Source organism: Diabrotica virgifera, chromosome 1 (genome assembly GCF_917563875.1).
Source record: "Diabrotica virgifera virgifera chromosome 1, PGI_DIABVI_V3a".
Taxonomy (NCBI): Eukaryota; Metazoa; Arthropoda; class Insecta; order Coleoptera; family Chrysomelidae; genus Diabrotica; species Diabrotica virgifera.
In genome coordinates this window covers 190,925,047-191,069,225 of record NC_065443.1, presented here as the reverse complement: position 1 = coordinate 191,069,225, position 144,179 = coordinate 190,925,047, and the positions used below count along the sequence as shown (strand labels likewise).

The following is a 144,179-nucleotide window of genomic DNA, read 5'->3' as shown; positions in this document are numbered from 1 at the left end:
TTCTAAACAACTTCAGCTTTTTTTCTTGTTAAGAGGACTATGTCATCTGCATAAATAATGGTATACAGTGATAAGCGTGCTATTAACTGGCAAAATGACACAAAAGATGGAAACATATAGTATGTTGTGAAATAAAAGGAGATGAAACTAGTAGAGGTGTACAATTATCTACCTACAAATTTACATTACATTACATAATTTCCCACCTTTAGACCTCTGCGACAGTTGTCATACTCCTCCCACACATCTAAAGGTGACAAACTATGTCATGTAAATGTATAGGTTTCTATAGATAATTTTACATCTCTTTTTATTTCACAACATATGTTTTCCATTTTTTGCGCTATTTTGCTGGTTATTAGAGTGCTGTTTACACGCCTGGACCTCGGAGGTAATCTACACTATGTCGACATGGTGTTTTTTTATTAGTTGGATTATACACATTGGTTATATATTATCATTAAAATATAGTCATATTGTCTTTTAACTAATTATTGGGATATATCAGATTTTTATTAACATCCTAAGTGCTCTAAACTTTGTTGCAAACAAACGCTAAACACAGTTGCTCGAAATGACATAGCGTAGTTTACCTCTGAGGTCCAGATGTGTAATTAATTTTATATTTGGTAAGGAAAGGTTTGTCAAATAAATACTTATTTAAGAAGAGGGAAACTCATACTCATTTATTTTAAAATAAAATATAAAAAATACATATTAAGAAATAAAATAAAAAATAATATATCTAACATAATACAGATTCAATAATGTATTCTCAGAATAAATAAACAAATTCCAGTTGAACAAGAGAAAGACAGAAGGTATATTTATATTCCAAAAATATATGGTGAAAGTACAATAGTAGAGTAGCAGTGTAGACAGGTAGGTAAAATAAATGATGATAAATTGATAAAGCACTGGAAACAACGATAAAGCACTAGAATCAGGCTAAATAGCATCTAAAATATGAAGACCAGAGAAGATATAATTTTGAACTATACAGGGCATACCACGATCCATATACATTCATCAAAATAGGACCACGTTCTAAGAGGAAAGATGGAAGCATATGAAATATAATTTTGAACTATACAGGGCATACCACGATCCATATACATTCATCAAAATAGGACCACGTTCTAAGAGGAAGGATAGAAGCATATGAAATATAATTTTGAACTATACAGGGCATACCACGATCCATATGCATTCATCAAAATAGGACCACGTTCTAAGAGGAAGGATGGAAGCATATGAAATACTTTCCAAAATAAACACACAAATGTCAGCTGGACATATAACGAGAGAAAGACTATAGATTAGATATAAGGAACAAACAGAATAAGACATTGATATTTTAAAAATAAAAAATTGCAAGAACAAATCCTGAAATAGATTGGAATGGAGCTGTATTCCTCAAGAGACCAAAACTCAAACAAAAAGGGCTGTTGAACAATGATCATGATATTTTGAGAAATAATAGACAAAAAAATCAAACACAATAAGAGTAGGTATTCAATAATGTATTCTCATGCAAAATATTGTTGAAAAAAATGTCACCAAAAATTTAGAGATTGTTCCACATCATTAACATGTCTATTTACCACCAGATCATTATTTACCTAGATTGTAAGGTACTGCTGTAGCACATATTATTGCAAGACATGTATATAATTTGGTTTGTAGACCTTGTTGAAGACAAGGAAACTCTCTTTTCCAGGTTCCAAATAGCTTTTCTACATTTCTTGTTCTCACATGAGTACTATGGTAAAAATATCTTATTTTCTTGATCATTACCTAAAAAGATATTTATGTCTATTAAATAACCTACTATTTATTTAGCAATTATCAATAAATACCTGGGTGTAATACTGGGGTAAGTAGATAGTGTCTGCATGCATACCCACTACTGTCATCTATTCCTATTAATAATCCTGGAATTTCACTTCTTTCCATTTCACAATTTCACTCTTAATGCTCTTAGATCAAATATTGAATGACTTGATAACCTTGTTGTTGAACAATAATACACATAATTTCTCTTCTAGTACCTACAAATTCATTTACATAAGAGCCTGAATAACATAATATATTGTATGTCTTTACAGTACCTGTACATTTTTGGAAAGCGGGGTCCTCATAAAAACTGGTTATATTCCTATAAGTAGCATAAAACCTTTATTGTTTAAGTTAATGCGCTGATTCGCTGATGAACTTCAATATTGTAATACTCCTTTGTATTTTAGATTATATTTTTATCTTGAATATATCGCTTTTGTATACTTCCCGGGCGATTTTCTTCTCCAATATTATCAATAAACTCTAAAAATGCTTTTACTTCTTCATACATTTTTGTTGTAATTAGAAAAACAAAAAATATATGTTGGAACTGAATTTAAAATATTCAAAATTCAAACAATAACAAACAAAGTTAGGTTAGAATCGCGGTCTTGAGGAAGGTCGATCGATGACTTGAGATTCGCCTGTCATTTTACACTTCCCAAGACAACGTCGTGTCTCGAGATCGGTTTATAAAACACAAAGTTGGTTCAAGGTCGGTCTTGAGCATCGACGCTGTCTTGAGACTCGACTATAAATACGGGCCTAAAATGACAGGCGAATCTCAAGTCATCGATCGACCTTCCTCAAGACCGCGATTCTAACCTAACTTTGTTTGTTCTTGTTTGAATTTTGAATATTTTAAATTCAGTTCCAACATATATTTTTTGTTTTTCTAATTACAACAAAAATGTATGAAGAAGTAAAAGCATTTTTAGAGTTTATTGATAATATTGGAGAAGAAAATCGCCCGGGAAGTATACAAAAGCGATATATTCAAGATAAAAATATAATCTAAAATACAATGGAGTATTACAATATTGAAGTTCATCAGCGAATCAGCGCATTAACTTAAACAATAAAGGTTTTATGCTACTTATAGGAATATAACCAGTTTTTATGAGGACCCCGCTTTCCAAAAATGTACAGGTACTGTAAAGACATACAATATATTATGTTATTCAGGCTCTTATGTAAATGAATTTGTAGGTACTAGAAGAGAAATTATGTGTATTATTGTTCAACAACAAGGTTATCAAGTCATTCAATATTTGATCTAAGAGCATTAAGAGTGAAATTGTGAAATGGAAAGAAGTGAAATTCCAGGATTATTAATAGGAATAGATGACAGTAGTGGGTATGCATGCAGACACTATCTACTTACCCCAGTATTACACCCAGGTATTTATTGATAATTGCTAAATAAATAGTAGGTTATTTAATAGACATAAATATCTTTGTTGAATACCCAGTAAAAATAAGCAACGGCAAATCTAGGGGATTTTTGTTATTGTATGATGTAGTTGGAAACAATGTTATATAAGTGTCAGATGTCAACTGTAAGCAAAAATAAGTGTCAAGGAAAAATAAATGTTGATTTTGATGTTTAAGTTATTTGTAGAATTATTGAGTTTTCTTTTAAAATAAAACTGACTAGAAGTACTTCGGTGTTTAATTAACATCCACGCAATTCTGCAAAACATCAGGTTATGGCCCAGATCACTTGTTTTCGTGAGTATTTCGCCAGTAAAAAAAGTCAGTGTTGAAGAGCCTGTGTCGGTAGTTTGCCGCGGCCAACGAAAATAAAAAAGAAAAGCTGAAAAAAAGGTGAAAAAGAAGCTCGAGTATATATACATAAAAAAAGAAAAACATAAATCCGAAAAATGGAAAATTCATCGGCTGCGTTGAAACTTAGTGGTGGTGACAACTGGGTAGCCTGGAAATTTCAAACAAGGGTAGTGCTAAAAAGCCGTGGTTATTATGACATAGTAATAGGAAAGTCTGTGAGACCGAGCACTACTGGAGATGACCAAAAGAAATGGGATGCTGGTGATTCAAAAGCACAAGAATTTATAGTAACCAGAATAGAGCAAGGCCCTATGACACACATTTTATCCTGTGAGACCTCGAAAGATATGTGGACAAAGTTGAAGTCTGTCTACGACAAAGAGTCAGAGGTGAGCATTCATTTAATGCAACAAAAGTTTTTTCTCTTGGAGTTTTCATCAGGTAAAAATGTTGCCTCATTCATATCACAGCTTGAAGATATAAAAAATAAGCTAAAACAAGCTGGTGAAGAGCTGTCCGATAAAATGATCATGACAAAAATACTTATGGCATTGCCAGAGGAATATAAGCATTTTCGGTCCGCATGGGAATCCGTACCATCTGATAAACAAACTCTAGATGAACTTACATCAAGACTACTTATCGAAGAAGAAAGAAGTAAGTCAGCACAGGGCAGCACAGCATTGGCGATGAAAAGTGATACAAGCAGAGAATTTAAAGGGCAAAAGAAAACCAGGTTAAAGTGCCATTTTTGTGGCAGAGGTGGCCATATTGCGAAAAATTGCTTTTTCAAGAAGAAAGAGAGAGATAATAATAGCCAGAAAGACATAAAAGTATGCAGTCAATGTAAAAGACGAGGACACAACTTACAAGAGTGTTGGTTTAATAAAAATAAAAATGAAAAACAACAGACAAGCAGAGAAGAAAATAAAATTGACAGTAATGCATTCATGGTATATACTGGGAGTAAGAAAAATAAAAATGAATGGTGCTTGGACACAGGAGCTAGCGAACATATGTGCTGGAATCAAGATCTGTTTGAAGAATTGATAGAGATAAGCTATAAAAAACAAGTAAAAGTCGGAAATGGAGAAAAATTACCAGTTAAAGGTATTGGAAAAATAACTCTATGGGCATTTAATGGTAAGAAATTTATAAAGTCAACCCTGTCAGATGTATTATTTGTGCCAGATTTACAATTTAATTTATTCTCAGCTGGATGTGCCTTAGATAAAGGTTATAAGATGTTTTCAAACAATGAAAAATGTGAATTTTATAATGACAAAGGAGAAATAAGAGCATTGGCAACACGGGATAACAAATTATACAAAATGTTATTCTCACAAGAACAAAACACTGAAACCTTTGCAAATATTTTAATTTCGGAACGCACCCCTAACGAAAACTTGTCTGACGGTCAAGTTCAAGAAAACAGCTGTTTAGTAGATGTATTTTTATCAGAGTGTAATTCTGCAAAAACAACAGAAAGTTTGAGAGTTTGGCACTGCAGACTAGCACATCAAAATACTACATATGTGAGAAACTTTTTAAGGCAAAATAACATTGATTTTATAGACGAAAAATTCGTGTGTGAACAGTGTTTAACAGGTAAACAACACAGAATACCATTCAAGTTAAGTGAATCAAGAGCAAGTGAGCCATTACAATTAGTGCATACAGACGTATGTGGCCCTATGGAAGAAGAGTCTTTAGGGGGAAATAGGTATTTCCTGTTGTTAAAGGATGACTATACAAATTATAGGTACGCGTATTTCATGAAAAATAAATCAGAAGTTAAGAAACACCTTAAAAATTTTATATCATTAGCCGAGAGAGAGACAGGCTGCAAGATGAAAAATTTACGATCAGATAACGGTTTAGAGTTTATGAACCAAGAAATAAAGGAGATGCTTGACTATCAAGGCATAAAACATCAGAGATCAGTAGTGTATACGCCTCAGCAGAACGGTAGGGCTGAGAGGGAAAATAGAACCCTAGTTGAATCAGCCCGAACTATGATACAAGGGCAAAAGTTGAATAAAAACTTGTGGGCAGAGGCCATACATACAGCAGTGTATGTTTTAAACCGAACAGGCCCTAGTAGCATAAAAAATGTGACACCTTATGAATTATGGTACAAAAAGAAAGTCAATAATATTTCTACACTCAAGAGTTTTGGTTCTAGAGTATCAGTGCATGTCCCAAAAGAGAAGAGATTAAAATGGGATGCAAAAAATATGCTTGGTTTCTTTATTGGCTACAGTGAGGATGTAAAAGGTTACAAAATATTTGTCCCAGACAAAAATAAAGTTGAAATTCATCGAGATGTCATATTTTTGCCCGAGAAAACCATAGAAATAAAAAATGGGGAGACAGACATGAATAAAAACATACAGATGATATGTGAGGAAATAAAGTCAGAAGAAGATGACAGTGAAGCAGAAGAACCTCAAAATAATAGAGAAGAAAGCAGTGAGAGTGACCTCGAAACTGATAGCAGTATTGAAGATGTGAATGAAATAGAGCAGGAGCATGGATATGACCTGAGAAGACATATAAAAAGACCCTCAAGATATGATGATTATGTTCTGGATGATGACGAAATGAGTTTGTTGACTTTTAGTGATGATGAAGAACCCCAGACGTATGATGATGCAGTGGCCAGTAGTGAGTGTAAAAATTGGAAGAAAGCTATGCAATCAGAAATAAATGCGTTGCTAGAAAATGAAACATGGGAGTTTGTGCAAAGTAGTGATGGTCAAAAAGTCATTGAGTGCAAGTGGGTGTTCAAGAAAAAGAAAAATGAAAATGGTAAAGTAGTGAAATATAAAGCTCGTTTGGTAGCTAGAGGTTTTCAACAAATTGGTATGTGTTTTAATGATATTTATAGTCCAGTAGCAAAATTACCATCAATAAGGATTTTCTTAGCCATGTGTAATACTTTTGATATGAAAATTCATCAAGTAGATGTTTGTAGTGCATTTCTAAATGGGGATATTAAAGAAAATGTTTTTATTTCACTCCCAAAGGGATTTAAAGAAAAAGAGGGCACTATTTGCAAATTAAGAAAATCCTTATATGGTTTGAAAAGTTCACCTAAAAATTGGAATGACAAATTTCATAATTTGATGCAAAATTTGAGTTTTTCAAGATCTGAATATGAATATTGTCTTTATATTAAAGTAAATGAAAAAGGTAGGATATACATTTTGCTGTATGTTGATGATTTGCTGTTGGCAGGTACAAATGATCAAGAAGTTGAGAAAATAAAATACATTTTAAACAAAAACTTCAAAATGAACGACTTAGGTCAAATAAAACATTTTTTGGGTATGTGCATAACTCAAAATTTGTCTGAAGGCAAAATAAAAATTAATCAAACTGTTTACTTAAAAAATGTTTTGAAGAAATTTGACATGTCAAGCTGCAAACCATCAACAACACCAATGGATAATAATTTTCACCACGATTTTCTCAAACGAGAAAAATCTGAGAGCATAGAGATAGAAAAGAAATGTAGAGTTGCTATAGGATGTTTGATGTATGCAATGTTATGCTCAAGACCAGATTTGTGTATAGCTATAGGTATATTAAGCAGGTATCAAACATGTGCAAGTAACGATTTGTGGGTAGCAATAAAAAGAGTATTGAGATATATTCAAAGCACAGTTACTATGAGTTTGATATACTATAAACATAAATATAAACAGGAAAATTTTATAGTAGGGTACTCAGATTCAGATTGGGCAGGTGACCGTACTGATAGAAAATCTACATCAGGATATGTATTCAAAGTTTTTAATTGCACGGTGTCATGGGCATCACGGAAACAGTCTACAGTCAGTTTGTCCTCTACTGAAGCTGAATATGTTGCACTAAGTGTATGTGTGAGTGAAGCATGTTGGCTAAGATACTTAATGTATGATTTAAAAATAAAACCTGATTATGTAGCGGTTCTAATTCATGCAGACAATCAAAGCGCTATAAGGGTTAGTAGAAATCCGGAATTTCATAAAAGACTAAAACATGTTGATATTAGATTTCATTTTGTACGAAATAAAATTAAGGAAAATATTGTTGTATTAAAATATCTTAATACAAGTGACCAACAGGCTGACATATGTACAAAACCATTAGGTTTAACTCTGTTTAAAAAATTTAGAGAGTTGCTAGGTTTAGAATAAAAAAATTAATTTAGATCTAGGAGATTTACCGTTGAGGGGGGGTGTTGAATACCCAGTAAAAATAAGCAACGGCAAATCTAGGGGATTTTTGTTATTGTATGATGTAGTTGGAAACAATGTTATATAAGTGTCAGATGTCAACGAGAAGTAAAACATGTGTCAAAAAGAAAAATAAATGTTGATTTTGATGTTTAAGTTATTTGTAGAATTATTGAGTTTTCTTTTAAAATAAAACTGACTAGAAGTACTTCGGTGTTTAATTAACATCCACGCAATTCTGCAAAACATCAATCTTTTTAGGTAATGATCAAGAAAATAAGATTTTTACCATAGTACTCATGTGAGAACAAGAAATGTAGAAAAGCTATTTGGAACCTGGAAAAGAGTTTCCTTGTCTTCAACAAGGTCTACAAACCAAATTATATACATGTCTTGCAATAATATGTGCTACAGCAGTACCTTACAATCTAGGTAAATAATGATCTGGTGGTAAATAGACATGTTAATGATGTGGAACAATTTCTAAATTTTTGGTGACATTTTTTTCAACAATATTTTGCATGAGAATACATTATTGAATACCTACTCTTATTGTGTTTGATTTTTTTGTCTATTATTTCTCAAAATATCATGATCATTGTTCGACAGCCCTTTTTGTTTGAGTTTTGGTCTCTTGAGGAATACAGCTCCATTCCAATCTATTTCAGGATTTGTTCTTGCAATTTTTTATTTTTAAAATATCAATGTCTTATTCTGTTTGTTCCTTATATCTAATCTATAGTCTTTCTCTCGTTATATGTCCAGCTGACATTTGTGTGTTTATTTTGGAAAGTATTTCATATGCTTCCATCCTTCCTCTTAGAACGTGGTCCTATTTTGATGAATGCATATGGATCGTGGTATGCCCTGTATAGTTCAAAATTATATTTCATATGCTTCTATCCTTCCTCTTAGAACGTGGTCCTATTTTGATGAATGTATATGGATCGTGGTATGCCCTGTATAGTTCAAAATTATATTTCATATGCTTCCATCTTTCCTCTTAGAACGTGGTCCTATTTTGATGAATGTATATGAATCGTGGTATGCCCTGTATAGTTCAAAATTATATCTTCTCTGGTCTTCATATTTTAGATGCTATTGACATAAACACTCACATAAAAATTGACAGTAATTCTGCACATTGATAATTTATTCCAATTTCCTTCGACGGAAATTTTCCTCGGAAAATTCGGGTTTTCCAAACAAAATCTTTAATTTTCAACTAAAATTTGAGGGAAGTAATTATTTATCAATAATTAAATAATTTGGTGACAGTGTCATAAATCTTTTTTGTTATAAGTGTCTTGAAGATATGAAAATTTGTATGTACAAAGAGGACCGGAATTAAAAGGTATCTAATGGTTCAAAGATTAAAATCCTGTTGTTTATAACTCTGTCGCAAATGCCGGTCAAATTTGACCGGTTATACCTGGAATCACTCCTCGCAATTCAATTTGTTTTTCTTCGTAAAGGACACAGAAGCCGTGCCCTTTTCAACAGCGTTAACTTAATTTAATTAAATCTAATATTTTCTGAGGGGTTCTATTTGTTTATAAGCCAAAAAATTGTTTCTTTATAACATTCCTGAGACCGCTCAAATGGTCCAATTTCAATCCTGTAAGGAACGTTGAATAGGTATAGTGCTTTTTTATACGAAAATCATAGTTATTCTGGTGTATCATAATCTTTCTGGTTATTATTTCGACCGAAATTTTTTAATTAACATTTTAATTATTGCTAAACTATTGGTTAGATTGTCGCCGGTCTCCTGATATACAGAGAGGGGCTAAATTATGGAATAAATTCATTTTCTCTAAAATGGACGATTTTAGAGAAAAATCCCGAAACAGGTCGATTTTTATTTTTAAATTAAATTTCTTGGCATATATTTCAAACTAGTGACGTCATCATCCTTGTCTTCAACAAGGTCTACAAACCAAATTATATACATGTCTTGCAATAATATGTGCTACAGCAGTACCTTACAATCTAGGTAAATAATGATCTGGTGGTAAATAGACATGTTAATGATGTGGAACAATTTCTAAATTTTTGGTGACATTTTTTTCAACAATATTTTGCATGAGAATACATTATTGAATACCTACTCTTATTGTGTTTGATTTTTTTGTCTATTATTTCTCAAAATATCATGATCATTGTTCGACAGCCCTTTTTGTTTGAGTTTTGGTCTCTTGAGGAATACAGCTCCATTCCAATCTATTTCAGGATTTGTTCTTGCAATTTTTTATTTTTAAAATATCAATGTCTTATTCTGTTTGTTCCTTATATCTAATCTATAGTCTTTCTCTCGTTATATGTCCAGCTGACATTTGTGTGTTTATTTTGGAAAGTATTTCATATGCTTCCATCCTTCCTCTTAGAACGTGGTCCTATTTTGATGAATGCATATGGATCGTGGTATGCCCTGTATAGTTCAAAATTATATTTCATATGCTTCTATCCTTCCTCTTAGAACGTGGTCCTATTTTGATGAATGTATATGGATCGTGGTATGCCCTGTATAGTTCAAAATTATATTTCATATGCTTCCATCTTTCCTCTTAGAACGTGGTCCTATTTTGATGAATGTATATGAATCGTGGTATGCCCTGTATAGTTCAAAATTATATCTTCTCTGGTCTTCATATTTTAGATGCTATTTAGCCTGATTCTAGTGCTTTATCGTTGTTTCCAGTGCTTTATCAATTTATCATCATTTATTTTACCTACCTGTCTACTGCTACTCTACTATTGTACTTTCACCATATATTTTTGGAATATAAATATACCTTCTGTCTTTCTCTTGTTCAACTGGAATTTGTTTATTTATTCTGAGAATACATTATTGAATCTGTATTATGTTAGATATATTATTTTTTATTTTATTTCTTAATATGTATTTTTTATATTTTATTTTAAAATAAATGAGTATGAGTTTCCCTCTTCTTAAATAAGTATTTATTTGACAAACCTTTCCTTACCAAATATAAAATTAATTACACATCTGGACCTCAGAGGTAAACTACACTATGTCATTTCGAGCAACTGTGTTTAGCGTTTGTTTGCAACAAAGTTTAGAGCACTTAGGATGTTAATAAAAATCTGATATATCCCATAATTAGTTAAAAGACAATATGACTATATTTTAATGATAATATATAACCAATGTGTATAATCCAACTAATAAAAAAACACCATGTCGACATAGTGTAGATTACCTCCGAGGTCCAGGCGTGTAAACAGCACTCTAATAACCAGCAAAATAGCGCAAAAAATGGAAAACATATCTTGTGAAATAAAAAGAGATGTAAAATTATCTATAGAAACCTATAAATTTACATGACATAGTTTGTCACCTTTAGATGTGTGGGAGGAGTATGACAACTGTCGCAGAGGTCTAAAGGTGGGAAATTATGTAATGTAATGTAAATTTGTAGGTTGATAATTGTACACCTCTACTAGTTTCATCTCCTTTTATTTCACAACGTACTATATGTTTCCATCTTTTGTGTCATTTTGCCAGTTAATAGCACGCTCATCACTGTATACCATTATTTATGCAGATGACATAGTCCTCTTAACAAGAAAAAAAGCTGAAGTTGTTTAGAAACTTGAGAGGTGAAGCAAGAAAATTGCATGTCTATAAATGAAACAAAAATAAAATATTAAGTGTATTGAAATGTATGGAGAGATGAAGTAGAATAAATTTTTCACACTAAAAACAGGAACAAAGGCATACAAAATTGAAAATATCAACCAATTCAAGTATTTAGGAGTGGCAATAATTGATAAATGGGAAGAAGAAAAAGAAATAGAAAAGATACTACTAAGAGTAAGCTAGTAAGCAGATCGATGGTATATGATTGAAGTCAAAAACGTATGTAGGACAACTATAATGCAAAAATGTATTATGAAGCAGTTATTTAAGTGGCATTGTATGCTTGGGGCACTTGAAACAATTAATAAGAAAGATGAAATGAAAATAGACATAGTACTGGTAGGGGCTGGCAGTTCTGAGTTAGGACTGGCAAAAAATAATAGATATGGAAAGTCAGGTGGCTAGGTCAACATTACTTGAATGTAAGAGCGACATGTAACAGATTATTTTTGGAGGAAAAAAAAAGAGAAAGACCATGAAAAGAGTTGTTAGAAGCAGTAAGGAGATTTGGATGATATAGAAGTGTAGAATTGGAGGAGGAGCGTTAATGTCCAGTAGAAATGGATAGGCTATATTTACTTTTGTGCTGTTATTTGGGTAAGATTGTTAATATTTTATATCAATATTGTTGTTGCTTGATAAAAATTCTTCTAATAATTTAATTTTATCTGCCTCATTCATATTGACAATTCAGACATATATTTATACATTTTAGAGTAGATGACTTTAAAGCAATATAGCCAATATTTATGAGTTGCGTTCCTGGGACGATTTTATTAAAATATAGTTAATTCGATTACATAAAATCAACTTTAACTCAATAATATCCGTCACAAAATTTATAGCATGTGACCTGTCTTTAAGAATTTAAACATTAAATAAATTTAATTTCAAACTTAAATTGCAGCTTATTCCCATGAAAATAGTAATTGCATTTTATATAAGTTCCACCTGTCATGGTTTCTTCTTTGTTTTAAGTCAGATGAAGAATATAAACATACAAGAAAGCTTACACCATTAATAAAAAGGCAGGTAATACTAGGAAGTACCATAGTTTTATTTGCTTTCTCTCAGAAGAAATAAAGGATATCTCCAACGAAGAATAAAGTAATATCACAGTATTCTGTTATATACTGGGGTAATATCAAAGAATATATTTATACTTTCCTTTAATATGCAATCCTTTACCACAAAGAAAAGAAATCCTTTACCTCATAATGGAAAGAAATGAGAGGTCATTAACCTTTGAACAAATAGCATGTAAGATTTAGAAAAAATAAAAATGTAAACTATCCACTAATAAAATAAACTTTATTTAACTGAAAACATTTTAATAATCCATTTTCAAAAAACAAAATAAATATAAAAACATTTCAAAGATATTTAACTTGACGATTGACAGTTTTTAGTTGGTGTTCTATGTCAAAATTGCTTAAAATCCATAATTTTCCAGCCTCGAGATCAATCTTGGCCGAGATCAGCCGAAGACTCGTTTATAAAACAGAACGTGGTCTTGAGCTCGACGTTGCCGTAAGATCGTCTTGGCTGAGACCGGTCTCGAGATCAGGGGCCTGGGGCCTGATTCTAATTCATTTCGACAGTCGCAATTTCATTTCGACACCGCGCGATTCTTGGGGATATTAACCTTATTATGTTGAGACTGCTCAGAATTTGGGTTGGCGCTTCGGTTTCTTGGATTTTGTTGATAGTCTGGGAAAATTATCGAAAAAATACCATTTTTGGGAAAAATTATTTAACAGCTAATTTATTGCTAAAATCGAATCTTAAGATTGCATATATTAGTAATATGGGGTATGACAAGTCCGCAGAAAGTGTGTTATTTTATTTATAAACAAATTAGCACTCCTAAATCTTCTTTTTTTTTTCAATTAGTGGTCTGTAACTCCTATATTTTTTCCTTTGAGCCAAAAACACTCAAATAAAAATTCACCGTAATTTAGTTCTGCACAAAGTTATTTTTTTTCCGATTTCCTTCAACAAAAATTTTACTCAGAAAATCCGAGTTTTCCCAAAAAATCTGCCATTTTCAATTAAAATTTTAGGGAAGTACCTAATTATTTATCAATAATTAAATAATTGAAGACATGAAAGATTTATTATAGTAGATTATACAGAGGGGCTAAATTATGGAATAAATTCATTTCTTTAAAACGGACGATTTTGGAGCAAAATCCCGAAAGAGGTCGATTTTTATTTTTAAATTACAATTTTTTGGCATATATTTCATACTAGTGACGTCATCCATCTGAGCGTGATGACGTAATCGATAATTTTGTTAATGGGAATAGGGGTCGTGTGGTAGGTCATTTGAAAGGGCGTTTAATTCTCTATTCAGTAATATAAACATTAATATCATTAGGTATTTATACATGGTTGCCAAAAAAAAATTTTGAATTAAATTAATTGGCGCAAAAAGAAGAATGTATGTAATTTATTTAACTCAAAATACATTGTACTGCTGTCAGAAAATAGAAAAAAAGGTTTATTTCACAAATAAACATTTCTTTTCGCTTAAATTAAATCACAAACAGACTCCCTCCTACCTATTGGCAGTTTGAACTTTTAATTTAAGCTAAAAGCAATGTTTATTTGCAAAATAAACATTTTTTTCTATTTTCTGACAGCAATACAATGTATTTTGAGTTAAATAAATTACATGCATTCTTCTTCTTGCGTCAATTAATTTAATTCAAAATTTTTCTTGGCCTCCCTGTATAAATAATGAAACTTATGTTTATAATACTGAATAGAGAATTGAACGCCTTTGTAAATGAGCTACAACACGAACCCATATTCCTATTTAAAAAAATAATTACGTCATCACGCTCGGATGGATGACGTCACTAGTTTGAAATATATGCCAAGAAATTTAATTTAAAAATAAAAATCGACCTGTTTCGGGATTTTTCTCTAAAATCGTCCATTTTAGAGAAAATGAATTTATTCCATAATTTAGCCCCTCTCTGTATATCAGGAGACCGGCGACAATCTAACCAATAGTTTAGCAATAATTAAAATGTTAATTAAAAAATTTCGGTCGAAATAATAACCAGAAAGATTATGATACACCAGAATAACTATGATTTTCATATAAAAAAGCACTATACCTATTCAACGTACCTTACAGGATTGAAATTGGACCATTTGAGCGGTCTCGGGAATGTTATAAAGAAACAATTTTTTGGCTTATAAACAAATAGAACCCCTCAGAAAATATTAGATTAAATTAAATTAAGTTAACGCTGTTGAAAAGAGCACGGCTTCTGTGTCCTTTTCGAAGAAAAACAAATTGAATTGCGAGGAGTGATTCCAGGTATAACCGGTCAAATTTGACCGGCATTTGCGACAGAGTTATAAACAACAGGATTTTAATCTTTGAGCCATTAGATACCTTTTAATTCCGGTCTTCTTTGTACATACAAATTTTCATATCTTCAAGACACTCATAACAAAAAAGATTTATGTCACTGTCACCAAATTATTTAATTATTGATAAATAATTACTTCCCTCAAATTTTAGTTGAAAATTAAAGATTTTGTTTGGAAAACCCGAATTTTCCGAAGAAAATTTCCGTCGAAGGAAATTGGAATAAATTATTAATGTGCAGAATTAAATTACTGTCAATTTTTATGTGAGTGTTTTGGTTTAAAGTTAAAATTTTCGGAGTTTTAGAGCAATAATAAAAAAAAAGATTTCGGAGCGCTAATTTGTTTATAAACAAAATAGCACACTTTCTGTGGACTTTGCACAGCTATATTACTAATATAGGAAATCTTGAAGATTTTATTTCAGCATGTCCAGCAATAAAATAGCTGGTAATTAATTTTCCTTGTTTTTTACTAATTTTCCCAGATTATTACCTCACATCTTTCATTGAGTTGATGATTCATGTTGTGGACATTCTCAATTATTATATTTCTAATTTAATACTATTCTATCTAATTCCTCAAAACAAGCAAATTTCAATTAAACCCAGCTATATTATAATACCTTTTGATTTAGTTTTCCTTGCAAGAAATAAACAAAACACATCTAAACTAAACCTAACCTCGCTTTTGGCCATTCATTCATCTCCGTGTCAAATAATTTCGACAGTCGCCATCGCCATATTGAAAGCGACTTGTTTAGTGTCGAAATTTGATTTAGAATCAGGGCCCTGGGCCCTGATTCTAAATCAAATTTCGACCAAAAACAAGTCGCTTTCAATATGGCGATGGCGACTGTCGAAATTATTTGACACGGAGATGAATGAATGGCCAAAAGCGAGGTTAGGTTTAGTTTAGATGTGTTTTGTTTATTTCTTGCAAGGAAAACTAAATCAAAAGGTATTATAATATAGCTGGGTTTAATTGAAATTTGCTTGTTTTGAGGAATTAGATAGAATAGTATTAAATTAGAAATATAATAATTGAGAATGTCCACAACATGAATCATCAACTCAATGAAAGATGTGAGGTAATAATCTGGGAAAATTAGTAAAAAACAAGGAAAATTAATTACCAGCTATTTTATTGCTGGACATGCTGAAATCAAATCTTAAGATTTCCTATATTAGTAATATAGCTGTGCAAAGTCCACAGAAAGTGTGCTATTTTGTTTATAAACAAATTAGCTCTCCGAAATCTTTTTTTTATTATTGCTCTATAACTCCGAAAATTTTAACTTTAAACCAAAACACTCACATAAAAATTGACAGTAATTTAATTCTGCACATTGATAATTTATTCCAATTTCCTTCGACGGAAATTTTCTTCGGAAAATTCGGGTTTTCCAAACAAAATCTTTAATTTTCAACTAAAATTTGAGGGAAGTAATTATTTATCAATAATTAAATAATTTGGTGACAGTGACATAAATCTTTTTTGTTATGTCTTGAAGATATGAAAATTTGTATGTACAAAGAGGACCGGAATTAAAAGGTATCTAATGGTTCAAAGATTAAAATCCTGTTGTTTATAACTCTGTCGCAAATGCCGGTCAAATTTGACCGGTTATACCTGGAATCACTCCTCGCAATTCAATTTGTTTTTCTTCGAAAAGGACACAGAAGCCGTGCTCTTTTCAACAGCGTTAACTTAATTTAATTTAATCTAATATTTTCTGAGGGGTTCTATTTGTTTATAAGCCAAAAAATTGTTTCTTTATAACATTTCTGAGACCGCTCAAATGGTCCAATTTCAATCCTGTAAGGTACGTTGAATAGGTATAGTGCTTTTTTATATGAAAATCATAGTTATTCTGGTGTATCATAATCTTTCTGGTTATTATTTCGACCGAAATTTTTTAATTAACATTTTAATTATTGCTAAACTATTGGTTAGATTGTCGCCGGTCTCCTGATATACAGAGAGGGGCTAAATTATGGAATAAATTCATTTTCTCTAAAATGGACAATTTTAGAGAAAAATCCCGAAACAGGTCGATTTTTATTTTTAAATTAAATTTCTTGGCATATATTTCAAACTAGTGACGTCATCCATCCGAGCGTGATGACGTAATTATTTTTTTAAATAGGAATATGGGTTCGTGTTGTAGCTCATTTACAAAGGCGTTCAATTCTCTATTCAGTATTATAAACATTAATTTCATTATTTATACAGGGAGGCCAAAAAAAATTTTGAATTAAATTAATTGACGCAAGAAGAAGAATGCATGTAATTTATTTAACTCAAAATACATTCTATTGCTGTCAGAAAATAGAAAAAAATGTTTATTTTGCAAATAAACATTGCTTTTAGTTTAAATTAAAAGTTCAAACTGCCAATAGGTAGGAGGGAGTCTGTTTGTGATTTAATTTAAGCGAAAAGAAATGTTTATTTGTGAAATAAACCTTTTTTTCTATTTTCTGACAGCAGTACAATGTATTTTGAGTTAAATAAATTACATACATTCTTCTTTTTGCGCCAATTAATTTAATTCAAAATTTTTTTTTGGCAACCCTGTATAAATACCTAATGATATTAATGTTTATATTACTGAATAGAGAATTAAACGCCCTTTCAAATGACCTACCACACGACCCCTATTCCCATTAACAAAATTATCGATTACGTCATCACGCTCAGATGGATGACGTCACTAGTATGAAATATATGCCAAAAAATTGTAATTTAAAAATAAAAATCGACCTCTTTCGGGATTTTGCTCCAAAATCGTCCGTTTTAAAGAAATGAATTTATTCCATAATTTAGCCCCTCTGTATAATCTACTATAATAAATCTTTCATGTCTTCAATTATTTAATTATTGATAAATAATTAGGTACTTCCCTAAAATTTTAATTGAAAATGGCAGATTTTTTGGGAAAACTCGGATTTTCTGAGTAAAATTTTTGTTGAAGGAAATCGGAAAAAAATAACTTTGTGCAGAACTAAATTACGGTGAATTTTTATTTGAGTGTTTTTGGCTCAAAGGAAAAAATATAGGAGTTACAGACCACTAATTGAAAAAAAAAGAAGATTTAGGAGTGCTAATTTGTTTATAAATAAAATAACACACTTTCTGCGGACTTGTCATACCCCATATTACTAATATATGCAATCTTAAGATTCGATTTTAGCAATAAAATAGCTGGTAAATAATTTTTCCCAAAAATGGTATTTTTTCGATAATTTTCCCAGACTAAACAAAATCCAAGAAACCGAAGCGCCAACCCAAATTCTGAGCAGTCTCAACATGATAAGGTTAATATCCCCAAGAATCGCTATATTCTGCGGCTGTCATGGCGGTGTCGAAATGAAATTGCGACTGTCGAAATGAATTAGAATCAGGGCCCTGGAATACCGGTATTAAATTATCAACATTACTTAAAAATGAAAGTTACTAATTCCCCGGTAGTTAGTGGGTTATCGAAGAATTACCTGCGCGCCAGAGTTACGAGTTGGCCTGTAATTAGGTTTGGGGATTAAAATAGTTACGAATTCACCGAGACCCGGTTAATCTTGTTAACATTTTTCTGCTCATTGTCACAAAATTCTCGGAAATACAGGGATTACAATTAGAAATAAATTAAAAAATGTTTTAGAAAAAAATGAGGGCTTCGATTGTTTGAGGAAAGTTGTACGTATTTTTGAAGGCAACTTTTCTGAAGATCTTAGGACTTAATATATTGTTTTATTTTTTGCATATCTGCATATTTGTAGTAAAAGTAATGCATATAATATATGCGCATATTTTGGTAATGTTGTGTTGCATATATTCCGCTCTCTACTTATATAGCTTACAAGAAGGTGAAAAAAAATAATTTATATATGAAGTCTGCAAAACACAGTAGAAAGCAGAGTTGTAGCTAATGAAAAGTAGGTTCTTGTTCGTCAAATTCCAAATGGAATATTTCAACGTAAAATAACCAAAAAATTAAGCACTTTTCGGGGAAAACTCATTACAACTTCTTTAAAATGTTTAAGAAAAGCTTTATTTATAGGATCTGTAAGTCTGTAAGTTTCATGGGTTTAAAGTGCTCATTTTTGAAAAAAATTTGTTTTAGAGTAATTTTTTTTCAATCTTGAAAAAATTTCTTTTTCCAAATAACTTTAAAATTAATTAGTGGTACCAAAAATATCAAGCAGTAAAAAATGTAGATTATGCTTTTCTGAATATTTTGGATGTTTTGTTTTCCTGTAAGACAAAAATTGGAAGATATGGCACCATATCAAATCCCTGTTCAAATTTTGCATACACTCATGATTAGTGACTCGTTCAGCCCTTTCGCCCTTTTAAATACAGTCTTTTCAAAAATAAGCACTTTGAACCGATGAAACTCCAGATCACATAAACAATTAAGTAAATTAACTTGTGGTGAAGCGGTAACGATTAATTTCATTTGGGATGCTAATTAGGGGGTGGTATATATGATTTTTTTACCAGAAAAGGGACAATATTATTTTTAACTTAAAAATCCACAAGGAAAAGAAAAAGGTTTTCCTGTAGTTGGCTGTATACCATCAATCACAAAATTGGAAAGAAATCCTTTGTAAAAGGTATAAAATTTTTTTTATTAAAAATCCCTTAATTACATCACAACAAAACGTTTTCGATTTTTATAAAAAATCATCATCAGTGTTCGATCTAAAAATAAGTATAACCGATTTAATGAATATAAAGTTATTATTTAAATTTTGACAAAGGTTAGAGCAAGTTGGTTATACTTACAAACTGGATGCTAGCTGAGCCACAAAAGAAAAATATTTGGGTAAAAACCCTTTACATAAAATATAGATGCCTTAAAAGTGCATACTTCAGTAAAAAGGCCTGTGATGGTCACATGGCAAACAGGATAATGCCCTAAGGTAAGGTATACGGGTTTCCCAACACGTGGGATCCAAATTGAGTTGATCACATTTCAATGACTTAATGGCAACTGAATGCAAAATGAGTGATGTTTCTGAAAGGTGTCAAAAGACAGATGGACAACGTGACGTGGAATTTACCCAGTATTCCGACAGCCAACTAATTGTTAGTAAAATATTTAATGAAAATTTACCTAGTAATAACAAACATCAACAAAGTTGTGGCTATAATTACATTTAAGTAGATAGATAGATAGATAGATAGATACATTTATTTCCTTTTAAAATTTTACAATTTTATGGAAAGGGTGAGAACAAATATTTCGTTCCTTTTTTTTTTTTTTCTTTCCCTTCTTCATCCCAAGAAACACACAATATGTTTATTTTAGGGATAAACAAAAGAAAGAAACAAAAAAAAAAAAAAAAAAAAAAAACAACGAGTTATATAAGAATTAATTAAAGATACAAAGTATAATTTACGTATTTAACTATTCATTTATGATGAAAGACCTAAGTTTTAGAACATTCCAGATATAGCCAGCTATTATTTTAGCTGAATACACTGTAATGTTATTTAAGGTATGAGTTACAGTATCAATATCGGCTATATAATTAATGGATGATTGTTTCATACAAGAATATATTGGACAATCAAAAAGTATATGTTCAATTGTTTCTAACTCCTTATTGTTACAAATAGTACAGATTTCATTAGGATTAATTTTATATGTAGAATCCTTATAAGTGAACGTTAAGCAGAATGAATTACATAATCGAAGCTGTGCAATAGTTCTTGTAATCTGGATGGGCATTTTTAGGCATAAGTATTTTTGACTTAATTCGGAAAGAGCTAGGTGTTTATATAAGGGGAGAAAATTGGATTGCTGACAAAGAGAAATATCTAATTCTGAGAGCTTATTTTTAAATTTGATTAACAAGGCTTTTCTATTCAGTTGTAGGGAATGAAGGGAGAGATTATTCCAAATAGGTTCAGCATCAATAAAAGTAAAAAGTGATTTTACCTGCGCTGCCCAGTTATACCTGCTATCGGTCTCCATCAGTTGTAGTTGACGAAAAAAGCACATTTTGGGGTAACGGGAATCGTCCATCATATAAATTTTCTTCAACCAGTTTAGTGTCCACTTGAATATATTATACAAGAGTTTGACTCTGCCGCATTCCACTCTGACTATGTAACCGGGTGTGGATATACTTATTGGTAACTTATACCAAGTTATATAAAAAAAAAATAAAAAATGAAAAAAATCCCTATTTCATAAACATGTTTAGTCCTAGATGCTATGTTACATAAAAGGACCTCATACTTTTGCCAGGTTATTAGTTCATTTGATATTCTTCTTCACTTCCAATATCAACACTCAGGTACCTTAACCAATTAATTCACATATCATTATATCATATCAGTTTCCTCCTGTGACTCATACAACTTATCTTAATTTCAACACTACTTTAATATCAGACTTCCATTTACTATAGACTCTCTAATTTACTCTGCCATTGGTACAATTAAACCAAACACTCCTTTTAATTCATAGTAAATCAAATTTTCAACAGCACAGTTGGACTTACTTCAATTTGAATAGGAACATGTATAGATGGCTGCATAGATTCTGGCTATTTCTCATTATAAAAATCATTTCATACTTCACGTTCATCTTACATATTCAAAGTACTTACTTAAATGTAATTATAGCCACAACTTTGTTGATGTTTGTTATTACTAGGTAAATTTTCATTAAATATTTTACTAACAATTAGTTGGCTGTCGGAATACAGGGTAAATTCCACGTCACGTTGTCCATCTGTCTTTTGACACCTTTCAGAAACATCACTCATTTTGCATTCAGTTGCCATTAAGTCATTGAAATGTGATCAACTCAATTTGGATCCCACGTGTTGGGAAACCCGTATACCTTACCTTAGGGCATTATCCTGTTTGCCATGTGACCATCACAGGCCTTTTTACTGAAGTATGCACTTTTAAGGCATCTATATTTTATGTAAAGGGTTTCTACCCAAATATTTTTCTTTTGTGGCTCAGCTAGCATCCAGTTTGTAAGTATAACCAACTTGCTCTAACCTTTGTCAAAATTTAAATAATAACTTTATATTCATTAAATCGGTTATACTTATTTTTAGATCGAACACTGATGATGATTTTTTATAAAAATCGAAAACGTTTTGTTGTGATGTAGCCCTTTTAAGGGATTTTTAATAAAAAAATTTTTATACCTTTTACAAAGGATTTCTTTCCAATTTTATTTTTAACTTACTTACTTTTGATGTTAAAAAATATAGATTCCTTTAAACACTTTAAAAAAGTTGTAATGAGTTTTCCCTGGTAAGTGCTTGATTTTTTAGTTATTCTACGTTGAAACTTACGTAGATAGTTTACGTTATTTGATTTGTAATTTGACAAATAAGAACCTTTTCATCAGCTACAACTCTGCTTCTACTGGGTCTGCAAACTTCATATATAGGTACTTTTTTTTTATCATTTTTTTTCACTTTTTTATAAGCTATTTTTTTTATTAAAATACTTACTTTTTGAGTTATTTGCGAAAATCCGTTTAAAAACTTGTTTTTTTTTTTTGTTGAAAACTAAACACAAATTTACTCGCAAATAACTATTGAAAACGAAAGTAACGAAAACTAATGAAAAGTATTGACAAAGAAAAATCTTTATAGAAGAAAAGTTATTTAAAATTAGTCATTTAATTAGTCACTTTTTTGAACGTATGTTTTTTCACCCCCGAGAAGGGGTGAAACATTCTAAAGTTCAGTTTTCTGGTTTATTTCAAGCACCTACCTACCTTCAAAAAATAAATAAAAAACATTATCCAAAATGCCTTAAGGGGCGCCAAAATCCTTTTTTGCACACAGGCGCCAGTACCCCTTACGGGGACCCTGTACCAAACGGTATATTAAGTATCAATATAAGATTTATAAATAATACCTAAAAAACACAAATAAACTCATCAATACATGATCCCATTTTCATTTCAGCCGCCATTATGAGTAAGTAATTATGACATTTTAGATGTTTTACCAGCAGGTTTTACGTTTTTGCTCTTTGCGCAGAAATTGGCGCAGTTCTTGTACAAGAATCTGTGTCTGACTCAAATTATTGTATCGTTTCTGATATCGTTTCTTGTATCTGTGTATGACACTATGCATTTTTTTGACATATCAGAAACGATATTAGAAATGATACAAGAAAATGTATAGTGTCATACAGCCTTAAGAGTTGTACACTTCGCGTCATAATTATAAAACTGGTACACTTTTTTTCCCAATGTAAACCTGTGTTCAGACTGACAATTATTGTTCGTGAATCACTTCGTTGTTGCCATCATAGATAACGGAATTGCACTAAATCTAAATACAAAAAAATAACGTTTAAAATGTATATTTCGAATTGTAATACATATATTTAAATTACACACTTCACTGTAAAAGTTATTCATTTTGTATTAATTTCAAATTAAATTTTTAATTTTTCCAGTGTGTTTTATTTATTCTACACAACTTAATGCAGGTTTGTCCTACAATTTAGGAGAAAATACTCAGACCTCTCGATTTGACATTAAACATAATAATTTAAAGTCATGTCAAGATTTATTTTCTGTCATTATTTTTGAATTGAAATATTTTCATAAATTATAATAAAACACGAATCAATGTATGGATACTTAATTGAGATGACGGAAAATTAAAATTGTTTTAATTTTTAGTATGTATATTAAAAAATGCGGTCTGTCGCACAGCCCCGTTTTTACCTAGTTTGATATAATATTTTCGTTGAACGGGCTACGTTGCCCTAGAAATTGGAATGACACTTGTGACAAGATTAACTTACACAACTTGAAAAACACGATTTTCGGTTATAAGAGTTGTACCAGTTTTTTTTGACGCGAAGTGTACCAGTTTTTTTGACGCGAAGTATACCTTACAGGATTGAAATTGGACCATTTGAGCGGTTTCAGGAATGTTATAAAGAAACATTTTTTGGCTTCTTCTTCTTCTTCTTCTTCTTAACTCAGGCGAGACTCGTTAGTCTCTGGCACTTGGTCATAAGACCTTTGTACCAAACCCTGTTCTTCTCCTTAAACTTTAATAAGTCCTGTGGCCTCAACGAAGGCCAACAGTTTTCTTATTGGTAGTTTTAAGATCTCTTCTGGTTCAAACCTCATTTGACCAGTGAAGTTCTGCCTTGCATCACCTAGCACACTGCAATAGCATAGTATGTGTATGGCAGTTTCTTCTTCCATTTCGCACTTTCTGCACCATGGTTCATTCACCTTACCTAGTTTGTATAGGTGATTTCTTAAACGACAATGTCTAGTCACCATTTCAGTGACGTTTTGATCTCTCGTTTATTGAGGTTCATCAAACTGTTCGAGAGTTTTTTATCAATATTCTTGATTATTTTTTTAGTCTGGATTTGCCCTTGAGTGGTTCTCCATTTATTTTGATGATTCTTTATCAGCCATTTCTGAACCTCGTTTTTCATAGCATCTTTAGTGATGCCACAGAAAGGTTCTGGGCCTTCAAAAGTTTTTCTCGAGCCTTGTTTCGCTAACATATCTGCTCGTTCGTTCCCATGCACCCCTTCATGACCCGGCACCCATATTAAAGACACTTTGTTGTCTTTTGCCAGGTTATTGAGGAGATCTTTGCAGTTTCTCACCAGTTTTGATTTGGTGAGAGGGTTCTTTACAGCCAGAATAGCCGATTGGCTATCTGTGTAAATGTTGATTCTCTTAGCTTTAGGGTCCTCATCAATTATTTCATCAATGCAGGCCACCAAAGCAAAAACTTCAGCCTGGAACACCGTTGTATGTTGACCTAGGCTTTTTTTTGGCTTATAAACAAATAGAACCCCTCAGAAAATATTAGATTAAATTAAATTAAGTTAACGCTGTTGAAAAGGGCACGGCTTCCGTGCCCTTTTCGAAGAAAAAAAAAATTGAATTGCGAGGAGTGATTCCAGGTATAACCGGTCAAATTTGACCGGCATTTGCGACAGAGTTATAAACAACAGGATTTTAATCTTTGAACCATATAGATAGGTAACTTTTAATTCCGGTAATCTTTGTACATACAAATTTTCATATCTTCAAGACACTAATAACAAAAAAGATTTATGTCACTGTCACCAAATTATTTAATTATTGATAAATAATTACTTCTCTCAAATTTTAGTTGAAAATTAAAGATTTTGTTTGGAAACCCGAATTTTCCGAGGAAAATTTCCGTCGAAGGAAATTGGAATAAATTATCAATGTGCAGAATTAAATTACTGTCAATTTTTATGCGAGTGTTTTGGTTTAAAGTTAAAATTGTCGGAGTTATACAGCAATAATTAAAAAAAAAAGATTTCGGAGCGCTAATTTGTTTATAAACAAAATAGCACACTTTCTGTGGACTTTGCACAGCTATATTACCAATATAGGAAATCTTAAGATTTGATTTCAGCATGTCCAGCAATAAAATAGCTGGTAATTAATTTTCCTTGTTTTTTACTAATTTTCCCAGATTATTACCTTACATCTTTCATTGAGTTGATGATTCATGTTGTGGACATTCTCAATTATTATATTTCTAATTTAATACTATTCTATCTAATTCCTCAAAACAAGCAAATTTCAATTAAACCCAGCCATATTAATAGAGGAGAAGGTGGGAATACGGCCCCTAATTTGTTTTTCGATTAGAGATTATAAACAATCAACATTTTTAAATTTTAATTTTCGTCCACATAACTATTAGTTTAATACTAATACAGTATTATTAAAAAAAATAAAAAAAATCAAGATCTAACGTATAAAAAAATTATTCTTGTCAATATCTAGAATACTGTGAAAAACAAAAACGTCACTCTAATATGGCCCCCAGGGGGTCATATTAAATGAATACAAAAATCTATCGGCAGAAATCGCAGATAAAATGTTCAGTTTCTGCACCGGCACATTCATTGTGTGCCCACAAAAGACAGCTCTGACACTTTATCCAAGTTTCCCCTCTGCTATTACTTGAATAAGACTCCTCGCAAAAGATGCACACGGCGTCGTCGTTATCAGGAATTTAACCCTGTGAACTTAGTTCGGAATCTGTATCCTCTTCAATATTGGAAAGATCACTTTCTTCGGTGTCAGAATCTTCGACGGTAATACGTTTCCGAACTTTCTCTTGGGCTTTTTTGCAAATTCGACCTCGTCCTCGTCCCCTTCCGCGTCCACAACTCTGTTTACGGTCTTCAGTTTTCTTAAAAGATTGTTCTAATTCAAATTTATAAGGCGATGATGTAATTACAGTGGCTTTTGTTGATTTTCTTCCTCGATTTGAGGTTTTTATTTTAGGCTTGGGTATTGGTGAAATTTGATATGGTAGTATAAGCGAAGGGTTTACAGCTGATGATGTTCCTGGTTTTGAATAGAAGACAGAAAGCTTTATAGTTAGCAGTCTTTCATGCTCGTTAGATGATTTGGGTTGAAGAGATACTGAATCTGATGTTGACGTGCTTGGAGCACATGACTTTAGTTGAATGGAGGATTCAGGAACAGTGCATGAAGTGGGTTGGCGAGACGATTCTATAGTTAATGTAGCAGTTTCGACAGACGACTCAGTTGGGTTCATCATCAAAGTAGTTGAACTCGATGATATATTTTCCTCTTCCAGTTGAAGCGATTGTGACGCTGCTAGAAAATCAGCATCCTTAAAAATTTGAGGATTGAAGGGATATATTCCAGTCACTTTAAAACCATTTACTGCGATCTCAGCTGTTGCACATTTTAAATAAGCTTTACCCAATAACTCAGCAATATCATGAGGCTTAACCATTCTGTCAGAATGTAACAGAAATTTTCTTATTTCCTCACTGTAATGAGATTTAAGTGGACTTATAAATGTTTTGTCAAGCGGTTGCAGCTTGTGCTTAGTATGAGGAGGCAAGCTGATAATGGTGACATGCTTTTCACGAGCAACTTCTAGAACAGCAATATTGCGAGTGTGGCTGTAATGTCCATCAAGTATAAGAAGGAGAGGAGAATCCTCTGTTGGATTGGTCTTTGATACAAAATGATTAAACCATTCAGAAAATAAATTGGTTTGTATCCAACCAGAAGGGTGTACTCTTCCGATTACTCCTGGCGGAGCCCCTTTCATTAATACATCTGAAAAAATTTTTCTTGGAAAAATTAACATTGGTGCGATGAAAGTTCCTCCTGCGCTCATTGCGCACACCAACGTCACTAAAGACCCGCGTTCTGCTGCAGTTAACGCCTCTATTTGCCTTTTACCTTTTCGTCCTATTACTTGCGGTACTTTTGATTGCACGATTGTGAGTCCAGTTTCATCTACGTTATAGACACGGTCGGGAGAATATTTTTTTCTTGTATATTCAACCTCTAACAGATCAAAAAACTCCTTAACTGCTGGGCGATTGAATCCTTGTACTCGAGCGTAAGATGTTCCCATTGGTTTTCTGAGAGATAATTGCTTTTTATGTCTATTTAAAAAATGGTCGAGCCATGCTCTACCTGCTCTTTCATTTTGAAACGCATTCTGGATGTTATTTCTGACTGCTAATTGATAAGCCATTCGCCTAACATCCAAGCGTGTAAGTCCATAAAAGGTGCGCTCCATTTGCAAAAGATAATCAACTAATTGGTTCTCCAGAGTTAAAGGTAAAATAGTTTTTCTACCTAACGGTTTTCTTACTAACAGGTCTCATGATAACTCAGGATCATGAACTAGCCTTCTTAACGTAGTTCTTGGTACAGCAAATGTTTTGACTGCTTTCTTAAAACCCATATGCTTATTACGAACAGCCTCTAATGCCTTTTTCATATCGTCAGCACTCCACAATTTCCTCTTTTTTTTCTCAGATTTAGGAGAAAGATTAGTACGAGGCATCTGGAAATAATAAAGTGCAAACATGTAATATGACCCCCTCAATGTGTATGTAATATGGACCCGGGTCCATAATGTATACACATTCAGGGGGCCATATTAAATAAATAGTTACATTATAAACAAAATATCAAAACAATTTACATCTATTGCAAAATGTTCATAGTTACCTTAAAAAGTCGATATGCAATGGTTTTCCTACACACTAATCAGAGAAAGATAATGTTTATAACTATGGTTTCTTAGAAAAAACAACATAAACACAAGAACGGCAAAAAGTTTTGTTAAACACGTGAATGAATCGAGCTCTGTAAGTCGACTAAATGCTAACCGCGGTAGTTATCGGCTCCTGACAAGTTTCGATAGATAAAGATAGATGTAGTATCAAGCGCAAATCAACAATGGCGTTGGTGGAAGTGACAAATTCAGTCGGGGGCCGACTTACCAGCAGGGGCCATATTCCCACCTTCTCCTCTACCTTTTGCTTTAATTTTCCTTGCAAGAAATAAACAAAACACATCTAAACTAAACCTAACCTCGCTTTTGGCCATTCATTCATCTCCGTGTCAAATAATTTCGACATCGATATCAACCACTTTTTTGGAGTCGCTATTAATTTCGATGTCGCTATTTCGTGACGTCATTTCGTTAGTTCAACTAAAATCCACAAGGCTCGCACAGTCGCATTTCGACGTCGCCATATTGAAAGCGACTTGTATACGCTGTGAGCTCGTACGTAGAGGGGATATTTACAAATTCGCGAACGCCAGTAGTGACAAGTTTGTAAACGTTTACCGGAAATTTGACATAAATGTCAAAGTGATTAATTTAGAATTAAAATTAAAAACATTAATTATAAACAATATTAGTTGGTCAAAGCTGTGGTACATATTTTTACCTTAAATATACTTACGTTTTAAATACTGAATTTAAGTTTTTTTAATGTTCCGTAATATCTAATTATAAATAATCTATTATAATCTTAGCGCCATCTACACGATTATTGTCAAAGTATCCGAAGTAAGAAATTGATATTTTATCAATAGAACGTCAAAATGATTAGAAAAATCTTAAAAAAATCGATTACAATTTAATTACTTTTTTGCGTTGTAAATATTAAGCGATAACAAGTACATAATAAATTTACAAATTACCAGTAAAAGTTGAATTAGTAACCGCTAGGAGCGACACCAGCGAAGCTCATAGCGTATAGGTGTCGAAATTTGATTTAGAATCAGGACCCTGGATTTCAATGCATATTTTTTTATAATTCTCGTATTAAAGTTACGCGTGAAGTTAGTCGTATTGATGGCATTTAAGGAAACGTCCGCGACCCTACATCCCGATGCATTGAGTGGCATATGCCTCGCCAAGTCTATCCTTAACATGTCTCTGTGTAGCTGGCTCGGTGGATGTGACATTGACAATGACAACTGACAATTAATAAATGTGAGGTTTTGTTTTATTATTAATTTTTGGACGCCGGGTCACGGTAGGAATTATAATTTTTGTTTTACAGTTTTTTTAAATGGTAATAATATCTATATACATATACCAATGTAAAACATTCTTTTAAGCTTTGAACAGAAAATATGAATTTGGAACTTTTAGGTACGTTGTCATGTATTTAATTGTTTCAGAAAATAATATGTACTGCTTGTTTCAGAATCTTTTGGACAGAATTATCCAGAAGTAAGTAATATGAAATACTTGAATATAATAATTTCGTGTCATTTTCTAGACTACTGTTTGAACTCGCAAATATAAATTATTAAATAAAGATCATCTAAAAGAATCCAGAGTCCTAGTTAAATGTTTGTTTACAATTATTGAAACAAAGTGTCAATTATTAGAAGTTAGTTTATAAAAACATATTTAGGTATAAGAGAATATCTTGCTTTATTATTTAAATAGGTAAACCTTATATATTATTTCATAAGCTCTTCTTTAGGAATTTGATGGTACATTGGATTCTCTCTCAATAGCTGTAACTTGCCAGTTTAACAAAAGAGGAACCCTTCTAGCTGTTGGTTGTAATGATGGAAGAATTGTGATCTGGGACTTCTTAACACGAGGAATTGCAAAAGTTATTGCAGCACATGTACATCCAGTTTGCAGTATAAGTTGGTCGAGGAATGGTCATAAAGTTGCTTCTGCTTCCACTGACAATAATGTCTGTATATGGAATATACTTTCTGGAGAATGTGAACAAAAATATAAATTTCCCTGTCCTGTTCTAAAAGTTCAGTTTCAACCAAGAAATGAGGAGAGATTACTTATTTGTCCCATGAAACATCCAGCAGTGATTGTGGACATTAATGGAGTGCATAAGGTACTACCAATTGATGAAGATGTAAGTATAAACATGTAACTTAGTAGTGGGAATAAATAGTAGATTTTTGCACATGCATTTAAACATTTTGCAGACATATCGCATCTCTGTTCAAATAGTGTCAACTCAAAAAAAAAATGATTCTAGTTTAGATTAAGGGTAGACGGATTACGGATATGAAATTTATACAAATGAATTCTGTTTCACTTACTGATAATTGTACAATAGTTTTTTATTGGGGGCGAGAGCGTTACTTTTCCTGTAATTGCAATTTAAAATGTCTTATTTTTAAAAGCCACTGGCATTATATACCATGAAACAACAAGAAATGACATTAATGACAACTGTTTCATAAGCTCAAGAAGGGAAATCCCATCAGTGTTGCCATAGTTATATAAAATATGTTTTATTATGAAAATTAAAATCTTTCAATTTTTAAGTATGTTATTTTGCTTATGTGTCTGGATCCCGCGTATGAAAAAAAAGTTGATTAATAGCAAGCTGAAAATCTGTTAATAGCTTAAGGGTGTCTAGTCGGACAAACTTTGATATATGGGAACACTTGAACAGGGGAAGTTTTAATTGTGGAACAGGTTAAAAATTTGGAACGGTCTGACCACGAAAACGGCACATGTATTTTGTCCGACAGAACAGACTTAAACTCTCCGAACAGAGATTAAACTCTGATGCAAAAATCAGACTGCTATTTATCTCCAAATGGGCGTTTTAATGAGTGGAACATGTAGAATATGTCAAATGACAGGAATTATGACAGGTGATAAATAGCAGTCTGATTTTTGCATGAGAGTTTAATCTCTGTTCGGAGAGTTTGAGTCTGAATGTTCCAAATTTTTAACCTGTTCCCCAATTAAATCTGCCCCTGTTCCAGTGCTCCCATATGGATGGCGTTATGCATAACTCGACCAAGCGCCATTTCTTCAATATCGAGATAACAGCGGATTCTGGTGACACATAGCTAAAACTATCTTGGAAAAAATCCCTGTTATTGTCACATTAACGGTTACTAAGAAAAACAAAATTAAACCAAGCGACATTAATCCACTTACCATTAAGCAACCAAGAAACGAAAAACTTTGAAGCCATTTATCTCAAAACTATGTTTTGGCGCTTGGTCGAGTTATGCATAACGCCGTCCATATATCAAAGTTTTTTCTGACTAGACACCCTTAAGCTATTAACAAATTTTTAGCTTGCTATTAATCAACTTTTTTTTCATACGCGAGATCCAGACCTATTATTCTTACCCATTTTTAACACAAAATGACAAGGTTTTGTTACAAGGGTTAGGCTAGTTCTATTTAGGTTTTGTTAGGTTAGAATAGATTAGGTTTATTAATGTTATAGTGATTTATGATTATTTGTAATAAATAAATTTTGTGGGATTCCCAGACACTTTTAAATGTTTGAGAACAAATTTTATGTATTTCCTGGTTATGTGCTGTCACTAATTTCTAAAGCTAAACCGAAGATACCTGAGACCATGTTGCCATGTAGATGATAAAAGATAATTTTACATGAAAATATGGTTTTTGTCCATTTAAGCCTACCATTGATTTGGAATATTTTTGCAAACCTCTAAATTTGGCAACACTTTTTGAAAAATTGGTAGATCCATGCATTTTTAAACAGTTTCTAAGTTTCTTGTTAGTTTGTTAGGCGGGGTTTGGGCGTTGTCTGCTGCATCATATAAGTACAAATTTATAATAAAGTGCAATGGGTGTGACCGATTTTAAGAAAAGACATGCTTTGTCGTTAAATAAAGGTGAAGTGAGACTAAATGGTGTATAGGTGTTACGAAAGTAAGTGCAATAAAGGTGTTGCTTTAATACCTCTATATTCGCAAAGAAAGGGCCTTTTTGGAAGCGAGTAAACTGCCGGCAGAGGAAATAATTATGTTGGTGGCAATTTTATTAGGCTTAAAAAGCTATTAAAAACTTTATGTCTCGATTAACAGCCGGTTAATTAACCGGGGTTTAATTGGGACCTCTTTAGGGTCTCTTGCGTTGTAATAAATGCAATTATAATTATTATTATCCTTATTTATAATTATAATAATACAGTAGACTCGTGATTATCCGAGGTAATTGGGACCGTGACTACCTCGGATACGGAAAAACTTGGTTAACACTGACATTGGTTATATTGATAGAAAAACATGTGAATAATCATAACTGTGGATATTTTAATGACAAAGTTAATACAGTACTGTCTATAAAAGATAAAAACATTTACCTTATCAATATTACTGTTAAAAGTATTTGATTTTGCATAAGCTTTGCTCCTCTTATTGATTTTGAGGCGGCGATGTTGCGGCATGGGGCATTGTTGAAAATTGTAACTCACCTGTTCTGACTTTTGCCTCGGTTAACCGAGGGGCTCGGATGACCGAGACTCGGATAATCGCGAGTCTACTGTACTTGTAATTGCATTTATTACAACGCAAGAGGTCCCGATTAAACCCCGGTTAGCTAACCGGCTGTTAATCAAGACATAAAGTACCGGGCCTTAAAGCTACGAATTTAGCTTGGACTCTCAATTGCATCCATCTATACCTGTTTTGTTAGTAATTTGCATTAAATTTTTAGATCTTTTAAAGGTTAAAACTGGCAACACTGTCAAATTTGACTTCTTGGGGCCTGTCTGCCATATTGTTTTGAGATATTAAAAAATTTGATTATCTTAACCAATATTACGGATTTTTTCATAATTTTATTGTAAAAACTAGTTATATTTTTTTATTAACTCATTCTATATACTTTTATATCGTTTTCACGTAAATTTTTTTGGTTATTACATTTTTTTATTTTTTCCAAGTATTTCTTGATTTTTGGCCACTTTTACTAGTTTCCCCCGAACAAAACAGTAAAATGTCCGCTTTTTTCCACTTTTCAGGCTAAGTCCATAAAAAAGTTGACATTTTCAAGGTCTACCCTTTCTGTAAATTTTTACAAAATAAATAAAAACGGTTTTATTGCATTAACAGTTTAATAAAACTATTAAATTTTCGCTGTGTCTAGGTACACGCTAACGTGTACGCAAATAAAAAAGTTAGGTACACGCGAATTAAACTTCATCAAGCCAGTGACGTAATTATTTAGCGTGTGTAGTGACTTTATATTTTGGTACACGCTATTTTCATATGTTTAGTGTTTGTTGTTTCTTTGATAGAAAATATTTTATTAAGGGAAGGGGAAGGGAAGCAAAACTATTCAGATGTTTCAAACTTAATTGTAATAAAACAATATGTATATAAAAGTATATATATTCAGGTTAGCAAAATAAATATTAGCTAACATGATATATAAAAAATACTGCTAAAATAATTTTTATACGTAAGTTAATTATACCAGTTTATATTGGTGTTTATTTTTGCTGTGGTGTTTATTTTTATTTATACAGGGAGTTGAACTTGTTACGATTTTCATAGAAAATTGGTTATAACTTTGTAAATACCCTGTATAACATAATAAACCTATATATTTTTGTGATATGGAAGTTCAGAAGATTTCGAACATAAAATAAAATATAGGGTGTTCCATTTAAAAAAACATAAGTTTGGTCTGCCACTATATTATCGAACGCCCTGTAACATTCTAACTAATTTTAGTAATTTTGTAATATGAAGCACAAAGTTTGCTAAAATTTTTGTTACTAACTTTTATTGCTATCTATTACTATAGCAGATCTACTGAGCTTTATCGCACTAATCAATCGCCCCGTAAATTTTATCTTATTACTTCTGCTACCCTTAATCACGAATTTTTGTCTTTTATCGTTTTCATACTCTTTTAGAATGTTGTTAAACTCATTAAAAGAACTAAATAATTGTCCACACTCAATAGTTAATTTAAAAAAAACACTACACAAGTAAAAAATAAGGAAACTCTTTACAAATCAATATTAAAGTGTAAACATAACGTGATTAGACAAATTCTAACCACACTTTGACACTCGTGATACTTACACTTACAGATACCACAGCATACACGCGGCTCAAATTAGCGTGTACCAAAAAACCCAGTCATAGTACACGCTAAATAATGACGTCACTGACTTGATGATGTTTAAGCGTGTACCTAACTTTTTTATTTGCGTACACGTTAGCGTGTACCTAGACACAGCGTTAAATTTTATCTCAAAAAGTGTTACGTTTATAGTTCTAGTATTTTGGGTTAGATGGCCCTAGAGTCATTATATTATTATGATTAACCAAAATCAACGGTGCACCAAACATAAACAGTGTCACATATCGACTTGTGCAAGGCATTTGTCGATATAAGATGTTTATAAAGAGTCGTTTGTTCAGTTAAGACAGTATATGTGATTACTTTATTCAAAATAATCTGCATATGTGCTCAAGAAAAGTGCTCTATCACTTATTTATTATTTATCATTCTTTTTGTAGTATTTTTTGTTAAATGTTGTTAATTGTATTTAAAGTTACATCATTAAAAAAGTATAAGCCTGTTAACCCGATAACAATAATATTATATTCGGTACTGCAAGAGCCACTTTTGATAAATAATATTTCGTTAATTTTTCATTATTTTATCTGTATAATGTCACAACTCAAAAAAAAATAGTTTTTTTTTTAAATATTTTTAGAAGAGTTAAACACTATTTTGTAGAGCTTCAAAAACCTTTGTAACTGACTAAAATAGTTCTTCTTCTACGGCACTACAGCCCAAATTGAGCCTTGGCCTCCTTTATTTTTTGCCTCCACCCTTGCCTGTCTGTGGCTGCTCTTCTCCATACACGGACTCCTAAAAGGGCTTGTGTGTCGCTGTTTATTGTGTCTTCCCAGCGCTTTCGTGGCTTTCCAACCGGTCTCTTTCCTTGCATTCTAGCATTCAGTGCGCGTTTTGGTAGCCTATTCTCTCCCATTCTTATCACATGTCCGGCCCACTGCAATCTTTGTATTCTAATGAAGTCTGACAGAGGCGTTTCCTTATAAAGTTGATAAAGCTCGTTGTTGTATCAACTTCTGAAGATTCCGTTTTCCCTCACAGGTCCTAGTATTCTCCTGAGTACTTTTCTTTCGAATGTGTCGAGTTTGTTTTTGGATATTTCTTTCAGGACCCAGGCTTCACTGCCATAGCATGTTATTGGTCGAATTAAGGTTTTATAGATTCTCATCTTTGTATTTCGGTGGACACTTTTAGACCGAAATATATGGGAGAGGGCAAAATAAGCTCTGGTTGCCTGCATTATTCTCTTCCGCATTTCTCCATCTTCTGATCCGTCGGCATATATTTCTACTCCCAGGTATGTAAACTTTTCAACCGTTTCAATGTCATCTTCATGTATAATGTTTTCTGGGACTATATTTCTTCTCGCCTGAGTCATTATCTTTGTGTTAATTTCCAGACCTAGCATTTTTGTTTGTGTTTTTAACTCTGCATATGTTGCCTGTGCTCCTGTTGGTGTTCTACTGATAATATTAATATCATCAGCATAAGCGGCCAGTTGAACCGTTCGCTTGGTCAGTAGATTTCCTCGTCCAGCTTGGATGAACTGAACTGGACTGGACTAAAATAGTTATTATACTAATTTTAACAGTTTTTTAAATAAACCCGGAAAAATTCTAGCTCAAATTTTAAACGTCATTTTCTTGATACTTTACTTTTTTGACTTATGACACTGTTTGAGCAGAGGTGCGATATATGTGTTATATTTATAATAAATTCAATTCAATATCAAAAATAACTTCAGATAGGTGCATATAACTACTAACCTTTTTTTCATGGTAATATTGTAACACACTAATGTATACACAAAATGAGCGAAGACCATTTTGCTCAGAGTCGGAAGACCACGCATGTTACTGACAGTCAGTAACAGCTGTTGATTGTAAAAATGGTAGCCATTTTTTAAAATACATTAAATGTGAATATTTTATACATTTAAGGGTTTTTACCCTGACCAGTGGTTAGATCCCTGGGTTAATTTTTAATATAAGATGTGTTTGTTCAAAGTTTTCTCTTCATTTGAGGTAGTTACAATTATAAGACGATAGCTCTGATGATGGCATTAAAAATGCTGAAATTTTATACATTTAAGGGTTTTTACCCTGACCAGTGGTTAGATCCCTGGGTTAATTTTTAATATAAGAATGTGTTTGTTTAAAGTTTTCTCTTCATTTGAGGTAGTTACAATTATAAGACGATAGCTCTGATGATGGCATTAAAAATGCTGAAAGTACTTAGCTGATTTTAATAAATTTATTTACACACTATCAGTCTTTGAAAACATACACCAGTTCCCGTTTTGATTTAAATAGAAGTGTGTACAAGTCTTTTTTTTTTTTCTTCCTTATTGGCTTTGGATTACTTGATCCATTCAGCCACGATAAATAATAAATTACTGTTTGCTACAATATTCCAAATATAATACATTGCATTACATAATACATTAGGTACATGTGCGCACATATAATACTTATGCACGCACATACATACATACATATGTAGAAGTGGAAACATTTAATTGACCAGTAGGTATACTCCTCATTCATGGCCCTAACCAACTTAAATTAATTTACAAATAATTAAATCGACAAAAAAAAACTACATGCTAATACTAAATACTAATACTAAATGCTAATAATATATGTTTTTTTTTTACACAGCGATAAGGCTTCAACCCGGATCAACCCCGCGGAGGTTTACACCCTCTTTGTGTTTTTAATTTTTTTTTCTTTTTATTTTTTTTATAATTTATTATACTTTTTTTTATTTATTTATTTATTTTTTTTTTATAACATGATTTAATTTTTTTATACATTTTTTTGTACCTATACATATTTTTTTGTAAATATTTTTTTTTTTTTTTTTTTTTTTTTTTTTTAATTTTTTCAATATAAACTTTTATACAATTCTATTCTTATTACCTCCCTGCAAAATGTGTACAAGTCAAACAGTATGTTTCTATATTTACTTTATTGTTTCACAAAAATAATAAAAAATTGAAAATATTAGCAAATACGGGTAACAAAACAGAAAAACAACTTAGTAGATTCTTCATACATTTCTGAAGTACCCTCGTAGCGGACTTGTGGCATATATAAAATCATATGAGTTGAATCGCCAGCTGTTTATCGTGAGATGTAGGTGAAAATTGCAGTAGAAACTAGGTCAACCGAAAAAACATCGGCTGATGTCAAGACTCTGAAAAAAGGAAAATCATATAAACACAAAAGAAATAGTTACAAAGAGAAGAACACAGGTATAAAAAGAAGACGATTAGGTCTAATAAGAAGACGATATAGCCCCTCAAGGTGGACGTCATTAATTTTTCTTCTTCTTTAAGTGCCGTCTCCCAATCGGAGGTTGGATATCATCATCACTATCTTTACTCTATCTACCTCTGCTCTGGAGAGTTCTACAGAGCTGCATTTAAACCAGTCCCTTAAATTCTTCAACCATGACATTCTCGTTCTTCCTATACTTTTTCCGCCTCTTATCTTTCCCTGTGTTATCAGTCTTAGCATTTCATATCGCTGTCCCCTCATTACATGTCCCAGATATTCTTTCTAAGTAACTTTCTTATTTTTATTGTGTTTATTATTTCGCATTCTTTGTCCATTTCCCGCAATATTTCCGTGTTCGTTTTCTTCTGTGTCCATGCTATTCTAAGCATCCTTCTGTAACACCACATTTCAAATGACTAGCTTATTTATGTGTTCTTGCTTCAATGTCCAGCTTTCAAGTCCATTATCTCAAAGCTCTTACTCTCATTTCTAATATAAGGTCGTTGTTGCAGAGAATTGTTTTCATTTTTACAAACGCATTTCTTGCTATTTTTCTATCCTGGCTCTTATTTCTATTGTTTGATCATTGTTCTCTGAAATCCAGGTTCCTAGGTATTTGTATTTATCAACCCTTTCTATCGGTACATTTCTCAAATGTGTGCTTGTTTGTATGTTTGTTTTCTTAGTTATTATCATGTATTTGGTCTTTTTTATATTCATTTTTAGTCCATATTCTTCACAGAATCTGCTTCTTTTGTTTAGTAGTAATTGGAGTTGTTCAGCATAGCTTGCCATAATCACGGCGTCATCTGCATATCTTATATAAGGTCTTCCGTTAATGTTAATAGCTCTTCCGTTAATTATTATTCAGTATAATATATATTAAAGAGTAATGGAGACAATACATCCCTGTCTAACTCATCTCCTGATTTCAATTTCTGGACTGGGTTCGTTATCTATTAAAATTTGTGCACTTTGATTTCAGTAAAGTTTTCCCTTTTGTCTATGTTTTTTATCTTTAGAATTTGGACTAACTGTTCATGTCTTACTTACGCTTTTAATGTTTAACAGTAAATAGACGAACAACGTGGACAAAGAAAAGAATAAGTAGCAGATCATACTTCACGTATGGACGCCATTTATGTGTAGCGCTCTAATGTGTACACATGGCGACTAGAGCTAAACCAGAAATATTGAATAAATAAAACGAAGAAAACAAATTTGCCAAAAAGGTCGCTAGTTTCTCTTTTCTTGGAGAGACAATGGAACAAACACTCTTAAAGCCAAAATACATATCTAATGCCTGGTTGCACCAACAGATCTTAAGCTTAAGAAGTGCCTTAAGCTCAGCTTATGAAACAGACATGTTGCACCATTGAGCCTTAGATCAATTTTTAGCTTGAACCGCTGTTAATATCAAGTTCCCGTTATTCTCAGGTTAAGGTGCTGTCTGAGTTTAAAACATAATCTATAAGCTGAGCTGGGCTAATCTGGAGCTAAGATCTGTTGGTGCAACCAGGCATATACTTACCGGATTTACACTCAGTCTTTGCCACTGCTCCTGTCGCTGCCAGAAATATTGCCCGAAATACAATATCGGGGCGAGTGAAGTGTTCACATCAGTCCTCACCAATATGCTCACCCGTGTCCTCTCAACCACAACTCATTTACCGAACGACTCACGACGATGGAAGCCGTGGAGGTCAGGGTTGGGCTGTTTTAAAACATGTTTAAAAACACTGGAAAAAAACAGTTGTGTTTTAAAAAACTGTTTTAAAACATAGTTTTTTTTCGCTATTGTTTATTTAAACAACTTTGTTATAAGACATTTGTGTTGTTCTGAAGCTATTTTCTTGTGGCATTTTTATGATTAATTATTTATATGGGAAATAAGCCACAATTAAAATGAAAAAAATTCAAAATCAGTAATATTTTGTATTTTGACAACGGCACCCGATTTGGGCGTCGAAACGTTAATAAAATTATTTTTTTCATTTTAATTGTGGCTTATTTCCCATATAAATAATTAAGACATTTGTGTTTGCTAATTTGCAAAATTGCAAACATAGATTATAGAGTAAGTAGGTGCAATATCAATATTAATGCGAAGTAAAAAGTAAAACTGAAAAAAAAGTAATTACCTGACTAAACTTTATTTATGTTCAGGTAGCAAGCATACTAGTACTGGTAGACAGTGCTGAGTGCTGTAGTAACATTAACTAAACCAATACTCCTAATAAAGTTGAAAGAAACAGAAAATTAAGAAATGAAGTACTTAAATAATAATAACCGGCACTCTCCAAAATTATTGAGAGACTCATTAAAACTCGACTTATGTCCTTTATCGTTGATAACAACATTTTATCTCAAAATCAGTTCGGATTTTTAACTAATAAATGTACCACTGATGCCATGTTTTCTGTACTACATGAGGTTTATCAAGCACTAAACAATAATCTTTATACTGCCACTGTTTTCTGTGACTATGCCAAAGCTTTTGATTGTGTAAATCACGACATCTTGATTAAAAAACTAAATTTCTACGGAATTAGAGGTATTTCTTTGAATTGGTTCCAATCCTACTTGAATAATAGGAAACAACTAGTTAGAGCAAATGATACTGACTCTAGTCTCAAAAACATTGTATGCGGAGTACCGCAAGGTTCAGTATTGGGTCCTCTTCTGTTCCTTATCTTTATAAATGACATAAATGACAATATAAACGTGATGTTTACATATTATGTCGGATATAAAAATGCTGTATAGGTGAATTCGAGGAGAGTTATTATTAGACACTTGATATGTACAAATGTAGTGGTATAGGTAATGAGTTGTATTTGTAAACAATTATGGTTGAATCTTTATACGATGTAAATATAATGTTAGTAGAACAACAGAGTTTTAATTAATATAAACCAGAAAGACGTTATGGAACATATTTATGACAAGAATGTTAAATACTCAGTCAGAACCATTTGAAACAACTCAAGGAGTTAGAGAAGGGGGAAGTCTCAGCCCAGTGCTATTCGTAGATGTAATAGATGAGATAGTGAAAGTATGGAAGAAAACTTAAAAAAAATACTGCATCGGCTGGAACAGAATGCAAATGATAAACGCTGAGATGTGTATATTTGCAGACGACATAGTATTAATTGCGGAAACAGCAGAAAAACTGAAATACATCTTAGAGAATTGGAATCTAGAATCAAGCAAATACAACTTAAACGTTAACAAAGAGAAGACTCAGATAATGAAAATATCAAGGAAACAAGGGACGGAAGATCAAATAGAAGTAATGATAGATCAACAAAATATAATAAAGTCAAATTCATACAAATGTTTAGGAACAGTAATCAACAACAAAGGAGACATCGAGGACGATCTTAACAACAGAATGAAAAACAGGAAAACTATTCCAAGCACTAGATAGAGGATTCCTTAATAATAAAGAGATATCAACAAAGACCAAGATGACAATATACACCTACGGTGACATATGAAGCAGAAAATTGGATATTAAACAAAAGACAGCAGAGCAGAATTCAGGCAGCAGAGATGAAATAGCCCAGAAGAACGATCGGAGTAAAAAGAACTGATAGAATCAGAAATGAAGAAATCAGAGAAATACTCAAAATCAAACCGATACTCGATTCAATCAAGGAGAAAAAATTGGCATGGTTCGGACATCTAACCCGGATGGACAATAATAGAAGTGAAAAGAGTGTGGAAAGCAAAACCAATAGGGAAGAACAGAAGAGGACGACCCATTAAAGAATGGAATAGTGACATCTCGCAGATACTACAGAGTAAGGGTAAGACTTGGCAGGAAGCAACACAGATGGCATCCAATAGGAAGGAATGGAGAGAGTTCGTTAAGAGCTAGGATATCTCAGAAGATTGTAAATTATTGTAATTTAATGAATAAATAATAAATGGCTTAACACCGACGTATAAATGGGTCTATTGGTTAAGTAAGTAAGTTTATTACAATAGAGTATAAAAACAAGTAAGTATGTAGTTGCCCTAGAAATGATGAAACAACACGTCCTTTCGCACTCAAACGCAGGCGGCAAGTGAGCGAGAGTGGCTGAATGTGAACACGCACTCGTGCTCGCGCTGCCTGTCCTTTGACTTCCGACTTTTGAGGGAGCGCCGGGCAATGGCAGTGGAAGCGGAGTAACCTATTTACACACTCACGCTGCCCAATTCCCTGTCGAACAGGACCGAGTGTAAATTCGGCAATAAATAAATAACGTAACAATGGAACAAATATGTTAAGCACTTTCCTAAAATGTTATTTTGATGTGCAAGAAAAGAAGATTATGAGAGAAATTAAACAATACAAAACTGTTACATACTGGTTATATTTAGTACTATTAACCGAAACGGGTTTACTTGGGCATAGGTATTAATAATTCATATTTTAGAAACAGAAATGTCCATTACAATTTGATACCCTTAATTTAGTGTTTTATACAAAAAAATTATAAAACATGCAAAAAAATACGTGATGTACCCCTTAAGAAAACGAACACTGGACTGCACTGAGTACGTGCAGAAGAAAATAAAAATAGGGTTTGTTACATATTCCTTTTTATACAGAGTGTTTCATTGGGAAACGGAAATACTTGAATGGTGAATAGAGGTCACTGAGGCGGTTCTAGATATACTGAATTTATTGCCTCAGCGATTTTTATAACCGAGTTACAGGGTATTTTATCGATTTTGCCCATTTCTTTCTGAACCCATAACTTTAGAACCACCATGTATATTTTTTTGATATTTGGTAGGTACACATGTGTCTCACTTAGAACCCAAACCACCCAACTACTAATCGTAAAAAAATCCAGGTCAGGACTAAAAAAAATAAAAATTCATTGTGACCTTGAAAGAACACTCTGTATATTGAAATTTTCAAAATCCGTTTGCATTCTTGAAAAGAGCACAAAAAACTAAGTTTAACGGTCCGCTTTAATTTTTCGGCCAGACAATTTCATGACTTGAATTTTAAAATTATATTGATATTTTTAAGATCTCCGGGATTTAAAAGCCGGTATTATTAACTTTTAATAATAAATTATTAAAGCTAATGAACAAATACTCATTTTAAAAATAATCAGTACTTATTTACTACTTTAGAACGACCCATTTATTAATCACAAGAAAAATCCAGGTCCGGATTAACAAAAAAAGAACAAAGTAATATTGTGACCTTGAAACAACACCCTGTATACAGAAATTTGAAAATACGTTTTGCACAATTGAAAAGATCACAAAAAACTGAGTTTATAGGTTCGCTTCAATTTTTTGCGCAATAAATTTAATGAATTTAATTTTAATATTAAATATATTGATATTTTTAAGAAATTTGAAATTAAAAAGCAGATTTTTAAAGCACTCTTATTAATAAATTAGTAAAGTTAATGAATAAATACTCATTTTAAAAATAGTTAATAATAATTTACTACATAGGAACGATCCATTTACTAATCACAAGAAAAATCCAGGTCCGGATTAACAAAAAAAATATAAAGTAGTGACCTTGAAACAGCACCCTGTATATTAAAATTTTCAAAATCCGTTTGAACATTTGAAAAAGAGCACAAAAAACGTAAGTTTAATTGCTCGCTTCAATTTTTTGCGCAGACAATTTAATGACAAAATTTTGTTGAAATTATATTGAAATTTTTGTTGAGTTCTTAAAATTTCAAGATCATTTCTAAATTAAACTAATTAAAAGTCATTAAATTATTATATACGGAATAAATGGAAGTGAACTATTAAACTTAGTTTTTTGTGCTCTTTTCAAATGTGCAAACGGATTTTGAAAATTTCAATATACAGGGTGTTGTTTCAAGGTCACAATTACTTTACGTTTTTTGTTAATTCGGACCTGGATTTTTCTCGTGATTAGTAAATGGGTCGTTCTAAAATAGTAAATAAGTATTGATTATTTTTAAAATGTGTATTTGTTCATTAAATTTAATAATTTATTATTAAAAGTTAATAATACATATAGTCCAGAAAGCCACTGCGCATCCGCTAGGAAAAATATTCTAATTCAGATTTTTTGCACAATCTTACTCAAAAAGGACTCCTTTTAACAAATTTGCATGTTGCCAGGACCAAAAGGTGGTCAAAAATTTTTAAACGTTTTTTTTTGTTTTTTTTTCCTAAAATTATTTTTTTTTGCATGGAAAAAAGTTTTTTTAGGTTTTTTGGATCATTCCAAACAGAAAAGGTCTTTAGTAACTTTTCTCTAAAAATGATAGTTTTTGACATATAAGCGATTAAAAATTGAAAAATTGCGAAATCGGCCATTTTTAAAAACTATGTGAAAAACTGAAAATTTGAATGTTGCCAAGGTAGGTAGATATTCTTTAAACATCGATTGATGAAATCCCGAAGAGTTTTTTGCAATACAATATTCAAAACTCCTATTTTTTTTAATTGCTAATCAAGCGTGCTCGACACTATTTTCCACCGACAGTATGGTGCAAATGAAAGGAATAAATTCGTTATTTCGTAAACCGACGACTTTAAGGAAAAATCCCGAAACAGGTCGATTTTTATTTTTAAGTTATGATATTGTGGCATATATGGTATACTAGTGACGTCATCCGTCTGGGCGTGATGACGTAATCGATGGTTTTTTTAAATGAGAATAGGGATCGTGTGGTAGCTCATTTGAAAGGTTCTTCAATTCTCTATTCAGTAATGTAAACATTAACATAATTATTTATACAGGGTGTCCTTCTACTTCTTTTTTGTCAAATAATTTTATTTAATAAAATTTTTTTGGACACCCTGTATAAATAATTATGTAAATGTTTATATTACTGAATAGAGAATTGAAGAACCTTTCAAATGAGCTAGCACACGACCCCTATTCTCATTTAAAAAAATCATCGATTACGTCATCACGTCCAGATGGATGACGTCACTAGTATATCATATATGCCACAATATCATAACTTAAAAATAGAAATCGACCTGTTTCGGGATTTTTCCTTAAAGTCGCCTGTTTACGAAATAACGAATTTATTCCTTTCATTTGCACCATACTGTCGGTGGAAAATAGTGTCGCGCACGCTTGAGTAGCAATTAAAAAACAAAGAAGTTTTGAATATTGTATTGCAAAAAACTCTTAGGGATTTCATCAACCGATGTTTAAAGAATATCTACCTACCTTGGCAACATTTAAATTTTCAGGTTTTCACATAGTTTTTGAGGACTAAAAATGGCCGATTTCGCAATTTTTCAATTTTTATTCGCTTATATGTCAAAAACTATCATTTTTAGAGAAAAGTCACTAAAGACCTTTTCTGTTTGGAATGATCCAAAAAACCTAAGAAAAACTTTTCCATGCAAAAAAAATAATTTTAGGAAAAAAAACAAAAAAAAACGTTTAAAAAATTTTTGACCACCTTTTGGTCCTGGCAACATGCAAATTTGTTAAAAGGAGTCCTTTCTGAGTAAGATTGTGCAAAAAATACGAATTAGAATATTTTCCCTAGCGGATGCGCAGTGGCTTTCTGGACTAAGATCTGTTTTTTAATCTCAGAGTTCTTAAAAATTTCAATATAATTTCAAAATTTAAGTCATTAAATTGTCTGGCCGAAAAGTTGAAGCAAACCATTAAACTTAGTTTTTTGTGCTCTTTTCAAATATGCAAACGGATTTTGAAAATTTCAATATACAGGGTGTTGTTTCAAGGTCACAATGGGTTTATAATTTTTTTTAGTCCGGACTTGGATTTTTCTTCTGATTATGAGTTGGATAGTTTGGGTTCTAAATGAGACATACATGTACCAAATATCAAAAAATATACAGGGTGGTTCTAAAGTTATGGGCCCAGAAAGAAATAGGCAAAATCGGTAAAACACCCTATAACTCGGTTATAAAAGTCGTCTAGCAATAAATGTAGTATATCCAGAACCGCCTCAGTGACTTCTATTCACAATTCAAGTATTTACGTTTCCCAATGAAACACCCTGTATTGATCACTATATGGAAATATTCACTTTCTATTAATTTGTTTCGTCAAAAAGAAAAACAGAACAAAACATGATTATGACTTATATTTTGTCCTTTTATCACAAACTCCATAGACTTCAAACACCACTTTTTACTGCATACTGCAACTAGATCTCTGACGAATAACTTGCCAATATCTGATTACCTCGTATAACTTTATGACTTCTTGCTATCACAAACCATCGCTACTGCCAAAGATACAAAATTGCGTGTGGCAAAGGAAATGTTAGATGAGGTCAAAATCAAATAGGCAATACATTCATTTGAGCCATATAAACACCGGGACCGAACGAGATTTATGCAGCACTTCCTCAGGAAGTCTAGCTAGACAGCAACGACTGGCTTTATGTTCTGGGCTATGGGATGACGTGGTCATCATAACTCACAGCAAAGGGCCTAGCCGGGTAAGATGATGAAAAGTGCCCCCCAACTCGATTCGAATTCCATATAGGTCGCCGTTTAGCATATATAGTGAAACTCACTTTCTGAAATTTTTAGCCCCCTAAGTGGTCATGTGACCCACCTAGAGCCTAATTAGGGTTTTTATGTTTTTATTTTTTATCTCAGCCGCATCGAGAACTAGCGAAAAACTTTAAATAAAAAAGTTGTTAGCTTTAAAAAGTTCTGTCCGAAATTTTTTTTTAATTTTTGGCGGGAAATTTAAACTTTAGAACGATTTTAAATGAGTATAAAGAAATAACTAAGACATTCGTTTTCACAAAATAAATTTATAACGTGTATTTTTGCATAATGTTTCACCCTGAATTTTTCAAATTTTTAAAATCGGTGAAACGCACCTTTAAAAATAAAAAACCGCATTTTTTCGTTTTTTTTTTTCGTTTTTTGATACAATTTTATACATATTTTTCAAAAAAGGTAACGCCGTCACTAGAATAGGTAAAAAACTAAAAAAATAATTGGGGTTTGCTTAATAAAAATTTTTTGTAATGCCATCCATTTTCAAGATACAGGGCGTTGAAGAAAACAAAATTTTACACATTTTTTACGATTTTGCCGAAATTACTGGCAACATTGTAATAAAATTTGGCGAGTTTTAAGAGGTAGTTGTTGTGCATTTTTTGACATACAATTAAGAATTTTATATTTATCATTGGGGCGCATAGGGGTAATGGTCTGAACTTTTTAAAGAAAAAAGATAGTACGCCACTGACATATTTCAAATTAACAATCGTTTTTGAATTCCTCGTTCGATTTGTGACAAAAAATCTATCTTCCTATTTTTTCATACGACGAGCCATTTTTATTCAAAAAATAAAACATCTTACCCCTACAAAGTATTCGAACTTCTAGTAGTTTCTACATCTACATAAACTCGTACATCCATTATAAAAACTAATTCGAATACTTTGGAAGCGTTAAGATATTTTATTTTTTGCAGCAAAACGGCGCGTCGTATGAAAAAATGATAAGATAGTTTTTTTTATCGCAAATTTAACGGGGAATTCAAAAATGATTGTTAATTTGAAATAAGTCAGTGGCGTACTATCTTTTTTCTTTGAACAGTTCAGACCATTACCCCTATGCGTGCCAATGATGAATATCAAATCCTTAATCGTATGTCAAAACATGCACAATAACTACCTCTTAAAATCCGCCAAGTTTTATTACAATGTTGCCAGTAGTTTCGGAAAAATCGTAAAAAATGTGTAAAATTTTGTTTTCTTCAACGCCCTGTATCTTGAAAATGGATGGCGTTACAAAAAATTTTTATTAAGCAAACCCCAATTATTTTTCAGTGTTTTACCTATTTTAGTGACGGTGTTACCTTTTTTGAAAAACATGTATACAATTGTACCAAAAAACGAAAAAATGCGGTTTTTTATTTTTAAAGGTGCGTTTCACCAATTTTAAAAATTTGAAAAAATTCAGGGTGAAACAGTGTGCAAAAATACACGTTATATATTTTTTTCGTAAAAACGAATGTCTTAGCTATTTTTTATACTCGTTTAAAATTTTAAAATCGTTCTAAAATTTAAATTTCCCGCCAAAAATTAAAAAAAAAATTTCGGACAGATCTTTTTAAAGCTTGCAATTTTTTTATTTAAAGTTTTTCGCTAGTTCTCGATGCGGCCGAGATAAAAAAATAAAAACATAAAAACCCTAATTAGGCTCTAGGTGGATCACATGACCACCTAGTGGGCTAAAAATTTCAGAAAGTGAGTTTCACTATATATGCTAAACGGCGACCTACATGGAATTCGAATCGAGTTGAGGGCACTTTTCATCATCTTACCGGGCTAGGCCCTTTATTGGCATAGTCAGAGATATAATGCAACAGGTTCTGACTGTACTTAAAAAATGGACTTAAAATAAGTCCAGAAGTCCAAAATCATGAAATTTAACAGAAGGTCTAATTTAAAGGGATTGGGTCCTCTCAGCCTAAATGGAACACATCTACATCTGGTGAGTGGAGTAAAGTATTTTGAGAAAAATTGTAGACTCGAGGTTTATTTTTATCAGCTATTATCATGAATAACCAAGGGAGTAGTAACTACGTTAATGGTAGCCAGAGAGACACCTGGAAAAATCTGGGGTTTAAATGCACACATGTTATATTGGATTTATAATATGGCGGTAAAACCAACAATTATATATGCATCAGTGGTATGGTGACCACAGGCGCGGCAAAAAATTTCCATTCTCAAACTAAGCCACTCACTACCTCAGCATTCCAGGCAGAGATTTATGCAATCTCGCACTCTGCCAAATAAATTGACATGAAGACGTGAAGGCTTTCGAACCGAAGAGGGTGAATATATGTACAGATATCTAAGCAGGCATAGGGGCTCTTAGAAGGCTTAGGGTGTACCCTAGGCTAATATGGGAATGCTGAGAGGAACTCGACGGAACATAACAGTGTTACACTTGTATGGGTTTTAAGTAACCGCCGAATACACGGCAATGAAGGAGCTGAGTAACTTACCAAAAGAGAATCAGCTACGAAATACTTCTATCCAGAGCTGGCCGTAGAATTAACAAAAATCACCGTCCACGATCCTGGATCCAAATACAACATAACTAAGTGGGAAGAAATACCTGATCAAGCACATGACAAGATTTAATTGGACGGACATGCGTTAATGGGGCTGAAGTACTGGGGAAAACAAGCAGGAATCAGCTCAAAGTCACAACAGGCTTCCTTACTGGACATGCGCCAGTCAATGGATACTTTCTGACTGTTACATGGTTGACTTATGCTGCAGACTCTGTAGCAGAGGATCCGAGGAGTTGAAACAGTCAGCCATATCTTGCATGACTACGAGGCATTAGATCACAGGCGGTAAAACTACCAGATGGCTCAAAAACATATGGTACCCAAGAATTGGTACAAGCTGGTACGTGATTCCTGAATTCTGGAATGGGCATCATGAATAAATGGAAGATGTACAATGGTACCTATAGGGTTAGAATTCTTGATGCCTAATGTACGCTGTTGTGTTATTGATATGATTTACTGTTAGTATTTGTAAGGTATTTAGAGTACAGACTGGAACACTGGAAACAAACTCTCGAATAAAAAGGTTTGAAACTATATAAAACAAAAACAGTAGTATGTATTTAAAATTTTCGGAGCGGAATCGATAAAATTGAAAGAGACGGATGATTTGTTGTGACAGAAAGGTTACAATGAAACTGAATTGAAAATACTATAAAACTACTATATAACCAGTTATGATGAAAACAACGAATGCGTGACGTGGGAATGGGAGTGCTTGGATATACGAGCGAAGCCAACATGGTTTAGATGGACAAAAAGGGATAACATTAAGCATAGGTTAAGATGGTTAGGGTATGTCAAAGTCAAAATAATAATAATAAAAATCCAATTGCTGAGTTGCAAGTTTCTGGAAGGATTATGAGAGGAAAATCTGTTGGAAAGAAATGTTTAAGCGTCTGTTCATAATTTGTCTAAACACATTGCAAGCTTATAGTAATCTATACTTATAAAATGTACCTATGTTATTGTATAGTAGTGCAGTCAGTGAAAATTTGGCTCCGAATTCCATTCTACTGCATCAATTTACTTGATATTTTCAAAAGACTAAGTTTTCACTCTAATGGCATATAACATATCCCACCAGAATGAAAACAATGGGAACCTTCTCTGGTTACACCTCCGAGGCTTCTACAATTTGCAAGCCATACGGATGCTGAGACTAAGGAAGATGAGGGAATTCTACAATTTACAATTCATGTCACATCTGCTCAGCGCGGTAAAGTTCCAACGAGACTGGTTCCCTTCATACTCCACACAGAGTAAATGTAAATCAAAAATGAATAACCATTTTCAATTTCGTTGCAAAACGAAAATACAGCCGAACCATATTCCAGTCTCATCAGAGAGTGCTGCAAGCACCTCTACCGGTTTCGAAACTTATTAGTCTCTCATCAGGAGGCACATATGCTGCTCTCCCTGATCCAACCAAAACAAACCCCAGCGTGCAGTCCCGAATTGCAACGAACGAAATGGCATAGATGCCCTAGCGGCAACTGCTAGCAAAAGACTAAGTTTTCACTCTAATGGCATATAACATATCCCACCAGAATGAAAACAATGGGAACCTTCTCTGGTTACACCTCCGAGGCTTCTACAATTTGCAAGCCATACGGATGCTGAGACTAAGGAATATGAGGGAATTCTACAATTTACAATTCACGTCACATCTGCTCAGCGCGGTAAAGTTCCAACGAGACTGGTTCCCTTCATACTCCACACAGAGTAAATGTAAATCAAAAATGAATAACCATTTTCAATTTCGTTGCAAAACGAAAATACAGCCGAACCATATTCCAGTCCAATCAGAGAGTGCTGCAAGCACCTCTACCGGTTTCGAAACTTATTAGTCTCTCATCAGGAGGCACATATGCTGCTCTCCCTGATCCAACCAAAACAAACCCCAGCGTGCAGTCCCGAATTGCAACGAACGAAATGGCATAGATGCCCTAGCGGCAACTGCTAGCAAAAGACTAAGTTTTCACTCTAATGGCATATAACATATCCCACCAGAATGAAAACAATGGGAACCTTCTCTGGTTACACCTCCGAGGCTTCTACAATTTGCAAGCCATACGGATGCTGAGACTAAGGAAGATGAGGGAATTCTACAATTTACAATTCACGTCACATCTGCTCAGCGCGGTAAAGTTCCAACGAGACTGGTTCCCTTCATACTCCACACAGAGTAAATGTAAATCAAAAATGAATAACCATTTTCAATTTCGTTGCAAAACGAAAATACAGCCGAACCATATTCCAGTCCAATCAGAGAGTGCTGCAAGCACCTCTACCGGTTTCGAAACTTATTAGTCTCTCATCAGGAGGCACATATGCTGCTCTCCCTGATCCAACCAAAACAAACCCCAGCGTGCAGTCCCGAATTGCAACGAACGAAATGGCATAGATGCCCTAGCGGCAACTGCTAGCAAAAGACTAAGTTTTCACTCTAATGGCATATAACATATCCCACCAGAATGAAAACAATGGGAACCTTCTCTGGTTACACCTCCGAGGCTTCTACAATTTGCAAGCCATACGGATGCTGAGACTAAGGAAGATGAGGGAATTCTACAATTTACAATTCACGTCACATCTGCTCAGCGCGGTAAAGTTCCAACGGGACTGGTTCCCTTCATACTCCACACAGAGTAAATGTAAATCAAAAATGAATAACCATTTTCAATTTCGTTGCAAAACGAAAATACAGCCGAACCATATTCCAGTCCAATCAGAGAGTGCTGCAAGCACCTCTACCGGTTTCGAAACTTATTAGTCTCTCATCAGGAGGCACATATGCTGCTCTCCCTGATCCAACCAAAACAAACCCCAGCGTGCAGTCCCGAATTGCAACGAACGAAATGGCATAGATGCCCTAGCGGCAACTGCTAGCAAAAGACTAAGTTTTCACTCTAATGGCATATAACATATCCCACCAGAATGAAAACAATGGGAACCTTCTCTGGTTACACCTCCGAGGCTTCTACAATTTGCAAGCCATACGGATGCTGAGACTAAGGAATATGAGGGAATTCTACAATTTACAATTCACGTCACATCTGCTCAGCGCGGTAAAGTTCCAACGAGACTGGTTCCCTTCATACTCCACACAGAGTAAATGTAAATCAAAAATGAATAACCATTTTCAATTTCGTTGCAAAACGAAAATACAGCCGAACCATATTCCAGTCCAATCAGAGAGTGCTGCAAGCACCTCTACCGGTTTCGAAACTTATTAGTCTCTCATCAGGAGGCACATATGCTGCTCTCCCTGATCCAACCAAAACAAACCCCAGCGTGCAGTCCCGAATTGCAACGAACGAAATGGCATAGATGCCCTAGCGGCAAATGCTAGCAAAAGACTAAGTTTTCACTCTAATGGCATATAACATATCCCACCAGAATGAAAACAATGGGAACCTTCTCTGGCTACACCTCCGAGGCTTCTACAATTTGCAAGCCATACGGATGCTGAGACTAAGGAAGATGAGGGAATTCTACAATTTACAATTCACGTCACATCTGCTCAGCGCGGTAAAGTTCCAACGAGACTGGTTCCCTTCATACTCCACACTGAGTAAATGTAAATCAAAAATGAATAACCATTTTCAATTTCGTTGCAAAACGAAAATACAGCCGAACCATATTCCAGTCCAATCAGAGAGTGCTGCAAGCACCTCTACCGGTTTCGAAACTTATTAGTCTCTCATCAGGAGGCACATATGCTGCTCTCCCTGATCCAACCAAAACAAACCCCAGCGTGCAGTCCCGAATTGCAACGAACGAAATGGCATAGATGCCCTAGCGGCAACTGCTAGCAAAAGACTAAGTTTTCACTCTAATGGCATATAACATATCCCACCAGAATGAAAACAATGGGAACCTTCTCTGGTTACACCTCCGAGGCTTCTACAATTTGCAAGCCATACGGATGCTGAGACTAAGGAAGATGAGGGAATTCTACAATTTACAATTCACGTCACATCTGCTCAGCGCGGTAAAGTTCCAACGGGACTGGTTCCCTTCATACTCCACACAGAGTAAATGTAAATCAAAAATGAATAACCATTTTCAATTTCGTTGCAAAACGAAAATACAGCCGAACCATATTCCAGTCCAATCAGAGAGTGCTGCAAGCACCTCTACCGGTTTCGAAACTTATTAGTCTCTCATCAGGAGGCACATATGCTGCTCTCCCTGATCCAACCAAAACAAACCCCAGCGTGCAGTCCCGAATTGCAACGAACGAAATGGCATAGATGCCCTAGCGGCAACTGCTAGCAAAAGACTAAGTTTTCACTCTAATGGCATATAACATATCCCACCAGAATGAAAACAATGGGAACCTTCTCTGGTTACACCTCCGAGGCTTCTACAATTTGCAAGCCATACGGATGCTGAGACTAAGGAAGATGAGGGAATTCTACAATTTACAATTCACGTCACATCTGCTCAGCGCGGTAAAGTTCCAACGAGACTGGTTCCCTTCATACTCCACACTGAGTAAATGTAAATCAAAAATGAATAACCATTTTCAGTTTCGTTGCAAAACGAAAATACAGCCGAACCATATTCCAGTCCAATCAGAGAGTGCTGCAAGCACCTCTACCGGTTTCGAAACTTATTAGTCTCTCATCAGGAGGCACATATGCTGCTCTCCCTGATCCAACCAAAACAAACCCCAGCGTGCAGTCCCGAATTGCAACGAACGAAATGGCATAGATGCCCTAGCGGCAACTGCTAGCAAAAGACTAAGTTTTCACTCTAATGGCATATAACATATCCCACCAGAATGAAAACAATGGGAACCTTCTCTGGTTACACCTCCGAGGCTTCTACAATTTGCAAGCCATACGGATGCTGAGACTAAGGAAGATGAGGGAATTCTACAATTTACAATTCACGTCACATCTGCTCAGCGCGGTAAAGTTCCAACGAGACTGGTTCCCTTCATACTCCACACAGAGTAAATGTAAATCAAAAATGAATAACCATTTTCAATTTCGTTGCAAAACGAAAATACAGCCGAACCATATTCCAGTCCAATCAGAGAGTGCTGCAAGCACCTCTACCGGTTTCGAAACTTATTAGTCTCTCATCAGGAGGCACATATGCTGCTCTCCCTGTCCAACCAAAACAAACCCCAGCGTGCAGTCCCGAATTGCAACGAACGAAATGGCATAGATGCCCTAGCGGCAACTGCTAGCAAAAGACTAAGTTTTCACTCTAATGGCATATAACATATCCCACCAGAATGAAAACAATGGGAACCTTCTCTGGTTACACCTCCGAGGCTTCTACAATTTGCAAGCCATACGGATGCTGAGACTAAGGAAGATGAGGGAATTCTACAATTTACAATTCACGTCACATCTGCTCAGCGCGGTAAAGTTCCAACGAGACTGGTTCCCTTCATACTCCACACAGAGTAAATGTAAATCAAAAATGAATAACCATTTTCAATTTCGTTGCAAAACGAAAATACAGCCGATCCATATTCCAGTCCAATCAGAGAGTGCTGCAAGCACCTCTACCGGTTTCGAAACTTATTAGTCTCTCATCAGGAGGCACATATGCTGCTCTCCCTGATCCAACCAAAACAAACCCCAGCGTGCAGTCCCGAATTGCAACGAACGAAATGGCATAAATGCCCTAGCGGCAACTGCTAGCAAAAGACTAAGTTTTCACTCTAATGGCATATAACATATACCACCAGAATGAAAACAATGGGAACCTTCTCTGGTTACACCTCCGAGGCTTCTACAATTTGCAAGCCATACGGATGCTGAGACTAAGGAAGATGAGGGAATTCTACAATTTACAATTCACGTCACATCTGCTCAGCGCGGTAAAGTTCCAACGAGACTGGTTCCCTTCATACTCCACACAGAGTAAATGTAAATCAAAAATGAATAACCATTTTCAATTTCGTTGCAAAACGAAAATACAGCCGAACCATATTCCAGTCCAATCAGAGAGTGCTGCAAGCACCTCTACCGGTTTCGAAACTTATTAGTCTCTCATCAGGAGGCACATATGCTGCTCTCCCTGATCCAACCAAAACAAACCCCAGCGTGCAGTCCCGAATTGCAACGAACGAAATGGCATAGATGCCCTAGCGGCAACTGCTAGCAAAAGACTAAGTTTTCACTCTAATGGCATATAACATATCCCACCAGAATGAAAACAATGGGAACCTTCTCTGGTTACACCTCCGAGGCTTCTACAATTTGCAAGCCATACGGATGCTGAGACTAAGGAAGATGAGGGAATTCTACAATTTACAATTCACGTCACATCTGCTCAGCGCGGTAAAGTTCCAACGAGACTGGTTCCCTTCATACTCCACACAGAGTAAATGTAAATCAAAAATGAATAACCATTTTCAATTTCGTTGCAAAACGAAAATACAGCCGAACCATATTCCAGTCCAATCAGAGAGTGCTGCAAGCACCTCTACCGGTTTCGAAATTGAAAATGGTTATTCATTTTTGATTTACATTTACTCTGTGTGGAGTATGAAGGGAACCAGTCTCGTTGGAACTTTACCGCGCTGAGCAGATGTGACGTGAATTGTAAATTGTAGAATTCCCTCATCTTCCTTAGTCTCAGCATCCGTATGGCTTGCAAATTGTAGAAGCCTCGGAGGTGTAACCAGAGAAGGTTCCCATTGTTTTCATTCTGGTGGGATATGTTATATGCCATTAGAGTGAAAACTTAGTCTTTTGCTAGCAGTTGCCGCTAGGGCATCTATGCCATTTCGTTCGTTGCAATTCGGGACTGCACGCTGGGGTTTGTTTTGGTTGGATCAGGGAGAGCAGCATATGTGCCTCCTGATGAGAGACTAATAAGTTTCGAAACCGGTAGAGGTGCTTGCAGCACTCTCTGATTGGACTGGAATATGGTTCGGCTGTATTTTCGTTTTGCAACGAAATTGAAAATGGTTATTCATTTTTGATATTTTCACTTAAGTGGGGAATAGCTCCAGAAACAAAGTCTATGGCGCTATCTCATATCCTATGCTGCTTTTATCTTGGGAGTGGTTCTCACCCCTCCTCGCGGGTGGAAAATTTTTTGGTCAAAATATCCACGGACGTAGCTAGAGAACCTAATTCTAAGCAATTCTTTTCCATTTTCACCATGTTCATTGAAAAATTACACCTTTTCGGACGGTTTTTTGCGAATACCTTAAAAATTATGGATCTAATGAAAAAAACTATATAAAACATTTTTGTAGCTTATGAAAAATCAAAGAGATTCATTTCTTCATAAATCTTCTAGTTATAATACAGAAAGAGATATGGTAGACGAAAAGAGAATTTTTTTGGTGCATGCTCAAATCGGTGTATTCAACTTATAATAACAGAGAAATGATCGATGTTAGGATTATAATGCTATGAATACCTTTTGTAGTGCTTGAAAAGACCTTTAAAAAGAGCACTGTTAAATAATGTAGATTACATTTAAACTAAGCGAAATATGGTGCAAAAAAATTTATGACTAAGGCATTTTAAGGAAAAATAAGAACTGTATTTAACAATACCTCGTTTTCCTTTAACAATACCTTGTATTACTTCTATGTTCAGAAAGTTAGACGGGTTTAAAATGAATGGTTTTTGAAAAATAAAAATAAGATCAAATTATAGGGTGCATTTTTAAATTTCCTTAAAAATCTTCCTTTTTCTCCATGTAACTCGAAAATGATAAGAGATACGAAAAAAAGATACACTATAAAAATGTAGGATTTTTTCAGATAACAATTTTGTTTTTTCTTTCATTAGTATATCTCTCTCGAATTACGTGGAGAAATAGGAAAATTTTTAAGAAAATTTAAAAATGCCCTCTATTATTTGATCTCATGTTTTTCAAAAACCATGTATTTTAAAGCCGTCTAACTTTTTGAACATAGAAATAACACTGTAGTAAAAGGTATTGTAGAAGTAAAATTATGCATTTAAATCTGGTGAAGGGTTAAATATACTTCGTATATTATCGTAAAATAAATTAGTCATAATTTTTTTGCACCATATCACGCGTATTTTGAATGTAATCGACATTTAACAGTTTTCGCGTTTTAAAGGTCTTTTCAAGCACAACAAAAGATATTTATAGCATTATACTCTCAAAATCGACCATTTCTCTCTTATTTTAAGTTGACACACCGATTTGAGCATGCACAAAAAAATCTCTTTTCACCTACAATATGTCTTTTTGTATTATACCTAGAATGTTTATGAAGAAATGAATCTTGATTTTTCATAAGCCAGAAAAATGCTTTATATCGTTTTGTTCGTTAGATGCATAATTTTCAAGGTATTCGCAAAAGACCTTCAGAGAAGGTGACATTTTTCAATGAAAATGGCAAATTTACAACCAAAAGTATTGAGTTTTCAAAAAAAAAATTATAGAATAGTTTTTGTTTAGAATTAGGTTCTCTAGCCACTTTCATGTTCTTTTTGACCAAAAAAATTTCCAACCCCGAGAAGGGGTGGGAACCACCCCCAAGATAAAAGCGCACCTCAAGATAAAATCCTTTCAGTAGGATAGAATTCGGAGGTAACATCATGTTTTTGCTCTCATTGACTGGTGTATAGTACTTTACTCGTATGCAAGTTGGCATTAAAATTCTATTTTTATTCTTATATTCTTTATTTTCAATTTTAGGGCGACTTGAACATAGTTGGCTCATTTGATAGAAGAGGGCAGTATATCTATACCGGTAATGCAAAAGGGAAAGTATTGGTGTTGAATTCTAATACACTAGAAATAAAAGCTAGTTTTAGAATAATGCAAGGATCTTCTAGCACAACTGCTGTGAGGAGTATTGAATTTGCACGAAGAGGGGAGTAAGTATGTTATCCTAAAGTTTAAAAAGTTTTAAGTTGTGTGAAACATTGATTGCATTATTTAAATTATGACATACATACATGTGTTTCAGTTAAAAATTTTAGTTTAGATTGTTCATTTTATTTTTTATTTTTTAATATAGCCTTATCATATGTATATGTACAGTTGAGGCCATTGAATAGTTTAAAGTCAGATAACGAAATAGTCGTAATTTCGAAGTTCGTGGATTAATTTCAGGAAAGAGGAGTAATTTCAGGGCGTGTAAAATTATACTATAATTTTACGTGTATAATTCTATAATTTTATAATTATACTTTTATTTTAGTAAGCAATAAGTAACATTTCATGCAACAGTTCCCTGCCAACTATTTCGTTCTTTGAGTATACACCCTTTAATATCCACTGGCTGGTTTTTTAATTTTTACCTCGTTTAAGCGCACTTTTTACGTCAAAGTCACGTTTCCAGTGGCGGACCCAGAATAGGTTGATTAAAATTTAGATATCAAAATAAAATAAATCTATTTTACAAAATATATCAAAATTGAAATTATAGAAAGAAGTTTTTTAATAAAATTGAGTTTGGTAATTGCTCTTGGTTTTGCGGGTCGTTCAAATAGACCGGGAGATATTAACAGAACTTCAACCACGATTTTCTGAGTCCTGCCCTTTGCAATACTGGAAAGTTAGAAAAGGTACTTACAATTTATGGAAAAATCCACGGGTTTTCTTTGACATTTTCCTGTGAAAATTAGTTTTTCCATAAGGAAAAATATGGGGAGTTGCGATGAATTTCTGAGTCCTGCCATATTCATAGAATGACAGGATACTATCAATTTTATGAAGAAAATTTTTTGGGCAGGAGGGTTTCAAAAGGACTAAGGGAGTATATAGATATACAAACATGTAGTGAAAATAATGAAATTTTCATAATTTTCTGAGTCCTGCCAACTTAATAAATTAAACATAATTATTTGAAAATGATCGAAAAAAATGTTGGCATGACGTCTCCTAATGTTTAAGTGCAATGTTTAACCCTTGGAAAATTCTGTGGAAAATTTTCACGCTGGTTCCGTGATTTTCTGAGTCATATTATAAATTTTATTATAAAATAAATAATTTAAGTAGAATTATTCAAAATGGCAGGATGTTTAGTTACACCCTTTTTACTATACACAGTTAAAAAATGTGTAAGAAAATTCGTGGAAAGTTACACGATCTTCTGGATCATGCCATTTTGCACATATCTCAAGAATGTTAATATAAAGTTATTTACAAAGAGGCAGGATGGTTGTGTAGATATTTCGTATATAAAAATAATACTTTAAGTCTGTAAAATTATTGCAGGTTGTTATACAAACATATTCATATCACCACAATTTTCTGAGTCATGCCATGTAAAATATGCTTAAAAAACACTCATCTAAAACTGTTTAGAACCTGGCAGGATAACCGCAAAGATATTTAATCCGTAAAATAGCTATTTGTATAACAAGGGAGGAAAGTGCTACTTTTCCTCCCGAGAATGAAGTTTACTGCCCGACGCGTAGCGGAGGGCAGTAATCATTCAAGGGAGGAAAAGGCACTTTACTCCCATGTTATACATATGGTTTTTCCACCTTCCTCAAATTAATAACAAGTCATTTTTCAATTTTACTTAATTTATTTATGTAACTAACCAACAAAATTTATTAAAACTAAAACTAACAAGTAGGTACAATGTAACTGTCAACTGTCAAATATAAGTCAAATTATTAATGTAAACATTGTTAAATCAAAATAACAATTTACTGTTTTTTACCATTCTGCAAAATACAGGGTGTTTTATAAATAAACGTTAAAATGTATAGATACTTACGTAATAGAAAATAGATATTGTACAGGGCGTCAATAAGTTATATTTCATGAATGAAATACCATGACGTCACTTTTACTTTTCCTCCCTAGGGAGGAAAAGTACAACTTTGCTCCCTACAATCAGGTCCGGAAAAGGATACTTTTGGTAGAGGTAGGTGGAAAATTAATTTTTATATCGTTAAAACAATCGTACGTATTAAATATTATTTTCCTGAGTAATGTCTCGGATTTTTACACACCTTTCAAATCTAATACCAAACTGTAACATCTTTATTTTAAGGGGGGGGGGGTATGGTTTGAAATCAACATATCAGGCACATTTTTGTGAATTTTTTTCGACGCTATGGTAGAATTATTTTATTTTTAAATTAAATAAACATATTAAGTACAATTCAAAGAATATTTAAGAAAAAATTCAATCCAAAATATTGAAAAATAGGCCATTGGCGACAAATTTTGGCAGGCAGCTCAAAAAAAAAATTGATTTTGCGGTGGACATCAGAACTCATCACTGGATCATACGAAACAAAAAATTCAAAAAGATTTAATTAGCTTATGAGTTTCACGAGGTAACAACGTCGAGTTTTTTTATTTTTAATGGTTTTTGAATTTTTGGTATCACTCAGAAGTCAAAAATACGAAATTTTTGATAAAAATTTTGTGAAAACCAACAGATTTAATATTGTTGAACAAAAAATAAGCACAAAACGAAAAATATCTCGACGTTGTTACCTCACGAAATGTCTAAAGAAAATTTATGCAAAATTTCAGGTAGATCGGTCAAGTAGTTTTTTAGTTACAATGTCCACCGCATTTGAAAAAACAGTTTTGAGAAAAATGCGTTTAAAGTTTTGACAACTGCATCTTCATCTTCTTATTTGTCTGCCAAATCGTAAAGTGATGAACATTGGAATATGTTTTTTGAATTGCGGAGTAATCCACAAAAGAGAAGGCGAACAGTTGTTTAACGTTTCTCACTACGCTCAAGCGTGCTGGCGCGAAGCCGCGGCAAAGCGAGTCGAAGGTAGGGATATTCAACACCCTATATCTCTGGTAATTTTACTCCGATTATTTTGAAATTTTCAGAGAGTATTCTTGAAAGTATGCACTTTTATTTGAAATAATAAAAAAAATTAAATATTTCAAACTATACCCCCCCCCCTTAAGCGATTAGATCATATTTGTATCTAAGTAAACGTAATAAAAGTAATAGGAAGAAAATCAATAATTTTACAATTAATTGTACCTATTATACAGGGTGTCCAGAAACTCTTCTAACAAACGAAGCCCGGAGATTCCTCAGATAATTTTAAGAAAATTTAACTCAATTCACCTAGTTCGAAAATGCTTCCTAAGGAAGCTAGAGCTCTTTAATGATAGCGTATTGTAATTAGTTTTTTTAAAATAGCTCCAGACCACTTCTATTTAGAAAAATGAAAACTGGTACACCTATTTATCTTCCATAGATAAATCGATTCCATCAATTGTCAATTTTAGTACCGGTCATAGGCGTCCGTTTAGGATAGGGAAACGGATATTTTATCGCCTAACTTTTCTGTGTTTAACTTTTAAGCATTTTTGACACTGGATTGTTAAACTATGGAGTATTCTTGTATTAAAAGGTACTCTTGCTTTAAGTTGGTAGGATACGTCGTGTTCTTAGAAAATCGATTTGAAAATTTTTTCGGTTTTTGAATTTGAAAAAGAAATAAAAAAAAACCATTTAGAAAAACGAAAACTGGTACGTTTATTTCTCTTCCCGAGAGAAATCGATTTTATCAATTGTGAATTTCTAGTATTGATCATAGGCGTCCGTCTTGGGTAGATCAACGAAATCTCATAACTTCCTTTAATTTTTAAGCATTTTTGACAGTAGAGTATTAAATTATGAGGTATTCTAGCACTAAAAGTTACTCTTGCTTAAGTCGGTAAATACACCGTTTTTTCTATTTTTTTTTCTTTTTCTTAAATTCAAAACACGAAAAATTTTAAAACTGATTTTTCTAGAAACCGGTGCATCCTACCGACTTCAAGCAAGAGCACCTTTTAGTACTAGAATACTTCACAATTTAATAATATAGTGTCAAACATGCTTAAAAGTTAAAGACAAAAAGGTTATGCGATAAAATAACCGTTGCCCTACCCAAAACGGACTCCTATGACCGGTACTAGAGATTCGCAATTGATGGTATTGATTTATCGCTGGAAGATAAAAAGGCGGACCAGTTTTTGTGTATCGAAATGGAAGCGTTCTGGAGATATAAACAAACTAGTTACAAGGCGCCATCTTCAAAGAGCTCTAGCTCCCTTAGGAAACATTTTTGAATCAGGTGAATTGTGTTAAATTGTCTTAAAATTATCTTAGAAATCTTAAAATTATATACAGGGTATTCCATTAAAAAAAAAACATAAGTTTGTGTCACCCTGTCAATACGGGTAGCCCTGTATATCAGAAAATATTTTTAAATTATGATCCTATCTGCCCCACGTTTTACCTAAATAACTTTTTTCGTATCTCTTACGACAAACGAGTAATTGGACTTTGTCACACTAATGCCCCATCCTGTATACGAAATAACTATAAAACCATCCTGCCTCTTTGTAAATAGACTTATATTAAGATTCTTGAAACATGCAAAATGGCATGACTCATAACATCGTGGAATTTTTCACGAATTTTCTTACAAATCTAGGACTCCTGCCGTCTTACGAGAACCGGTTAACCTTCGTGCCGAGTACCGAAAAAGTATTGATTGCATTTGAGTATTATAACTTTTTAAAGGCAGGACTCAGAAAATCACGGAATCAGGGTGAAAATTTTCCGCAGAATTTTCCAAGGGATAAGTACCTATACTGAAACAGTAGGAGACGTCATGCTAACATTTTTTTTTGATCATGTTGAAATAAATATGTTTAATTTATTTAGTTGGCAGGACCCAGAAAATCATGAAAGTTTCATTATTTTCCTTACATGTTTGTATACAGTATACATATTCCGTTAGCCCGTTTGCAACCCCCCTGCCCAAAAATTTTTCTTCATAAAATCCATAGTATCCTGTCATTCTACGGATATGGCAGGACTCAGAAATTCATCGCAAAACCCTATTTTTATTTTTTGGGAAAATCTAATTTTTACAGAAAAATGTCACAGGAAATTTTGTGGATAGTACCTCTCTACCCTTCCACTATTGCGAAAGGCAGGACTCAGAAAATCGTGGCTGAACTTCTGTATAATATCTCCCAGTCTAAAATGCCTATAGGCGTTTTGGACGCATTTAATAGTTTTTTATTTTATTTTTCAATAAGCGCGAAATTTTTGACAAGCAATTTGTACGTTACTGCTATTTTACAGTATTACAATATAAAAATGATGATGTAAACTATTCAGTGACCGCGACTGTATCTACTTGCGATCGATATTGTAACATACTGCGTATTAATTTTTTTTGCATTTAACATAGAAATAATTTTTGTAAATAAAAATTAGAAAATTTGATATAAACTATTTTTTTTAACAAATATTTATTAAAAAGTGAACAAAATGCAAAATATATTACAGACTAAACTCATTAAATGCATTTAATATTAACTAGAAGAATCATATAACAACGTTTTAAATAGATAGACTGCACATAGAAAATAAATCTTAATTGAGAAATTTAACCTATCATATATGGGAAAAGTCTATTAGGGATATTTTTGTAGCAATAAAAATAATAAAAATAAATTCACGTGGTCGTTTAATGTCAATTGAATTTGTACAGTTGCTCATCCTGTACATTTTTGTGGGTAAAACATAACGACAAAAGTGTATTGAAAATATTGTTTTTTATCATGGACCGACGTCATTTAACTTTGGATGAGATGAACAGGGCTGTAGGCCTTCAATGTGGCATGCGGCAAACTAATGTAATTGAGCGCATGGGAGTCACCCGAAGTGTTACAAGTCGATTGTGGCAGCGTTTTTGTGTCACTGGAAGTCCAGCCGAACGTCATCTAGGATCTGAGCACGCTACAACAACTGCACCTCAAGACAGATTTTTAGTGTTAACCTCTACGAAGGCAACGAAAAACGAAGCAAAAGACAACGAACAGTTACAGCACCTGAATTGGTTAGCGACTTGCAGTGGGCACACCAGGTCACCATAGGCCCTGATACTGTAAGGAATCGTCTCCATGAAGCCAATCTCCACAGTCGAAGGCCATTGAGATGTCCACCTATCTTAAGGGGCAATCGCGCTGCAAGATTAGAGTGGTGTGAATAATATCAAAACTGGGATGCAAATGATTGGGCTATAGTTTTATTCTACTACGAATCTAGATTTGGATTACATCCAGATTCTCGACGCGTAAGAGGATAGAGACGATCTGGAAATGTAGAACGCTGAAAACATGTCCAGGACGTTTACACATACAGAGTGGTTTCAGTAATGGTATGGAGTGAAATAATAATCGGTGGAAGAACGTACCTCGTTTTTTCCAGACCGCATCCTTACAGTTCAGCAGTACCTCGACACCATTCTACAACATATCGCTCATCCGTTTGCTAGTGCAGTTGGTCAAAACTTCTACCTTATGCATGATAATGCTCATCCACATGTCACACGCGCAGTGATAGACTGGCTTACCAACGACAATGCGTTGCATTGTCCTGCACAATCCACCGACTTGATTCCCACCGACCATGTACAGGACATGCTGCAGCGAAGAATTAGTGCTCATATGGGTAACATTTACACGCAGCTTCCTTTCCGAGAGCGTCTGATCGAAGAATGGGCAACGTACCTCAATAGATATAGAGCCGTAATAAATCAGGATGGACGCCATATATTGTATTAATTTTGTTTTTATTACCACCATATTTTGTGATAGCCAAATTTTTTTTAATTGTACTTCTCGATATTTTTGACATTTCTGAAACGCATTCTCGTTATTTCTGACATTTCAACAAATTTTGTTGTATATTAAATACTACTAATTAGGCTATTGATTATGTACTATAGAAAGGAACTACAACGTTAACGGGGTTTTATTATTTGATATGGTCAATGAATCTCTATATATGAAAAAACCGCGGAGTGCTACCATTTAAAGGGGTGCGTTTTTGAGAAATGGGTGAATTAGTCCCTGGGCACAGGTTACATTAGGGTGAGTTCTATGCACTTTTGGTACAAACACGTCTACACAAAAATTGTTCCTGGTTAAATTTCGTATCCAAATATAACTTTTGAAAGTCAAAGATACTTTTTTTTACTAAAATATATTCAAAAGAAAAAGCACAAAGAAACCCAAAAGAAAGAAATTTTGTTTTTTGTCCCATAACTTTTGTCCACGGGGATATATGTATAGGCATTGCTTCACAGAAAAAAAAGTTACATATTTTCTCTTTAAAATGATGTTTGGTAGAGGTCATTAGGATTTACAGTTTTCAAAATATGATTTTTCAAATTTCGCCACTCACATAAATTTTGGGCAATTTTCCTTGTTATTTCGCTAATATTGTTCTGTAACTTTTTTCTACGCAGCTTTAGGCATATGCAATGGTACATGTAAGAGGAATAGAAATCAATTACCTTTAAAATGTTCTACTGTATAATGTTGTACGACTTCTTTTAAAGAGGTTATCATTTTCAAGATTTTATACTTTTAACGAGTTTTTATATTTTTTACGATTATTTTTTAATTTTCCCATTATAATTTTTTTTTCTACATTTAGGTATATATTATATGTATAATAAAAATGAAAGCTTATTCTGTTTTATAAGTATTATAAAAAATTCCAGGATTATTTTTGAATAAGATATGCTTTTTCAAAATGTAATAAGTAGGTACTTGCAACGATTTTTGATTTTTGGATTATTTTTTAAATTTCTCATTATAACTTTTTTATGTGATTGTGTGTTATGAATAAATTTTCTTTTTTATAGGTAATACTTTCGATCCACGTGACTCGGCCGGGCAAACTTCAAAATATGGATTAATTTCAATATTTGCTGTCAAAGCTCCTGCACCACAAGCTTTGCTTGAAAAAATAGCATGTAAATGTACCAAAGGATGTACAAAAATCTGCGGTTGTAGGAAGATAGGAATTAGTTGTTTAATATTCTGCAAAGGGTGCATGTGCATGGGTACTAATTGTGGGAACTCTAAGATAACTGAGGTGTCAGAGGAAGATATTGAAGCTAATGCTAACGAACAGATGGACTTTGTTTTGAAAATTTTTTAAATGTCAACGTTTAAATAATTTTAACTAAAGTGATGTTTTCTAAGACTAATGTTTATGTAATTTTTGTAAAAGAAATAATTTTAAATAATACAGGTAAAAAATATCAAAGAATCACTCGGTTTCCATTATTTAAATATAGATGATACACCATTTTAGAGAACAGAAAGCAAGTTCTCTTTATTGAGCAATATATAGTATATTCATGTACAAGAAAAAAAAAGTTATAATGAGAAATTTAAAAAATAATACTAAAATCAAAAATCGTTGCAAGTACTTATTACATTTTGAAAAATAATATCTTATTCAAAAATAATCCTAGAATGTTTTGTAATACACCATTTTAAAGTAAACAAAATAAGCTTTTATTATTATATAATATAATATATACCTAAATGTAGAAGAAAAAAGTTATAATGAGAAATTTTAAAAATAATCGTAAAAAATCTAAAAAATATTTTTTTTACATTAGGTATCATATAATATATATTATATTATATATACTATATATAATGTATTATTATATAATATATAGTATATTATATAATAATATTATTTTATTTTTATATTATATTATAAAAATCGTTAAAAGTATAAAACCTTGAAAAACCATAATCTCTTTTAAAAAAAAGTCGTATAACGATACACAGTAGACCATTTTAAAGGCAATTGATTTCTATTTCTATTACGTGTACCATTGCATATACCTAAAGTTACGTAGAAAAAAGTTACAGCACAATATTTGCGAAATAACAAGGAAAATTGCCCAAAATTGCTGTGAGTGGCGAACTTTGAAAAATCATATTTCGAAAACTATAAATTCTAATTACCTCTACTAAACAACATTTTAAAGAAGAAATATGTAGGTTTTTTTTCTGTAAAGCAATGTCTATACCTATATCCTCGTGGACAAAAGTTATGGGATAAAAAACAAAATTTCTTTCTTTTGGGTTTCTTTGTGCTTTTTCTTTTGAATATATTTTTGTAAAAAAAAGTATCCTTGACTTTAAAAAGTGATATTTAGATAAGAAATTTAACCAGGAACAATTTTTATGTAGGTAGGTTTGTACCAAAAGTGCATGGAACTCACCCTAATGTAACCTGTGCCCAGGGACTAATTCAGCCATTTCTCAAAAACGCACCGCTTTAAATGGTAGCACTCCGCGGTTTTTTCATATATAGATATCCATTGACCATATGAAATAATAAAACCCCGTTAACGTTGTAGTTCCTTTTAGCTATCTTATTTTGAATATAATCAATAGCCTAAATCACTACAAATCGATTATTATTTATCCAAAATAATTAAAGAAGAAATTACGTCTTTCTAAAAATATCCCTTGATTTTTATATAGGTGCATTTTTTAAATATAAATGTACAGGGTGATTTACGCAAGCCTAGCATATTATGTAGTTCATAAGCTTTGCCTTCCTTTAAAATAAAATTATAGTCATTGAAGTATTCTTATGACTACTAACTGTATTAGAATTATTATTATCAATGATACATTGAGATATGGAGACACAAATTAACAACTTAAATAGATCATGTGTAACTTTTTTATTGATTAAAAAGTGTTGGTTTTTACTTATGGATTTCTAACAAATATTTTCTATATTTCGCACCGCAAAATTAAATATTGGTAACGATATTTTTTAGTTGTTTTCTGGTAAATGCTGCAGATAGGGTTATAAGAGTATATGATAGCAAAGAAGTGTTGACATATGGAAAAGAAATAGAACCCATTCAAAAATTGCAGGACTTGGTAAACAAGTAAGTAATGAAACTTTTATGACAAATTCAATTTTTTTCGTTGTAATATTAGTGTATGTTAGTGTCACTTCGTAATTTCAATCAAGGTTTGAACTTCAATATATACACTTCGTAATTTCAATAATAGTATTTTTTACTTTTGTTTGTGGGCCTTGAAATTCGTCATTTTTCTTTTTTTTTCAGTTTTAATTTGTTTAAAACTCGAAAACGATCAACTTTAGAGAAAAATTACAACATACATTTTTTGTTCTGAATGATCCAAAAAAAACCTAAAATAAAATCTGACCGGCCAAAACAATTGATTTTCATCATTTTTTATTTTCTTTTAAATAAATGTAGCAATATCTCCGAAATTATGGCATTTATGTATAGGGAACATTACAAGAAAAATAATCAGTATTTCTTTATGATTTGAAAGTGCAAAAAAATATATAGAGTATATATTTAAAACAAGAAAGTTCATTAGATTTTCAGAAAAAAGGAAGATCTGACAACAATGTAAATAGCACCATAATATCGGTTGCATCACAAGACCCCTACACACAAAAATCTATAAAAATCGTACAAGTCGTTTCTGAGATAATTGAGGCATTCCATACATACAACTCACTCTGTATATTGTAACAGGTAGCGCTATTAACAGGCGGGCTGAAAAGTTCGTAGGCTAACATAGAAAGAATTTTTTTTGATAAAATTTGATTTTATTATTCAAAATAGTTTCCTTCGAGGCCTCTACAACGATTAAGGCGGTCTTCCAACTTTTCAATACCATTTTTATAATATAATTTGTCTTTAGTCTCAAAATAAGCCTCAGTTTCGGCGATTAACTCTTCATGGGTGCTAAATTTCTTTCCAGCGAGTATTCTATTGAGGTCAGCTAACAGGTAGTAGTCGCCGGGAGCCATATCTGGTGAATACGGTGGCTGCGGAGGCAATTCGTATTCCAATTCATGAAATTTTGTCATCATATTCATTAATTTGTTACACGGTGCGTTATCTTGATGAAACAGCACTTTATTTTTCTTCAAATGGGGGCATTTTTACACGATTTCGTCATCCAACGCCCCAATAGCGCAACTTAATGGTCGCTGTTAATGTTTTTTCCCTTTTCAAGATACTCGATGAATATTATACCATGCGCATCCCAAAATACTGATGCCATAACCTTGCCAGCCGACTGTTGCGTCTTTCCACGCTTTGGAGTCGGTTCATCACGTGCAGTCGACCCGGCAGACTGTCGATTAGACTCCGGTGTGAAATGATGGAGCCGGGTGTCATCCATTGTAATATATCGACGCAAAAATTCGGTTTTATTCCAATTGAATAGCTTCAAATACTTCTCAGAAACACGAATTCGTTGTTGTTTTTGATCGATTGTGAGCTCTCGCGGCACCCACTTTGTACAGAGCTTTCGCATACCCAAATATTCATGCATATTATATCCAACACGTTCCTTTTATGTCTTTATAGTCTCAGCTTTCCTGAACAACTTCACATTATGGTTATCCAAAATTATTTTGTAGACTTTTTTGATGTTTTCATCGGTAACAGCCTCTTTAAGGCGTCCACCGCATGCATCGTCCTCGGTGCTCATTTCGCCTCGTTTAAACTTAGCAAACCATTCCTCAACGGTTGATTTTCCTTGTGCAGAGTCCGAATATTGTTTATCAAGCCAAGATTTGGCTTCAACAGTATTTATTTTCGCCAAAAAGCAATCAAATACTAAGGTACGAAATTCCTTTTTATCCATTTTTTTTAAACTAAAACTGAAGTGAAGTGGCTTCACTTAAAATGCTATATCTCATAAACTAATCGTTCGACAGCTGTCAAATTTACAAACGCATCTTTTGAAGGTTAGGGCTGACTAAAAATCATATGGATTTAATACCAGTACAGCCATCTATGCGTCAGCCTACGAACTTTTCAGCCCGCCGATTAGACATCATACTCAGTAAGACTTTATACATTTATTTAGTTTACATTTTATTTTAAATATGTAAAAATATATACAATTAAAATAAAAAGACGAATCATTGTAAATAAATTCGACGGGCTGCGGTGCGACGTTGATGCCGGTGAAAAGTAATTATTAGCGGCGTTCCGGTGGGTGAGGAAAGGAAGGTATTGACCAAAGACGAAGTTTTGCGTAGGGTAGAGTAGTGTAAGTTTTGGGTATTGTCAATAACCGCTCATCAATAGTGAGCCTAGGCGGCACGTGATACGGAATCTAGGTGATACGCTGGTAAGGAAAGCGGCGATGGGTTGTGATCAGTACTCAAAGACTTGAAGTATAAGGTCTTACCAGATCAATACTCCGGATCGAACTTAGTTCTCTGTCGGTTATGGTATGGTAGATTGTATGCATGTAGCGAGAGGTTAGGAGTTAGACCGACGACGGCAAGCAGTGACGGTACCATCGTTACACTCTCTTCTCTTTTTGGAAAAAGATGTAGCATACATTTTTTTATGACGTGATGATTACACCTCTTCGGAGGCGTTACCTCCCTCACATGTTTTTAAGTCTGTGACATGCGCCGTCACGTAACCATGTTCTAACATACTCTGCTATTTGTTTGAATATCTTAGGCCAGTAGTATTTTTGCGCTATTCGGCGAATATATATATATATATATATATATATATATATATATATCAATCGGTTTTAAAACGTCTTGCGACGTTGTCCGATGCCTAATTTCCATGACACTCTATCATCCCATTGGCCCTCTCTAAGATCTCTTGCGCTCATCGCCTTCGTTACTCCCTCTCTCCAAGATTTCTTGGGTCTTCCTCTCTTTCTGCGGTTTGGTGGTACCCATTGCATAATTATTTTAGGGAGTCTTGAGTTATCCATCCTCTGGACGTGTCCGTACCATATCAGCTGTTTTCTTTCTATGTCTGTTGTTAGAGAGCCGTCAACCCCCATTCGCTGTCTTATCTCATCATTACGTATTCTCTCTCTGCGTGACACTCCTACTGATCTTCTAAAAGCGTCCATTTCTACTGCCTCCAGTTTTCTTCTGTTGTTTTCGGTTATCCGCCAAGTTTCTGCTCCGTACAATAGACTGCTTTTAATAAGAGATTCGTAGATATTGTGTTTTCTTCTTTTTCCTATTTCATGATTCCACAGTACGCTGTTTAGACAACCTATTGTTTTTCTGGATTGTGTTATTCTTCTCTTTATTTCTTCATCATCTTTCCCCGTTGTGTCAAAAACGATTCCTAGATATGTGTAATGGTCGCAGGGCATGATGATTTCATTATTTTCTAATGTGATGTTCGATAATTCGGTACCTATTGGCAGGTATTTTGTTTTTTCTGTATTAATTTCTAGTCCCCACTTTCTATATTCTTCTTGTAATTTCCTTGCCATGTACTCTAAATCATCTTTATCGTTTGCTATAACAACCTGGTCATCAGCAAACTGCAATGTATATAAGCAAATCTCTCCAAGGTCTACGCCCATGCCTCTGCATTTTCGTTTCCACTCTTTCAATGCTTTTGCAACATATATTTTAAATAAGGTCGGTGATACACAACACCCCTGACGTAGACCTTTATTAACCAGGAAGCTTTGCGATAATCTGTTTCCAGTTTTTATTTGTGATGTTGACCCTTCATACAAATTTCTTAAGGCTTTTATTAAGGTGACACTAATATTCGTCTGTCGTAACACGTTCCAGAGTTTGTTTACAGGAACTGTATCGTACGCCTTCTGCAAGTCAATAAACATGAGGTGGGTTTCTTGATTTGTGCTTAATTTTTTTTCTATTAGTTGTTTGAGGCAGAAGATATTATCAGTACAGCTTCTTCCTGTTCGAAAACCGGATTGTTCTTCTTCCTCTTGGTCTTTGTACTCCTTCTCAATGCGGTCTCTAATTATTCGTCCATACAAACGGCTGAATGTACTAGTCACTGATATCCCTCTATAGTTTTCACATTTAAGCTTATCTCCTTTCTTATGGATCGACGAAATATAAGCAATTTTCCACTCGTCGGGTACGGGAGAACCATTTATAAATTGATTTATGCACCAAGTGACGGTTTCAAACAATTTTTGTGATCCACATTTTATTAGTTCGGCTGGGATATCCCCTGGCCCTGGAGACCTACCGTTTTTCAGTTCTTTTATAGCTTTTCTAATTTCTGTCACTTGTATTGTTATATCTTCTCCTTCAATGTTAACCTCTGTTGGTGATCGAGTTAAGTATTCGTCCCTATTTTCTGTCAGTAGTTCCCCATAGTACTTTTCCCATTTTTGTGTGGATATTAATTGAATGTTTGTGCTCTTCCTTTCGTTAGTTCTTATTTTATTGAGGAACTTCCATGTTTCTGTACATTTTCTGCCTCCCAGGTAGGTATTAATTTCCTGGCACTTCTTATCCCACATTTCTCTTTTTGCTTTTACTGTTGTTCTTCTTGTTATTCTTTTGAGTTCCAGGTATTCATCTCTATCTTTTTGTTGTTTACTGCTCAGCCATCTGATATACGCTTGCTTTTTCTCTTCTACGAGTGCTTCTATTTCTTTGTTCCACCATAGTTTTTCACTTTGTCTTTGAGTGTTAAAGCCGAGTGCTTCTTCTGCAGCTTTTTTAACGCTAACGACTACGTTTCTATATACCTCCTCTACTGTTGATGTTTCTGTTATATTCATTAGTTTGCCATCCAGTCTTTGTTGATATAGTATTCTTGTACTCTCTTGGGTCAAACTATCCAAATTATAACTTCTTTTTTCCAAAGTTTCTTCTTGTTGGGGTTGACAATTTGTTTGATTATGTGTTATTTTATATCTAAATGGACAGGTTACTTTTGATTTTACGACATAATGATCTGAACCACATGTTATTCCTCTGTATGCTCTTGTGTCCTGTACTTGCATATTAGTATTTTGTTTTATGATGACATAGTCTATAATTGATTTTAAATTTCTTGTAGTTTGGGTCCAGGTGTACTTGTGTACATCTCTATGTTTAAAAAATCCATTGGTTATTTTTAATTGATGGCGAATTGATTGATATTCGGCGAATGATTTTCGCAATTCCCAAATGAACTTCAGTAGTCGAGTCATGATTTTGCTCAAAAATTTCTTTCCTTTTATACCCAGGCACGCACAATTTCCAGGGAGTATTAAATTCCGGGTCTGCTAAATTTCGGTTACTTCAAATATATTTATACAGTCTTTTGTCTGATATTTGTAAATGGGGAAATAAGTCTGGGTTTCAGAGGACATCACCGACATATTGTACCAGTTGCACATTTCTAGTGCTGATACTAACCATTCAAACTCTGGTTCTTCGCTGCGGGTTTCTTGTGGTTGCCGGGATAAAGCATCTGCATCACTTTATGTAGACCATCATACTTCTGCGTGAACGCAACTCCAAGACCACAGTTTGATGCATCTATTTGCAGGTAAAACGTCTTTGAAACATCTGGGCACAATCTACAAATTAATAGTAGCGCGGCTGCAGAGAATTGTGGAAGAAGGAACACCTGTTATAATGGAGTCTTGAAACCATGACAAGCAAGTTGGCCGAGTAATTATAGTAAGAGAGCCCAAGCGGGGATTTTTGAAGTTACTCGAACGCGTCAGATTATCACATGGGGAGAAACCTTGTACCCTGTAAATGGACCTCTACCCTCTATTGGCTCTTAATACAGGGGAGTTTGTTAAGGGGGGTCCGAAAAAAAAATATATCCTTAGAAATACTCGAAATTGTCAGATTAAGATAAGGTAATTTAAGTACATGCAAAACAGTGTATATTTAAAAAATCTGACGATTTGAGCGAGGTGTAAGGAAATGGGCGAGTCACAAAGTTTCACAAAAAAATCGAATATTTCGCGAACTGAACGTCAGATCGAAAAACTAAAAAATACGTGTTCAATATTTTTCAAAAATCTATCGAATGATACCAAAAGCGACCACCCACGGAGAGGTGTGTGGGACGTGGGATAAATTTAAAATTTTAAATACGAACCCGATATTTCGCGAAATGAACATCAGATCGAAAAACTGCAAAATACACGTATTCAATATTTTTGAAAAATCTATCGAATGGCACCAAACACAACCCCACACGGAGGTGGGGTGGGGGGTTACTTTAAAATGTTAAATGGGAGATTGCAGTAAGCAACTTTCATTCGAGCCATTTTTTCGAATTATGGGTAGATGGCGCTATAATCTGAAAAAACGATGGTTGGAAATGGAAAATTAAATTAAAAAATGGAAAGTCCCCCAATTTATGGAAAACTTAACGTAACTTTTTTTGGTTTTAGGACCTACTCTTCACAACCCAATAGGTCCCCACAATGCTCGAGTAACTGCAAATTTAGCATACTTTCCTCCCCTACTATTATAATTGGAAAGGAATTGGTTACCTTGTATTAATGTGAACGTGACATGTTCGTACCGAAAGGAGGAAACACTGACAAACTACCGTTGTCAAACTTAATATTTATACTGGTAATTCCAAGCCAACTGATCAAACAGCTCGACGATTACCATAGGCGAAGAGAGAGGAAACTGAAAGTTTTCATGAAATCGAGAAAGATGTGGTTGTAGAACCTCCTACCAGCCCGTGAATCTCTCCGGTGGTCCTGGTTAAGAAGAAAGACGGAACTACAAGATTCTGTGTAGGCTGCCATTTTTAGGACAATGTTACCAAGAAAAATAGTTATCCTCTGCCATGGATCGACGATACGTTGGATACATTGACTGGAAGTAAATTGTTTTCTACTTTGGATTTAAAGTCTAGTAGAAGAATTTTCCGACATGTGTCCAACTGAAGTAGACACGCTGTATATTATAAATTATTATATTTTTAATATTAATGTATAACTGTAAACTAAAAACTAAATAAATTAAAACTAAAAATAGTGCAAAAATCTTACTGGGTAGCTCTTATAATAATTTTACAAATTTAATTTTCGTTGTTATCAACAAATTTGTTGCTCATGCCTAATATGAAGGAAGAAATTATTAAAAAATAAAACGATTTGTTAATATATCACGAGTTCTGCCTTAATTTCTTGGACCAGTTTAGTAATTTTGATATGTTTCAGAACCATGTGGAAAAAATGTTGTTTCTCTGGAGACGGTGAATATATTTGTGCTGGTTCGAATAGACAGCACGCCCTTTATGTTTGGGAAAAATCCATTGGTAATTTGGTAAAGATCCTTCACGGTACAAAAGGAGAATTGCTTTTAGATGTAGCTTGGCACCCAGTAAGGCCTATTATCACTAGTATTTCTTCAGGTAAGATAATGTGTGTGTTTGTGTTCTATTGGCACTGGTTTTAGCAACCAACTGGTCAGTCAATGTGTTTTGAATTCTCTCTTTTACAAAATGTGACTTAGTATCTATGTTATAGTCAAAGCCCGAATTTCAGGCACTCCTAGGTTTGACTAGACAATCCTCGGGTCTGACTGACGGTCTTAGTCAAAGCCCGAAAAAAAAAATTAGTTTCGGCCTTTGACTAGTCAAACCTAGGAGAGACTAAGTTGGTCAGGCAAAGGTAGAAATTTAATTTTATGAAATCGGGGTTCGACTAGTCAAACCCCGATCAGCTATTAGAATGTCGTAATTTGTTAGATTAGGTTTAATAAAACGTAATTTTTTTTAATGTTTATTATTTTTATATTGTCGTAATTAAAATAAAAAAATAGTGTGTATTCTCACATGTTGAGGCATTATGGCATTTAGAGTTGCACAATACGTTAGACCTTTTACACTTGCGTAATTTGAAAGAGCATTTCTTATTGCAGTAGCATTTTATAAATTCTTGTACTCCCAATTTAGAATCTTTTGTACTAATTTCTCTTAGAGACAGAGACAGCTTAACGTCTAGAACATCTTCAAAATTATGAAATTTCTCTTTGCATTCTCTTATTTGATTTCTTGAAAAGTGTGTTTATTGTTCCGAATTTCGTACCAACTCTATATAAACCGTCAATTGTTTTATCTTGTATGCTACTCAAAATATTTCGAGCATCCTCTTTGGCTCCATCAAAGCTGGGGATAGATATTGGTACAGTTTTTCCATCGAAATTGGAGGACATTTTTTCACTTTATTTATTTCATAGCATTAGCCTGGGCATGAAGACCTTCTATCGCATATCCTTTATTTATTTTAATCTTTTCTGTCTGTGCACAACGCATGCTCGAACGCGTGCCAAGGAGATGCTCGAAATATTTTGGGTATCATACAAGATAAAACAATAATTGACGGCTTATATAGAGTTGGTATGAAAAACGGAACAATAAACACACTTTTTTCAAGAAATCAAATAAGAGAATGCAAAGAGAATTTTCCTAATTTCGAAGATGTTCCAGACGTTAAGCTGTCTCTAAGAGAAATTAGTACAAAAGATTCTAAATTTGGAGGACAAGGATTTATAAAATACCACTGCAATAAGAAGTGCTATTCAAAACCATGTAAGTGTAAAAGGTCTAACGTATTGTGGAAACTCTAAATGCCATAATGCCTCAATGCGAGAATAAACACTCATTTTTTATTTTAATTACAATATAAAAATAATAAAAACGAATAATACATAAACATAAGCAATAAACATTACAGTTAAAAAATGATGTTCTATTAAACCTAATCTAACAAATTGCGACATTTTAATAGCTGATCGGGGTTTGACTAGTAAAACCCCGATTTCATAAAATTAAATTTCGACATTTGCCTCACCAACTTAGTCTCTCCTAAGTAGGTTTGACTAGTCAAAGGCCGAAACTATAATTTATTTCGGGCTTTGACTAAGACCGTCAGGCAGACCCGAGGATTGCCTAGTCAAACCTAGGAGTGCCTGAAATTCGGGCTTTGACTATAACATCTACATTTAAAACTATTACTACTACTAAATTGTTTACTCTGTTTTTGTATTACTTTTTTACAGTTATTTCCCAACATAAACATTCATCATTATCTACAAGTGCTATTTTTCTTTTGTAGACTGGAGTCAGACGGTGATTGCTTCTTATTCGACAAATAGTTTTGATAAAGCTTCTGTTGGAAACTTGATTAAACCATGTCTTGATGGGAAGTGTAGACTGAATTTTTTGTAATACTTTCCTTTGTCTGAATTGTTCCTGCCATTTCATCCGTTTGATAGACCTGATAATAGGTATTAAATCTCCCATAGGAAGTGGATGGGTTTGCAGAGCGGATTCCTTCATTGTTGCTTTTTTAGCCAGATCATCTACAATTTCGTTGTTTTTTATACCGATGTGTGCTTTTATCCAGCACAATATATTTTTGCCCGATTTCCAAGCTTCACTGTTCATCGCTATGATGTCACTGATGATATAATTTTCTGCAAAATTATGTACATTATATTTCAGTTTCTCTACAATGCTTTGGCAGTCGGGAAATACAACATAATTTAGTTCTTTTTGATTAATACATATTTTATATGCTTCTTTGATTTCTATGAGTTCAGCTGTGAAAATTGTCATTTTATCAGGTAATCTGTTGCTTCTTTTTAAACTTTTTTGTGGGTAATTTATATAATATCAGGTAAGATAATAGAACTAATAACTAAAACGAAATATTGTTTACCAATAAACATAATTATTAAAATAACAAATTAAGGCGAACCCTATTTGAGCAAATGGTTGAAAGTAACATAATCAACATCTGAAACATTACTGTAATTAGTATCCTCGACATTTATTACAATTTTTTTGATTGTATGGTGAATTGGTGAGGTCTCATGTAGAAAATAAATATATATCTAACCAACGAATCTCTTGATGTACCAGAGGATATAACTCTGGACAATAATAATATAGAAAAGGTTGAGTCGTATGTATACTATATAGGACAAAAAAAAAAGAATGTGTGTGTACTTTGTACGCACGTAAGAAGTTATACTTCTATTATAATATAATTTCAAGAAATAAATATACCTACTTAACAGTTACAATACAAAAAATTAACAATAATTACCAAAAATTAACCAAAACCAAATGCCAAATGCCAAATATTAAAAAAGAAAAAGAAAAAAGTATGAATCGTCCGGGAATTGAACCCGCAACCTCGCGAATTCTCAATCTCTGGTCCAATGCTCTACCAACAAGGCCATCAAGGCGCATGCTATTGACGTGTCTGATATACATATTTACACATCACGGTGACAAGTGAAATATAAAAATAGGTGTTTTATTATTTTACGCCCAAGGAAGACAAATCCAAAGACACAAAATTATAATAAAAAACCTTTTAAACCACATTTTTCAAATTGCGCAAGTTGTATTATTAATATTAATGTTAATAAATGAAATATAAATATTTTGACGTTTCACAATTTGACAATTCACTTTTAACTGCAGTGTCTTAAAAATTTTAAAGCACTAGTGCCTTAAAGTAGCATTTTTAACGCTCCTATGGAGTGCTAAAAATTGCATTTTTAACACGTTTGTAGAAAAATATATTTAAAAACACCAATATATTCTTTCCACACCTTTTCTGGACTGATACATACATAAATTAAAACATTTAGTAACTAACTCCATACTGCCTGTGTGCGCATGCGCGCAGATTAACAAAATCGAAATCTCAAAGCGTAATCGAACTTAACAAATACTTAAAAGTCAAAATCCTTCGATCAATATGTATTGCCGGTTCTGGCGTATGGAACTGAAACATGGGCTATTACCAATAACATACCACAAACTTAAAGTGACTCATAGCGGAGAATGCTCAACATTAAGCTCAGCGATCGCAAATAATTTTCTTCTTCTTCGGCTTTTTCCCACTACGAGTTCGCCGTTTTCGTCCTTAACACCCTATTTTCTCAGCTGTCATCTGAGGTGTCTATCTATATAGCATTTCCTTATGTAAGTTTTCCATTTCATAGCAGGTCTTCCTCTTCGTCTTCGTCCCGGCGGATCCTAAGTCCAGTATTATTTTCGGCAACATGTGCTCTGGCATTCTTTGTACTTGGCCGTACTATTGCAGGGTTCTGTTTTCCAACTTTTTTGTAATTGAGCATTCTACTTCCATTCTGTTCCATATTTCCTCTGTTCTTATTCTATCCTCTCTGGTGATTTGTTGATATATTTTTATAAGCTCCAATTCAGCTGTTCGTATTTTATTTCGTATTGTTGTCATTACCAATATGCTCTGAAAGATCCTGTTTTTGTTTTCTTTGGTTAGAGTTTTGTTACTATATCACTCCAAGGAGTGCTTTCGTGACTTGTTTTCCCCGTGCTATTTTCATTTCTATATCTTTCATACAAGTACTGTCTCGGCTTATCATTGTCCTTAAATACTTGAAAAGTCTTAAAAGTCTTACAACTCTTAATAGTCTCTTCTAAACTTAAGTTCAAATCTGCAACTGAACGGGTAGATTCTCTAGAAGTCCAAGTGGGCCAATTTATTCTTCACCTGGATACAAGCAACCGGTACAGTTGCTTTTGAAATTTATTCCTTCGGAGTGGTGTAGTTATTCAATAGATGGTGGTTCTTTTTATTTTATCTATTTAAACACTGCTATTACTTCAGTAAAATGTTTTTTTTTATTTATTAAATACCAATCAGATGCTTAGGAACATTACAATCTGATCAAATGATGTGATCAATGAGCAACTTATTTCTCACCTAAATTACTACTCAAAACTTAAGAGACAAAGGACAAACTCGATAGTACCTCTTAGGTTCTGTTAATTTATTGTACAAGTGTTTACTTGTACCATCACTTGCACCGTGCACTATTTTTCACTTAACTAGCTTGAAGGGTTTCTTCCTCTTGAGTCGTCTAGCTAGATCCGTGTTGTCGAGGAGCTGGATGGCCTCAACATTGACGTGTTGAAGAAGTCGTTGTTCGTGAATTTTTCTATGGTCTTGTTAATAGTATCCATGTCTAGATCCCTATGGAGGTCACTGTTCCTATAGTACCATGGAGCGTTGACAGTGCTCCTTAGCACGTTGTTTTGGAATCGATGAATGATGTTTAAATTAGTTTTACTAGCGCAGCCCCATTAGCTGGATGCCATATGTCCATATAGGTTTTATAATCTGTTTATACAGAAGTATTTTCTTGTAGATCGAGAGAGTGGATTGTCTTCCCAATAGCCAATACATTTTTTTATACTTCATGTTAAGCTGTTCTCGTTTCTTTTTAACGTCGGCCCTCCAGCGTAGCCTAGCGTCTAATGTAATACCCAAATATTTTGGGGTATCGACATATGGTATCTGAGTATTATTTAGGTTAACAGGAATGTATTCTTTTTTCTTGTTTGTAAAATTTATATGCACTGACTTTATTTCATTTATTTTAATTCGCCAACATTTAGTCCACTTGTTAAGTCTGTTAACAGAGATTTGTAGTTTTCTTGCTGCTTCTTCATGGTCTTCACGTACGGCTAAGACGGCAGTGTCATCAGCAAAGGTAGCTATTGTGTTATGATCTACTTCAGGGATGTCACTAGTGTATAATAGGTATAGGACCGGTCCTATCACACTACCTTGTAGTACACCTGCATTGATTTCTTTTAGTTCCGAGTAGGCTTCTTCTTGCTTAACCCTAAAAACTCTCTCTGATATATAAGATTACAATAACTCTGTGTATTGTCTTGGCAAAATCCTGTTTAATTTGTATTTAAGTCCTTCGTGCCATACCTTATCAAAAGCTTGCGCCACGTCTAAGAAGCGGCCCTCTCTATTATATCCGTTATTCTATGGGCTTGGTCGATAGTTGAATGACTTTCTCGAAACCCAAACTGGTGTGATGGAATTAGAGCCTTAAGGCGCATTCTCACGGTTCGATTTTAGTGGATCAACTAAAATCGTTGAAGTTTTTTTTCACAGATTTCAAACAAAATTGAAGCAATTCGTTTTAATAAAATAGAGCCAAATGTAGTTATACGTAAAAGTATAAATTAATATTATTAGTAGTTTACTGATACGGCAACTCACGAAAATTATGTTAAGATGTAATAAAGAACATCAAAAACGTCGTTTCTGGATAAGAAATTGGATTAAAAGAACAAATGAATGTGGTGTTTCAGAAACTCTGTAAAAGATCTTGCTTTGGAAGATAGAGAAGGATATAAAAATCTGAACATAACACTCTCTGACCACTTTAAACTCATTTTGTTGATTTGAAAGATAAATTTTTACGCAGACTGACGAGATAATAGCGATTCAAGTCGACCAACAAATGTTCATACGCTTCAAACGTGATTCAACTTGTCTGAAAAATATAAAGTTGAATGATAAAGTTTGACTCGATCAATCTTTTGTTGAATCGACAAAAGTTGACAGATTAAAATTGAAACATATTTATGTTCTCACAGCTATTATCATTCGATTTTAGTTGATCAACTAAAATCGAACCGTGAGAATGCGCCTTTAGCGTCTATGAGAGGTTTCTACCTTTTCAGCAAAAGCTTCTCTTACAGCTTCGAAATTACGGGTAGTAATGAAATCGGCCTGTACGATGATACTGTATTTGGTTGTTTTCCAGGTTTAAGGATCATTATGACTTCAGCCACTTTCCATATCTTGGAAATATATCTTAATCTGAACGAGGCATTTATAAGATATGTCAGTTTTATTATGGCTTTTCGAGGAAGTTGTTTTAAGATTTCCCCAGTAATTAAGTCAAACCCAGGTGCTTTCCTGGTATTGATGTTTGATTTAATTTCGTCGGCCACTTCTTTTGGAGTGACTAGTTTAATGTCACCTTCTTTCTGTGTGACATTTTCTCATTGTAGTTAGTGTGTTATCACCTTCGTTTGGCTGGAATGTTTCCTCGAGATATTCAGTAAATTTATTAGCCTTCTCTAAATTGCTTTTTGCCCAGCTTCCATCTGTATTTCTTAGTGGAGGATTTTGCATTATCGGTCGTTTTAATTTCTTAGTGGCTCTCCAGAGGGAATAATCAGTTGTGCTATCATTTCTCAATTCTCTTAGATAGTTACTAATTGATTGGTTTTTATTTTTTCTAATTTTTCTTTTAAGCTGTTGTGTAGCATTATTTAGTTTTATTTTATCAGATGGAGCTATAGAGCATTGCCAGATCCTTCTGAGTTTTCTTTTCTCTTCGATTAGCTTTCTAATTTCTTTAGGGTAATTATTACCTTTATCTCTATGAATCAGATCAGGTGAGTTATTCCACGCAGCTTGTTGAATTTGTTTAACAAAACATCCCGTTTCTTCATCAAGTTCATATCTGGTTTTTAGTGAAACTTTCAGATTGATTGTTTCTTCTAAGTGAAGCTGAAAACTCCGCCTATTAGTCGGTTTAGTAGGTGGCTGGCTTTGAATAACAGTATCACTCACTGTGAAAAGGATGGGTGAATGATCTGAGTTCATGTCCCATGCTTCTTCAATATGTAAATAATTAACAGAAATATTTCTAGTTATAAAGAAATTAAGCAGATCTGAAATTTTGTTGGGATTGGTAGGCCAATACCTGTTAAAAGTGTTTCGCATTTTAATTATTGCTTAACTGCCTGCAAGAGTTCCTTCCCCTTGGTTGTGATTAACCTAGAACACCAATGGGTGTGCTTGACATTAAAATCACCACCAATTATAATTCTTTTGCCATGCCTATTCAAAAATTCTAGATATTGATCTTTTTTGAGGTTATGTTTTGGTAGAGAGTAGACAGCGGTAACGATAAGCTCAACAGATTTTGTTTTAACACTTACTGAAGTAGCTTGGAACATTTCTGTTTTGTACAGTGTTGCCAATCGGCGGATAATTATCCGATTTGCGTACCTTTTTGAGAGTTGTCGTATCTTCTTCGTATCTTCAAATAAATCGGATATTTGCGGATATTTTTCAGTGTATCTACCATCGACTAAAACTTTCTCATCCATATATTCCCAACACCAACAAGACATTAAATTTGTTTGGTTCCGCCCAAATTTTTATAAATAGTCTATACTGGATGAATGTTAGTGACATCCGATACTTTTCCTCTTTTGACAAAAGGGACATGTGCCGATTCTTTTGTTTAGAATTTAATGCACAAGTGCATCCACTTAATACAATTCAAATTTCAAAAACCGTCTGCCGTCCGATGTTATTGTTTTGATGAGTATTAGTTCGATGAGTATGAGTTTATTGCCGTCCGATGAGTTTTTAGTTTTTAGTCTATAAACTTATGAAAGCTAATTCACGCACGATTTAGTTTTATTTTCATTTTATGTAGTGCAGTGCTTAAGTAACTCAGGACTCGATAAAAATAATGCATTTTAAAAGCATTGACCAGACATTTTGCTCCTATGCTATTAATGTAGCTGTAGTTTATTTTGTATTGATTTATTTATTATTTATTTTTCCAGTAACTAGATTTAGGTAGTTATTACGTTTTAATAAAATAATATTTAAAAGTGTTTTTTTACTTAAATAATTATAATAAATTAATATTACGATCCAAATAATGAAATAATTAGATTTATTTATTTATTTAGAATTTAACACTTACGATAATACAAAATACGAATAATATAAAATAGTAAGTAAATAGTATTTACATACATGAATTAGGTAATAATCAGCTAGGATAGGAGATTTTCATCTAAAAACGAAAATTTTTAAACCGTGAAATAGAGAATCCAGTAGATTAAAGGGCCGGTTGTTCGAACGCTAATCAGAAATGGAATCAACTGATCATTATCAAATATTTAATTACTGTCAATGTCAACTTTGATTGGGTTGCTGAAAACATAATTGATTACAATTATGAGATTAATTGATTAATTAATCAATTATGTTATTAAGGAAGCGTTCAAGTATTACGTAACGCAGGTTGGGGGTCAAAAATCGCGTTACGTAATACTTGAACGCTCCCTAATTGTTATGTTCATTGATAATTAATAATTAATTAATCAATCAATTATGTTAATTATCATAATGATAATTGATTATAATCAACTGATTGGCGTGCGAACAACGGATTTTGTTATTTGATGGTTGTTAAGGGGACTAAAAGAATAACATTGGCAACATTGATTTTAATAACAGAATAATTTTTGACCTAGCGTACCTTTTCGTGACAAATCGGATATTTTTCGAGCGATCATCGGATAATCTAGAGAAATGCGATTGGCAACACTGGTTTTGTAGCATATTTCTTGATGTCTAATAGTTTCTTTTATTATGATAGCACTACCACCTCTGGCTGTATTATCTGGATGTAAGGTATGGTATACTTTAAATCCTTTAAAATGAATGTAGGTTTCATTTGTAAAGTGTGTTTCAGAAATGAGACAAATGTCAATTTTTTCAATGGCTAGGACAGTCTGCAGTTCTTGTTGATGCTGCAGTAGTCCATTTGCATTCCATTCCATTGTCCTCAGACTAGCTTGCATTAAAGTTCGTAGGAATAGCTTCTTTGGTGCTATATTCTAATCTAGTAATGCGCTCATCCATTTTGGTCAATGTTTCCAGTCTTTGTTGGAGAGTGCTCTCAATGTTAGAGCTATGTTTTGGGTTAGTACTTTCAATTTCTAGATTACCTCTAGCGGCTTAGCTGTAGGTTTTTTGTTTTCCTTTTGTATATCGAATTTTGCTGTTGCACCCTTTGCGGCTGTTTAGGTATTGTAGTTCTCTTATTTCGATTGTCTTTTAACTTCTGCATTTCTTTTGCTACCATGCATCCTATCCTCTGTAGTTTGCTATTGTTTGGTGACTTTCTCCACAGTGGACACATTTTGGTTGGGCATTTTTAGGTTTATCACAATTGATAGTCAGGTGCTTTCCGGTACACATATTTACAGATGCTAGCGTTTGTAGACACCAGGGTGTTGAAATCAGTTAGGGTTTGGAAAAACAGTACATTTACAGATGCTATCGTATGTAGACACCAGGGTGTTGAAATCAGTTGGGTTTGGAAAAATAGTACATTTACAAATACTAACAGATTTGGACACCAGAGTGATGAAACCAGCTAACTTTTTTAGTGGCTATACATGCATATATTATGCTAACGGCTATTGACAGTGATTTTTTACAGTATGGTGCAAATGTCTGGAATAAATTCAATATTTCGGAATCCAGCGACTTGTAAGAAAAAATCCTGAAAGAAGTCGATTTTTAATTTTAAATTATGACTTTTTGGCATATATATCATACTAGTGACGTCATCCATCTGGTAGTGATGACGCAATCGCTGATTTTTTTAAATGAGAAGAGTGGTCGTGTGCTAGCTCACTTGAAAGATTATTCAATTCTCTATTCAGTAATATAAACATTGACATAATTAATTATACAGGGTGTCCTAGAAAAATTATTTTGAATTAAGTTAATTGACACAAGTAGAAGAATATATGTAATTTATTTAATTCAAAATACATTCTATTGCTGTCAGAAAAAAGAAAAAAATGTTTATTTCATAAATAAAGATTGCTTTTCGCTTAAATTCAATGTTCAAACTGCCAAGAGGCAGATGGGTGGCAGCTTGAACATTGAAATTAAGCGAAAACCAATGTTTATCAAAAAAAATTCTGTCTTCTCACAGCAGTAGAGTGTATTTTGAATTAAATAAATTACATACATTCTTCTTTTTGTGTCAATTAATTTAATTCAAAACAATTTTTCTTTCGACACCCTGTATAAATAATTATGTTAATATTTATATAATTGAATAGAGAACTGAATACCCTTTCAAATGGGCTAGCACGCGACCCCTATTATTATTTAAAAAATCATCGATTACGTCATCACTTCTAGATAGATGACGTCACTAGTATGATATATATGTAAAAAAATCATAATTTAAAATTAAAAATCGACTGTTTCATGATTTTTCAAAGTCGCTGGCTTCCGAAATAATGAGATTTATTCCAGACATTTGCACTATATTTTAAGATTGAGATTTTAACTTGCCGAGGGCCTCATGGACATTTGACCAGTTCTGTTCTCATGCCATCTACTCTCCAGATACTTTGCACCAGGATGCCGAATCAATTGAGGTAATGTCAAACTTATGTGCTTTTCACAATTTGTACTAACTTAACAATGTTCCCAACCATTTGGGCAAAACCCTGGACCTGGTTTTTGGTTCGAATGCCCTTTCAGTAGTTGTGACTTTGGCAGATGATGCTCTGGTCCCCGAGGATAGTTACCATCCAGCCCTGAATATAACATTAAGAATATCAGATAGTCATACTAATTTAATTAATGCAACCAAGGATGAATATTATTATGACTTCAAGTTAGCAGACTTTAATTTGTTAAATAGCTATCTTGAAGAGGTTAATTGGGACATGATATTATTAAAACATTCTATCAATGACATGCTTAATATTTTTTATGATGTTCTTTACACAGTTATACACATGGTAGTACCACAAAAGAAAGTGTCTCAAGGATACTTTCCAAGATGGTTCTCTCAAGAATTAAAAAATGTTATTATTTTAAAAAAGCAAGCACACAAAGCATTTAAAGAATCTGGGAGTAGGTTTGATTATATTACTTTTTCAAGATTAAGATCACAATATAAAGTCCTATCTAAAACTTGTTACAATGAATTTGTGTCCAGCTCGGAAAATGCTATTGTCAATGAGAGTAATGTGAAAAAATTCTGGTCCTATGTCGACTCACAACGAAAATCTAATGATTTACCATCTGAAATGTTTTACAACGAGGTGAGTTGCCAACTGGGGCCTGATCTTCCAGATCTATTTGCAGATTATTTTAAAACTGTTTACTCAACAAAAGTTTGTCAGGCGGTTGAATCTTTATCTTTTAATGATATCAGCATAAATGATCTTCAAATCAGTATTTCAACAATTTATGAAGAGATTTGTAATCTAAATACCAACAAGAGTCCAGGGCCAGATGGAATACCCCCCATTATTCTAAAATCATGTAGTTTCGTACTTTCTCGTCCTCTCTATATGATATTTAACTCTTCTTTAAAGTCTGGTTATTTTCCTGAGTTTTGGAAGACTAGCTTCTTGACCCCCATATACAAATCAGGAAATAAAGCTGATGTGTGCAATTATAGGCCAGTTTGCAATTTAAATGTAATTCCAAAACTATTTGAAAAAATAGTAACAAAATATCTTACATCAGTGTTATCATCAACAATAATACCCCAGCAGTATGGATTTCTAAATGGAAGGTCTACTGAGCTTAATTTACTAGTTTACAGTGAGTTTCTGTCAGGTGTCTTGGATGGTGGTGGTGAGGTACACAGTATATACACTGACTTTTCTAAGGCATTTGACAGGGTAAATCATACAATTTTATTGGATAAGCTGAGGACAGCAGGTTTGGGTGGTAGTTTGTTGAGCTGGATCGGCAGCTATTTGTCTGATAGATCTCAAATAGTAAAGGTCAAAGGCTTTAAATCTAAGGAGATAAAAGTACCTTCTGGTGTGCCTCAAGGGTCTCATTTGGGACCCTTGTTATTTAACATCTTTATAAATGACATCCAGAGTTGCTTTCAATATTCCGAATTTCTATGTTTGATGACCTAAAATGCTTCAAAACTGTCTCTTCTACCACTGATTGTATCAACTTGCAGTCAGATTTGTCCAGACTTGTGGACTGGTGTGAAAGAAATTGCATGGATTTAAACCCAAAAAAATGCCTCACTATGTATTTCTCTAAAAGGCGTATCCCCTTGACTTGTCCCTATGAAATTTCTAACACCATCTTGATCAATATGTCAGCTACTAAGGATCTTGGAGTCTTATTTGACAATGCTCTATCCTTCAGATTTCATATCGCAGAGATTGTTTCTAGAGCTCTTAAAATGGTTGGCTTTGTCAAGAGATCTACAAGAGATTTCACAAATCTCTCGGCAATCCGCCTATTGTATTGTTCATTGGTCAGACCCCTATTAGAGTATGGTTCTTCAGTCTGGAATCCCCTCTATACATGCCATGTACACAAATTAGAACAAGTGCAAAGAAGATTTTTGCGGTATTTGGCCTTTAAGGCTGGTGTGGATCCCCCTGACAACTACCATTACAACTATGATTCAATTCACACGAGATTTTCTCTCCCTCCTCTCCAGATTCGCAGGCAATGTAGGGACTTACAGAATTTATACAAAGTTTTTAATGGTATTGCTGATTGCCCAGATCTACTATACTGTATTGGTTTGGCAGTGCCGTCAAGGAATACTAGATTTCACCTCATGTTTCAACAACCTTTATGTAGAACTAATGTAAAGTTTAATAGTTTTAGTTCAAGGTCTGTAAGGACAGCCAATAACTTATCTCCGAACATTGATTTCAGTATAAGTCAAAGTCGCTTTGTGTGCTTTATTAAGGATTTAACGCTTGGGGAAGAACACTAATTTATAAATTTATAAGTATATTTATGGGTAGCTAGGTGATTTAGTGTTAAGTGTCCAAATAATATTTGTCAATTTATTACCTGTGATAATGTCTGTGTAATGTTACCATTTTGTGATTGTGATTAAGTATATTTACATATTTTTATAATTTATTTTGAAGTTTAATGTATATTTTAGCTCTGTAATTATTCTGTAATAATGGGTAAGGCCCGTAAATAAATAAATAAATAAATATACTATATAAAATCAATGTCAATAGCCGTTTGCATCTATGCATGTATAGCCACTAAAAAAGCTAGCTGGTTTCAACACTCTGGTGTCCAAATCTGTTAGTATTTGTAAATGTACTGTTTTCCAAACCCTAATTGATTTCAACACCCTGCTGTCAACACACGCTAGCATCTGTAAATGTACTGTTTTTCCAAACCCTAACTGATTTCAATACCCTGGTGTCTACACACGCCAGCATCTGTAAATATACTGTTTTTCCAAACCCTAACTGATTTCAACACCCTGGTGTCTACACACGCTAACATCTGTAAATATGCTTCTGGTACATCTAACACATTGTCCAATATCAAATATTCATTATTCATATCCGATATTGAACAGTATATTTTTTATCACCCCGTACATCACACGAACCAATTTGTTTTCATATTTAAACATGTGCGGAATATTTCATTTGTTTAATTGTTGCAATTTATAAACAATATTTTGGCAATGGACATAATTTAGCTGACTAATTAAACTTGTTGTCGTGTGGGCCATGACCCAATTCATGTTGCCAACAAGAAATAATACATTTTTAGAATTATTCTCAAGAATTACTTCAACCAGGCCAGAGGTGCCTTTACCTTCATTCACTAAAATCAATATGTAGCATCAAATAGAGTCTTCAACTAAATCTCGTACAAGTCAAAATTAGTACTCAACGTTCTCCCGGGGTAACTACCCTAGTGTCGGTGTTCTAAATAAATTCTATAATTGCTGTTGGTGTTTCCATTATCTGAGGAGCCTACTCCACTGACCCACGAGTATTTGACACACATCGTGGTTGCTTTGCACAATATTTTTGCGTATGGCCAAAAGCTTGGCATTTTTGCATTGAGGCACGAGTCTGGATTTTCTTAACGGCAAAATCTGAACTCTAACTTGTAATATATCGAAATTATGAATATTTTATCGATATTTCGATCGTGTCTAAATGATAACATGAACATATTAAAAGGTTGTTTACTATTATACTTTAGCTTGGGTGTAGCTTCGATGAGCTTGTAGCCACGTGTCCTCAGTGCTTGGACAATATCATTAGGCTTTACAGAATTATGTAATCCAGTGGCCATTACTTTAATGGACCTATGTTGCTTGTTTTCATAGGAATGCCATGAATATTTCTTATCATATAATGCTGCGGTAAGCAGTTTAAAATCTTCCTCTTTTTGTACATTAATTTTAATAGATTTGTTGTTGATTACTTTTATTTGAGAGTTTTGATAGTACCATAGCATGAAGATCGTTAAAGTTGTTCTCCCCTTCTACTATAATCGGTGGGGGTTTCTCAATTATTTTGTGTTGTTATATTTTTCTCGTGGTGGTGTTAGGGAAGTGTCCATTTTCCTCTTTTTCCTGTTTTTCGCACGAATCCACTCTGTTTCCTAGCAAGTTCATCTTCGTCTGTATGATACTCAACCTTCTCTTTATCGATATTGTTAGACAGTTTTTTCTCGAGCAGTGTATATTTTTCGTTTAATTCATCAAACATTTTTTGCATGTTAATTAGCTGGTTTTGTAGTTGTTGAGTTGCTTCCAAGGCCTTCTTCTTCTCGGCCTCAGATGATTTCCAACTGCTAAATAGCATTTGTTTATTTTGTGAACGTTGATAGTTTTCTTGAAAAAGCACATTATTCTGTTGTAATAATATCGCTTTATTTTGCGATTGGGATAAATTTGGTTGTACAACATTTTATTGTATTTCTACTTAAATTTCCATTTTACACTGCGTCACGAGCACAGTTTTATATGGAATTTCTATTCAGAAATTTTTAATGATTTAACAAAAATAATTATCAGTAGTAATTGCACAAGAGCTCTAAAATTCTATATTAATTTTAGAGATCGAGTGCAATTTGTTGCGATTATTTCGTGAATAAAACTGTTCAAAACCAAAATTTTATTGTAATTGATTTATGTAAGTACAAATTAGTACAATTAAACAAACAGTTGTTATAAATATTAATTTGACGGTTGAAAGTCATCACTTTTATAATTTTTAAAAGATTAATTGTCATTAATGTCACTGAATGTATTTTTTCGTAGCAACGAAGGGCATCTGACGTAATATACTTGACGACGGGAAATTATCAAAAATTATCGATTTAATTTAGATTTCTGTAGCTTTCTATTGGTCAGAATCTCCTATGAATGAAATAATCAAATAAAATTTACCTACTTACGCAGACTGTCGAAAATCTGGTATTTTTTTTTTCATTCCATTATCACTTTATCACTAATTGCTATTTTATCACTTTCGAGTTTATTAATTACACGAGAAAAAATACATTCTCGTTCAACTCAACGGTTCGGAAACGATGTATCTTATCTATTTCAATTGTTTATTAATAAATTTATTTGCAGCACTGAAAAACTCTTTGTAGACATGGAGAGCCAACACGTCCGTTTTGTTTCGATGCTGGATACGAAGTAATTTCAGTATAATTCATATTACGAAGTTCTGACCATGATACGAACGAAATGGTGTTGTACAGAATGGGAAGAGACTGAGAACTTTTGACCACCATTAAAAAGAGAAAAACAGCATATTTGGGGCACATACTTAGAAATGATAAGTATGAGTTATTACAGCTTATTAAGAAGGGTAAAATCTAAGGAAAAGGGGTCCTGGTAGATGACAAATATCCTGGCTGAAAAATATTCGCGACTGGACCGGGTTAAACATACAGACGCTTTTCAGAAAAGCAGAAGATAGAGACGAATTTGCAATGGTTATAGCCAACCTTCATTAGTGGAGTCGGCATTAGAAGAAGAATTGAATCTAAAAAAATGGAAATTAGATTGTCTAATCTCCGGTAAAACATTTTACAACAATCTAAGAAATGAAATGATCGAACAAGCTTGTTAACAAAGTAAATAAATGGGATGCTACAGTGAAGAAAAAAACATTTTCATGATCATAAAAATGGAAAAACTATAATTCAAATTGCTCAACAACTACAGAAAAAATATCGAGGGTATACCAGCAGAACGCACTAAGTCAATTTTTTTTTAAAATGTATAAATATTCTCAATTTCTTTGCAACACGAAAATGCAGCAGCTGCATAATACTATGGTCAAATCTGAGAGTGCAGGAAGAGTCTATACCGGTTTCGGGGGTTGTTTCCCCTCATCAGTAGTCCCATATCCTCTTCTCTCAGATTCTTCCACGTACCACAATTTAGGCCTTTCCGAATTTCAAAGAAAGAAATGTCACGGATGAACTAGGGCCATCTACCGAAAAACAAAGTAAGTTATCAATCGAAGTAGCACAGAAAACGACAATATAAATATCGTCTCCATACCACCAGATTGACAACAGGTGGAATACTTTCTTTGGTTACACTTCCTGAGATTTTCAAAATTTATAAATCATGCAGGATGCCGAGGAAATTAAGATGAGAGAATTTTAAATAATTCACAACTCATCTGCTCAGCGTGGTAAAAGCTCGCAACAAGAAAGATTCCTTAATACTCAAACAAAAGAGTAAATGAATTAAAAATGTATAAACATTCTCAGTTTCTTTGCAATACGAAAATGCAGCAGCTGCATAATACTATGGTCAAATCTGAGAGTGCAGGAAGAGTCTATACCGGTTTCGGGGGTTGTTTCCCCCTCATCAGTAGTCCCATATCCTCTTCTCTCAGATTCTTCCACTGTACAAAAATATTGTCTTTGCTGCAACACTCTTGTCTTGTCCCTGTTTGATTATGGTGACGTAATTTATGGCGACTCTATATCTTGGTTACTTAAAAAGTCAATCCAAAAAATCCAAAATAGTTGTGTAAGATTTTCATATAGAATTCCGTATAATCGCCATATAACTCCTTACCTTAATCAACATAACATCCTCAAAATGGTTTATCGAAGAAGGCAACATATGTATAATTTTATATACAAAATTGTTAAGACTGGGAAACCTCCATATTTAAAAGAAAAATTTTCAGCTTTGTCTAGAATACATACTACACGGAACACTGGAACATTTCTTCTTCCGCGTCACAGAACTGCGGCTTTCCAAAAATCATTTTCTTATCTAGCTGTCAAAATGTGGAACGGGCTGCCAACAAGAACAAAAAACTTGTCTCTGTTGAACTTTAGAAAGTACATAAAAACATGTTATAACAAGAACAACTTAACTAAATTAAATCATTAAATATTTTTTTACCATCTATCCGGCTGTCGAGAATCTGCACACTGTCCGGCTTCTCGTCCTTGGCACTCTTTCGTTGGGTTTAGTAAGTTATATAAATATTATCTTATTTGATTTGTTAATGCCCTTCTCCTTCCACACAGTTCAGTTTTGGTTTAGTTTATTAATTTTTTCTTTTGTCACTACAAAATGAGCTCCTACTGTTACCGTATTAATACGTAAATTTAATTAAATATTACTTCTCATTTGGGTCTTTTCGCAAAGGTCTACCTTTGTGGTGGACTTTTTGTAATCGGTTTTATAATCGTGAGAAGATCCTTTTTTGTCTAAAACTGTTATTTATTTTCTGTTGTATATTGTAATATTCTGTTTTTGACAAAATAAACTTTTTGTATTTGTATTGGAACCGTGCAAGTTCGGAAAAGCGACACCTGGTTTCATAGCTCGGCAACATTTTTCGCACTTCTAATTATATTGGCCAATCATATTAGTCCTGGTTACTGGACAATTGTCAAGGCCATAGCCCAAAAAAATTATAAGAAGAAAAAGTAATATTAAGGTTATGTTATTAAAAGGTAAACAATTGTTTGTAGTAAATAAAATTAATTATTAAAATGCACTACTACAAGCAAAATACAATTAATTAAATTTACTTTTATATAATAATTGCATATATCAATATTTTGGAGCAACATATAATTTTTCTTCTTCATTGACAGTAGATATGAAATATACGTCATTTTGACAATTTCAATTGACAATGAATTATTTAAAAAAGCTGCAAGATTTCTCCGCTATTCGCGCACGATCGTTTCTCGTATCCCCTCCAAGTACTTGCACATGGCGAATACAAGGAAAGTAACAGTGCCAGTGCTACGCTTCAACCGCCTATTATTACTCCTGGTTTTACCAAACCAAAGGCACTCATTTTATTTAGGCTGAATCGACCTTGGGCCATAAGATATTTAAAAATATCTAAATGTTCTCGCCGGCGCCGGGATTCGATCCCCGGCCGACATTCTACCGCCTGAACGATCCTGCCCTGCAAGAAGGAGTAATCAGCAGATTATTATTTTATTATTATATCAGCAGATTGTGTTATTTGTTTATTATTTGTTTTGTAAATATCTTGTTTGTACACTTTTTGAATATGTTCCAATTATTTTGCTCTAGGTGTTGTAAGTGTTTGGGCTCAAAATCAAGTTGAAAATTGGTCAGCATTCGCTCCAGATTTCAAAGAATTAGACGAAAATGTTGAATATGAAGAACGAGAAGGTGAATTTGACATAGAAGATGAGGATAAATCAGTGGCAAGTGGCGGTGATGACAAGGAAGATACGGATTTAGAGGTACATTTGTTCTATATTTAATTTTTGTAATCGGTATCAATTAAAAAGATTAAAAATAAAAATAGAAAAATATAGTCCATGTGTGAATATAAAGACAAATGAAAACATTATTGATATTCATTCTAATTGTTTTCTAATTGTTATTCATCTAAATTCTACTGTAATCGTTAGTCCTGGATCCCACGTACCAAAGAAAAGTTTATTAATAACAAGCTGAAAATTTGTTAATAGCTTAACGGTGTCAAGTCGGACAAACTTTGATGTACGGGAACACTGGAACAGGGGAAGTTTTAATTGTGGATCATGATAAACGTGTCGTCCTGACAAGTTTATGATTGTGAAAAGTAGCAAGTTGTTTTTAAGTTTATTCAATATCCAACGTTATATAATATATTAAAAAATTTTTGTCCCACAAAAATGTTGGGATTTTAACGAGTCCAACTCGTAGAACATGTCACATCACAGAAATTATGTTGGTGATAAATAGCAGTCTGATTTTTGCAATGAGAGTTTAATGAAAGGTTAAAAAATCAATTAGAAGTTCTGTCCGACAAAATTAATGGGAAGTTTTCGTAGTCCGACGTTCTAAACATGTAAGATATAGACAAAAATGCTGGTGATAAATAGCAAGCTAATTTTGATTTTTTTTATGTACAAATTATATTTTGTAACTCAAAAAGTTATATGTCGGACAAAAAGTGTGGGAAAATCGAAGGAAATAATTAAAAAATCATTTTTTCAAAATGACTTAGTTGCATATTGATAAAGCTATTTTAGTTGTATATTATTATTTATTTTCACATATTTGATTTTTATATACATACATGCACACTCCAAAAACAGTGAGGTAAGTATAAATGCATGTATACAAAAAAAAATATTTTTTGGGGGGAATTTGTTCTATATATTCTCAAAATAATAATAGAAAATGCCATAGAACATGTGAAAGTAATCTCTTAGGGTTTTCTAATTAGGCGCATCAGAAAGTATGGAAAATTTCCTTCAAAAAACGTTTTTTTTTTTTTTGAGTGAATTTGATGGCCTTGGCCGAGCCAATTAGCCAGACATTTTGTTATTTTAAAAACAAACAAATTTGATTTTTCAATCAGAGGAATTTTTTCTGTATTTCTAACTCTAAATACATAACAAACTAACATTATTATCTACAATTATTATCTAAATAATACTCTGTTTTGGTTGTTCATTTTTTTTTGTAAATTTTTATTTTTTTTGTATTTTTTTTTGCATTTTTTTATATTGTTAATTTGTTTTTTTTTATTAATTTTTTTATTGTTATTTTTTATAAATTGTTTTTTTTACTACGCTAAGACGTAAACCCGATTCATCCTCGCGGAGGTTTACATCTTCTTAGTTTTTTTTTTTTTTTTTTTTGCATTTTTTATTTTTTTTTGTTTTTTTTGCATTTTTTATTTTTTTTTGTTTTTTTTTCTTTTCTTTTTATCTTTTTTTTTGTTCTTTTCTTTTTTCAATTATAATATACAATAATTACTTAAATCTACAGGATTTAAAACAAAATAACAACAAAACAAACATGTTTGTTTTGTTTTAACAAACATGCCTGCTTTGTTTTAACAAAATTTCTTAAATACAGGGTAAATTTTATTGCTACAATCTATATTTACAATTTTTGATATGTTCGTAAATTGTTTTTAATATATTAATCTCTTCAGAAAAAATCAAATTGTTCAGGTAGACGGGAAGTGGAATTTTTAATATATTAAGATTATCATAAAATTTGTTTATATTTACTGATTGATGTGAACATTCGAGGAGAATATGTAGTAGATTACCTTCTTTTCCACACTCACAGTTAGGTGACTCTGTGAGACCCAGACTGTACATATGAAGGGGGGTAAGAGCATGATTACATCTCAATCTATTTATAACTCTTATGAAATGGCGATTTGATACAGAATGAAACCATCTTTTAATGGGAATTTCAGGTCGCATTTGTTTGTAATTACTACCAGTTCTCGTGTTTCGATAATACCTTTGCCAATTTTCTTTTTGGTGTCGTCTACTAATAATATCAATATCCGAAATGGGTAGTAAGTTCATGGGAAGTTCTTCGCCTATTTCTAGGGCGGATTTGGCTAGCCTGTCTACTATTTCGTTACCCCTAATGCCTGCGTGTCCCTTTATCCATGATATAATGATGTTTTTTCCTAAATTTGCAATTTTATTATAAAGAGTCATAATTTCCAGTTCTATATGATTGAGTTGTTGGTACTTATGTACGTTAGTTAGTCTATCAACGACACTCTTACTGTCTGTAAATATTATGGAGCTATAGGGTTCGTTACTAAATATGTGTCTTAAAGCAAAAAGTATCGCTATCATTTCAGCGGTGTATATCGATGATTCACAAGGCAATTTGAATAATTTTTTAAATCCACTTTGAATATTGATTATTGCACATCCTACTTTGTTTTGTACTTTGGATCCATCTGTATAGTAAAACTGATAATGTGGCCATTTATGAAGTATAAATGATTGAAAAACGGCTGGATTTAAATTAATATCCATAAAAAAAGTATTAATTTGTTTTGAGAAAATTTCTTCTAATACATGGGAATACATAGGTGAAACTTGATTTTCATAAGTATAGAAAGTACTTCGGTATTGAGATATTTTCAAGTAACTATCTACAAGAAGGGGACATTTTTTCTTTGTCCAATATTTATGAGTTAGATCTAAAATTGATAACTTATGTATATCCTGCAGATAGTTTGTATTTTTTCCTATAGCTCTAGTAATAAATTTATCACTTAAAAACTGTCGTCGAAATTCCAGGGGTGGTTCTATCGCCTCAACTTCCATTATATTAACGGGTGTAGACTTCAAATATCCAAGACAAAGTCGAAGACATTTATTTTTTTGTATTTCTAATTTATTCAAATGTGTGTTTGCAGCAGTTCCATACAGATGACAACTGTAATCGAAAATAGGACGAATCATAGTACGGTAAAATAAAAGTGCTATATTTGGATCGGCACCCCAATTAGTTCTACAAAAGGCTCGTAGAATATTCATTGCATTTTCAGACTTTTTTATGATATGATGCATGTGATCCTTCCATAGAAGTTTTCTATCCAAATAAGTACCGAGATATTTTATACAATTTTTAATAGGATATTGAATTTGACCTACTGCCAAATGACCCTGTGGAATTTGACGATTTCTGGAGAAAATGCAAATTTCTGTTTTAGATTCTGATATTGCTAAACCAATATTTTGATAGTGATTAAGAACAGCCTTAATTGAGACATTAAAATTATTTTTACATATATCCAATGATTTGTGGGATGTGTAAACTACTACATCATCAGCATATTGAATAATCTTTGTTGTGCTATTAATACAATTTTCTAAATCAATATTATATAAAATATATAACATTGGACTTAATATGCTACCCTGTGGTAGTCCTATATTTGTAAGACGTGGAGTGGAGATGGAATTGTTGATTTTTAAAACCGTCCATCTATTAGTGTACAGTGTCCTCAGAAATCTAGCTAAGTTGATGGGAAAACCATTGTCTACTAGTTTTTTATACATAATGTCCAAATTAACGGAATCGAATGCAGAAGAGACATCTAGAAAAGCAGCCATAGTATACGCATTATCAGTAAAGTTTATTAGTATAGATGAGACTAAGGAAGTTATCGCATCTTGAGTTGATTTTGATTTTCGAAATCCATATTGAGATTTTGGGAAAATATCTTCTTGCTCTAACCAGTGTTCAATTCTATTTTTTATTAATCTTTCTAACGTCTTTAGGAAGCAAGAAGCTAGGGATATTGGTCTATATGAACTATAAGAATTTTCTGGTTTTCCAGGTTTTTTAATAGGTATTAGAATATATTCCTTCCAACTCTCTGGAATTTGTGACGTGTCATTCCAAATTTCATTAAAAATATGTAATAATGATATTTTATATTGAAGTGGTATATGGTATATCATGGAATATGAAATATTGTCTTTACCTGGAGCACTGCTATTTTGTTGACTAAGTACTCGATCTAACTCCCACAATTTAAATGGTTGTTCTAAGCCAAACTTATCCCTTGAAACTGTTTCGCTGTATTCTGGAAAATATTGGGAAGGTACCCACTGAGGAGATATTTTATTATGAAATTCATCTAGCCAGCTTGAATTTGGATTTATTGGAAACTTGTTGGACTGTTTGCGGTTTTTAAAGGCGTTTACTTTCTTCCATACTTCACTGATTTTTGTTTTGGAGTTAAGGCTTTCGCAGTACTCTATCCAATTCTGTTTTTTCTTTTGCTTGAAGAGTTTTTTTGCGACAGCATCAAGTCTCTTAAATTCAAATAAATTATTCCTTGTAGGGTTTTGTTTATATTTTCCGTATGCAATTTTACGGTTATCAGCAGCAGTTTTACAACTTTCGCACCACCATTGGTTTGAGATTTGTCTCTTATGTATGACGTTAGATGAAAACTTCGGTATTGCTAAATTGGCTGCTTTATTGATGTTTGCTATTAACTGTTGATAATTACCGGGAGAATTTTCAGCTTCTAGTACAGAGGTGTATAAGTCCCAATCGGCCTTGTTAAGATTCCAGATCTTATGAAAAGTTTTCAGTTGGAGATGAAGTTATATTATCTGTTTCCATGTTTATGATAATCGGAAGATGATTGGATCCATGAGGATCTTGTAAGACACTCCACGTTAAAAAATTTGAAAGATCTTGAGTACAAAATGTTAAGTCAATAGCAGATGGACTGTTACTAGTTGCTAATGTGGGCGACCCATCATTCAGACATATCAAATTACAATGATCAATACTTTCTAAAAGTTTTTTACCATAATTGTCTTCAATTTCACAGCCCCATGCGATACTGTGGGCATTAAAATCGCCACCAATAATAAAAGGCTTAGGAATATCTGTAAAGAATTCCAACCATTGTCTTTCAGATATCTGGGTTTTTGGTTCAATGTATACTGAGACAATAGTAATAGGATTTTTGTTTCGAAAAATTTGAACTGAAATACATTTATGAGTGAAAGGATGTCTATTTTTAAGATTTATTTCTTCACATCTTATGTTTGATTTTAATAAAATGGCAGTTCCACCATACCCGTCTGCACGATCTGATCTAAAGCAATTATAACCTTTAAAATTATAATAGTATTTTGATTTAAACCAGGTTTCTGAGAGTAATGCTATGGAAATTTGATTTTGATATAGCAGATATTCTAAATTTACTTTATTAGCTACTGCTGAACGACAATTCCATTGCAGCATATTCATATTTGTGATGTCTGCGAATTTGAAGACAAGGGTTGGTTTACATGATTACTAATTAATTGAACTATTTCTGACTCTGATACATTAAAATTGTTTGTTTGTTTTATATTATTTATAATATTGAGAACTACTTCTAAAACTAAACTTATTGTTGAATTTAATTCCTCTGATTGTGATTTTACTCCAACTGAGTTTTTTAAATAATGTTGACTATTAAAAATTCCTCCCGAGACAAAAGATGAGTTTGGTTTAGAAAGAATTTCTTGTCTTGAAATTTCAATGGGATTAGGGCTAATTAGCCTGTGCCTTTTGTTTGGGCTTGAAGATGTAGGAGAAGAAAACATGTAATTAGTAAAATTATTTTTATACGATTTGGGTTGTAAATTCTGGGTCTGCGAGAATTGTGGTTGAGAAGAATGAGACTGTATTATGCTAGATGGGGTAAGTCCAGATTGAATCCGTTGGGGATAATTTGTCGAGGAAATTACACTATTTTCCATGGCAGAGGTATTAAGAGCGACTATGTTGGCGTATGTATTTTTTGGGACCTGTTTATTTGCATCAAAGAAATTAACATTGGAAGAACTCATGGTCTCCTTCACAATTTTTTGCCTTTTAAATTCTGGACAAGAAGATAAATTAGTTGTAAGGTGATTTCCTTGACAGCTAAAGCAACGTGGTAGGTAGTCAGTACTAGTACAATCTTTTGTGGTGTGGGATTCCTGACATTTACTACATCTCGGTCTACTTCTACACTGACTACCTAGGTGGCCGAAACGGAGGCAGTTATAACATAATAGTACCTTTTGTTTGTAGGGTTCTACTTCCTTAATAACCTTATTAATAGAAATATATTTTGGCAAAATTTGGGATTTAAAAGTAACAATGCAAGATTTAGTAGCAACATATTCTATTGACTTACCTTCATCTGTAATTTTTTCTACTTTACGGTTTATTCTTTTGACGTTAGAAACTTCAAAATTGCAATGTTGATCAAATGGTTTTATTTTACCTTTTATATACTCATCCGAAAAGTCTTGTTCAATATCTCTAATGACGCCCTGTCTATGGAGAATAAATTTTGGAATGTACAATACAAAGTTATTTTTAACAAAAATGTTATCGTTTTTATGAGTTTTAACTATTTAGAATGGGAAATAAGCCACAATATTATTAAAAAATGATTTTTATTAACGTTTCGACGCCCAAATCTCATGTAATCGAATGAACTATCTTTCAGTAAAGTCGTCCCAGGAACGCAACTCATAAATATTGGCAATATCATTTTAAAGTCATCTACTTTAAAATGTATCATATGTATCTGAATTGCCGATATAAATGAGTCAAATTAAATAAATTATTAGAAGAATTTTTTTACTAAGCAACAACATTTTTGTTTATATTAATAGTATTTTGTATTTTGACAACGGCACCCGATTTGGGCGTCGAAACGTTAATAAAAATCATTTTTTAATAATATTGTGGCTTATTTCCCATTCTAAATAGTTAAAATTGTAAAAATGCCACAAGAAAATAGCTTCAGAACAACATTTTTATGAGTTATTAGAAAATTCGCTGATTTATAATCTTGTAACTTGATTCTAATCCTATTCCGACCTATAGAATCAATACTAATAATTTTGTTATCTATTTGCGGGAAGTTAGAGAGAATTATATCTCCAATTTTGAGAGCATTTAATTTGCCTTTGAATTCAGCTGTATTATTTTCAACATAAATATGGTATGGCCCTAAATCAGTACTTACATACACAAATTCCTCTCTTTCTTTTGACATAATATTGTCGATTTTATCATTTGTTGACGAATTTTGATTAATTAATAAATTATTATCAGTACTTACCGGATTATTTTCATTACAAATGTTATTTTTATTAAAGGTTGTCACCTGTCCGACTGGATAAATATCCATACTTACATCTTTAATTAAACTTATCTTTTTTTGAGGTATATCTGGGGGTACAGGGTCAGGGGGTTTCCCCCCGACTTGCAGGTCCATTTAATTGGTTTTGAACACTCTATCCAAACTTCCTTATATACCACCAAATTTGAACAACTATTTTAAGACACAATTTTAATCGGATATTGTTTAATTTGGTTTTACTCTTGCTGATAAACACGTCTGAATCGTAGGTGAACTACAGTAGAACTTTAATGAAAAAAAAAACGCTAAAAACTAATATTTTCTTCGGAGAAATTTAAAATATTGGTTTTCACTTTTGACGTTTTTTTGACATTGTCAAAAAACGTTGTATACATTTTTTTTCCATAATCAAATCATAACCCTGTAAACGACTTAGAAAAATGTGAAGAGTGTAAAAATTCGGTGCTTATAAGCATAGACGTAAATATGACACATGCTTAGAAGTATGTGTATGTAGAAGGCTGCATTTGTCTGTGTGACTTTTGTGCTCTATACAAAGTAGTATTTGAAAGTATAATATGGTCTCTGACTTTCTGTTTGCCTCGTGTGTTGGAAATTAAAATTTATATTAACTGTTGAGTATTTTGCGTCTGTTTTTGAGTGTGAACAGTTTAAATTTTAAGCCACCAAATGAAAAAGTGAAAAAATTCAACGGAGCATTTTTGAGTAATTAATTGTCGAACATTTTATATTCGTAAAATACTTGGTCATCAATTCAATGAGATTCAGTTGCCAGATAATTGTGAAAATTCTATTGGATATCATTCTTCATGCTATAATGCTTTTTTAGTTAAAAAATGGCTTGGATTGAAGAAGGGTACCTAAATAAATTACTTATTAAAATTCTATATCGTAATTTTTCTCAAATTTCTACAAATGAAATATATAATGTAATATGACACATGGCTAGAAATAATTTGCTGCCAAAATAAATCGAGTAGTTTAAGTTTGAAGTTACGATTGCAATTTATTATGAAATATTGTCAAAAGTGACAGTTTTTAGTCTCTGTAGCTTGAACTATAATAATCTTAAATGGCAATGTATTCATAGACATATTATTAAGTGTAGACAGGTAATACAGAGCAAAAAGCGTAACGCGGAAGCAGTCGATCGGTTGTCTATCTGTCTCTTTTAACCAAGCGATCCCGCGCATGTGACAGACAAAGATGGCTAGACCACTCAATCCTTAATATTGGCATTACACCTCGATGCACAGTTATTATATCTATGAATGTATTACGGTGATGTACCTAAATGATTTTGAGATAAATCAAAATATTATTATTGAGATAAATCAAAAGATTATTATTGTAGGTACTTTTGACATAGAATAATCACCTGTTACTGAAATTTCAAAATTATTTTTTTTTAATTTTCCGACTACTATCTGTCTCTTTTAACCAAGCGGTCCCGCGCATGTGACAGACAAAGATGGCTACAGACAAAGATGGCTAGACCACTCAATCCTTAATATTGGCATTACACCTCGATGCACAGTTATTATATCTATGAATGTATTACGGTGATGTACCTAAATGATTTTGAGATAAATCAAAAGATTATTATTATTGAGATAAATCACAAGATTATTATTGTAGGTACTTTTGACATATAATAATCACCTGTTACTGAAATTTCAAAATTATTTTTTTTTTATTTTCCGACTACGAAATCTACCCCTTATTTTTCTCCGACAACAGTCATTCTCTGTAAGGAATAATTTACTTAATTAAAATTCGTTTTTGTCGGAAAGCTATTTATAACTGCATTTTTGTCTATATCTTACATGTTTAGAACGTCGGACTACAAAAACTTCCCATTAATTTTGTCGGGCAGAACTTCCAATTGATTTTTTTAACCTTTCATTAAACTCTCATGCAAAAATCAGACTGCTATTTATCACCAACATAATTCCTGTGATACGTGTCGGACTCGTTTAAATGACCACCATTTTTCTCGGACAAACATTTTCTCATATATTATACAGGGTGTCCCGAAAAGAATGGTCATAAATTATACCACACATTCTGGGGTCAAAAATAGTTCGATTGAACCTAACTTACCTTAGTACAAATGTGCTTACAAAAAAAGTTACAGCCCTTTGAAGGTACAAAATGAAAATCGATTTTTTTCAATATATCGAAAACTATTAGAGATTTTTTATTGAAAATGGACATGTATAATTCTTATGTCAGGAACATCTTAAAACAAAATTATAGTGAAATTTGTCCACCCCATAAAAAATTTATGGGGATTTTGTTCCCTTAAACCCCCCAAACTTTTGTGTACGTTCCAATTAATTCATTATTGTGGTACCATTAGTTAAACACAACGTTTTTAAAACTTTTTTGCCTCTTAGTATTTTTTCGATAAGCCAGTTTTTATTGAGATGCGGCTTCTTTTTCAATATATTTACGTAAAAATTTTATGGGGGTTTTGTTCCTTTAAACCCCCCTAATGTTTGTGTACGTTCCAATTAAACTATTATTGTGGTACAATTAGTTAAACACAGTGTTTTTAAAACTTTTGTCTCTTAGTCTTTTGTTCATAAGTCACCTTTTATCGAGATGTAGCTTCTTTTTCAAAATATACCTAAAAATGTAAATTATAAATAAATTTTCAGATTATTAACAGGTCTCTATAACCGTACTTAACCATATACAAATATGTGGTGGATTCGACAAATATTCAAAATATCTCGATAAACACTGGCTTATCGAAAAAGTATTAAGAGGCAAAAAAGTTTTAAAAATAATGTGTTTAACTAATAGTGCCACAATAATAATTTAATTGGAACGTACACAAAAGTTTGGGGGGGTCTAAGGGAACCAAACCTCCATAAAATTTGTATGGGGTGCACAAATTTTACTTAATTTTTTTTAAGCTATTGCTGTCGTAAAAATGCCACTTGTCAATTTTCAATAAAAAATCTCTAAGAGTTTTCGATATATGAAAAAAAATCGATTTTCATTTTGTAACTTCAAAGGGCTGTAACTTTTTTTGTGTGCACTATTGTATATAGGTAAGTGAGGTTCAATCAACCTATTTTTGACCCCAGAATCTGTGGTATAATTTATGACCAATCTTTTCGGGACACCCTGTATAACTGTGGCTATTGAATAAACTTAAAAACAACTTGCTATTTTTCACAATCATAAACTTGTCAGGACGACACGTTTATTATGCTCCACAATTAAAAATTCTCCTGGTCCAGTGTTCCCATACGTCAAAGTTTGTCACACATGACACCGTTAAGCTATTAACGAATTTTCATCTTGCTATTAATAAACTTTTCTTTGGTACGCGGGATCCAGGACTATGTTATATGTAATTGTTATATGTTAAACAAACAAACAAATAATAATTGTATTTTAAACTACTATTAATGTTTTTATTTTGTCACAAATATTCATACTACTGTTCTTATAACTCTTTTCTTGTTGCATCTCAGAGTTTGTCAAAAATTTCGTTCGGAATAACTGAAGAAATTAAAAAAAAATATTTTGCTCTTGAAAAAAACTGAAATCTTCACAAGTTTTTACTAGGTTAGTCTGAAAACTTAGCAAGTTGTCAGACCTTTTAAAAATTTTCAGACTAGACAGATCTAGTAAAAATATTTTGTGTTTAAAAAACATATATTTAATTATTATTTCACTGAATCTTATCCGCCTAGTAAGGGAGCGTTCAAGTATTACGTAACGCAATATTTGAACGTTTAAGATTTTTGACCCCCCTCCCCCGTTGTAACGCGCCGTAACGTTTTTCTGTACCCCCCTCCCCCTGCCTAAACGTTACGTAACACCCAAGTTTCCATTTGATACTAAACGAAGGTACAATCCAGGGGTTCACCGTAAAAAATAAACGAAAGTTGGGAGATTTTGATTCTGTAGTTTTTTTTATTATTTAAGTTAAAAAACAATACGCCGCCGTAACGTTGTACAATACCGCCCTCCCCCTAACTGCGTTACGTAATACTTGAACGCCCCCTAATCAAGTAATTTAGAATACTACCAATGGCAAGGGAGCCCAAGCGGGAATTTTTGCAGTTACTCTAGCGCGTCAGATTATTACATGGGGAGAAACCTTGTACCCTGAAAATGTACTTCTACCATATATTGGCTCTTAATGCAGGGGAGTTCATTAAGGGGGGGGGGCGAAAAAAAAATCTATTCTTAGAAAAACTCGAAATCGTCAGGTTAAGATAAGGTCAGTTAAGTACATGCAAAACAGTGTATTGAGTGTATATTTCAAAAATCTAATTACTTTAAAATCTTACATGGGAGCCCCCATTTTTTGTTGCAGATTTTGATTCCTTACGTAAAAATAAGTAACTTTTTTCGATACATTTTTTCGAATTATGGATAGATGGCGCTATAATCTAAAAAAACGATTGTTGGAAATGAAAAATTAAATTAAAAATGGAAAGCCCCCACTGAAATGAAAAACTTTACTCAACTTTTTTTGGTTTAAGGACCTACTCTTCACAACCCAATAATAGGTCCCCATAACGCTCGAGTTACTGCACATTTAGCATACTTTGCTCCCCTACCACAATAGGTATCTAATTTAGAATTCATTGTGTAGAATTTTCCACTAAATAATCTATCATTGAGAATTCATCATCAACAGCTATTCCATCCATCACCAGAAGGAAGCCTCCCTTAAGTGTATCCATTAATTTCTGTTTGTTGTTTTTTGCACCCATTCGTGACCAGCCATTCATTTGAAGGCATCAGTCCATCTTGTTTGAGGTCTGCCTCTACTTCTTTTGCTTGTCCTTGGTTGCCATTCAAGAATTTGCTACGTTCAACGGTTGTCTTCCATTCTTCCTATGTGACCTGCCCAGTTCCATTTTAACATGGCAATCTTTTGGATCACATCTGTTACTTTTGACCGTCGCGTCGTCTTATTTCTTCCACTGTGAATTGGATGCACTCAATACTCTCGGAATCTCTTATTGGTTTTCCTCCTCCGTTGTATGAGAGCGATAACATTTCTGGATAATTTTTGCATTGTGCGACTACTCACTTAACAGGCAAATATGAACTTTAGTGCTAAATCGTTCAAGAATAGTTGGTCGGTTGTTGTTAGTGTGCGCCCTCTTTACCAACTAGTTGGCTCGGTATGCGCACTAACAGCCCAATCCGACTAAACTATCGGCCGATAAAAAGTCTGCAGTCTGCGGGGGCTCTTAGGGATAATTCTACGTGAAAAAGAAATGGCAGTTTGCTTTATAAACGTTTGTCTCCAAATGCTTCGTTTCCGAGATACAGGGTGTTGAAATTTTTCTTAAAAACTTATTTATTATAAACCGGTTGAGATATGCAAATGAAATTTGGTGGGTATTGCGCAATTATTTACATACAATTAAGAATTTTATATTCATCATTGGCGTGCATACGGGTAATATGACCCGTATGCGTAGTCTTCTTTTTTATTTCTTCTAAAATTTTTGAACACTTCTGCAGGTAATCTGATTAAATGTGTTAGTACCTAAGTGTAATATTTTATACATGTGTAATATTATAAATATTATGTTTTTATGGGATTAAGCCACAATAATTGACTGTGATGAAAAAGTCCACTAACAACTTTTCGGTTATATTTTTCACACATTTTTAAAATAATCTTTTAACGTTAAGCAGTAGTCAAAAATGTAATTTTCATTACAATTAATTATGCCTTAATCCCATCGAAACATAATATTTAACTTAGAGAATCAAGATGCCACAAGAACACAATTTCAGAGTCTTTGATACTATTATATTCTTTATTAACCGAGAGCATCTTTTTTTAATTGTAGGTAGATGTATCGACAGTAGATCCTGTAGCAGCTTTTTGTAGTTCTGACGAAGAATATGAAAATTTAGATTGCTTACAATTTTTACCAATAGCTCCAGAGGTAATTTTAAAAATTTTTACAATGCAAATATATACTATGTATAGAGAAAAGTTTTTATCTTAAAATATATCTACTGCAAGGATATAGTTCTTCCACGCTATATTTTCCCATACATGAAATTATTCACAGAAACTAGCATCGCAAAATTAAGCCGCTTTTCCATAGAAATCACAATAAGTTAAACAAGGATAAACAATAAGGAATGTCTTTGATAGCTTTCAATTTTGACGTTTATAATTTTCAATGACTGGCAGTTTATTGGTTTATTTGCATTTTTTTATTTGGTTTTATAAATCAATAAAGTTTTATTTATTTATCAATAAAGTTGATTCGGTTTTATTTTTATAAAAAATAAATATAATATTTCACTTAAATAAAAAAAAGTACTGACTTTTTGGTCCCCAGATAAAGGCGAGTATTTAATATCGTAGTGTTGATAACTCAATTTGTGAAAAATTTGCAATTGTATCACTGTTTGCCCAAAGGTGCGATATATTAAAAATATTAGTTGTTTTTTATGTAATTCACTCGATATTTTCGTATTTCTCAACCTTAGGTAATATTAACAACTTGACACTGTCCAATGAATCATATATGATTCAAAGAGCGTGACTGCAAACGGCAACTGCAGACGACAGTTACAGTTGTTACCATGACAGACGTCCTGTTTTGAAAGAGCTCCTGTTTTGCTTTTATTTGAAGCACTTTTGTTGCAGGTTTTGTTAAAGCTGTTCAGTATGGTTGGCAAAAGACTTGAATTATTATTATTATTATTATTATTACTATTACATAACAAGTAAGGGCAGAGGAGCAAGCTCCTATTATGCCCAAAAACAAAGAAAAATAACAATGTAAAATAACTACTGACAGTTACATAAAATAAGAGATATTAGTAAAATATCCATAGAAAATTTAACATCGTGCAATTTTTATGTATGAAATATTGTCGTATCCAGTCTGTTTTTAAACGTATTCACTGTAGTTGCTGATATGGTGTCTCGATCTAAATTATTCCAAATATTAAATATCCTGTTAGGCAAGAAGTTTACTCTGGACCGTGCTATTGCCTGCTCCTTCTTTAATTTGTATTGGTGGCCTCTTAATCTATCATCTCGGTTTATGGTAAACATGGTATTTAGGTTTCCAAAGTTGTATTTCAGAATTCGGAAGCACAAAATTAGATCACCTCGAAGACGTCGACGCTCGAAAGTCGTTAGATGAGCCATGGTGAGTCTATCTTCATAACAAGGTCTTGCGCGGCCGAATGCGAGTCTTGTAGCTTTACGCTGCACATTTTCGATTAATACCTTGTCACGAGCGAGATCTGGATTCCAAACCGGTCCTGCAAACTCAAGAGTAGGTCTGACGTATATTGAATAAAGTCTGCACATGGAATTTAAAGAAATACGTGTAAAACACTTACGTATCAGAAATAGTTTCGAGTTTGCACGTTTACACACCGACACAATATGCTCCGACCAATTTAAGTCACTGTTAATTATCACTCTGAGGTCGTTGTGGGAGGTTACCGAGCTTAAGGGATGTCCATTTATAAAGTACGGTAGTGACGGGTTGTTCTTGCCAATGTGTAGTACAACGCATTTCTCAATGTTTAGAGGAAGTAACCATTCCAAGGACCACTTCAATATTGTATCGAGATCATGTTGAAGAACATGTTGGTTAACAATAGGATTAACGTACAACTTGGTATCATCAGCGTAAATGGAAACCTTACTAGATATAATGAGTGGAAGCTCGCTTGTATAGACACAGAAGAGAAGTGGTCCAAGTACCGATCCTTGTGGAACTCCGCTCTTGACAGGTTTATCTGATGAATATGCTTCCCCAACACGAACTCGGAAATACCTATCAGATAGGAAATTCTGAATCCAAAAGTTTAACTTTCCGCGGATACCAAAGTGATCCAATTTAGCTAGTAGTCGACGCTTGGGAACACGGTCGAAAGCTTTGGAGAAGTCTAAGTAGACTACGTCAACAGGATGCCGATCGTTTAAAGATGACGACCAATCGTTAACACAATGGAGTAAATTCGTGATTGCTGAACGACCTTTAATAAAACCATGTTGTTGGTGAGGAATCACATTTTCGTGAAGGAGAAACTCAGACATAGCTTCAGAAATAATGGCTTCCATGATCTTGCTGACAATAGGTACTAGGCTGATTGGCCGATAATTATTGCAATCAAGTTTATTGCCTTTCTTAAAAATAGGAGTAACCGAAGCCAATTTCCACGATGAAGGGAGATAACCCTGATTAAAGGAAGTATTCATCATAAGGGATAGAGGGATTGCTACAGAATCTCCGCATTGTTTTAGGAAAAAGGAGGTTAGTCCGTCCAAACCAGGCGATGAATTGTTGCGTAGTTTCCGTAAATGTTGTTTAATTACCTCCGGTGTGAAAGAGATGTCATTAAGAGTTGCATGCAAACGTGGACACATTATTTGAGGAACGGCATCATTAGGTTCATCTGTAAAAACCTGAGTGAAAAACAGCGATAAAGCATCAGAGGATTCTTTATTCGAAGAACATAAAGACCCGTCGGCTTTTTGAAGCAATGGTATGGAGACTTTAGACGATAAAGATGTGCGAATGTACCGGAAAATTTTCTTATTATTATCACTTGCAATGATAGATTCTTCAAAATCTTTCCTTAGGTTTAGCAAAGATTGTTTTACTCTATTGGAAAATCTACGGTGAACAAGAAAATCATCAAGGGAACCTGTGCGTTTATAAGATTGCCGAAGCTTCCGTTTATGTCGAATTAAGCGTGTAGCGGCAAGGTTGATCCAAGGTTTTAATTGATTTCTAAACAGCTGACGTTCAGTTGTATGAACTGAAATAGTTCTAGTTGTAGTGTCAAGAAAAGTGTCCCACATTGACGAGGGATCGATTAAGTTATGAAAAAGGTTATTCCAATTAAGTTGATGTAAAGCGGAATTAACTTTAAAGAAATCTGTAACTGTTATAGTCTTTGTATACATTTTGTTAAGACTTTTCGATAAGTTAAACTGAATGTGGAAAGTTATCACTGCATGATCGGATTTTCCAATTGGAGAAGATATGTCTATCGTTGAAATTAATTGTTCTTCGTTTGTAATTACCAGGTCGACCGTTGATGGTTGATTATTAAGTCTAAATCTAGTAGGTTTGGTGATAAGTTGCGACAGGTTGGAATTTATAATAAAATTTTTAAATAAATTATGAGAGCTAACACCGTCAGTTAACGAAATAGCTGGCCATGAGATATCGGGAAAGTTAAAGTCACCTACGATAACAAGATTGTCAAGAAGTGATATTTCCTCAAGTAATTCAATAAAAAGATTATCAGTTCCTGGTTGGGTATCAGGGGGACGATACAAGCAAATTAGATTCATGGTAAATGAATTTCTGGTGATAGTCAGGTGAAGAATATCTAATCCGGCAGTCTGAATATCTTTAGCACAAATAGAAAAGTTATTAGTAATTAACTCCGAAAGATAAATACAGACCCCACCTCCTACGCGATTTTGTCGGTCTTTACGATAAATAGTGTAACTAGGTATGGCAATTAAAGAGTCAGGAATATTATTATTCAACCAACTTTCAGCTATACAGATAATATGAGGTGTTATTAATTGAATATTACATACAAATTCAGTAAATTTAGCATTAAGTGAAGCAATGTTTGTATAAAGAAGTAGCCAATCGTTGAACATAGAGGAGTTTGGGTCAATGGCGAAATGTAGTAATTTTAGGAATGCCTTGGATGTACTTAATTGTCAAGTCCCGTTCACCATTGTTTTTTCTAGTTTCCAGTTCGCTTCGAAGGTCTTTCAGACGTTGTTGTTGAATTGGAGTTTTGTCGTCAATTATGGAGAAGGATTCAGTGTCTTTATCTTCTAGAAGCTTGGATTTGTTGCGTAGAATTTATTTAGCAAAATAGTCGGAAGACATAACCACTTTTAACATACGAGGGAAACGTTGATTTGGTTTGCCAACCCTGTAAAAACTCAGCGGAGTTTCTTGACACCCAACAGAACTCAATACCGATGTAATAACATTATTGTCATGATCTTTTTTAGCCTGAGATGTAGAACCCACTTCGGGGACGCCTCTGATTAACACATTTTTGGCTCTTGTAATACGATCAACAGCTTCGTTAGCTATATTATCCGCAAATTCTACTGATTTAAGAGAGTCAATCTGCTTCAATTTTTCATTTGATTCGGCCAGTTTATTATCAAATGCATCCATTTTACTGTTAATATCTAATTTGAGATAAGATAAAAGATCCTTAATTTGAGAAATGTTAGCAACGTTTGTGTTAGAAGAGTTGCACAGAATACAAATACCACGAACTTTCTGTCTGGTTACCCGATCGTCAAGTGAAACCTCTGTGCAGCCCATGTGAATTTGTCGTTTACATCCATCGCACTGAAGTTTTCGATCGTTGGCAGGTATCGGTTTTAAACAATTCCCACAATTAGGTGACGTAGGCATTGTAAAGTTTTTACTGTGAATATGCTGATAAGGTTTACGAATATGATAAAATGTACTCACAAAAACTGTTCCAAAAGGCACTTTAGATTGCAAATTTTACACTGACTAATTAGCACTTTTTGTAGAGTTTATTGCACTTAATAGGATAGTTTATGTCTAATGAATTAATAATTAGTATGTTATACAAAATCAAACGATTTGTTCGGAGCTACGAAATACGTGGCGATTGACTTGCCAGTAGCCTAATTCACTCCAAAAAATTAATCACTACTCTGCGATGGATTTTTTATTACCGAAAGGCGTAAATTTTCTTGTTCGCTCATATAAGATAAAATATCTTCTTTACTATTTCGACGACGTTTTTTACTGCCGAGTTGCTGGTCAGCTTTGATAGAAGTACGTACATAACTTTTAGTAGTCATGCTAGCTTGATGTCATTAGCTTGTTGAATATTATATTCAGAATGCGTGACAGGAGCCTCTTCTGTACTGTCCTGTGCTGAGGCTGCGTGTTATCCTTCCAAACAATTTCTTTCATATGTGAATTTTTAGAATTCGCATTTTTGCAGTCGAATAAACAGTTTGAAGGGTACAGGTCCAAAAGGGGGCAAGTCGCAATTTTAGTAAAAATAGAGCTAGTGGTGCCATCTTGTAGCAATTTTAACGTAGAAGTGGCCAGTGGCTTGTAGATGTCTTAAAAGCGCTCAGTACCTGTGAAATGCTAATTCGTAAATTACGCATACACCGCCAATAGGGGGCAAGTCCTCATCAAACAGGTCCTAAAAGGGTAAAGTCCATGTAAACAGCTAATAAACACGTGCAGTTTAGTTAGGTTCGTCTGTGTAGTTAGTGTTTTTAGTGTTTTCATTGTTTTCCAAGTGATTTAAAAGTAAATAACAATGAATACAGAAAACAATAGTAGTGGAGACGAGAGTGAAGTAGTGCCTAGACAGAATGAATTAAAAAAGAGGAAAAAGCACGGCAGAATGAGAGATGTCATGAAAAAAATTAGACTGCAGAGTCACGAGGTAGGTGCAACCTGTAATTGTCGTAAACAGTGTTTTCAAAATGTGCCTGAAGAAGCAAGAAAAACTATACTGAAGAATTTTAACACACTGACTTCTATTAATGAGCAGAACTCATACTTATGTGGATTGATTACGGTACTTCCTATTCGCCGAAGAAGGCCTAGGAAAGATGAAGATGAAGCAAATTTGAGAAGTGCTACATATACTTACAGGGTACGTTTTTGCACTGATAATATCTTAAAAGAAATAAATATTTGTAGACAAGCTTTTATGTCTATTCATGGAATAAAAAAAAATAGGAGATATTACAAAAATCACTAAAAATGACTGAAGTCGCTCCTAAAGATAAAAGGGGAGAAAATAAAAACCATCCTAAAAAATTGGAATCCCATGTTCTTGCAGCAATATACGAACATATAAAGTCATTTTGCAAAAGGAAATACGCCAGCTTACAATACAAAATGATGTACACAAAAAAAAAGGCTGAGACATTTTACAGTAGAAAAAGAGCTGCGAAGAAAAAAGTCGAACCTCTGTGACTCACGAAGCTATTTGTCTCGATTTTGGAAAAAATCTTAGTGTCCCAAACATAACAACAAACGATGTTTACTATAAGAGCCAGCTGAACGTCTATGCCTTTAATGTCCATATTATATCTACAGCAAAAAGTGTGTTTTACATTTACCCGGAAACACTTGGCAAAAAGGGAAGCGACGATGTATGCTCAATGCTGAATGACTTTCTATGGAATTTTCTCGATGTACAAGTAAGATCGCTTGAAATATTCTGTGGCTCCTGCGGGGGGCAGAATAAAAATTAAACCATATTTCGTTTTTTGCATTATATTGTCCACAATACACGTAGACTTGATTGTGTTAAAGTTACTTTCCCTATTCGTGGACATTCCTACATGAAACCGGATAAAAATATGGGCTTAATAAACTCCAAACAACGAGCTGAGATTCCTTCCGATTGGGTTGAAATTTTCAGAAGTGCTCGTGCAAAACCATCGCCATTTGACGTTGTGGAAGTAGATCAATCCTACTTTCGATCATGGACGAATTTTTTTACTACTAAAACAGATTATTTGAAGAAATTTCCGTTCAGTTCTCGCCCAATTCGAGAATTGGAAATAAGTCAAGAACATCGTAGACTAATATATTACCGGAAGTCCTATAATGGAGCATGGGAGTCTGCAATACTGAAGGAAAAAGAAAGTAAGCGAAAGGTACCTGTGCTACTACAAAATGAATTCGAACTTCCTCCTTATTCTTATTCAGGTATAAAAAAAATATGTCGTGAAATACTATTATTAAACAACATTATTTTTAGGCTTGATACCAATCTCAGCTAAAAAATTTAAATGTCTACAAGATCTAAAACGATTCTGTGGTGACGAAGCAAAACAAATTTTTTGATAACCTCATCAAGAATTAGAATTTTTTATATTAATAACTTCTGTCTGTTCGTCATTTTAAATTGTTTTTTTTTGGACTTAGCCCCTTTAGGCCAATAATGTTTGGTGGTTTGGCCAATTAAGGCTTATGTACTATGTTTAATAATATCAATATAAATTTAATTTCTTGTGTGTGTCTCATTAATTACCCAAGTAACTGATCTAATCAACAGAGTTCATGATAACCATCAATAATTTATCAATAACTGGTTTTAAAATTTAAACTTCGTTTTGTACGAAATGAATATTTGGTGACTTAGCTCTTTATGAACCTGTACCCTTCGTTTGTTAACACCACCATGTCGTCCAACTTCACGACGGCACTAACCGCGGTACTGTGTTCGGTCAAGTGTCGTCTGCCGTCGGCCAGCACAGCAACTGACGTTCTGCCGGGCCGCAGTTGCAGTCAGATGTCGGAATCAGTCTCATATAAAATTAATAGTGCAAAGTAGTTACGTCTTTCACGGCGACAACTGCAACTGCCGTTTGTAGTTACCGCCTGCAGTCGTTGTCGGAGTCGTACCTTAATCCGTACGTCCATGAATCAAATGTGATTCAAGAGTAGGTCTTATTTTGTAGGCATTTTTAAAAATGAACGTGATGATAATCATCACACATAAGTATATGAGCGTGTTGTAATAATCATCAACTTTGAAGTGTGAAAAAAATTGGTAAAATATTACACAGTACTCTTAGTTTTATATTATACCAGTAGGGTAAAACAACAATACAAAAATGTTTATTAGGTAGGTATATTATAAAATAATTGTCTTTTATCATTTTTATATAGAAATAAGAATACAAAACAATTTAAGAGGCGTAATATGAAATAATTCTTCTTCTTCTTCTTCTTTTGGCATACCCTCCGAATCATCATACCATTCCACATTTCTCTGCCTTTTGGCTTTTCCGACAGTTTCCTTTTCAGATTCCGGATTCCGTTATTATTTTGATTACAAAGCACATTCAATGTATGATACAATTTGCTTTGTAAAACTTCCGTTAACCGAAATAATAGGGGGGAGGCCGTTTCGGATAACAAGAATTTCGGTTAAAAATATCATTCTTTTTTTATTCATCTTGTATCAAATTACATAGTATTCTTGGTCAAAGTTGGTATTAAAAAATACTATGAGGTGATTTCGTAATAATATGTTCTTGAATATGTAAATACAGAACAAAGCAATACAATGTTGTTCAGTGTTTTTAAAAAATATTCTATTTTCTTTTGTATTTTCCTTTGACGACGATGTTTTGCAGCTATATTTTTATTATATAGACGCTTCGGTTAAACGATGTTTCGGTTAACGGAGGTTATGTATATGATCCAATGAACGTATGAGTATAATTTGTTTAACGGTGAATCATATGTGATCATTAATTTTTTTTTAGAAAAACGCTATTTGACTTTTGGATATATTTAGTGATAATAAAAAGCAATATTTACTGCAGTTGCATGATATTTAATATTAAAATAGCAGTAGACGTGGGAGACTAATTAATCAAAACTTAATTAACTAATTAATCTAAACAGAAGTCACAACTTTGGTGTTGTGACTTTTTTTAAATTATTTATTACCGTTTTATATTTATCTTCATAGGTACTACGTAGTAATAGTCTGTATGGTGTTCAGGCTGTTTAATGTTAAGTCCATCAATCTCAATAGGGAAACAAGATTAACCACTTCAATAAAATAAGTTTATAACATACGTCCACGGGATAGTAGCAATTTCCTAATTATTACCACTGACAGTATGTACCAATGATACTACATATCGACGTACGTTTCAATATATATTTTGATTTAACTTGTTTGAAAATGAATCATACGCATGGGCACAGATAAAATGGAACAACTATAGCTTTGTTGAAGGTGTCAAGTTGGTATATACAGTGCGTCCATAAAGTAACGCATAAATTCATTCAGCCCTATTCTGTAACTTTTAACAAATCGAATAGAAATGACCAAGTCGAATCGTAATTACCCAAAATCGGAATGTTTGATATCTATCGCGTCATTTTTGTGTTTGGATCGGTATTCTGTAACTCATATCGTAATCGGAATCTCTGACTTCTATTTCACGCGGTTCTGAGGAGGTGGCAGCCGCGCAGTAACCAGCGAAATTGTGTTCTGTGACCTATTTTGTTACTTGAGATATGACACCGTTGCCATTTCCTCAATGTTTTCATACTTTCTTCATACTATCCTCAAAGTTTTGAGAAGTAAATAAAATATTCGTGTAAATACTGGATGCAAAAAGCTTAAAAGAGGATAAATGGTTTTAAATTAAAGTTAATTAAAATTGATATAAAAAAGAAGATAAACTGATAAATAAAAAAGATAAGTGAAGATAAGAAGTATAAATGCTTTTAAATCAAAGATATTTAAATTGATGTTATTAATTCATTATTATTAATAAATTATTTAAAGTTGATATTACTAATAATATGCAATCTTTAAGATTCGATTTCAGTTGAAATAACTGCTAAACAACTTTTCCCAAAAATGGCATCTTTTCTATAATTTGTTCAGGCTATGAGCGTTGACTGATAAATATACAAGTATACTGGTATAATATTTATTTATCAAGCTATTCTTGTGCATTATACCATTGATTGCAATTGTAAAAGAAATATACGAACAAAATATGGCAACAATGTGAATGGGAAACATTCAGACGCCAAGTAGCAAATAAATAAGGTTAGGTCCAATTATTCATACTCGTACAACATGTCTAAACGAAATATATATAGTTCTCTAAACAAATAACACCACATACTAAAAATTAAGCAGCTAAAAAAAGGTACAAATACTATAAATAATTATAAATAAGTAGTATGTAATTAATTATTTTTATATATAAAATATAAACGTCAAAACAAAACAAAATGCGCTTGCGTCAACCACAATTCCGATAATCGGAATCTCATCTCGACAGGGTAAATGCTGTCGAAGTGATTTCTATTCACATTACGATTGTAGAGATTCCGAAGTAGTTATGGAATACGGATTTGGACTATTTCTATTCGACTTGGTCACTTCTATTCGATTTTACTGACTTCTATCATCGAAATGAGTTACAGAATAGGTATGATTATTAGCTAAGTAAACAGCATTACTAGAAATTCCCGAAACAGTTTGATTTTTATTTTTAAATTACGATTTTTTGACATATATACACTAACTGCCTTACTAATAAAACACTCGTATTCTAAGGTTATTCCGTATTTATATCTAGAATAGTTATTCTAAGTATAAGGTAGATATAATACAAAAATAATTTGTTACCAATAAACTCCGTATAAGTTAGTTATAAGTATTCCCACTTTATTCCGAAATATTAGTTTGGCAACGACGCAATCTTCTACACAAATGCATAAAACAACGATATATTGGGTAAAATATGTCAATTTTGACTTTTCTCTACAAATAATACACCAAATTCCGTCATTTTTTGATGAACTACCCGCAGTTGCTTTTCCCTTTATGAGTCGTATAAACTCAAAAAATATGTAGATTACATAATTTTTTGATGGACTATGGTCGTTGTATTCTCTGCTATATTTTAATAAATCGTTATTTCTTATATTGTATGTTGAGTTTGAGCATTTCATAAAATGGCTTCGAATAAAAGGAACTTTGTATTTTCTGCTGTATTGTAATAAATCGTTATTTCGTATGTTGTATGTTATATTTGAGCATTTCATAAAATGGCTTCAAATAAAACAGAACTTTACATTAAATGGGAAAGTGAAGAAAAAGTAAACTTTATTTATTTGACTTATAAATGCAATGTAAATATATGTTAATTTCAGCATATTTTGAAGAATATTGTGAGAGATTTTCTACATATTATAGAAAATAAAGACCTTATTTTTCTTGTAGAGTGGAGGATAAGCCTCCTCCTCGCTTGTTCACAATAAGTGAATCACCTACTAATTTTTCTAAAAATCTTACATCATCTTTAGGAAACCGGATTTTTATTCTGCTTTGTTTGAAAAAGAATTTATGCTTTCTTTGAAAGTTTTCCTTTTTCGTGTATTTTCCATCATGTTAATTAAATTATCAACTTCCTCGTTAGCCGCAATACCTCTTAAACACATTTTTTTTATTGTATATCTACTCACAAAACAAATCAAAAAATAATATATTTTTGTCTCTGATGACTTTGACAGTCATAAAATAGGTTATAGCAGACTTAAACAAGGGTGTGGGTCGGTATAAACTTGGACTAAATTCTTATTCCAAGTATAACCTATACCTAAGTTATTCCATGTTTATTGGTAGTGATTTTGCCTATACCTGACTTATTCTCAGTATAACTTTTATACTTCGTTTATTAGTAACAGTGTATGCATCAAAATTAACGCACCACCTTAAAATGGGACATTTTTGATGTCTCGTATTTCCTAAACGTGTTGTCCGATTTGAGTGATTTTTTTAGTATATTATAGCTTTATTCTTCAAGAATATCGATGCAATAATATTATTGCTAAAGAGGTCAGTGTCATTGTATACCGGGTGTAACAATGTAGTGTGTTTTTTCCTCAAAATTTGGAACACTCTGTGGAATATTCTAGCGTATATAAAATATTGAAATTAAAACTTAACTGTAGCCTTAGGCTTTCTTAACATTTTGCTTTTTGATTCATTCGTTTATGTTGGATAATAAAAAAGTTAGGTACTTTAACATAGTCCTATCGCCAGGGGGGGTACAACGGCCTCCTGTATTCAGATGGACTTACCCAAGTTTTTTTTATGTATTTTGACCCGTAGAACACGAATTTTTTGGGTAACAGTTGATCCGGATGTCGATAAGATTGTTATAAACAAAGAAGTTGAGGAATTACATAACAGCGATTTCTCGCAAAACAAAACATGTTTTTGTATTTGTTGGGCCATTCTAACCAAAAAGTGTTCCTACAAATTTTTTCGTAGGATGCATAGTTTTCGAGATAAACGCGGTGGAACTTTCAAAAAATCGAAAAATTGCAATTTTTGTACCCGAATAACTTTTGATTAAAAAATAAAATAGCAATTCTGCTTACCGCATTTGAAAGTTCAAGTCAAAGTACATAGGTTTTAGTTATTTGCATTGCTAAAAATGTATTATTTTATTGTTAAACAAAAGTATAAACACCTAGTGCTGGAGTGATGTTTTCAATGATTTCTCATTTAAAATCGAACGAGTAGGTAGAGTAGGTACAAGTGCAAGCGAGGCTATTTCTACGTATCATGCATGTAAACGCATGTATTAGGCACGGAAACACTATGTGTTTATAGCTTTTTTTAGCAATAAACACAAATTTTTAGCAATGTATATATTCGAAGCCGATAGAATTTGACTTGAACTTTCAAATCCGGTAAGCAGAATTGCTATTTTATTTTTTAATCAAAAGTTATTCCGGTTCAAAAATTGCAATTTTTCGATTTGTTGAAAGTTCAATCGCGTTTATCTCGAAAACTATGCATCCTACGAAAAAACTTGTAGGAACATTTTTTGGTTAGAATGGCCCAAAAAATACAAAAACATGTTTTGTTTTGCGAGAAATCGCTGTTATGCAATTCCTCAACTTCTTTGTTTATAACAATCTTATCGACATCCGGATCAACTGTTACCCAAAAAATTCGTGTTCTACGGGCCAAAATACATAATAAAAACTTGGGTAAGTCCATCTGAATACAGGAGGCCGTTGTACCCCCCTGGCGACAGGACTAACAACTAGCAATGTTATTCATCAATGCAGGATGTTTCTAAATAAGTGCGACAAACTTTAAGGGGTAATTCTGCATGAAAAAATAATAACCGTTTGCTTTATAAATATATGTCTGCTAATGCTTTGTTTCTGTGATACGGGATGTTGAATTTTTTCTGACAAACTGACGATTTATTTATTGCTCTAAAACTGGTTGAGATATGCAAATGAAATTTGGTAGGTTTTAAGAGGTAGTTATTGCACATTTTTTGACATATAATTAAGAATTTTATATTCACCATTAGCGTGCATACGGGTAACATTTAAGATACATCCCGTATGCACGCCAATGGTGAATATAAAATTCTTAATTGTATGTCAAAAAATGCACAATAACTACCTCTTAAAACCTACCAAATTTCACTTGCATATCTCAACCGGTTTTAGAGCAAGAAATAAATCGTCAGTCTGTAAGAAAAAATTCAACATCCCGTATCTCGGAAACGAAGCATTTGTGGTCATATCTTTATAAAGCAGTCATTATTTTTTCACCCCTTAAACCCCTTAAAGTTTGTCGCACTTATTTAGAAACATCCTGTATTGATGAATAACATTTCTAGTTGTTAAAGTACCTAACTTTTTTATTATCAAACATAAGCGAATGAATCAAAAAGCAAAATGTTAAAAATGCCTAAGGCTAGAGTTGAGTTATATTTCAATATTTTATATACGCTGGAATATTCCATAGGGTGTTCCAAATTTTGAGGAAAAAACACACTATCATTGTTACACACGGTATACAATGAGACTTACCTCTTTAGCAATAATATTATTACACCGATATTCTTGAAGAATAAAGCGATAATATACTAAAAAAATCACTCAAATCGGGCAACAGGTTTAAGAAATACGAGATATCAAAAATGTCCCATTTTTAAGGTGGTGCGTTAATTTTGATGCTTAGTGTATAATACTAGTGACGTCATATAGGGGTTATGTGATAGCTCATTTGAAAGGGTATTCAATTCTCTATTCAGTAATATAAACAATAACATAATTGGAACCTACATGGGTCCAAAAATTGTTTTAATTAAATTGACACAAAAAGTAGATTGTATGTAATTTATTTAATTCTAAATACCTTTTACTGTTGTCAGAAAACAGGTTTTTTATGTAATTATGTTTATTTACAATCTACATCATTAAAAGAGTATTAAGTAAATTTGTTCCATGTTTTTGGGCATGAAGAAGAGACTTCCAATGATGTCTCATCTTATTCTATTTATGTTTAACTTTTAAAATAGGTCTTGAGGCCAGGTTCTATCTAGTCTCCTTGTGGCAGGGCCATTATGGAATAATTCCCTTACTAACTCATTTTCATGGTGAATGGTACGCTCATTTTGTGACTCCGTAGGTCGATGTATTTCTTCTCTAATGAAAGGTATATTTAAGTCTTCGTAAAGTGTTTGATTATTTACGTACCATGGTGCATCCACTATTGATCTTAGAACTTTAGACTGAAATCTTGGGATGATATTCAGTGATGTTGACTTTGCACAGCCCCAGAGGTGTAGTCCATAGTACCAAATAAGTTTGAGTATTGCTTTGTACAGAAGCATTTTGTTTTGTATGTTGAGTTTTGATCTGCGCTTAAGGAGCCAATACATTTGCCGGAATTTCAAGTATAGTTGTCTTCTTTTGGTCTGGATATGTTTCTTCCAATTAAGACGTTGGTCAAGATGGAGGCCAAGGTATTTAGCGTCTGTTACTGTTTATATTCGTACATTTTCCATTCTTATAGGCGGGCATGTGTTGTGGCGGTTGGTAAACGTTATTTGAGATGATTTTATTTTGTTTACTTTTATTCGCCATTTTGTGTACCATTCACTGAGTATGCCCAGATGATGTTGCAGGTCTTGTGAGGCTTGTATGGGATCTTCATTTACAGCTAGTATTGCCACATCATCCGCAAAGGAAGCGATCGTAGTATTATGAGACTCTGGTATATCGGTTGTGTAGAGTGAGAAAAGCAGCGGCCCGAGAACACTACCTTGCGGAACTCCGGAGTTAATAGGACATAGGCTGGATTGTTGGTCTTTGAATTTGACAGAGAAATATCTATTTGATAAGTAGGATTTGATTAGGAGGAAATAGTTACTAGATAGTGCTAATTTTACTTTGTAAAGCAGACCTCTGTGCCAAACTTTGTCAAACACTTGTGAGATATCTAGGAATACAGCGTTGCAGTATTTCCTTTCTTCGAGAGTTTTTGATATTTCATTTACTATTCGATGGACTTATTGTGTAGTAGAGTGATTTTCCCGAAAACCAAACTGATGTTCTGGTAGTAATGTTAGGAATTCATGATCTGCGTATATTCTTTGTAGCAGCAATCTTTCAAAAACTTTGCTAACGATTGGGAGTAGACTGATGGGTCGATAAGATGTTACTTGATTGGGCGCTTTGCCTGGCTTAAGGATCATGATTTCTGCAAATTTCCATATTTTTGGAAAGTATGATAAGCTTAGCATGCGATTAAATATTACTGTTAGCATAATAATGGCCTTACGAGGAAGTTGTTTTAGTACTTGTGCCGAGATTAAGTCATAACCTGGAGCCTTTCGTGAGTTGAGTTTGGTTATTTCTTTCTTGACTTCTATAGCAGTAAAACTTTTGATTGGAAGGGACATTTGACATGCTGCGCTAATTAGTTCTTTCACTTATTCATCAGGGTCTGGTGGCTCGGTTTGAAATACACTTGTAAGATGTTCAGCAAATACGTCCGCTTTTTCTTTGTTGGAACGAGCCCATTCACCATTTGGTCTATGGAGGGGAGGAATAGTTGTGTATGGTTTTTTGAGCTTCTTAGTCGCCTTCCATAGCGTTTGATCATTTGCTGTAAGGTTTGTAATGTAATGTTCGAAAGTTTCGTTGTTTGCAGCTTTGATGGCTACTCCAAGTTGTCTACGTAGTCTATTGTATATGTGTTGATCTATGTTGTTTCTAGATCTTTGTCAGTTTCTTCTCGCACGACGTTTTTCAGCAATGAGTTGCCGAATTTGTAGGGGAAGATTTGTTGTATGTGTCGCTCTGCGTTCAGTTCGTGGTGTAGATTGTCATGCCGCTTCTTGTACAAGGGTGGTGAAATATTGAGCTGCTTATCTATCTCGTGTGGAGATTTGATTCGCAAATTAAGATTAATGTTTTCTTCTAGGTAGTATTGGAAATCTGCCCAGTTGGTGTTTTTTGACGCTAATCGAGGAGGGGGTGTGTTGTTTATAACTGTGGTACTCTTGTTCATAATAACTGGTGTATGATCAGATGAGAGATCATAGCTGGATTCTATTAGACAGTTGTTTCTAGATTCTCCTTTGCTTATGTAAAAGTCTAGCACATCTGGAAGTTTTCTGGGGTCACTTGGCCAGTAAGTAGGGATTCCGTTGGTGTGGCAATCATAGTTGTTGTCGGTCATTGCTTTTAAAAGGTTGTTATTTGAGCTCCAATGTGTGTGTTTCGCATTCCAATCTCCCCCGGCTACAAATTTACTGCCAAGTAATTGAAAGAAGGCTTTGTATTCATTCTAAGAAAACAGGTAAAAAATAAACATTGATTTAACTTAGATGAAATGTTCAACTGCCAAGAGGCATGTGGATGGCAGCTGTAACATTGAATTTAAGCGAAAAACAATATTTATTTGTCCTGTTACATAAATGTATAAACATTTTTTTCCTGTTTTCTGAGAACAATAAAAGGTATTTTGAATTAAATAAATTACATACATTCATCCTTTTGTCTCAATTAATTTAATTTAAAATTTTTTTTGGATACCCTATATAAATAATAGGGAACTTACACATTTTTTTTATTACATAATACTGTTCAGTTTTGTTTAATAATGAGATTTCCAAAATTTCACTCTTCAAAAACTCATAATAACTTAATACAAATTTAAAGTCTTCTGCGGTATAAAATAGTTCCAACGACCCGTGACGTCACATAGTTTTATTAGTTATGCTTATGGTTATATTTAGGTATATTCTCCTTCTCCTTCTTTAGTTTATTAGCCTCCACCTACTTGGGTATTTGGCCTGCTCATCGTCGCGGAATAAGGGAAAAATATTTATATTCTAATGACATTTATCGTATGTCATTGTAATAATATATACCAGTTAGTTGAGATTAGAGTTTGATACAGTTTTTGAAGTAAAGGAAAGAAGGTTTACTATGGAAAATAAAACCATTTTGTAAAAGTACAAGTTTTCTATGAATAGTTCAAACGATCAAAAACACTTTTGACGTCACATAACTGTATTTTCTACTGACGTTTATAATGTCTAATTTAATATTATATAAGTACAATTTTGTTTACTTTGTTGGTGCAGAATGTAAACATATAACCGGATGACGTCACGACGCGTTTTGGGCTGGCTGGTATAATTTGAATTTTTAATCGTCTTTAGGGGCCAAACCAAAGACAAAAAAAAACTTATCTTTAATACATGTTTTAAATTATGTTCTGTTGTGATTTATAACATTTTTTTCGAATTTAAAATTTTATGCAAATTTCCTATTATGTTACCGTTTATACAGGGTGTTTCATTGGGAAAATAACATACGTTAACTGTAGAAAGAGGACACTTAGGCAGTCTCAAAAATACCATACATTATGGGTCTTACTTCATTAATAACAAAGATACTGGGTGTTCTATCTATTTTGCCATTTTCTTATTTGGTTCATAACTTTTTAACCACACTGTATATTTATTTTATATTTGGCACGCAAATATTATTTAAGGTGTACAATCAACAAATTTATTTTAAATTGTAAAAAATCCACGTCCGGATTAAAAAATATTGAAAAAATGTTCCGACCCAAAAACAACACCCTGTACATTGAATTTTTTTAAAATAGATTTTGCATTTGAGAAGAGGATGAAAAACTAAATTTAGTGGTATACTTTGAATTTTTGGCAAAATGATTTTTCTGGTAAAATTTTGAATTTGAACTCTGAAATTATGTGAATTGCGAAAGCTCGAAGTAGAAAAAAAAAATTGAAATACGACTTACAACTTGCTAACCATACTTTATTTTTATTTTATATTGATCACTGAATATTCTTTAACGTGTCCAATCATTTAATTTATTTACAATTATAAAAAATCCAGGGCCGGATTAAAAAATATTGGAAAAATGTTCCGACCCAAAAAACACCCTGTACATTATTTTTTTTAAATGGATTTTGCACATAAAAATTTTGAATTTGAATTCTGAAATTATGTGAATGGCGAGAGCTCAAATTAAAAAAAAATAAACTGTGACTTAATTTTAATTAATGCCATTATTTAATCTAAATTGGGCTTTTGGGTCGGAAGATTTTTCCAATATTTTTTAATCCGGCCCTGGATTTTTTTATAATTGTAAATAAATTAAATGATTGTACACTTTAAAGAATATTCAGTGATCAATATAAAATAAAAATAAAGTATGGTTAGCAAGTTGTAAGTCGTATTTCAATTTTTTTTTCTACTTCGAGCTTTCGCAATTCACATAATTTCAGAATTCAAATTCAAAATTTGACCAGAAAAATCATTTTGCCAAAAATTCAAAGTATACCATATACCACTAAATTTAGTTTTTCATCATCTTTTCAAATGCAAAATCTATTTAAAAAAATTCAATGTACAGGGTGTTGTTTTTGGGTCGGAACATTTTTCCAATATTTTTAAATCCGGACCTGGATTTTTTACAATTTAAAATAAATTTGTTGATTGTACACCTTAAATAATATTTGCGTGCCAAATATAAAATAAATATACAGTGTGGTTAAAAAGTTATGAACCAAATAAGAAAATGGCAAAATAGAGAAAACACCCAGTATCTTTGTTATTAATGAAGTAAAACCCATTAAGTACGGTATTTTTGAGACCGCCTAAGTGTTCTCTTTCTACAGTTAACGTATATTACTTTCCCAATGAAACACCCTGTATTACTGAATGGAGAATTGAATACCCTTTCAAATGAGCTATCACATGATCCCTATTTTCATTTAAAAAAATCATCCATGACGACGTCATCACGCCCAGATGGATGACGTGGCTAATATGATATATATGCCAAAAAATCTTAATTTTTATAAAAATCGACATGTTTCGGCAATGTCTAATAATGATGTTTATTTAGCTAATAATGAATTTATGCGTTACTTTATAAGTTTGTTGGGCTCAAGATGTCTCGGATATATTGCTAGTTATTGCACTTTTAACTCTAATAATATGTTCTGACTTTTTGGAATACCTTATATAATTGAAAATAATTTTAAAATGTTGAACTGTCGGGTTGTCCATAATTTCTTGTATGGCTTTTTTCCGTATCTCTTCTCACAAAGACACACACTTCGAAATATACTATATAGTGAGTAATTAATGAAAGTAATGTATTTTTAGATTGAAGATCCTGAAGATAATTGGACGCCTACAGATATTAATATATTGCCATCCAATACAGGCAATGGTGCACCCCCTGCCAAAAAAACAAAGTACAAAACATATGATATATTACTTGAAAATATCTCTGATGGAGGTAATAACAGTTAGAATATATTTATGGAATGTTTTCAGTTTGTCGTGTTACTTCTATAGTTATTAGAATGTTAGTATATAATTTTACTTTTAGTTAAAAGTTGATTTAGAATAAACTGATTATGTATGTTACGAAATTTTATTTGATTGCATTTCCTCTTTAGTTTTTATTATTATTCTTGGGTTTTTGTTTGGTTTTGTATTGAATATAAGATGTCTTGTGATTTTTGGCTGCTACTACCTAGATCTATATATACATACGCTAATTGCCAACTGAAAGCTTTTTTTACATAAAAACTTGATTACTCATAAAACTTAACAGCTAACATAACTTCAGAACATAACAAAACAGCTTATTATGTTACCTTAAAGTAAAACGGGGTTTTTTAATAAAAATAATGAATTTGCTGAATTAGGTCAGATCAAAGTTGTTAAATTTTGTTATTGGTGCCTTCTTGTTTAATTTCCAATTAATTACGAAGCGCTTATGTACATGTCTCAGGATTCGTTTATGTACATTGTTTGGCCGATAAAATCTTAATTTCTTCTTCTTTGAAATTCTACACTAAGCATCAAAATTAACATGGGACATGTTTGATGTCTCGTATTTCCTGAACCTGTTGTCCGATTTTAGTGATTTTTTTTAGTATGTTATAGCTTTATTCTTCAACAATATCGTTGTAATAATATTGTTGCTAAACGGGTAAGTGTCATTGTATACCGGGTGTAACAATGATAGTGTGTTTTTTCCCCAAAGTTCGGAACACCCTGTGGAATATTCTAGCGTATATAAAATATTGAAATTAAAACTCAACTGCAGCCTTAGGCTTTCTTAACATTTTGCTTTGTGATTCATTCGCTTATGTTAGATATTAAAAAAGTTAGGTACTTTAACAACTAGCAACGTTCTTCATCAATACAGGGTGTTTCTAAATAAGTGTGACAAACTTTAAGGGGTAATTCTGCATGAAAAATAATAACCGTTTGATTTATAAACATATGTCCGCAAATGCTTCGTTTCCGACATACGGGATATTGATTTTTTTTACAAACTGACGATTTATTTACTGCTCTAAAACCGGTTGAGATATGCAAATGAAATTTGGTACGTTTTAAGAGGTAGTTATTGCGCATTTTTTGGCATACAATTAAAAATTTTATATTCACCACTGGCGTACATACGGATAATAGGACCCGTATGCACGCCAATGGTTAATATAAAATTCTTATCCCTTAAATGCATCGTGTTGCCGTTCGGCAACATAGGTAAACGATTCAATATGTCTATTCTGATTCGAATTTGAAGTAACTGCATGGCGTTGCCTGTAGTCTACATAGTGTAAATATTAAATAGTTTGGCACTTTTTGCACAGATGGCATAAACATGCACTTCGACCCATTGAGTTGTTTGGCAGCTAACCTGTAACGTCGTGTATTATTTGATGAAGTTTGTGAGTCGTATCTAGTTAGAATATTAGTGATTTATTATTGAAAAAATATCCTAGTTACTAGGTAAGGTATCTACTTTTTACTTTTATTATGCTCCCTTGTTGTTTTTACCGCATTCATGAGAAAAATGAAAAACATTCTTTGTTGCTGTTTTGCTACAGTGCGCACTCAAGAATCTCCGACACAGAATATTTACATCCGATTCTTTATTACAGAATGCATCGTCAGAATTATTTGTCGGAAAGGATCTGCAGGAATATTGGGCAAATTTCACAGGCCTGACTAGTGAAGATGAAAGTGATTTCTCCGACACAGATAGTATTGCAGACCCTGAATTTGAACCTCACTATGGCGACGAATCTGATGAAGAAACGTGCAATGGGGCTAAAGATATGGCAGAGGAGATAGACACAACAAAAAATATGGAAATGCTAGAAAGTGAGCAAATCATCCAGGAGAATGAAAGCTTGCCATCTACCGATCTTGTAGCACCCGGTAATATAGTTGTTCGTTTGGCTGGCATTATTCCAGAGCATCAAAATTTCCGTCTTTATCATGATAATTATTATACAGGTGTACCGCTGCTTGTACATAATGCCAAAAGGGGAATATTATCATTGGGAACAGTTCAAAGGCACCGGATACCATATTGCAAATTACCAACACATACGAATATGAAGAATTTCCTCGTGGTGACAGTCATGAATATACTGCAACGGTTGACGGCGTAGATATCTCATCTACAAAGATAATAAAAATAACGTCTTGCTTTCCACTTTTGCAGGTATATCTCCTATATACAAATAAAACGCTTTGATAAGACTGCGAAAAAAACAGTTGCCAATACTGGATACTCTATAAAAGAGCGACGGTTGCTAAGAACCCAAGGCAAAGCTTTTAACACAAGCAGCTTTTCGCAGAGAACTTGCAGAGTGTCTGTGCAAAATGAGCACAGCCACAGCAAAAAGAGGGAGACCAAGTACATTGGAAGCTGACATCTAAGACAAGAAAAAGAGAGGACTAGCTCAGTACATTCCCCCCAAAGATAGTAGGGACCAATATGGACACTGGCCGACTATAGAAACAAACAACGGTATAAATATCCCAGTTGTAAGGGGTTTACACATACAAAATGTCAGAAATGTGGTGTGGCACTGTGTTTCAATAAAAATTATAATTGTTTTTATAATTTTCATGTAAAGTAACAATGCAGATTTTATATCCTAACTTGACCTTGTATGCACAATGTAGCATTTTGGCAACAAACCTGTTATTGTCAAAAACAAAGTGTTTAAAATTAAACTTAATTTTTTTTATTATTTTTTCATCATTTCTAAGCTTCTGCTAAAAGCTTTTTTTGATATTTGACATCAATAAAAAAAATCATGCATTTAAGGGTTAATTGTAAGCCAAAAAATGCGCAATAACTACCTCTTAAAACCTACCAAATTTCATTTGCATATCTCAACCGATTTTAGAGCAGTAAATAAATCGTCAGTTTGTCAGAAAAAATTCAACATCCCGTATCTCGGAAACGAAGCATTTGCAGACTTAATATGTTTATAAATCAAACGGTCATTATTTTTAATGCAGAATTACCCCTTAAAGTTTGTCACACTTATTTAGAAACACCCTGTATTGATGAAGAACGTTGCTAGTTGTTAAAGTACCTAACTTTTTTAGTATTTAGCATAAGCGAATAAATCAACAAGCAACATGTTAAGAAACCCTAAGGCTACAGTTTATTTTTAATTTAAATATTTTATATATGCTAGAATATTCCACAGGGTGTTCAGAACTTTGAGGAAAAACACACTATCATTGTTACACTCGGTATACAATTACACTTACCTGTTTAGCAACAATATTATTACAACGATATTCTTGAAGAATAAAGCTATAACATCAAAAAAAATTACTAAAATCGGACAACAGGTTTAGGAAATACGAGGCATCAAAAATGTCCCATTTTTAAGGTAGTGCGTTAATTTTGCTGCTTACCTAGTGTATATTGTTCGTCAAGTCTGTAACATAATTAAAATGAATGTTTTTCGTACTTTTAATACTGGACTATACCGGGTGTCCCAATAAGAATGGCTCTCGGCCATATCTCAGGAACTGTTTATAGTATAGCTTTGAGAAAAAAATAGTTATAACAAAAGTTGCCTCGGGAAAAGCCTGGAAACTATTTTCATAATTGTAGGTCCACCGCTAGAGGGCGTAATTGAATATCAAAAATTAAAAAATCAAATTTTTACAAAATTTACCTAATGAAAGGGCACTGGAAATCCAATCATCGTATTCTTCATAAAATGCTGCGCATATTTGATTTCACAAGTTTAAGTCTACCTTTGCAAATAAAAGGTGGGGGTGAGTGGGAACCTTCGTATGAAAAAATGGCTGAACTCCGGTTCTGCTAAAGCAAGAAACCCATTATGAACAGCCAGCACGGCACAGCCCGGCACGGCACAGGACAGTCCAAATTCATTTGTATAGTTTTAAATGCAACGTAACCCATTATGAGCAGCCAGCCCGGCCCGGCACAGGCCAGCACGCAAACGGAACGGCCGAAATTCTCCGAGTAGAATAAAATCCGTTGGAGTCGAACGGCCTCTGAACGGCCAGTCGGCGCCAGTGTGTCATAATTGTTATAAAATATTGTATTGTTGATTTTTTAATTGAAAGCGCGTTGTTTCTTTTGAAATAATATGGACGAACTTTTAATTGAGAGTGTCAGAGAATACCCATTTTTGTATGATGCATCGGACCCAGGTTATCACAATAGCAAGAAAAAGGACAATGCATTGGTACAAATATCCTAACATTTTGATCAATGGACAGGTACATACATTATCTTTTAACCATGAATTCGTTTTTTTAACATGATGCATATTCATTAAAATTGTGTAGTTTATGTCTTTTAAAAACTTTTATTTTACGATAGTTTTTAAAATATATCATAGATGACATGATGCGTTTCTAAAATAAAATTAAAACAATACATATAACATTTTTCTCCTATATAGAGATGGGCAAAATTATGGAATAAATTCATTTTCTCTAAAATGGACGGCTTTGGAGAAAAATCCCGAAACACGTCGATTTTTATTTTTAAATTACAATTTTTTGGCATATATTTCATACTAGTGACGTTATCCATCTGAGCGTGATGACGTAATCTATGATTATTTTAAATGGGAATATGGGTCGTGTGGCATCTCATTTGTGGCCAAAAAATACTTTTTTAATTAAATTAATTGACGAAAAAAGAAGAATGTATGCAATTTATTTAACTCAAAATACTTTCTAATGATGTCAGAAAATAGAAAAAAATGTTTATTTGGCAAAAAAACATTGCTTTTCGCTTAAATTAAATGTTCAAACTGTCAAGAGGTAGGTGGGAGGCTGCTTGTGATTTAATTTAAGTGAAACGAAATGTTTATTTGTGAAATAAACATTTTTTTCTATTTACTGACAGCAGTACAATGTATTTTGAGTTAAATAAATTACATACATTCTTCTTTTTGCGTCAATTAATGTAATTTAAAAATTATTGTTTTGGCTACCCTGTATAAATAATGATATTATTGTTTATATTACTGAATAGAGGATTGAACACCCTTTCAAATGATATGCCACACAACCCCTATTCCCATTTAAAAAAATCATCGATTACATCATTAAGCTCAGATGAATGACGTCTCTAGTATGAAATACAGTGGAAGCTCGATTATCCGTCAGGGCACCGGACCAAGGGTATGACGGATAATCGAGAAGGCGGTTAACAATTAATAATTTGTGTGATGTACATTTTTATTTTCGGCTTGCGATTCTAAAAATAGGACTCTAAAAGTATGGTATCATTTATCATTACCTATTTAAATTGAAATTTAATCCAGAGCCCTGAATAAGAACAAAAATTATTTACATAAAAAAATGCGGTGATGGCATAACTGCACGTGTACATTTCAATGAATTTCGTTTGGCTTATCGCAATGCTCAAACAAAATGAATTGATGACTCAATTTTTACTTGTGTATACAATATAACTTAATGGACCCTGACGGTTAACAGAGGTGACGGATAATCGAGGTTCCACTGTATATGCCAAAAAATTGTAATTTAAAAGTAAAAATCGACCTGTTTTGGTATTTTCTTCCAAAGCCGTCCATTTTAGAGAAAATGAATTTATTCGATAATTTAGCCCCTCTCTGTATATATTTTATTAATAAAAATACATTATCATTTATGGCAAATGATCATTTTTCCGGTGCCGTGCCGCGCTGGCCGTTACAAATGGGTTTTTGGACGGGCCGGCCTGTGCTGTGCCGTGCCGGGCTGTGCCGTGCTGGCCGTTCATAATGGGTTTCTTGCTTAAATCGAATTTTGCATACTTGGTCTTGTTGAAAACAGCTCTTTTTCGTCAATGTAAGTGTCTTATTTTCGAAATAGCCTAATAAGTAATATGCAAGCTAGGAGGCGTTATTTAACTATTTTCAGAAATCTAGTTTTCTTTGGAAAATATTAAATACAAGTATGCATTTTTAATCCTGTGTTACAAAATTAGACCAAATTAGCAACATAGCAACGAAAACCGCATGTCGATACCTTTTTTCTATCTGGAGATATCTAAAAAATGTATAAATTTTAAACATAACTGTTACTGTCACCGGTAAACGAGGTTAAGGAAAAGTAGTGTGCTATAGAAAAAACAAATAAACATTTTCCACATGTAAACGTATATAATTAATTAAAACAATAATAAGACAAACAACACTATAAAATATAACAGCAGCTGTTGTAAGAAATAAAAGCAACTACTTACTTAGTCTTAGTGACTGCCTAAATGTTCAAATGTGTGTGTGTGTGTGTTTAGATTTATGACCTTGGTTTGAACCAATTGGCCAGCTCAATTTTTTTTTTTTATTTTCATAGACACAATTTCCTAATTTTAACTGATATACATTATATTTTAATAATCACAAACATATATTACATACATTACATTAAAAATACATACTAATAAAACACTATTACTAAATACTTATACTAAACCACTAATTGATATTAACTTTTTTTTTTTTTTTTTTTCTTTCGCGCTAAGACCTAAACCCGATTCATCCTCGCGGAGGTTTAGGCCTTCTTTGTGATTTTTTTTGTTTTTTTTTTTGTTTTTTTTTTGTATTTTTTTTTATTTTGTTTTTTTTTTTGTTTTTTAATATTTATTTTTTTTTTTTTTTTTTTTTTTTCTTTTTTTTTTTTTCTTATATATGTATTTTTTTTTTAATTTTTTTTATATATATATTTTTTTTAAATATCAATTTTCATATTTTTTAAGTGGTTATAAACAATTTTATACAAATTTATATTTCGTGTACATAAAATGGAATTTAAATTGGTGGGGAGAGTAACTCCTACTGTTTGTAGATTCTTATATAACTGTTGATTCAGCATCTGGAAGTTTGCGCAATCGAAAATCACATGCTCTAAAGTACCCAACTCCCCGCATGTGCAGTTTTGAGAAGTGGCCAACCCTAGTTTATTTTTGTGAACTGGATATAAACCATGTTTGTTCCTTGCTCTATTTAAGGTTTTAATGAAGTGCCGATTTGTAATGTCGTTAAACCACGGTTTTCTATAAATTTTTGGTTGGATATCATGAAATCGTACACCTTTAAGAGATATATCATATTCCAGTTGCCATTGCTCCATTTGTTTTTTCTTAAACCATTGTCGTAGATCAGTGACTGGCATTAATGGTTCTTCTATCGTTTCCCCTGTTGTAGTAGCATCCTTGGCAAGTCTATCCACTATTTCATTTCCGTTAATTCCATAATGAGCCTTAATCCAAACCAAAGAAATTTGTTTACCTGTATTCGTAAGTAACTGGATTGTTTCTAAAATTTTTATAATTACTACTGATGAAGTGCTTGATAATTTAGTTTTTACTATTGTGTCTACCGAACTTTTGCTATCTGTTAATATAACAAACTTATTCTTGTGATGGATATTAATATACCTCAAAGCTTGAAGAATTGCGATGAGCTCAGCAGTATAACTAGACATTTGATTTGAAAGTTTAAATTTTTTGGATAGATTTTCATTTGAATGGTAAAAGGCGCATCCAGTTGACTCAGCGAATTTGGATCCATCTGTATAAATACAATCGGACTCCGGCCATCTTTTCAGAATTGTATTCTCAACAAACGTATTTATGTTAAATTGATTAACATGTGGTTCAATATTAAGATAATAATAAGGAATTTGTAGTTCTAATAGGTTATAATCACAATTATAAAAGGGAAGGATGTCATTTCTGTAAACCTCGCTATTAAATTGGATTAATAGCTGATAACTGCTTATTACTTTGGGATGAATTTTACGTCGCCAGAAGGGACTATCTATTTTTGAATTGAGGTTTTGTATTTTCTCAGATCTTTTCTGTGCTAGGAGTTTTGACATAAAAACATCACACAAAAATTGCCGTCTAAGATGCAAAGGAGGCTCTGCTGCTTCAATTTCTAAAATATGTGTTGGTGTGCTTTGTATACATCCAAGACAAAGTCGTAAACACTTATTTTTTATTTTTTCCAATATCTCCAATTGAGTCAAATTTGCATTTCCATATAAAATACAACCATAGTCAATCACTGAACGTATTAGTGCTCTATAGAAGATTAGTGATATATTTGGATCGGCTCCCCACTTTGTGTGGCTAAAAGCTCTTAGTACATTTATTGCGTTTTCACATTTTTTTGACAAATGATGAATATGTTCTTTCCAAGAGAGCTTTTGATTTAAAATTATACCAAGGTATTTAACAGATGTTTTATATGGGAATGTGAAAGGTCCTATATTAATTTGGTTTGGTGGTTGATAACGTCTTCTCGTAAATGAACACATGACTGATTTATCTTGAGAAATGCTGAATCCATTTCTTTGTGACCATTCGGCAATTCTTTCTGTGGCGTTTTCTAATGCATTGATTGAAGCTTCGATCGACTTCTTTTCCGTATAAATGCAAAAGTCGTCTGCGTACTGAAGTATTCTAGTTTCTTCGGTAATAGAACTAGTAACATCAGCAGTGTACAGAATAAACAATAATGGACTTAAAATACTTCCTTGAGGCAATCCAATTGATGTTGATTTGGGCGTACCTATCACTCCATTTATATTTAAATACACTTTTCTATCACGGTATAACTTCATTAAGTTCGCAATAACCCCTTCTGGAATTCCTATGGCGTATAATTTATCTGTCAATATGTCTAGATTAACTACATCATATGCTCCCTTAATGTCTAAAAATAGGCAGGATATTGAGTTGTTACGAGTAAATGCTAATTGTACATCAGTAACAAATGATGTTGTAACTTCTTGAGTTGAACGTCCTCTTCTGAATGCATATTGGACTGCTGATAATAATTGATTTTTCTCCAGCCAGTGTTCTAACCTGTTTTTAATAAGTCGTTCGTACGTTTTCATTATACAAGACCCCAATGCAATAGGTCTGTAGGAGTCTGCAGAATCTCTAGTTTTATTAGGTTTAAGAATAGGTACTATTAAATATTTTTTCCAATCGTCTGGTATGTTCGACTTGTTTGTATATATACTGTTATAAATGCCTAATAAGCGCTGCTTAGTTATAAATGGAATCTCAGCAATCATTGGGTAGTGGATGTTGTCTATTCCGGGAGACGTATTATTTCTTTTCTTACAAGCTTGTTGTAATTCGTTCATTGTGAAAGGTTTATTTAGCATGTGATCATTTGTATAATTATTTTTGAACTCTCTTGGTTTTTCGTTAACCCAATTCGGACAGATTTTACTATGAAAATATTCTGTCCATTCTCCCCACTCTATTCGATGTCTATTTGCTTGTTTCCTGTTTTTGAATCTGTTTAATTTAGCCCAAACATCTTTCATTGGAGTATTTTTGTTCAAACTTTCACAATACGATTTCCAACTAGCTCTTTTTGCTTCATTTGTAATTCTTTTAACGATCGCATCTTGATTTTGATACTTATTAAGATTATCCAAATTTGGATTCTCTTTATATGTACTAAATAACTGCTTGCGTTTCGTTACTGCATCTTGGCAGTCATTATTCCACCATGGTTTGCATTTTTCCCAAGTATTTCGTTTATTTGTACTCTTTTTTGGTATAGCTACGGTAGCTGCTTCGTTCATATCTTCTAATAATTTGTCATAACTATCGTCAATAACATTCAATGATTTTTCATATAACAAAGTGCTAAATTTTCTCCAGTCTGCCTTGTTAATTTTCCATATTTTATGACTTTTTGTTGGTGGTGGCGTTCCTCTAAGTTGACATTTCATGAGTATTGGCAAATGGTTAGAGCCATGGGGATCTTGAAGTACCTCCCACTGGAATAATTGACTGATATTTTGAGAGCATATAGTAATATCAATAGCACTTTTTCTTTGGCCTGGTCTAGTAACAAGGGTTGGTTCCCCTGTATTTAAAAATACTAGATTTAATGAGTTTATTGCTTCTAACAGGTTTCTTCCTTCAAAATCTTCTAGATCCGATCCAAAAGCCGAATGATGCGAATTAAAATCCCCACCAATTATACATGGTTTTGGTATGCTATTAAAAAAATTAAGAAATTGTGTCAGTGTAACTCTACTCAAAGGTTTTATGTAAACTGAAACAAGATAAACTTCCTTAAATTGACCAATCCGAACACACACACACCTAGCCATAATCTTTTCCATTTGAGGTAAATCTATCTCAGAAAAACTAATTTCATCCTTAATTAAAATTGCTACACCAGCTTTTCCATCTTCTCTATCTAAACGTGAACAATTATAACCTACGAAATTATAATAAATATTTGGTTTAAACCAAGTCTCCGAAAGAAGACCTATATTGATTTTATATTCATGAAGTAAATACTCCAAATTACATTTATTTGAAACTGCCGATCGGCAGTTCCATTGTGTAATAGAAAAGGTTTTGTTCATGTCTGCGAGCTTAATCCCTGTTTATTGAGTCTGTCCTTAATAATATTAACCACTTCAAACTGTTGAACATTTAAAATATTATCCCTATTTAAAGACTTTAATATATCCATAACTAATTCAAATACTAATGTTATCGTTTCTGTTTCTGACATTTCATTCGTTTTAATAATATTCTCTCGGTAAGATTCTTGACTCAAAATACCCCCTTGTAACCTAGCGATTTCAATTGGTTTAGTTATTTTGATTGCTTCATTAATACAAGGATCAGGTGTTTGAGGCCTGGCCCTTTTCGTTGGATTTCTATAGATAGTGTATTTATGGGAATCTATGGGGCTAGACTGCGAAAAACCTGAAGAATATGGAAGAGCAGCTTGACTGGGAAGGAGTGGAAAAGCTTTTTGAGACGCTAATTCTATGGGAAATTGAGGATTTAATGTTTTATTTTCACTAGTAGTTGCATTTGCATATGTTCTATTGGGGATTAATTTAATTGCGTCATTGTATGTTAAATTTTTTTGAGACATAATATCTTTAATAGTTTTTTGCCTCAGATATTCAGGACACAGCTGAAAATTTGTAGTTAAATGATCTCCGTTGCACTGAAGACATTTATTGTTTGGGTTTTCCGTGCATTTGGAGGATAAATGTTCACCGTGACATTTGAAACATCTAGACTTACCGCGACACTGTCCACCCACGTGCCCGTAACGATGGCAATTGAAACACAAAATTACTTTCTGTACAAATAGTTCGACCGGAATTAATACCTTATTAATAACTACATACTTAGGTAAACTTTGTGCCCTAAAAGTCACAATAATACTTTTAGTTGGAACATATACCGTAGTATTATTCTCAACAATTTTCCTTTTTAATCTTTTGACTTCTACTACTGTAAATTTACAGTGGTAGTCATAGGCTTTAATTTTATTTTTTAACTCCTCATCTGAAATGTCTCTATCAATATCCCTTAAAATACCCTGACGATGAATCATAAATTTAGGTACATAAGCCTCAAGTTTATTTTCAGTAAACCTTTTTGATTTATTTTGATCTACTAAAAAATTGGCCCATTTTGACTCTCCAAAAACTACTTTTACTCGATGTTTTCCTGCCAAATCAATTCTTTTTATTTTATTATCCAGTTCCGGCCAATTTTTTAATATTATATCACCAACCCTAATCGCATTTAAACGTAAATCACTTTTATTTTCAATTATTACTTCAAAAGGACCTGTGTCAGTTTGTAAATATTTATAGGTAGTTCTAATGTCATTTGTATTTATTTGGGACGAGTTTGGCGAAATATGAAGTTGATTTTTACTTACGTTTGAGCTGCTATTGACATTTTTATTAATATTATCGATACCTGAAACCGCTGTTATTTCCATATTATTATTCTGTTCTTCTCTAAACTTGTAAAATTCGTCCTCTCCGGGATCGGGAGGGTCACCGTCACCGTGTCCGCTCATCAAGATTTAATCGCTTCGAACGCTAAAACTGACTTATATTTATATAAAACTTAAACTATAACTAAATTAACGAAACTAAAAAAGAAAATTTAACGGATTTAACTAATAAAAACTGCTAATAAATTTAAATTTTCGAGAGGAACTTTGAAATGCGTCTTTACACTTTGACAGTGTTTTTAAGATATGATGTTCAAATTATTGCCCATCATTTTCGAAGCAAGCATTTACTCTTTCAAGAGTAGATTGAATAGCAACAGATTTAACTGTTCTAGACTTTTATTTATGGGGACGGATTAAAGACCTTCTTTTTGCCGCTAGGCCCACTACTCGAGAAAACATGATCTAGAATCTAGAGAATACGAAACGCCATTCAAAGCATTGCGAAAGCAGAAATTGAGACTGCTGTTCAATCTACTCTTGGAAGAGTAAATGCTTGCATCGAAAATGATGGGCAACAATTTGAACAGCATAGGTATCAGTGATAACCCATATTGCGCCTGTGGTGGAATGGGACATCTACAGCACCTCATATTGGAGTGTGGACAGTACAGACAAAATATTAAAGTAATGTATGAAAAGTTAATTGATCTAAATTGTCCTTTACCGGTCAATTTAAACGAAATTCTTTTTTCCAAAAAATAAGCAGACGGTACAATGTCTTTACGAATATGTAACGTCCTGTAAATTTAAATTTTAAATAGGCTTAGATAATAAAATTAAAAATTGTAAAAATATCACACAAAATTGAAAAATGTATCCATTAATATATTATAACACCCTGTAAATTTAGATAATAAGTAGGCTTAGATATTAACTTAAAATTGCTATTGTAATACCATACAAAAAAACAAATAGTCTGGCTAATTGGCTATGTCAAAGCCATTAAAAAAAGGGTCACTAAGTAACTAGTTGCTTTTATTCCTTTGTTATATTTTATAGTGTTGTTTGTCTTATTGTTGTTTTAATTAATTATATACGTTTAGATCTGGAAAATGTGTCTTTGTTTTTTCCATAGCACACTACTTTTCCTTAATTTCGTTTACCGGTGACATTAACAGTTGTTTAAAATTTACACGTTTCTTAAGATATCTCGAGATAGAAAAAAAGGTATCGACATGCGGTTTTCGGTATTATATTGCTAATTTGGTCAAATTTTGTTATACAGGATTAAAAATGCATACTTATATTTAATATTCTCCAAAGAATACTAGATTTCCGAAAATAATTAATTAACGCCTACTAGCTGGCATATTACTTATTAGGCTATTTCAAAAATAATACTCTTACATTGACGAAAATGAGCTGTTTTCAACAAGACCAAGTATGCAAAATTCGATTTAGCAGAACCGGACTTGCAGCCATTTGTTCATAAGAAGGTTCCCACTCACCTACACCTTTTATTTGCAAAGGTAGACCTAAACTTGTGAAATAAAATATGCGCAGAATTTTATGAAGAATACGATGATTAGATTTCCAGTGCCCTTTCGTTAGGTAAATTTTGTAAAATTTTGATTTTTTTATTTTTGATATTCAATTACGCCCCCTAGCGGTGGACCTACAATTATGAAAATAATTTCCAGGCTTTTCCCGAGGTAACTTTTGTTATAAATATTTTTTTCTCAAAGCTGTACTATAAACGGTTCCTGAGATATGGCCGAGAGCCATTCTTATTGGGACACCCGGTACAATCATCTCACCAAAGATACTTAGATCCTTACACTTAATTACACCATAATCTGTAGAAGCACTAGTCCTGAATAATTTAAATATGAATAGACAAATTAAGATATTATTTATTAACATTTGTGTATAGAGATGATTTTGATCGAGTAAAGATATATTCAAAAAAGCTTTAAATTGGTATTAACAGTGTGTATATTCACAATATTGAATTGGTTTTCACATCTATAATGTGAGAAAACGTTTTTTTACAGAAGTGCACCCCTTAATAAGCAATAAATCTAAGGATAAACAAATGGTTGGCATTAAGAAAGGACCAGGACGAATGAAAAAAATTGCAAACTTTTAATAAAATAGTGGAACAGTGTCTAATAAACTATTCAATTTTTCTCAACAATATATTTTGTTAGGTAATTTCACAAACGTTCTGTAAAAAAATGTAACAAATTTTTTGCACTCTACAGTCAAAGCATTTCGGTATGCAAAACAGCACTTCAAATAATAAACTCTGTGCTACGATGCCAAAACGATGACTAATACAAAATGGACTAACAAAAAGGAACTACAATTTACAGTCAAATATCAGTAACATTTGATACATATACAGGGTGTCTCATTTGAAAAGATGATTTTAAATGCAAAAATTTGTCAAATTTATATATTTTGTTTAGTTTATGGTTAACGGAAATTCTAGTGACGAAGGCGCAGTAATCCAAAAACACGTATTTGTAATAAGATGGAACTCCAAGAATATCCCTCCTATATGTATTAGTGAGGCTTTCAAACTACAAGAGAATAGAATCGCCACATGATACGATACACTACAAGCAACTATTTCCCGGCAAACCCTCTTCATAAATTAAAACGGCATATTTCTGTGTTGCTAAGAAAATTTTGTAAAGAGCGAGTCGATTTTAAAAGTTTTATGAATGTACCTAAATATGAAATGTGTTCGTAAATGTTTGTGAGAGCTACACTTTTGTTCTTAATAAATGGCGTTTGAATAAATAACGTGTGCACTTATTAATCCATAAATGTATACATTACGAAATCATCCCGTTGTTTTCTTTTTGAAAAGCTCATGTAAATAAGAATTAACTCTATGGTTTTTTCGGAAGCCGTATATTATAAACTGGTCCTACTTCAACAAATTGGCTTATTGTACACCTTCCATTTATTCATTGTACCCCTTCTAGTGCAGTCACTGAAGGTTTTCACCTCCGATTTCGTTGAACCTCCATCGATTTTCGTGAAAATTGGTGAGCAGTTAGAGGATACCTCAAGAAACAAAGGTGACATGATGCCAACTTGCACTTTTACCCTGGAGGTGGGTGCCACCCCTTTTCTGGAGTGAAAATTATTTTATTAAAAATAATACCATAAATCGATAGAGGGACAAATTCTAAGCAAAATTTGTTATATTAAGTTAACATAAATCAATACTTTTTGAGTTATTAAAGATCAAAAATTTTATGTTTTCATAAAAAAATGCATGTTTTAAAGCTGTTTTTCACGTATAACTCAAAAACTATTAGCTTTTACAAAAAAGTTATTCTTACAAAAATTGAAGACAATAAAAAATTGAATACACTATTCACTCAAAGTACTAAACTAATGTTAATTCAAAGTGAGTTGTGGGTAATTGAATGTATATTTTTTTCGATGAGCACTCAAATCTAAGTATTCAAGCTTAAATAACGGGAAAACGATGCATTTTATAAAATATACCTGCTAAACACTTATCAAAGTACTTCAGAATACCTAACAAATGAGCTCCAGAAGAAGTTAATAGCATCAAAATTAAGCAAGTTATGATGAAACTAAGAGAACCCTTTCGAATTTTTAGGCAAAACTGAAAATAAAACATACGCCATTTCCACAAAAATTAAAATTTATAGTAATCCTTACAAATATTTCTTTGTATGAGCATAAGTAATGATTTTAACAATTTTCACCGGTTTATAATGCATATTTTTGAAAAAAAAGATATACATTCAAAAAATCAGAATTTTTAAAATTATCGTCATTTTCATTTTCTTTTGATAATAACTATAAAAATACTCAATATACGTGAAAAATGGTAAATAACCAAATTTTAGTTTTCTCTATATCAAATATTATACCCTTTTACCATTTCTGTAGGGTGAAAAATAACCGAGATAAAAACGTTTAAAGCTTAAATTTTGCTGTGAGAACCATGTAACCGTGGCCATTTAATCTTCGATTTTAAAAAAGTAAGGGGTTTAAAAGATTAAATTCAACGCGTTTTGATAGACTTTGGAACTACCTTTCAAACCGTTTTTAGGTGAACCAGATATCTTAAAAATAACGAGTTATTAAATAAAATGATAACATTTTTTGGAAAAATTTTTAACAGATAAAGTTTGAAAAATTTTTGGTGCATAAATTTTACTGCTATTAACTCGTTCGGTATCTCATTTGATAGATATTTCTAAGTACTTTCACTAATGTTTAATAAGTTTATTTTATAAAATGTATCATTTTCCCGTAATTTAAGCTAGAATACTTTTGGGTACTCGTCGAAAAAAATATGCATTCAATTTCCTATAACTCACTTTTAGTTAATATTAAAAGGTTTTTTATTAAGGAGTTTATTTTATTTCTTATTAGCTTCAATTTTGGTAATAATAACTTTTTTGTAAAAACTTGATAGTTTTTGAGTTATCTATGAAAAATCGGTTAAAAACATGCATTTTTCTTACGAAAAATTAAAATTTTTGATCTTTAATAACTCAAAAAGTTTTGATTTATTTTAATAACTTTATATAACAAATTTGGCTTAGAATTTAATTATGTGGTTATTTTTAATAAAATAATTTTCACCCCGATAAAGGGGTGGCATCCACCCCCAGGGGAAAACCGCAAGTTGGCACCATGTCACCTTTGTTTCTTGAGATATCCTCTAACCAGTCACCAATTTTGGTGAAACGAAATCGGAGGTAATAGCTCATATCCACCTTCAGTGACTCCACTATTCCAGAATTCTGGAACTCTGTATCAATGTGTACAGGTGTAGAGTCCTCACAAGAATGTAAAATAATGGTTGACTGTTTCAGGTTCTCTGCCACAGAGGCTGGCGCTTAAGGATTCACTAACCAGTCTGTATTGCATGTAGGTGTACCTTGAACAGCACTTGTCCAGTATGGAAGTCTGTTATGATTCTGAAATGATTCCTGCTTGTTTTCCGCAGTGCTTTAGCCCTTTTAGCGTAGTATGCCCGTCCAATATAAATTTGTGCTGGGCCGTTATGTTATTTTCCCAGTGGCAGTTATGTTCTGTTCAGTGGCGGACAGTGCTTTTCAGTACTCCGAAGGTCAACTCTGGACCAAAGTATTTTATCGCTGATCCTCTTCTAGCAATTTAGTCAGCTTTTTAGTTGTCGTGTATTGACAAATTTCCTGGTACTCATACTAGTATGACACTGTTAAGGTACGTATAGATATGCGCGCTGTGTGTGCGGTACGCGTTTGTGTAGGGTTCGTTAGATTAGTACGCGTTAGGAGGTGTTTTTAAGTGACACACAAACGGTGCGCACACGATCCAACTTCTGTCGGCGCCAAGAACGCACGGCGCGCATATTTATACATACTCATATTCCGCCATTATATGGAATTATTCTCTGCATTCCCATACTAGCCGAACTTCTATGGTTAGTAATGCTTCTATTAGTATGTCTATAAAAACGTTAGATTATTGTATAAAAGCATCGACGCAATAAATAATTTATTCTTCTTCTTCGTGCGAATAGAATTACTCCTGTTTGTCTGCCTCTTATTATGTTTCAGTTGTTATTGACTGTACATTGTCTTTCCACCTTTTCGACGGCCTTCCAACGAGTCTTCTGCTATATTGTTGTTTTTACAGATGTTCGCTAATCTATCTGGTTCCATTCGGTTTACATGTTCGTTGCAGTTTTTATTTCTTGTTTTTATCCACCTGTTAATATTTTGAATTTTGCATCGTTCTTGTATACTTCTGTCTCATAATGATATGCCCGCTATTGATCTTAATACTTTCATTTCGATATTGTTGATTTGTTGTTTCGTCTTTCTTGTATCTGTCCTTGTCTCCGCTGCATATGTTAGGATAGGATAAAGAATTTATTTAAAGATTTTATTAGGTTAAAAAGTTAAAAGTAAAGGCGAAAACGTGCTGGCTCTTAAAAAAGATAATCCGCTGAGAAAACAAGTAAACAATCGAGATACCTTAAATATTATAACTAATGCTTCAGAGATAAAGATAATCAGGCAAGACAGATCTCTTACGCCTCTTTCATACTTTACGATTTTGGTCGTCACGACAAACGGTCGTACGACCGTTTGTCGTACTCATCGGACTTTCACACTTTACGACAGTATTCATCTTATTGTCGTAGAGAGCACAAGGCGTAGAATGAATCGGGCAAAAATTTTGGCTTTATGGTTAATTTATCGCCGTAAAAAAGACAGAGACGTAATCGCCAACATTTGGTGCATCCAATCAATGGAAGAAGAGAGGAAAGAAGTAGGTTTATATCATACACTTTTTGGAGATTTAATAAATGACCAAAATAAATTTTTTAATTATTTCCGTCAGTGACAAAGAGTTTCCTCGCCCTTCTTATATATTGGTAGTATTTAATTGCTTTCCCAATCTTTTGGGAGCCTTTTCTCCTTCCATGCATATTTGTCCTTTGCATATTGTCCATAGCCAGTCTTTCCCTTTCTCTCTTAAGTATTTGATCATTTCTGGTGCAATTTCATCCTCCCCTGGAGCTTTACCATATCATTTATTTCTCTCAGCCTTTCTTGCGGTGTACTTCCAAATTTTTCTTCATACAAGTTATCAAAATACAAAACATTAAATTACATAAAATTTGTTTTTATTCGCCCTGATCATCTTTGGTAATCCCAAAGATTATTTTGTTAATAAATACAATTCAATTAGTGAACAATAATTATTGTTATAGGGCTCAATTTGCATCTTTCAATATTTAAAAGATCCGTTTAGAAAACTGATTTTAGATTATTT

The 144,179-nt window shown here is 33.0% G+C and overlaps 1 protein-coding gene and 2 long non-coding RNA genes across 3 annotated transcripts; 2 read left to right on the top strand and 1 right to left on the bottom strand.

Annotated features, from left to right (window-relative positions):
- Window positions 1-656: 656 nt before the first annotated feature.
- Window positions 657-2,566, bottom strand: LOC126881715 (uncharacterized). The gene is made up of 3 exons (XR_007696969.1): window positions 2,112-2,566; window positions 1,860-2,051; window positions 657-1,797 (listed from the first exon to the last, which is right to left on the bottom strand). It is a non-coding gene; the product is annotated as an uncharacterized LOC126881715 (long non-coding RNA).
- A 111-nt stretch (window positions 2,567-2,677) lies between these two features.
- On the top strand, window positions 2,678-8,396 carry LOC126881714 (uncharacterized). Its single transcript, XR_007696968.1, has 3 exons — window positions 2,678-2,988; window positions 3,049-3,240; window positions 8,112-8,396. It is a non-coding gene; the product is annotated as an uncharacterized LOC126881714 (long non-coding RNA).
- Window positions 8,397-29,182: 20,786 nt separating this feature from the next.
- LOC126878988 (retinoblastoma-binding protein 5 homolog) lies at window positions 29,183-143,321 on the top strand. Its single transcript, XM_050641867.1, has 10 exons — window positions 29,183-29,369; window positions 29,425-29,450; window positions 29,710-30,111; window positions 57,078-57,259; window positions 66,998-67,111; window positions 74,172-74,365; window positions 92,986-93,161; window positions 106,201-106,299; window positions 125,425-125,560; window positions 139,403-143,321. The coding sequence occupies exons 1-10, from the start codon at window positions 29,351-29,353 to the stop codon at window positions 139,495-139,497; spliced, it is 1,443 nt and encodes a 480-aa protein (XP_050497824.1). The 5' UTR covers window positions 29,183-29,350; the 3' UTR covers window positions 139,498-143,321.
- The last annotated feature ends 858 nt before the right edge of the window (window positions 143,322-144,179 follow it).

What these genes read in the sequence shown, in the direction of transcription:
- LOC126878988 (XM_050641867.1), top strand. An exon ending in TACTACCAATTGATGAAGAT is followed by an intron (nt 30,112 to 57,077) that starts GTAAGTATAAAC and finishes TTTCAATTTTAG; the next exon opens with GGCGACTTGAACATAGTTGG. An exon ending in GAATTTGCACGAAGAGGGGA is followed by an intron (nt 57,260 to 66,997) that starts GTAAGTATGTTA and finishes GATATTTTTTAG; the next exon opens with TTGTTTTCTGGTAAATGCTG.